The 141,594-nt window shown below is 44.9% G+C and overlaps 8 protein-coding genes and 2 long non-coding RNA genes across 27 annotated transcripts; 7 read left to right on the top strand and 3 right to left on the bottom strand.

The window, feature by feature from the left end:
* The first annotated feature begins 10,449 nt into the window (after positions 1-10,449).
* On the top strand, positions 10,450-11,854 carry LOC125732307 (uncharacterized). Its single transcript, XR_007391715.1, has 3 exons — positions 10,450-10,526; positions 10,760-10,850; positions 11,302-11,854. It is a non-coding gene; the product is annotated as an uncharacterized LOC125732307 (long non-coding RNA).
* Positions 11,855-35,640: 23,786 nt separating this feature from the next.
* Positions 35,641-43,174, bottom strand: LOC125732139 (uncharacterized). Of its 5 annotated transcripts, none has more exons than XR_007391695.1 (6): positions 42,814-43,174; positions 38,717-41,413; positions 37,645-38,602; positions 37,323-37,490; positions 37,020-37,115; positions 35,641-36,525 (listed from the first exon to the last, which is right to left on the bottom strand). XR_007391695.1 is itself a non-coding variant. In XM_049005936.1 (6 exons), exons 3-6 carry the CDS (start codon positions 38,596-38,598, stop codon positions 36,211-36,213), a joined length of 1,533 nt encoding a protein of 510 aa, XP_048861893.1. In that variant the 5' UTR covers positions 38,599-38,602; positions 38,717-41,413; positions 42,814-43,160; the 3' UTR covers positions 35,641-36,210. The 5 variants fall into 5 exon arrangements, 4 of the variants coding, with proteins under 4 accessions (XP_048861893.1, XP_048861894.1, XP_048861892.1 ...); XM_049005936.1 differs by having other exon boundaries at positions 42,814-43,160; XM_049005937.1 differs by having other exon boundaries at positions 38,786-41,413; positions 42,814-43,160.
* Positions 43,175-52,408: 9,234 nt separating this feature from the next.
* On the top strand, positions 52,409-58,121 carry armc10 (armadillo repeat containing 10). Its single transcript, XM_049028878.1, has 6 exons — positions 52,409-53,154; positions 54,487-54,629; positions 54,962-55,096; positions 55,176-55,352; positions 55,693-55,764; positions 56,772-58,121. The coding sequence occupies exons 1-6, from the start codon at positions 52,851-52,853 to the stop codon at positions 57,018-57,020; spliced, it is 1,080 nt and encodes a 359-aa protein (XP_048884835.1). The 5' UTR covers positions 52,409-52,850; the 3' UTR covers positions 57,021-58,121.
* A 1,054-nt stretch (positions 58,122-59,175) lies between these two features.
* si:ch211-272n13.3 (ankyrin repeat domain-containing protein 26) lies at positions 59,176-80,058 on the top strand. 6 transcript variants are annotated; one of them, XM_049012826.1, is made up of 41 exons: positions 59,176-59,601; positions 60,116-60,386; positions 60,847-60,961; positions 61,677-61,850; positions 61,931-62,037; positions 62,723-62,860; positions 63,322-63,476; positions 63,929-63,964; positions 64,363-64,396; positions 64,500-64,572; positions 64,657-64,717; positions 64,793-64,986; positions 65,862-66,012; positions 66,136-66,191; positions 66,277-66,373; positions 66,726-66,754; positions 66,842-66,920; positions 67,029-67,073; positions 67,412-67,711; positions 67,795-67,865; positions 68,269-69,000; positions 70,020-70,210; positions 70,825-70,849; positions 71,026-71,167; positions 71,276-71,489; positions 71,672-71,855; positions 71,976-72,122; positions 72,807-73,775; positions 74,212-74,364; positions 75,087-75,262; positions 75,406-75,499; positions 75,739-75,765; positions 76,198-76,275; positions 76,363-76,497; positions 76,644-76,756; positions 76,913-77,024; positions 77,113-77,403; positions 77,818-78,053; positions 78,424-78,643; positions 78,976-79,021; positions 79,126-80,058. In XM_049012826.1, exons 2-41 carry the CDS (start codon positions 60,181-60,183, stop codon positions 79,272-79,274), a joined length of 6,555 nt encoding a protein of 2,184 aa, XP_048868783.1. In that variant the 5' UTR covers positions 59,176-59,601; positions 60,116-60,180; the 3' UTR covers positions 79,275-80,058. The 6 variants fall into 6 exon arrangements, with proteins under 6 accessions (XP_048868783.1, XP_048868801.1, XP_048868818.1 ...); XM_049012844.1 differs by lacking the exon at positions 63,929-63,964; XM_049012861.1 differs by lacking the exon at positions 72,807-73,775.
* lsm8 (LSM8 homolog, U6 small nuclear RNA associated) lies at positions 80,059-81,496 on the bottom strand. Its single transcript, XM_049012885.1, has 4 exons — positions 81,347-81,496; positions 80,875-80,915; positions 80,656-80,783; positions 80,059-80,489 (listed from the first exon to the last, which is right to left on the bottom strand). The coding sequence occupies exons 1-4, from the start codon at positions 81,375-81,377 to the stop codon at positions 80,399-80,401; spliced, it is 291 nt and encodes a 96-aa protein (XP_048868842.1). The 5' UTR covers positions 81,378-81,496; the 3' UTR covers positions 80,059-80,398.
* Positions 81,497-81,585: 89 nt separating this feature from the next.
* LOC125747130 (ankyrin repeat and SOCS box protein 13-like) lies at positions 81,586-84,699 on the top strand. 5 transcript variants are annotated; one of them, XM_049021972.1, is made up of 6 exons: positions 81,587-81,775; positions 82,370-82,569; positions 82,744-82,894; positions 83,029-83,163; positions 83,248-83,439; positions 83,656-84,699. In XM_049021972.1, the coding sequence occupies exons 1-6, from the start codon at positions 81,709-81,711 to the stop codon at positions 83,781-83,783; spliced, it is 873 nt and encodes a 290-aa protein (XP_048877929.1). In that variant the 5' UTR covers positions 81,587-81,708; the 3' UTR covers positions 83,784-84,699. The 5 variants fall into 5 exon arrangements, with proteins under 5 accessions (XP_048877889.1, XP_048877918.1, XP_048877906.1 ...); XM_049021932.1 differs by having other exon boundaries at positions 81,586-81,775; positions 83,029-83,439; XM_049021961.1 differs by having other exon boundaries at positions 81,586-81,775; positions 82,339-82,569; positions 83,029-83,439.
* Positions 84,700-84,984: 285 nt separating this feature from the next.
* LOC125747141 (ankyrin repeat and SOCS box protein 13-like) lies at positions 84,985-89,049 on the top strand. 2 transcript variants are annotated; one of them, XM_049021986.1, is made up of 6 exons: positions 84,986-85,477; positions 86,039-86,226; positions 86,330-86,486; positions 87,056-87,190; positions 88,200-88,391; positions 88,490-89,049. In XM_049021986.1, the coding sequence occupies exons 1-6, from the start codon at positions 85,369-85,371 to the stop codon at positions 88,615-88,617; spliced, it is 909 nt and encodes a 302-aa protein (XP_048877943.1). In that variant the 5' UTR covers positions 84,986-85,368; the 3' UTR covers positions 88,618-89,049. The 2 variants fall into 2 exon arrangements, with proteins under 2 accessions (XP_048877951.1, XP_048877943.1); XM_049021994.1 differs by lacking the exon at positions 87,056-87,190 and having other exon boundaries at positions 84,985-85,477.
* On the top strand, positions 88,645-93,417 carry asb13a.2 (ankyrin repeat and SOCS box containing 13a, tandem duplicate 2). Its single transcript, XM_049021995.1, has 6 exons — positions 88,645-89,089; positions 90,264-90,451; positions 90,611-90,767; positions 91,231-91,365; positions 91,457-91,648; positions 92,361-93,417. The coding sequence occupies exons 1-6, from the start codon at positions 89,032-89,034 to the stop codon at positions 92,486-92,488; spliced, it is 858 nt and encodes a 285-aa protein (XP_048877952.1). The 5' UTR covers positions 88,645-89,031; the 3' UTR covers positions 92,489-93,417.
* A 22,393-nt stretch (positions 93,418-115,810) lies between these two features.
* On the bottom strand, positions 115,811-136,171 carry net1 (neuroepithelial cell transforming 1). 4 transcript variants are annotated; one of them, XM_049012724.1, is made up of 12 exons: positions 136,134-136,171; positions 129,884-129,950; positions 124,188-124,247; positions 119,453-119,560; positions 119,187-119,354; positions 119,037-119,099; positions 118,855-118,951; positions 118,689-118,765; positions 118,233-118,490; positions 117,970-118,140; positions 117,566-117,752; positions 115,811-117,311 (listed from the first exon to the last, which is right to left on the bottom strand). In XM_049012724.1, the coding sequence occupies exons 1-12, from the start codon at positions 136,154-136,156 to the stop codon at positions 116,917-116,919; spliced, it is 1,674 nt and encodes a 557-aa protein (XP_048868681.1). In that variant the 5' UTR covers positions 136,157-136,171; the 3' UTR covers positions 115,811-116,916. The 4 variants fall into 4 exon arrangements, with proteins under 4 accessions (XP_048868681.1, XP_048868679.1, XP_048868680.1 ...); XM_049012722.1 differs by lacking the exon at positions 136,134-136,171 and adding an exon at positions 135,049-135,236; XM_049012723.1 differs by lacking the exon at positions 136,134-136,171 and adding an exon at positions 130,664-130,734.
* Positions 136,172-136,422: 251 nt separating this feature from the next.
* Positions 136,423-137,130, top strand: LOC125745197 (uncharacterized). Its single transcript, XR_007398599.1, has 3 exons — positions 136,423-136,524; positions 136,605-136,724; positions 137,027-137,130. It is a non-coding gene; the product is annotated as an uncharacterized LOC125745197 (long non-coding RNA).
* The last annotated feature ends 4,464 nt before the right edge of the window (positions 137,131-141,594 follow it).

The raw sequence follows: 141,594 nt of genomic DNA, 5'->3' as shown, positions 1-141,594 counted from the left end.
ATCAGACAGTAAGAAAAAAAAGTTATATGTCTTTTTATACAGTGTATGTAAACTTTTGGTTTCAACTGTATATACCATTAGTACACAATACCATAAATATCTACGCAAAACGTAATTTTTGGAAAAAATATTAAATCTACAACAATTCAGTGTTCTCTACTCATGTGACTGTCTATTAGGGCTGCCATTTGTTTAGGATTTGATTTGTTTTGATTTTCTGTGACCACCCCGGATTTTGGTCGTCTGTCCTGGTAAAAAAAAACAAATTTCATTCCGGGACAAAATATCTGAGTTAAAAATACTCTCACATTCAGTCAGAGCTTTAGTCGATTAATAGTAAGTGATTATGCTGTGTTTTTAGCCAATGAAATACGCTCAAAGAATGTATATTGTGTCTATTATGGAGTATGAAACATGACATAATCATAAATAAAAAAATCTAAAGAAAAATAAATCTAATTTTTCATTTCAAAGATTTATATAAAAATAATTGTTTTTTTCTCCAAAGTTTTTTGTTATAAAATATTTTAGAATAGAAGTTTTTAGAATAAAAAAACAATATTAAAATCTTTGGAACTTTTGGATTGAGGTGAAAACCCTAATCTATACTGAGTACAACGAAATGTCTCCTGCATTTAACCCATATGTGACATAGCAAGGGCAGCTAATTCAGCGACACTGACTGGAATTCCTCTCACATCTGAGTCTCACTCTCTCTTTCAGGTCACCCGGGTCAGATTTTCAGGTAAAGCACAACACATTTTTCATCACTAGCAAATGCTCTGTCCACTGAACAATCAGCCCTGTGTTTATGGTAGTAGTTTGAATGTATTACGTGCAAATTTGTGCTTTTCATGGCTGATTCTACAATGAGTAGCACTTGTATGCTGTATCATTTCAGTTTCAAAAGTGACCACTTTTCCCTCTGTGTCTGTAGTCAACTTGGATGATGGACAAGAAGAGAAAACAACTCGTGGATTCATCGGTGAGTAAGAGGAACTCCATCAAGGCGTCCTCAGACACAGCACTAAATGGTTCTTGTCCTGAGCCCAGTCATCTATAGCCTTGTTATGCAATTTAACACCAACTTGAATTCCTTTAGTAAGCTTGATGAACGGGCCAATGAAATGCATGCAAACCGAGCTATGGAAACTACATTCAGTAATGACGCCTCTTAAGATGATGAGATTGTTCTTTCTTACATTTGGGTTTCTATTGTAAGGTAGAATTTACCACAGTATACAACATAGACCAGTGAAGATTCTTTTGTGCCAGAACTTGGACAAACAGGAGACCTGTGTTTATCTGCAGATGGTCCTGTATGAGTCGTCTGTTAATCTCGTGTTCTTTGTCATACAGGTACTGTTGTTGCAGGAGTATTAGCAGTGATCCTCCTCCTGGTTCTGGTAGTAAGATGCTGGTACGTTCAGCAGAGATGAATCCACTTTGTTACCTACAGCAGTAATGACCTCATTCAGGGATTCCCTGATTAGCAGTCAGGGGGCGAATGTCAACATGTAAACCGGCATTTGTGATACTTATGCCAGTACCTGCCCATGTCTACAGAACAATGTGCTTTAGTGGTGTTTCCACTGGTTCTGCCATTGTATCCTGCCATCTCTTGTGTTCCATCAAATATCCAGCTTCATCAGCTTCACATTCAACTATCCGGCAATTCAGTTATCTGGCAGAACCTCAGTCCCAACGCTGCTGGATACGAGAACTTTTATTGTACATGGACTTCGGTTCTTAACAGTAGCACTTCACTTTATGATGTTGTTGATCACCATTGAAGTTTGCATTGTGATCCCCCTTTACCTTGCAGGTATCGTGTGAGGCGTCCCTGCATCGTGTGAGGCTGTCATCGGAGCCGCAAAATGAGCTGCAGGGAGGCGCTGAGGCTGGCGATGGCATCCTGTAGCAGGACAACGTCCTCCACCATGTGCCCAAAATCCCAGGCCAGCTGTGCAACGTGCAGGTTCTAGTTACTCAGCAGCTGCTCCAGCACAGCCAGGACCTGCCAGATGGTGACCATCCTCCCCCCTGTGCCCCAAATCCCAGGCCAGCTGTCCAACGTGCAGAGTCAGGTCACTCAGCAGCTGCTCCAGCACAGCCAGCACCTGCCCAAAGGCAACCACCTTGGGCTTCAGGCTGGAGGTGAAGGTCACCATCTTGAGCAACCGGGACCGAGATCCTTCAGGACCGAGAGACGCACTGTTAGTTCACAGTCTACCTCCTCCAGCTCAGCCGTTCCCTGCCAAATCTTCTCTGCCTCTGCTGCAATGAGCCCTTTAGAGCTGACAAAAAAACCTTCCCCTTTAATTCTGCTTTTATGTAGCTCCCATCACCAAGTGCTTTGTATAATTTGCATGTGAGAGTTTTATGACCCTACAGCCAGATTTAACTGAGTGTGCGTTTCCTGGTAAATACATGGAAACATATATCCACACACCCCATTGGTCATTCCATTTGCACTGACCCCAGTAAAATGCATATTTTAAAATACAATTTGGAGACAAGCATCATCTGAGCAGTGTGGCGCAGCTCTCTTTTGGCCGTACATCATAATGAGACCCAGACATTTTAAAAAGATTGAGCAACAAATACATTTTTTTTTCATTGTAAAAACAAGACCAGTGTTACTGTACATGTGATACACACTTCCAGAGTAACAAGAGTTATACAGACACTTCCTGGGTTACGATGGTCTGTGTTACAATATTTTGACTTTACAATGGGTAAATGTTTTTCACTTACAGTGCATTATTCAATAAATTACACATCAAATAAAATACTGAGTGGGAGATCTGCTCCCAGTGACCCATAGAAGTAAATACAGCAAAGTTTTTGAATGTCTTCTTAGCAATAAATGGATTTTCTGCCAGCACTGTTCATGGTCTGAATGATTCAGAGTTTCTGGTAACTTACGTTAGCAAATATGCTTTATTTGCCATTTGCACGAGTACAGGGACATTGATGCTGCTTTTTGCCAGCGTCATCTTGTTCTCCATACCTTGGAGGTCACAAAGCAGGGTCAGCTAATGTACAGCAGCCCTGGAGCTGGGGGCTAAGAGCCTCGCTCATGGGCCCACGGACATGTGACATGTCAAGGGCGGGGTGTGAACTAACAATCTTCAGGTCACAGACGCAGAGGCTTAGCCAGCTGCCATTGTGTTTTCCAAATAAATGCCAGGACTGGCCGTGTTCTGACAGACATCTTCCTCGTTCTTATGCCCTGATAGCAAACGCAGTGGGACGAGAATTTATGAAATCTGATCGACACGATTAAATTCCAGCATTTCACGTAGTTTTTTTAATTAATTAAATTTACATACTAAGCAGTACCGTGCTTTTCCACTCGCCGCTCTCTATGTCTGTATGGCTCTTTGCTCGCGCGTCTGGAAGTGAGCAGCTGCAAGCCAGAGCAGTGGAGGCTAAACCATTTTAACAGAGGATAGGGCCAAACAGCTGCATGTAAACCTCACATCACCATGCGCAATGCCAAGCGTTGGATGGAGTGGTGTGAAGTATGTCGCCACTTGACTCTGGAGCAATGGAAACATGTTCTGTGGAGTGATGAGTCACACTTCTTTGTCGGCCAGTTTGATGGACAAGTCTGGGTTTGGCAGATGCCAGGAGAATCATTCAATGAAACGTTCTGTTCCTGTCCAGTACAAGTGGCCCCTTTAAAGGCAGCTGAAGGCTGTAGCATGATAGACATTGCAAAGGGAGAAATCAGTGAGGACAAAGGGCAGCCTTGCCTGGTTTCACAGTCTAATGTAAAGTAGTCAGAGTGGTTGTTATTTTTTATGGAAAGCTGCTTGAGGTGAGGGATAAAGAACATTCTACTCTGTCAAAACCTTTTTCAGTACACAATGATAATGCAATTTCAGGAAGCATTACAGTTGATGGAGTGGCATGGTGGTGCAATGGTTAGCACTGTTGCCTCACACCTCTGGGACCCGGGTTTGAGTCTCCGCCTGGGTCACATGTGTGTGGAGTTGGCATGTTCTCCCTGTCATGCCCGGCTCGTACGATCCTCGTGTGTGCCACGCCCCCTGATTATCCACGTGTGCTTCCCTGATCTTGCCCAGCTGTGTCTGATTATTTTTGCTCAGTCTTGTGTATTTCAATCCATGTCTTGCCTTAGTTCTTTGTTCTTCATTGATGTTAGTCGATGTCTGTACCCATGGTCTGTTCCGATCCCCTATTAAATCCCCGATTTTCCCCATACCTTGCCTTCCTGCCTGCTTACCTGCCCGTGCGCATTACCAACACTCCCCATGTCGTCGCGGGGTTTCCTCCGGGTACTCTGGTTTCCCCCCACAGTCCAAAAACATGCTGAGGCTAATTGGAGTTGCTAAATTGCCAGTAGGTGCGCATGTGCGAGTGAGTGGTGTGTGAGTGTGCCCTGCTATGGGCTGGCCCCCCATCCTGGGTTGTTCCCTGCCTCGTGCCCATTGCTTCCGGGATAGGCTCCGGACCCCCCGCAACCCAGTAGGATAAGCGGTTTGGAAAATGGATGGATGGATATAGACATACTATTTATATTTACATATGATAAACAATTTTGAACATAATCTACACAGCAAAAAAACCTGATGATCCACAACACCATTGACTTCTAGCTAGATGTCAGAAAATTGCACTAAATGTTGAAAAAGTGGCAAGTACAAAAACGTTTGCTACCTTTACAAACGGCGCCCCATACGTATTTAACCTAAGATAGGCCTATAAGCGTTGCATATGAAAAATAAAACTTCTACAACATTACTTGACTGAGACATTAAAACAGTTAGAACATTGTGCAGAGTATCAAGAACATGTTTCTGACGTCATTATTGTCCTGACCCACTCGTCCGATCCTTCTGTGTGCCACGCCCCCCTCGTTAACCCCGTGTGGATTCCTGTTGCTGTCATTAGTTCAATGTATTTAGTCCGCGTTAGGTATGTTTTCCCCTGTCCGGTCATTGTAGTCTGTATGTCTTTCGTGCTCCGTTTTATCATTAAACTCCTTTATTTTACCCCGATCCTGCTCTCCTTCCCTGCTTCCCCGGTCCGTGCCGCGTCAGTCACGACAATTATTTTATTCTAGTACAAATAAATTTTACCTACTTGAGATTTAAACCAATAAGCAGCCATTAACTTGACATTCCGCCGGGACAGTTCGATTATTAATGATGAGACTGTGGGATGATCGTGGGAAGCTGCGCCCGGTGCTTCAATCAGGGACGGATTCGTGCGTCTAACTCTAAGTCAGTCTATGACGGACCGGTACGACCAGCATTTCCATTTGCTGATGAGCTGCGACCAAATTTCCAGTTACATTTTCTATTGCTGTCGATATGCCACTAGGTTCCGCCGGTTTGGAAAATGGATGGATGATTCTTCTTCTTATTATTATTATATATTTGTAAACATAGGTACTCTCCCACTTCATCTTTCACGTCATTACCGCCGTTAATAACTCTAGATTACTTATTTGTTTTCTACTCGCTCCCTCTCCTGGGCGAAACCTAGCTTTGTTTTTCTACGTTTTATGTGCTCCTGCTCTCACAAAATTCGTTTTGATATCCTTAGTCTCCTGTGCTATCCTTATCTCATTTTCGCTTCTCTCAGACATCTGTGCCATACATCTATTTATGACTCCTCAGATCTCCAGTCCGGTCAAAAGTTCCACTAACTGTCTACTTCTTCCCTTGTGTGCTTGTTGCAATACTGTACTCTCCAATCGCAACATCTTACTGTTGCTTTAAGTTTAAGATTTGTCCAAATTTTACAGTAACCTACCCACACTTACGGTGGAGATCGAAAGTTTGGGCACCCCTGATAATTTTCATGCTTTTCCTTTATGAATGACTGGTTGTTTGGATCAGCAATTTCAGTTAAATATATCATATATACATATATATAAAGGTCCCCAATGAACTCCTGCATCCACATCTTAGAGACTCTAATCCCAACGTGTATAAGATTATATATATGTCTTATATATATATATATATATATATATATATATATATATATATATATATATATATAGTCTCTGCTATTTTTTATGTTAGACAAGACTAAAAATTTAGAAATTTCAATAGGAGCAATAGGAGGATGATATCAAGACTATGTCAGCATTTACAGGTCAAATTATGACATGTGAGTTGCCCAGAAAACAAACCCACAAGGCATTTAAGGCTGACTCATGTACATATAATCGAAAAAGCCTAAAATCAAAGGGATAGAAAAATGCTCAAAATGAGTGTAAAATATCTTGCTTCAAAGTTCAAATTTAACTAAAAGGTGTGTCTTATTTGAAAAAGTTACATTTGTATATTTATACTGAAATTTGAAGCAAAAAAGTCCATGGTTCAAATTATACTGTGACACAAATTGTAGGCCACACTGCCCAGCCCAAAGATGGTCCCAATGTTCCACATTTTATAGTATGTTGTGTTATGTAGACTGAAACATTAGTCTGTTTCTAATCTTGACTTTGTCTAGCCCTACCTTAGTCTTGGTCTTGTCTCGGTCTCGCCCTGGCTTGGTCTTGATTTTGTCTCAGTCTTGATACACTCTGGTCTTGGGAATGACTTGGTCTTGGTTTAGTTGGTCTTGACTACATCACTAGTTTATAGGATTAAAAACCCGAGAAGACTTGAAACTTGCGGTCATAAGCCATATATCATCATGCTTTTGTGCAAGTTTCATTCAGACCTAAGTATCAACATCTGCCCTCTGCTGGTTTGTAGGAATATTGCAGTATGCATGCACCAACCGCAACAACCCGCATCCACAATTTGAACACAAGCTACCGTCCCGAGATCAGATGGGCATGAAAGCACAGGTGGAAAGTGTGAAGTATGAACTAGGCTTGACACCTGATTCACGCTTTTTTTCTGGAGAGGAACTACAAAGAAGTTCCCTCAGTCAAGCTAGCATGCAGATTTCGCTTAACAGTTCATAGACGGCTCGTCATTGGAGTATGTCGGCAAACGCGATTTTGACTCTAGTGCTGAATTCTGCTGAGTGGCTCGCACGCCAAGATAGTTATTCTTGCTATTCGGAGCAATCCGTCGACCTAATCGGTAAACACAGGGCTTTCCTGTCCTTCTATCCAGTGTTACGTGCTCTATACACAGGCATACACACACATACACCCACGTGCTTTTTATATATAAGACGTTCCCTTATTCCCGCACCCTGTGGTTATACACTCAAACAAAAGCAAAATGGGTGTCTGTTACATTGTGATAAGTCGAACATGTAGCTTCAATTAAATAAAATCATGTTTTGTAGTTGAACAGTATTAAATCACGTAGTTTTAGCATAACATGCAACAACTTCAAATTTACTACAATAATTTATGTTAACGCAATATAATTTTAATGGGATAGTTTGCAAATCACTTCCGCTTATATAACTCCCGAGCAGAGGGTGGCAGTAATGTGCGAATTAGGAGTGCCCCTCATTATTGTATATTTATCAGTCAGGCCACAGTCAACGGTGTATTTCTGACGAAAAGCAACCATCGCCTGTGGAAGAAGGTATATATGTTCATTCCTTCATCATCCATCGAACAAAAAACAATACAGGTGCAAATATGTTATCAAGAGTTATAGTTATTGACCTCTTCTATATGTTTCAGATATTCAGAAATGACTGACTCCTTAACTGCAGTTTAAGATGTTCGTTATAGATGAATCACCGTTCAGTAATTTGGTAATTCGCCCGACAGCCCTAGTTTAAACATATTTAGTGTTTTATTTTTTTGTACTCAATTTTTGTCTCTCCTACAGCGAACATTACAATTGGCCAATATTTTAAATACAGGTGGCCAATTATGCGTATTAGGTGATGATCTCATTTAGCGACTTTTAGGACAGCCAGCAGCTACTTTCCTTACAGAGGAGCTGGTAAAACACACACTTTTCACTCATACCAGTTGTTCCACTAACACGACAGCACTGTATATTCACTGTGCGAAATGCTGGTGTTTGACTCAGTCGAAATATGTGTTGCTTTAACTCTTGTATTTTTAAATAAAACTGTATAAAGTTTTTTTAAAAAAATACATGCTTAAGAGCCAGGCTCTGCCACTGGATATAGTTGACCTGAATTCCCTCACAATAAACCTGCAGACAAATGCAGTCCCGCTTATGGTGTGAAGAAGCCCATGAAGGCCGAAGTGAACTACTGCCCCACCTACCCAGCTGCTGAAACACTTGAAAAGATAAGAGACCTACCTTTTAGAAGTAAGGAAAAGTGGTAACATTGATGGAGAAGACATTTGCACACAGAAGACAAGAAGGTATTCGTGATGCAGCCTTGATTGCGGATTTCACAAGCAGATGGCCGGCGCTCTTCTGTTTCCATGAGGTAGGTGAATTAATGCACAGAACTTATTTACTTTGATTGGAATATGTCTTCATTTAATATGTACAATATTATTCATATCAGCTAAACAAAATATGGGAAGCCATATTGTCAAGGTTTTGTAAATGATGACATTCGTTCAACTAAATAATTTCACTGTTTTGATATTCAAACTTCCCTTTATGTACCCTTTTATGTGCTGCTGAATTTAAGAGCATCACAACAGTCAGTTTGCTGTCCAAATTCTTCTCTGAGCTGGATGCTCAGTCTTCAACCCCGATGAGGGTGTTTGGCAAGAAAGACGGTGTTCAAGGAAGAAAGATTAGAAGCATTATGATACCCATAACCCAGGTATGATAATGGGGGGGGGGGGGGTGGAAACTGTCAATCCTGTGCAGTTTTAACATTTTAAACTTCACCAAAGGCTTAAAATTTAAAGAGGTGATGTAAGAGGGAGGGAGAGACATGAGACTAGACTGAGAGGGCGCACAGTACTTTCTCTAAGAAGGATCTGATACAATATGCAACGTTGGGCAGATCTGACAATGTCCACTGAAGTTACAATGGTAGTTACTGTTTCCTGGGACCACGTTAATGCTTTTATTTTACATATTTCTGGTATTTAAATATATTGCTTGGACTGTGCTGTGCTTTTAACCAACATTATTGAAGGTTCCTTTATATATATTTTTAATTTGTAAATATAAAAAATGTCTTTACTGCAAAAAAGTCATCCCTTATGTGTGATATAATGCATTTTTTTGACCACTGGACGTCGACACAGACCGTGGAAAGCTGGTCAAATTCAACGCGACACCTAGCGAAAAATTACAATATTTATTTTTCAGCCAGTGTCAATTTTTTAAAAATATTTTAAATGTAATGACTTGTGCTTTTTATGAATTTGGATCTCCTTAGAGCAAACATCTTCAAATGGCACGCCCAGAGTAATTACTGCCATAAAGTTGTCACGTATACGGGGAAACCTCCAGGGGAGGCAGGGGGAAAAAGTGACCAATGATAGTTTGGTGACAGTCACTGTAATTGGTCCTACCCTGTTGCCAAGCTGTCTGCTGCGATTGCATCTCTTGGGAAGTAACCAAACAAAACGCTGTTGCCACTTAGCAGGCAGCCAGTCAGATCAAAGGGAATTGTTTAGAAAACAATAAAAGTGTACTAAAAGCGAAACCTGAGGAGAGGGTTACTTGGAGAGTTACAGCATGGTAAGATTCAGTCCTCAAGAAGTCGCCAATCGTGTTGCGGATCTGGAATGCAGCAGCTCGGAGGAGGACAGTACACAGCCGAGCAATACAACCCAGGAAGTGTCTGAAGAGGTGCGTGTCCAAGATGAGATCTTTGCATCTCGCAATTGCGACATAACCTGGGCAGGCAGAGCACAAGATCGTGCAGGAGGCAGACTGCCAGCACAACATATCCTAAAGACATGTCCAGGACCAACGAGGCTCTGCGTCTCACAGGCAGGAGACATTCTTTCTGCCTTCAAGGCTTTCATCCCAAGACAAGTACAGAGAATGATTGTCACTATGACAAGCCTAGAAGGGAGAAACCAGTTTTCCAAGAGCTGGGTGGAACTGACCTTCCTCAGCGTCTGCATTCTCGCAGGCGTCTACAAATTCAGAGGAGAGTCCGTCGCTAGTCTTTGGGACCAATCTTCCCAGCGATCATGAGCAGGGTGCGGTTCGGGCAGCTGACATCGGCCCTCAGATTTGATGATAAAAGATCTCGGCGAGCCAGAAGGACGACGGACAGGCTTGCACCCATTAGACAAATCTGGGGCCTGTGGTCAGCAAATCTCCCTGTCATTTACAATCTTGGCCACGACTTGACAGTAGACGAGTGCCTGGTACCATTCAAAGGTACGTAAAATACGTTATTACTGCTCTACAGTTATATACATTGTTACCTTGTTCATGATTTGTACCCGAGTGGCTACTAAATTACTTAAGAATTAGATTGTAACAGGTTACTAACAAATGTATACATTCTATCCGCTTGCTTCATTTGACAACAAATTAGTATTCCCTCGATGCGTTCTTGCAGGACGCTGCTCCTACAGGTAGTATATGCCTCGCAAGTCCGGGAGGTACGGGTGGCTCTGGGTGCTGTGTGATGCCAGGACGATCTACTGCTGGCAAGTAAATATGTACACAGGGAAGCCTCTGGGGGGAGGATTTAAAAGTTGCATAGTATTGATGCACCCATGGGTATTGCAAGTTCATAAATCATAAAATTTGTCAAATTTTGTTACATTTGGAAAAATTGTCTCATTGAATGTTGCATTATGTTTGTGACATCTACTCTACCTATGGAGTTAAAATGGGTTTTTGGTTTTATTTCTGCGGTGACGTTGTCTGGCCTACATACTCAGACCGATGCCATTAATGTCAGGAGAGAGTGCATCATCACAGCCCTCTGTGTACCTGAACGAAGAGCCTGAGAACCTCGTGAAAGAATACATGGTATGTAATTTTAGTTTTTATTCTCCAGTCCTTATTGTGACATCTGTAAACAAACCAGTTATGTACTTAGAAAACAGAAAATATTTCATTAAAGAAACCACGTAAATTACATAAATGTGTGTGTGTGTGTGTGTGTGTGTGTGTGTGTGTCTATATATATATCCATCCATCCATTTTCCAAACCGCTTATCCTACTGGGTCGCGGGGGGTGTGGGTGTGTGTGTGTGTGTGTGTGTGTGTGTGTGTGTGTGTGTGTGTGTGTGTGTGTGTCTATATATATATCCATCCATCCATTTTCCAAACCGCTTATCCTACTGGGTCGCGGGGGGTGTGGGTGTGTGTGTGTGTGTGTGTGTGTGTGTGTGTGTGTGTGTGTGTGTGTGTATGTATGTATATAAAATTAAAATTGGGGTGGTATAACATGTCTCCCCCCCCTTTTTTTCCTGTGAAGAACACAGATTGTGAAAGCAGTGAAGCTGCAATGATGGAGACAATGTTTGGAATCTGCCATTTGCCAAGAAGGTGCAGAGCCAGATGATGAAGCAGAAGATGTAGGTATCATTCTGGAGGCTGTGCAAGTTCTGGATTAGTTGCTGTGGTCATGTTGTTCGCACTTGTATACGCTCTGAATCTCAGCTACCCTCCAGAGCTGAGACACACGTTTGAGGCTTTGCAGAAAATAATCATGGAGCTTGACGGAAACACTCTTTAAAAAAAAAAATTAAGCACTGAAAACTCTACTTGCACGTTAGTCATCAACAATAGTGACCTAGGGGTTACTCTTATGGGAAGGCAGTTGTGAAGACATTTGATGAGTAATTTGCTTTAAAAAAAATGGCAAGCTGTGTTTGTGTTTTACTACTTACAACTGTTGCTATTTTTGGGTTAGAAAACAGAATAATATTGTGAAATGTCTCTTTAAAAGGGAAAAGTGCTCTTTTCAAAAGGAAACTGCTGCATATAAAAGTGCTGAATGTGAAAGACACTTACAATTATTAGGATGCACAATGTTATATTTTCGGTTTGTCCTCAAACATTTTTCATTTTTCTACCAGACAGTTGCCAGGACCACATTCTGTTTTTGTATTTTTTTTTTCTCCTATTTCTCTGTCTGTCTCTTGCACAACTTCACCCTGTGCTGCCCTGCCTCATCCCTCTCTGAACACAACCCACCCCTCTCCCTCACTCATAAGTCCTGCATGCAGCCTCAACATGGAGGTTTTGGTGTAGGCATAGCATTAGCTGCATTAGTAATTGTCAGTGGAAGGTCCTCACAAGGATAGTAAGATTAACGTGTGTGTGTGTGTGTGCGCGTGCGTGCATCCTATCGTAGGGACTTAATGGCTTACAGACTATGCGTGGACATCACAGAACAAACTAAATGGTTTATGATTGTGTGTGTGAATGTGTGTTTTTTTGGTAGATGCGAGTGTGTGCATGTACACTTTCTAACACTGTTATTTATTTCCTATGCATTTGCTAATTACTGTTACTGTAGACTGTCCAGGCCCTAACCTCTCTTTCCTTCCTTCTGTACTCTTCCAGCAGTTCTGAGTTGGTGCAGACTTTCTGAATTTTGTCAGCCTAACCTTCGCTAAAGCTGCCTCTTGCTGTCTGCAACGAAACAAGTCATAAAGCAAAATATCAGTAGTTAAATAACATGAAAATTAATAATTCATAAGAATTTTGTAAATACTTTTCATAGGAATTTCAGTATATAGTATGAATGACTAAATTCTCATTACTGAAACAAGTTCTCTCTACTGCAACTGACCTTAAATTGCAGCGGTAAGTGAGAATGGTGTTGCGGAGGATGAGAACATCTGTCATGAACACTTCATTTTCCCACTGTTTTTAAATTATCGCTTTAAATGAATGTACTTAATATTTTTTCTGTCAATTTAAAACCTCTGGTAGAACATCCATTTTTTTTGGAATTTTGTTTTACCCTGTTTAAATTACAACACAACATAGCTTCAGACAGAGCTTAACACATTGCATTAATGGGAATTTTAGCAGAAAATGCAATAAAGTACAAAAGTTTAAGTAGGTTGAAATTTTTTTTAATTGTTTTATGGTTTTTACCAAGAAAATACCGGGTGGCTAGTGACCCGAACATGGTAAAGTGATTGTATTTTTACATACGCATTTTAAGTGCTGCGTTTGCAAGCAGCTGTAGGTTGATCATTTTCATTTCCATCAAACAATGTGGCATCGTTCCATTACTAACATATTACCCAGTTCATATCAGTATAGATATCCAGCATGATTTCTTTTCCCATTGAGATCTGATGTGTTTTCAAAGTGATTCTTTAATTTTTTGAGCAGTGTATAATAAAATGCTTGGATTCCTAAAAAACACATTATTAACATATCTCATCACATAAAGTTTTATTTCTGACAGTTTTCAACTACAGAACCCCTATCCTCCATTAAAATGGTTTGGCCTCCACTGCTCTGGCTTGCAGCTGCTCGCTTCCAGACGCGCGAGCAAAGAGCCATACAGACACAGAGAGCGTCGAGCGGAAAAGCACGGTACTGCTTAGTATGTAAATTTAATTAATTAAAAAAACTATGTGAAATGGTGGAATTTAATCATGTCGATCAGATTTCATAAATTCTCATCCCGCTGCATTTGCTATCAGGGCATAAGAATGAGGAAGATGTCTGTCAGAACACAGGGTCAGTCCTGGCATTTATTTGGAAAACACAATGGCAGCTGGCTAAGCCTCTGCGTCTGTGACCTGAAGATTGTTAGTTCACACCCCGCCCTTGACATAAGTCACATGTCCGTGGACCCATGAGCGAGGCTCTTAGCCCTCAGCTCCAGGGCTGCTGTACATTAGCTGACCCTGCTTTGTGACCTCCAAGGTATGGAGAACAAGATGACGCTGGCAAAAAGCAGCATCAATGTCCCTGTACTCGTGCAAATGGCAAATAAAGCATGTTTGTTAAAGTAAGTTACCAGAAACTCTGAATCATTCAGACCATGAACAGTGCTGGCAGAAAATCCATTTATTGCTAAGAAAACATTCAAAAACTTTGCTGTATTTACTTCTGTGGGTCACTGGGAGCAGATCTCCCACTCAGTATTTTATTTGATGTGTAATTTATTGAATAATGCACTGTAAGTGAAAAATTTACCCATTATAAAGTCGAAATATTGTAACACAGACCATCATAACCCAGGAAGCGTCTGTATAACTCTTTTTACTCTGGAAGTATCACATGTACAGTAACACTGTTCATGTTTTTACAGTGAAAATGTATTTGTTGCTCAATCTTTTTAAAATGTCTGGGTCTCATTATGATGTACGGCCAAAAGAGAGCTGCACCACACTGCTCAGATGATGCTTGTCTCCAAATTGTATTTTAAAATATGCATTTTACTGGGGTCAGTGCAAATGGAATGACCAATGGGGTGTGTGGACATATGTTTCCATGTATTTGCTAGGAAATGCACACTCAGTTAATTCTGGCTGTAGGGTCATAAAACTCTCACATGCAAATTATACAAAGCACTTGGTGATGGGAGCTACATAAAAGCAAAATTAAAGGGGAAGGTTTTTTTTGTCAGCTCTAAAGGGCTCATTGCAGCACAACGGCTAAGAGGCAGAGAAGATTTGGCAGGGAATGGCTGAGCTGGAGGAGGTAGACTGTGAACTAACAGTGCGTCTCTCGGTCCTGAAGGATCTCGGTCCCGGTTGCTCAAGATGGTGACCTTCACCTCCAGCCTGAAGCCCAAGATGGCTGCCGTCCAGCAGGTCCTTGCTGTGCTGGAGCAGCTGCTGAGTGACCTGACTCTGCACGTTGGACAGCTGGCCTGGGATTTGGGGCACAAGGATGAGGACGTTGTCCTGCTACAGGATGCCATCGCCAGCCTCAGCGCCTCCCTGCAGCTGATCGCTCTGGGGCCCGACGACAGCCTCATTCCCGCAGGGACGCCTCACACGATACCTGCAAGGTAAAGGGGGATCACAATGCAAACTTCAATGGTGATCAACAATATCATAAAGTGAAGTGCTACTGTTAAGAACCGAAGTCCATGTACAATAAAAGTTCTCGTATCCAGCAGCGTTGGGACTGAGGTTCTGCCAGATAACTGAATTGCCGGATAGTTGAATGTTATTCTTGAAATGTCGGATGAAGTTCATAGAACACAAGAGATCATGAGGGCACAATGACAGATCAAGTGGAAACACCAGTAAAGCACGTTGTTCTGTAGACATGGGCAGGTACTGGCATAAGTATCACAAATGCCGGTTTACATGTCGACATTCGCCCCCTGATTTTGCTATGGAATCCCTGAATGAGGTCATTACTGCTGTAGGTAACAAAATTGATTCATCTCTGCTGAACGTACCGGCATCCTACTGCCAGAACCAGGAGGATCACTGCTGATACTCCTGCAACAACAGTACCTGTATGACAAAGAACACGAGATTAACAGACGACTCATCAGAATCATCTGCAGATAAACACAGGTCTCCTGTTTGTCCAAGTTCTGGCACAAATGAATCGTCACCGGTCAGTTTCAGGCTTCAAATCTGGCCCTCAATTCCAAATCCAGGTCATGTTTTCAGTTCTCCCAGGCAGTTAGTTTAAAACATATTAATTCTGATTGGCCACAGAGGCTTCACACCCAGCTCACAGGTGAAGGAAGTGTCAGGGTCAGCACCCGTCTGTCCCAGCCTTTCGTGTCTCCTCCCAATTTTGGCCAGCAGATGTTGCTGGGCATCCAGCCGTCCTTGTTGTCCAAGTCCTTAGTGTGTTTCTCTAGCCCGCTATACTGCCACACTCTCCTGTTCATCTAGCTTACTAAAGGAATTCAAGTGTGTTAAATTGTATAACAGGGGGCGACATGGTGGTGCAGGGGTTAACACTGTTGCCTCACACCTCTGGGACCCGGGTTCGAGTCTCCGCCTGGGTCACATGTGTGTGGAGTTTGCATGTTCTCCCCATGTCGTCGTGGGGTTTCCTCCGGGTACTCCGATTTCCCCCCACAGTCCAAAAACATGTTGAGGCTAATTGGAGTTACTAGATTGCCCATAGGTGGCTGGTGTGTGAGTGTGCCCTGCGATGGGCTGGCCCCCCATCCTGGGTTGTTCCCTGCCTCGTGCCCATTGCTTCCAGGATAGGCTCCGGACCCCCGCGACCCAGTAGGATAAGCGGTTTGGAAAATGGACGGATGGATGAAATTGTATAACAAATCTATTAATCGCTGCGCTTGGGACACCATTTAGTTGTTACGATCCTCAGTCTAGGGTTGAGGACCGACAGAAAGGGAAAGGAGAGGGGAAAACGAGACAAGCAAGGGATGGGAAAAGAGAACACGGGAAACAAAGGGATCTTTTTTGTATTTTTTTTATATTTATTCATAGACACTTTTACAAACACGAGGTGCAACAAACTTCGGGAGTGACACGGGCCAAAACAAACAAAACAGCACTAACGAATGATTCAAAGCTAAGCTAATTCTAAATGAAATGAAAACGAGAAAACTAAATGACAAGGACTAAATCTAACTCCCTAGCCAAAACCACAGTAAACCACGCGTACCCATAATCAAAAAGGCAGTCACTCCTTACGCACCGAGACAGACACGAACATACAGGAAACACAAAACCAGTGCGACAGTGTCCGAGGGGGCAAGCAAAAGAATAGTGAATAGGAAGGCGGGAGATCAAACCATCAAGGTGTCTGAGGACGCCTCGATGGAGTTCCTCTTACTCACCGGTGAATCCACGAGCTGTTTTCTCTTCTTGTCCATCATCCAAGTTGACTAGAGACACAGAGGGAAAAGTGGCTTTTGAAACTGAAATGATACAGCATACAAGTGCTACTCATTTCTAGAATCAGCCGCAAACAGCACAAGAACAGAAAAGCTGACGAACTGGTTTTCAGCCAATGACCCTGCAGCAGTATGGCAAGGCCTGCATGAGATCACTAACTACAGGAGACCATCCCCCCCTGCTGAGGCAAAAAAAGGCCTGGCTGATGACCTGAACGACTTCTATTGTAGGTTTGAGAGAAACAAATTCACACCCCACTCCAGCCCAGCAACAAGAGCCTCCATCACACCTCTGGCAGTCCCCCCTCCCCCCTCGGATACACTGGCTACACAACACACATGTGAAAAGGATGTGATTCAGCTCTTCCGGAAACAAAAAACCAGGAAAGCACTGGGCCCAGACGGTGTCTCCCCACCTGTCTCAAAGTATGCTGACCATTCGGCTACAGTCTTCACACAGATCTTCAGCAGATCCCTGGAGCTGTGTGAAGTCCCCTCTTGCTTCAAAAGCTCCACCATCATCCCAGTCCCCAAGAAACCCTCCATCACAGGACTGAATGACTACAGACCTGTCGCCCTGATGGCTGTAGTCATGAAGTCATCTGAACGATAGGCGCTAGTCCACCTGAAGAACACCTCAGACCACCTGCTTGATCCCCTGCAGTTCGCCTACCGGTCAAACAGGTCAGTGGACGACTCCATCAACATGGGTCTGCACTTGATCCTGAAACACCTGGACTTCCCAGGGGCTTAAGCACGGATCCTGTTTGTGGATTTCAGCTCGGCTTTTAATACAATCATTCCCGAAATCCTTTCCTTCAAACTCTCACAACTCCACGTTTCCCCTGTCATCTGCAAGTAGATCACCAGCTTCCTAACAGTCAGGAAGCAGCATGTGAGGCTGGAGGACGTGTCGTCTGGTACACGGACAGTCAGCACTGGTGCTCCCCAGGGTTGTGTTCTCTTCAACTGCTCTTCTCCCTCTACACTAATGACTGCACCTCCAATAAGCCAGCGGTCAAATTCCTGAAGTTTGCAGATGACACTACAGTCATCGGACTTATCCAGGATGGTGATGAGTCTGCATATCGGTGGGAGGTTGACCGGCTGGTGTTCTGGTGCAGTCAGAACAACCTGGAGCTTAACACACTCAAGACTGTGGAGATGACAGTGGACTTTAGGAGGCACCATCAGGCACTTCTTCCTCTCACCATATCCAACAGCCCTGGGGCAACGATGGAGACCTTTAAGTTTCTGGGAACAACCATTTCCAAAGACTTGAAGTGGGAGCCCAACATCAACTCCGTCCTCAAAAAGGCCCAGCAAAGGATGCACTTCCCACGGCAACTGAGGTGGTACGGTCTGCCACGGGAGCTGCTGAGCCAGTTCTACACTGCTGGCATTGAGTCTGTCCTTTGCTCATCAATCACAGTGTGGTTTGGAGCAACCACTAAACAGGACCAAGGGAGACTGCAGTGAACAGTGAGGGTAGTGGAAAAAGTCATCGGTGCCCCCCTGCCCTCCATCCAGGACTTGTACTATTCAAGTACTTAAGGACTAGGAGACGGGCAGAGGAAATCATTGCAGATTCGTCACACCCTAGATACAATCTTTTCCAGCTCCTCCCCTTTGGCAGGCGCTACAGAACTCTGTATGTAAAAAACCACCTGACATAGGAGCAGCTTCTGCCCTCAGGCGATCACCCTCATAAACAGCTACACTGTGTCACCTGCCTGCTGTCAATTTTCCCCCTTAAACTCTGTTTGCACTCTTCCTCGCATCTTAAACTTCTACAGTGTATATTTAAAAATGTTCACATTTTTATTTCTTGTACAGTGTAATTTGTTTGTATAGTGTCATTTATCGTCTGTGTACTAGACAGTCTCAAGCTACCGAAAACAAATCCCTCGTGTGCCCCAGCACACTTAGCGAATGAAGCTGATTCTGATTCTGAAATGCACGTATAAAAAATTCAACTACTATAAACATGGGGCTGTTCAGTTGGCAGTGCAAAATGTGTTATGCTTTACCTGAAAATTTGAACTGGGTGACCTGAAGGAGAGAGACAGATTCAGATGTGAGAGGTATTCCAGTCGGTGTTACTAAAACCTTAAACCTATGACTCTGAAAATTAGTCTGAATACGTTATAACTCAGTATAGAGTACGGTTGCCACCTTAATCCTATTAACCAAAGTTTCACAGATATTAAAATGTTTTTTTATTCCAAAAAACAGTAATATATAATAAATATATCAAAATATAATAATAAAAAAATAAATCTGTGGAATAAAAAAATAATCATGAATAAATAAAAGAAATTATGTCACGTTTTGTCCTCCATAATAGACACAGTACACATTCTTTTAATGTGTTTCATCGGTCGCTCTCTATTGATCGACAAAAGCTCTGACGATGTTAGAGTATTGTGATGATGTGTTGGGAACGTCATCAGGTGGGTGTTAAGCGGTTCAGAGGATTAGCGGGGCTTGATTTTGATTGAAGGATAGACAAGTTATAAGGGACCTTGTTTAGAGGAGGAAAAAAAACGGTGGGGTTGTTTCGTGAGGCAGGGACGTTATTGGACGCTCAGTTCACAAGACCTTGTGTGCGGCGCATTGTTTTTTGTCAGTTTTTTTGGTGGGCTTTCGGGATGCCGATGCCCACAGACTGATCTACGGACACACGGGGGGGGGGTCTTGGCGGCTGCTGGGCAGAGGTGGTCATTTTAATCTTGTTAAATGAATTGTGTGCGTGCGTGTGTGAGAGAGAGGGTGAGTGAGTTTGTGTGGAGAAATTAGGGAGGGGTATTTACTATGGTTAGGCGTGGAAATTTGGTGGTTTATCGGGATAATGTATTATATATTCAGCATTTAAGCCTAGTGATCGGGGCCGGGTCTACGCTGGGGCAAGGGGGGCAACGCCCCCTTAAACAAAAGTCCTGCCCCCTTAAATTTTTAGAAGTTGCACGGCTTTGCGTGCCTCACTGACCCTAAGAGCTATACCAGCAGGAGCTTAACCTTCAGGTGGGGCACCCAAGTTGGACAGTCTTAGGGTAGAGGCCTGACAAAGTGCAATCTAATTACATAACAAAGACAGTTATCCAGAGCACCCCCACCCCCAGCACCACCCGCCTCCATCGCCACCATGTGCCCCCTTCACATTTCTGTCTGCCCCCTCATATATGCCTGTCTAGAACCGGCCCTGCTAGTGATCACCCTTTTTAGAGAGACAGTGTGCTGTGCCTTATGTTACTGAATTATAGGGTGGTGATTATTTATCCATTATGTAGTGTGTTAAAGTCTAACCTATCCCTTCTTTATACCATGTGGGGCTGCGCAATACTGCGTGATGGTGGGTGGCGCTAGATGCTGGCTTAGTGTTCCGTGGGTTAGATAACATAATCATATTCCTGCCTGCATTCACTTAACCCTGGTATTTTATATGAACAGTGTATTTTGCAAAGAATGAAGGAGACTGTATTTGTTACCGTTTTCTGTATGTGGGTTTTGTTGGGAATCTGGGACGACTACCAGACCGGACCGGTTTAAAAAAAGGTGGTGGCAGCTTTAATAAGGAAATTGCTGTTACATGACAGTATTATTAACGCAGATATTCTGTCCCAGAATGAAATTCGTTTAGCAGGACAGACGACCAAAATCCGGGGTGATGCCGGAAAATCCTAAATAATTTAGCGCAACCGTAGCAGAGAGTCATGCGAGTAGAGAAAACTGAATTGTCTTTACATATTCGTTCAAAAATTCTACGTTTTGCATAGAGATTTACACTTTTATGTACTGAAGATATATATGAGACGGGTCATTTTCCTAAAGAGAACGTGGTCGTTTTTAACCCACCTTGTTTACTTCAAACATCGTGAAGCATGAATTACTTAAAATGACGTTAATAACATTTTTGTTTCAGTCAAACCTGATGGCAGTGCAGTACCAGCGTAAGGTTGGCGCATTTCTCCAGCCAGATCTCTCGCGCTGTGACCTCGACCACTGGAGGACTGATGTCGATGTCCTGTTTCGGGTAGTACGCTACTGCGTACTGAAAAGAGTTATGGTACATGGTACGTGTCAGGTTTCGCAGGTAAAAACGGGCAGGCTGGCGGGCAGGAAGCAGGGAAAGACGAGGCAGGCAGGTGAAATACTGGGAAAACTGGAGATTTATTAAGGGAGAGATGGCTACGGGGACAACAGGACATGGTAACGATACTATTATCAATGACGGACCACAAGGCCAAGACATGGACTGATATAGACAAGACAGGGCGAAACAACAGGATACAGCTGGGCATGATTAGGGAAGCACGCGTGGATAATCAGGGAGGCGTGGCACACACGAGGATAGGACGAGCCGGGCATGACAGTACGATACTTAAAGCTATTTTAAAGTGAAATACTCTAATGCCTTGTAGTCCCTTACTGCCCGTCTCCTAGTCCTTGTTCTACATCGTCGATGCGTATATTTAATGAAAAAGCCAGTTTGTGGAATTTGCTAATTACTGTAGTCCATGATGAGTATGATATTTAAAGCCTTTAAATATTATCACCTGCAACTGGCGTAATCATTTAAATTGTCATTTAGCAGCCATTACATATCCTTGTTAAAGTCACCCATAAAACTGAGCGGGCGGGCTCTAAACAAGCCTAACTGTCTGCCTGGTTGGGTGGCACACAAAGGCTGGCACAAGCTGAAAAAATGAGAGAAGTATGGATGGATGGATTATTCTTATTTGCTACTTTTTGACCCTACATTTCTGACTTTCCATTCATTTTATAAGTTCTTTTTAAATGCCTTACGTTTAATGATTTAAGTACCAAAGCCTGAGTATCACATATGCATTATATCACATGCATTTAATGTCTCTTTACCTTGGTCACATCATACTGAAATATTATGCAGATCACATCCATCCATCCATCTTCCATAACTGCTTATCCAGTATATGATTGCAGGAAACATGAGGCGTGACACACACTGGATGAGGCATGATATGTGAGACACGGTATGAGGCATGAGACATGATGCATGAGACACACTGAATGAGGCATGAAAGATTTAGAGCTTACTCCGGAAACGGAAGAAGCCTCAGCAGGTCATTTAAGTCGAAGTCATGAAAAAAAATTCTCGTTTTTACAAAAAAAATTCTCGTAAGTTTCTCGTAATAATGGGATACTAATTCGTAATAATGAGAAAGTTTCCCGTTATTATGACATTTTTTTCTTTTTGTGGCGGAAACTGACTTCCATACGTTGTTCATTGGGGACAATCATACAGAGAACGATGATTTCGAATAAATAACTAATAAAAGCTGCAATTATCACTAATATTTTCAACAAGACTAAGATAAATACACTGATCCAAGCCTTGAAGCGTGAGCAACCAAACGAGCAACTGTGGTTTCACTGCTGGACTGAAGGAGCCCAGATCCTCACCTGCTCTTCGCTGATCCATTCTTGCTCACACAAGGTGATGTTCATCCCCACCGTGGCTTCTGTTCGGATGCGATACCTGTCGCCGTCCCTCAGGGATGAGCAGTTCAGGTTTATGGTACGAACATGCTGCATACCATCAGAGAAACCTGCAAAAAGTGCATGTTTAAAAAATTAAGTCCGAGTTGGTGCGAAGCTGGTGCATCTAGCCCCCTTGCGGATCCACCTACATCTTATTCCCCATACAACGTAGCGTCCAAGAGTCTCTGCTGAACTTGCTTCTTGCTTGCATTGCTGATCGTAATGAAGCGGTTCATTTTTGCGCTTCATACGGATCGCGACAGGGCGACTTTCACTAATTCATGTGCCATTTCTTGACCACGTATTTATGGGGCGCCGGTTGTAAAGGTAGCAAACATTTTTGTACTTGCCACTTTAACATTTAGTGCACTTTTCTGACATTTAGGTAGAAGTCAATGGTGTTGTGGATCATCAGGTTTTTTTTGCTGTGTAGATTATGTTCAAAATTGTTTATCATATGTAAATATAAATGGTATGTCTATATCCATGCATCCATCCATTTTCCAAACCGCTTATCCTACTGGGTCGCGGGGGGTCCGGAGCCTATCCCGGAAGCAATGGGCACGAGGCAGGGAACAACCCAGGATGAGGGGCCAGCCCATCGCAGGGAACACTCACACACCATTCACTCACACATGCACTCCTACGGGCAATTTAGTAACTCCAATTAGCGTGTCTTTGGACTGTGGGGGGAAACCGGAGTACCCGGAGGAAACCCCACGACGACATGGGGAGAACATGCAAACTCCGCACACATGTGACGGAGGGCGGAGACTCGAACCCGGGTCCCAGAGGTGTGAGGGAACAGTGTTAACCACTGCACCACCATGCTGCCCCGTCTTGAAAAATAAAACTGAAAAATAGAATAAAAAGAATAAAATAAAATATCCATCCAGATCTACTATGCTCCTGCTACTGGTACACGCAGGAGTAGCACCACACTTTCTAAAAGCTTGGAAAAAAGGATGCATCTCTCAGCATTAACTTTCCCTTTGTGAGCTGCTGGATGCTGGGGTGGAAAGTGAATAAATTTTACTAAAATCGCTGTGATTACATCAGCATATAGAATGAGAGAACTGTTGCAGGTTACATCTTTAAAAGTACATCTCAAGTGCATCCATCATTTCATACACGCAATCCTGGCATCCTTCTCGATGAACTTGCATTTCAAACGAGTAAAAAAAATATAATTAAAATTCCTTTTTTTCACCTCTGTAATATTGCTGGACTGATCCATGCCTTAATAATATCTAGATGAGACTGTAATGCCCTCTATCCAAATCTATAAACAAATTACAGTATTTTCAAAATAGTGTTAACATGACCTCACACACACTCCTCTGTCTCTCTGACCGGACAGATGAAAACATACGTAACGCGGACTAAATACATTGAACTAATGACAGAAACAGGAATCCACACGGGGTTAACGAGGGGGGCGTGGCACACAGAAGGATCGGACGAGTGGGTCAGGACAATAATGACGTAAGAAACATATTCTTGATACTCTGCACAATGTTCTAACCGTTTTAATGTCTCAGTCAAGTAATGTTGTAGAAGTTTTATTTTTCATATGCAACGCTTATAGGCCTATCTTAGGTTAAATACGTATGGGGCGCCGTTTGTAAAGGTAGCAAACATTTTTGTACTTGCCACTTTTTCAACATTTAGTGCAATTTTCTGACATTTAGCTAGAAGTAAATGGTGTTGTGGATCATCAGGTTTTTTTTGCTGTGTAGATTATGTTCAAAATTGTTTATCACATGTAAATATAAATGGTATGTCTATATGTAAATATTAAATGCAAATATAAATGTTAAATGTCAAATATAAATGTTAAATGTAAATGCTAAATGCAGACTAAATGTTGAGAACGTATGCAAACTAGCCACGCCCATCTGCGTAAAAATGGGCGGTACCGACGAGAGCGCGCTAAGTGGTTGCAGGTTAGGGCTGATGTAGGATGTGGCCGGGCCCCGGGGGTGGACGAGATTCGCCCAGAGTTCCTCAAGGCTCTGGATGCTGCGGGGCTGTCCTGGTTGACACGCATCTGCAGCATCGCGTGGACATCGGGGGCAGTACCTCTGGACTGGCAGACCGGGGTGGTGGTCCCCCTCTTTAAGAAGGGGGACCGGAGGGTGTGCTCCAACTACAGGGGGATCACACTCCTCAGCCTCCCTGGTAAGGTCTATTCGGGGGTCCTGGAAAGGAGGGTCCGCCGGATTGTCGAACCTCGGATTCAGGAGGAGCAGTGTGGTTTTCGCCCTGGCCGTGGAACAGTGGACCAGCTCTATACTCTCAGCAGGGTTCTGGAGGGTTCATGGGAGTTTGCCCGACCAGTCTACATGTGTTTTGTGGACTTGGAAAAGGCATTCGACCGTGTCCCTCGTGGGGTCCTGTGGGGAGTGCTCCGGGAGTATGGGGTACCGGGCTCCCTTTTAAGGGCGGTTCGGTCCCTGTATGACCGGTGCCAGAGTTTGGTCCGCATGGGCGGCAATAAGTCGGACTCGTTTCCGGTGAGGGTTGGACTCCGTCAGGGCTGCCCTTTGTCACCGATTCTGTTCATAGTTTTTATGGACAGAATTTCTAGGCGCAGCCAGGGCGTTGAGGGCGTCCGGTTCGGTGACCTCAGGATTAGGTCTCTGCTTTTTGCGGATGATGTGGTTCTGTTGGCCTCATCGAGCCGTGACCTTCAGCTCTCACTGGAGCAGTTCGCAGCCGAGTGCGAAGCGGCTGGGATGAGAATCAGCACCTCCAAATCCGAGACCATGGTTCTCAGCCGGAAAAGGGTAGAGTGCTCTCTCCGGGTTGGGGATGGGGTCCTCCCCCAAGTGGAGGAGTTTAAGTATCTCGGGATCTTGTTCACGAGTGGGGGAACGATGGAGCGGGAGATCGACAGGCGGATCGGTGCGGCGTCAGCAGTCATGCGGGCGCTGCATCGGTCTGTCATGGTGAAGAGAGAGCTGAGCCAAAAGGCGAAGCTCGCGATTTACCAGTCGATCTACGTTCCTACCCTCACCTATGGTCATGAGCTTTGGGTAGTGACCGAAAGAACGAGATCGCGGGTACAAGCGGCCGAAATGAGTTTCCTCCGCAGGGTGGCTGGGCTCTCCCTTAGAGATAGGGTGAGGAGCTCAGTCATTCGGGAGGGACTCAGAGTAGAGCCGCTGCTCCTCCGCATCGAGAGGAGCCAGATGAGGTGGCTCGGGCATCTGATCAGGATGCCTCCGGGACGCCTCCCTGGGGAGGTATTCCGGGCATGTCCCACTGGGAGGAGGCCCCGGGGAAGACCCAGGACACGCTGGAGAGACTATGTCTCTCGGCTGGCCTGGGAACGCCTCGGGGTCCCCCCAGAGGAGCTAGACAAAGTGGCCGGGGAGAGGGAAGTCTGGGTCTCCCTGCTGAGGCTGCTGCCCCCGCGACCCGACTCCGGATTAAGCGGGAGATAATGGATGGATGGATGGACGTTGAGTTGAAGCATTCGTCCAGCGTGGGGGCATATATGCAAGCCCTTCAAGGTCATAGGGGGAAGGGCAAAACCCCCAGCCAAAGTCCCCAAACGACTCAAGTCACACTGCCTGCTGCCTTCAGGGGTATAATCTCCCAGCAACAGGTAGACAGATTAATAATAGACTACATTGTTGGAGATTTACAGCCACCGAGTAAGGTTGAAAAACCCTCCTTCATAAAACTAGTAACTGGTTTGCAACCAGGCAGACATGTGCCCTCAAGAAGACAGGTGCAGGGACTACTGAATAAGGAATTCATTGAGGTTATCAGTAATTTAAAAGCTGAACTTGCTGAGCTTGACTTTGTATGCACAACAGCTGACTGCTGGTCAGCTGTCAACAAAGGATTCATGGGCATCACAATTCATTGGCTTGATAAAAATGATGTGTCACTCAGGAGATCAGCAGCCCTTGCATGTCGTCGTGTCAGAGGGTCACACACATATGATGTCCTGGCTAAAGTGCTGACAGATGTGTACAAGGAATTTAAAATTCAAAACAAAATTGTGTGCACAGTGACTGACAGTGCTTCCAATTTCGTCAAAGCATTCAGCTGTTTTGGAGACAGTGTTGTTATTAGAGCAGCTGATGAGGTGACTGAAGGCAGTGACACAGGATCTACCCCTGCTGAGAGCTCCGATGATGAGGACGATGGTCTTGAGCCTGCACCTCTGTCAGAGTTAGAGGATCCCTGCCTCCCACCTCATAGAAGGTGCATGGCCCATACTTTAAATCTTGTTGCCACGGATGCAAAGAATGTAACGGATAGGCTGTACAACAAATTAGCGAGGCCTGTATTTTCCAAGGCATCTGCTCTGTGGAATAGGGTGAAAAGGAGTGCGAAAGCCTCAGATTTTGTTGAGGAAAAGCTAAAGATTGGCTTTGTCACTCCGAACGACACACGTTGGAATTCTATGTTCCTCTCAATGCAGTGCCTGGCTCACATAGCCACCTTGACTCCCCAGACCAGCAATCTAACAGTGCCATTGGATGCCACTCCTGAGTATGACAGACTCCTTCTGCACACCATCTGTGATGAGTTTGGGCTTCGTCAATTCACTCCAGAGGAAATAGACTTCATCAACAAGTTTGTGAGTGTGATGGGTCCCTTGGCATGTGCTCTGAACATCCTTCAGGGGGAAAAAAACACATTCCTCGGCTACCTGGCTCCTACCATTGTGCAATTGAAAAATGATTTGGATGGTCTGTTGGATGAGAGTTCAAAGCCTACAGCTACACAAGGTCTGACGGCATGCCGCCCCCTCATCCAAACCTTGATGCAGTTACTCTCTAGAAGACTGGAAGGCTGTCTTGAAAACAAAGATCACATACTGGCAGCCATACTACTCCCAGTGTTCAAGCTGGACTGGGTGGAGGATCAGAGTAAGCGAGTGCAGTACAGATTGATGTTGAGGGAAGAGCTGCAATCTGTGAATGTGCCTGAGTCTGAGCAACCCCCTGATGACCTTGAGGGGAAAAAGAGTGCTTCATCCTTTTTTAAGTTCAAGCAAAGCCCATCAGCTGTCAATAAGTCTGAGGTGGACATCTATCTGGACGCCCCAACCACTGACGAATTTACTGAATACATGCTGCTGCCCAAACTGAAGAAGCTCTTCATCAAATATAACACAGCAATCCCATCAAGTGCTTCAGTGGAGAGACTCTTCAGTACCGGTGGCCAGATATTTAGGCCCAGGAGAAACCGATTGGGAGATGCCAACTTTGAAAAGCAACTGCTGTTAAACGTGAACAAAAAACAGTTTGGACTGAAGCCGTAGGCATGGTCTGTGGAGTGTTCATTACTTACTACAACAATGGCTTCTGTATGTGAACGTTTTTATTTTTAATAGTTCAGTGAGATGGTGCCACACACCTTCAAGAAGCGTGAGAGTTTTGTTTTGTTTTTTTTTTTTAAATAAAACTAAAGAGATATTTTGCTGAATAATAAATATTCTGTTATGTCTAGTTTTCATTTCAGATGGATATGATGCCGATATGTGTTTACAGTACTTTTCTTTTCCTTCCCTTGTCTAGTATTGGGGCAAGAGATAAATAAACCATAAATAAGAATCATATTTTGTGTCCTTTGTCTATTCATGTCCATATATGCAAGAATGTAGGTAGGTTATAGATGTATGTTAAAACAAAATAAATTTTCATTTAGACTACATATCACACCTAAAAATAAAATGAACTGAACTTTGAACTAGTTCAAAAATTAAAATTGTGAGCTATGAATGTGAACAGTTCACTTTGAGCATGTGTGAACTGAACTTTGAACTAGATCATGAAAAGTGTGAACTTGCACAACACTGCCTAATGGTTAGAAAAGCGCAATTGTAATTGAAAGATTGGTGGCTGTAATTGAATTTTCTGCATATGGGTTAAATGCAGAGGACACATTTCGTTGTGGTGTGTCAACAATGATCAATGATCACTGATTACCAAATTCCAAATTCTATTTTAAAATCAGTGCAACAGGACACCGGGAGCCAGTGAAAGTCAGGTATAGGAGAGAGACAGAGGAGTGTGTGTGAGGTCATGTTACCACTATTTTGAAAATACTGTAATTTGTTTATAGATTTGGATAGAGGGCATTACAGTCTCATCTAGATATTATTAAGGCATGGATCAGTCCAGCAATATTATAGAGGTGAAAAAAAGGAATTTTAATTATATTTTTTTACTTGTTTGAAATGCAAGTTCATCGAGAAGGATGCCAGGATTGCGTGTATGAAATGATGGATGTACTCGAGATGTACTTTTAAAGATGTAACCTGCAACAGTTTTCTCATTCTATATGCTGATGTAATCACAGCGATTTTAGTAAAATTTATTCACTTTCCACCCCAGCATCCAGCAGCTCACAAAGGGAAAGTTAATGCTGAGAGATGCATCCTTTTTTCCAAGCTTTGGAAAGGGTGGTGCTGCTCCTGCCTGCACCAATAGCAGGAGCATAGTAGATCTGGATGGATATTTTATTTTATTCTTTTTATTCTATTTTTCAGTTTTATTTTTCAAGACGGGGCAGCATGGTGGTGCAGTGGTTAGCACTGTATGGGGCAGCATGGTGGTACAGTGGTAAGCACTGTATGGGGCAGCATGGTGGTGCAGTGGTCAGCACTGTATGGGGCAGCATGGTGGTGCAGTGGTCAGCACTGTATGGGGCAGCATGGTGGTGCAGTGGTCAGCACTGTATGGGGCAGCATGGTGGTGCAGTGATCAGCACTGTATGGGGCAGCATGGTGGTGCAGTGGTTAGCACTGTTCCCTCACACCTCTGAGACCCGGGTTCGAGTCTCCGCCCTCCGTCACATGTGTGCAGAGTTTGCATGTTCTCCCCATGTCGTCGTGGGGTTTCCTCCGGGTACTCCGGTTTCCCCACAGTCCAAAGACACGCTAATTGGAGTTACTAAATTGCCCGTAGGAGTGCATGTGTGAGTGAATGGTGTGTGAGTGTGCCCTGCGATGGGCTGGCCCCCCATCCTGGGTTGTTCCCTGCCTCGTGCCCATTGCTTCCGGGATAGGCTCCGGACCCCCCGCAACCCAGTAGGATAAGTGGTTTGGAAAATGGATGGATGCATGGATATAGACATACCATTTATATTTACATATGATAAACAATTTTGAACATAATCTACACAGCAAAAAAAACCTGATGATCCACAACACCATTTACTTCTAGCTAAATGTCAGAAAATTGCACTAAATGTTGAAAAAGTGGCAAGTACAAAAATGTTTGCTACCTTTACAAACGGCGCCCCATACGTATTTAACCTAAGATAGGCCTATAAGCGTTGCATATGAAAAATAAAACTTCTACAACATTACTTGACTGAGACATTAAAACGGTTAGAACATTGTGCAGAGTATCAAGAATATGTTTCTTACGTCATTATTGTCCTGACCCACTCGTCCGATCCTTCTGTGTGCCACGCCCCCCTCGTTAACCCCGTGTGGATTCCTGTTGCTGTCATTAGTTCAATGTATTTAGTCCGCGTTACGTATGTTTTCATCTGTCCGGTCATTGTAGTCTGTGTCTTTCGTGCTCCGTTTTATCATTAAACTCCTTTATTTTACCCCGATCCTGCTCTCCTTGCCTGCTTCCCCGGTCCGTGCCGCGTCAGTCACGACAATTATTTTATTCTAGTACAAATCAATTTTACCTACTTGAGACTTAAACCAATAAGCAGCCCTAAACTTGCCATTCCGCCGGGACAGTTCGATTATTAATGATGGGACTGTGGGATGATCGTGGGAAGCTGCGCCCGGTGCTTCAGTCAGGGACGGATTCGTGCGTCTAAGCCAGTCTATGACGGATCGGTACGACCAGCATTTCCATTTGCTGATGAGCTGCGACCAAGTTTCCAGTTACATTTTCTATTGCTGTTGATATGCCACTAGGTTCCGCCCAGCATTTCCGGTCGGTGCATCAGGCTCAAAGCTGTTACCGTTGAGATCGACCTGCCTGAAGACTAATTCATACTTACTTTTTTTTTGCTTTATTTCTTAATAATATAATACGATTAAAACCACAAAAAGGGCAATAGAAGCATATAGTACAAGATGCACTACAAATACAGAATAAAATTATAGAGATATGGGGCATATAAATGGGCGTCGCCACCATTAAATGGACGAATAATTTCATAATTATTCGTTTGGAAACACCCCCCCCCCCCCCACTTTCATAAAATATTACTTCACCCAGCGCTGTTTCTATTGCTTCGAGAGAAAACATTTGCACAAACTTTTAATTTCACATGCAGTATTGCACTCAATCCTACTGCCATGAACTGATCATGGTCCTGAAGTGGAAAACTTCACCCTGAAAATGCATTCAATGAATTACAACAAGTCCTGATAACACAATGTCGCAACAATCTGGTTACTATGTTTCTTCCTAAATGCCCTCTAATGGAGTGGAAATACAGCAACACACTTATAACACAGCTCTCAGCTAACACTCAGTCTCACACACGCAAAATGGAGAGATGGAGTAACCAGGAAATGGAGTTACCAGATTGTCATAACTCATGAAATATGACTTGTGAAAACTTTCACAAATCAGCGTGAGTCCTTCTAGGATAGCTGAAGTTGTGAAAGTTTTGGTTTGGTCAGTCAGAGGTCATCTTGGTCATTAAAAATATACATATGTCCCAGTGGATCCCGTGCGCATCCACCCTCGTCTTATTCCCTCCTCTTCCGCACGCCGTTTTATTTCGAGAATTTCCCCCTGCCGAAACCCAGATAAAGTGTTAAAAAGGTAGAAAGGTCATTTCTGTGTCCTTTGCAGAAATATATGCAACTATTAGGGACTTGTCGAATGAACTGCTTCGATGTCAGAAGCCACGTGTTGCGGCTCTGGAGATTAAGACAAGTCAGCGCGTGCCTATTTTATTCCTCCGTCCGATTCAACATAACGGCGATGCGGACTGCGGTCAGCAGACTGAAACTACAGCGCTTCACAGTTATCGACTGAAATATTCTGCTTACTTCTACATGATTTTGTATTTAACAATGCAGACAAGTGCAATTTACAGCCATTTTTAAACAACCAGTTTATAGTAGGATCACAGCTCCATCGCGTTCTCAGCGTATAGTAAATTTCAGAAGAGTACAGTCGTTAAAATTAATTTAACACTATTTTAAATTATATTGCTTAATTAAATTATGCTATTTTCAGCCATGGGAACTAAACCGATCGTGTACATTCCGACAGTGATCGTAATGAAGCGGCTCATTTTTGCGCTTCATACGGATCGCGACAGCACGACTTTCACTAATTCATGTGCCATTTCTTGGCCACGTATTTATCCCAAGATATAAGGGATGAATATGAAACTCCTACAGCGTTACTTTAGTGAAACAATAAAACAGTTAGAATATTGTGCAACAGAGCATCAAGAAACAAGTTTCTTAAACCATTATCTTATTGTAGTATAATTTACTTACGTGACACTTGCAGTAGTAAACAAATAATCAGCCCTAAACTTGCCATTCCGCCGAGAGAGATTTATTATCAATGATGGGACCGACGGCTCCGTGAAGCCGTTTAGCGTTTGGCTTCTGAAACTGAACCTCCGCCCACTGCCCAGGATTTGGCGTGAAAAAATACGTAAGCTTTAATGACACGCAGACGATCCCGGCAACCGCCCCCCACACCTGAGCACGGTCTGACTTTGAGCCAATCAGCGATCAGTTCACGCCTGTATAACGGAGGTCCGTCTCTCTCGCCCTCTCACTTTCTCGCTCTCTCTTTTAGTTTCCCTGCGCCGTGTTGTGTGAAGGATGGACGCTACTTGAAACTCAAATTTTACTGAAATAAAAGAAAAACAATCAGGCACCGGAGCGAACCCGATGCACACAGCTCCTGCCAACCACAAGGAAAACATACATTATGTACACCGTAAGCTCTGCTAGCACATAAAAAACTTTACCAACTACCTGCAGCTGGGCTAACTTGGCTACAGCGTGGAAAACTATCTAGTGTACCGTGAAATCTATATGTATAAATAAAACAAACCTATACATCCGATGCACAGCACACTATGATGGCCATTATATTTCAGATACCCGAAAATCTGATTTGCAAATAACATCCACAAAACAATGACCATGCCTGGCTCACAACACCACGTACCTCTGCCCCAGGACAGTCGAAAAAACAGATTAGGGGACAGACGGCAAGTTAAGAGACCCACCGTGGAAAAACCACGCCCCCGTATGCAAATCCCAGGTGCATTAATTAAAGTCGCCAAGAAATCCATCATGACTGGGAAAATTCAGGGAAACACACACAACCCAACTACACCTGCATGTCCTATTGCTGTTAATCTAAGATTAGCATTTCCGGAGCGTCTTCCACCATTTTTCACCGGGTTCGTCATGACTGTTACCATTGCGGTCAACCTGCCTGAAGGCCAATTCATGCTTCACATTTTTTTTGCTTTATTTCTTAATAATATGATACGATTAAAAACACACAAAATAAGTAATAGCATATAGTAAGATGTCGAAAACTTATTAGCCATTGGGGACGCGATCCTGAAAAAAACCCGCTCGCGCGAGAAGTTTGTGTCAGAAATGTAAACAAAAAGCCAGACAGCAGAAGCAAAGGAGCACATTATACCAAAATACCAATAATTTGTTTGCAAGTTATAAATTTGTTTGCAAGTTATATATTTTACTTTTGAGATGACATTTCTTTTGCTTCAGTGAGAAGTTTTGCTTGACAATATTGGCACAAATCTGATTCAATAGAAAAAGAGAACACAAGAGAAATGGCGATTGCAATACCCGCATCATTCCTGTGTTGGTGGATATACTTCGGGACACTGTGGACACAGTACGTCGCAAGTGGAGGAAGAACGGCGCAGTGTACTGGAATATATATGCACTTACATATCTATATATGACATGTCATAGTCCAGTTCGCCACGCAGACAGTCGGTCAGGGGCGTCAGAAGCATTTTGAATGTGGGGGGGGGACCAGGGGCGGAGCCGAAGGGGTGACAATTGACACCCCCAGCAGAGCCCTTGCCACCCCTAGTGCCACCCCGCTGGAAATGGTAGACATTAAAATATACCAATGAGAAGATCGGGCAAAGATTCGAGCAGAAAGCTGTAATTTCCGAGTGTCCCTGAACGCATCCCGATGCAGTAGTACCCTGAGCTTGATGCTTACTGACACGTCATTGGCTAAAGGTTTTGGCAGTGGCACGCGCTCCTACATGATCTAAAACACACCCGCGATATTGATAACAGCAGGAGTTAAGCAGGTTTAATTAGCTCCCTTGATTCATTAATTAAATTAATCTATTTTAAATTACTAATGGCTAGCTACATGGAATAAAAAGAAAAGTTTTGCAAATACCAGCTGGGGAATGCAGATCAGTTCTGCTGGTATTCATAAATCTTGCTGTTTACAATTTAGATGCAGTTTTATTTGTTTATTTATTCTTTGAGAATTTGTTTTTAGTCTGTGTTCTGAGCTTTAAATTTACATGTGCACTGCTCTTGTTTGGACATTGGTGCAATTTTACTTCTTGTTTGGTCATGGTTTAGTCTAGGTTTAGTCTGGGGTTAATCCAGTTTGAGTTTTTTATGGGCCCCTCTAAGAAACCCTTGCTCACCCTTTGGCCACCCCTTAAATTAAAGTCTAACTCTGGGGGGGGGGGGGGGGGGTCTGGAGACCCAACTGTTTACCAATTGTTTTATTCAAAAATTTAATTCATAAATTTTTAAAAAATGAATTAGATGCAATTTCCTGCATTCTGGTGTATTTTTAATAGGTTGTTAAACACCTAATTTTACTTACAAAGTCACTTAATTCAATGACTATTTTAGAGACATTGTGAGATGGCAACGTGACGTTACCTCCTCCATTATCGAGCAGTCTGCACCTTTACTGTCTATGGCCTGCACTGACGATTCACTGAGAGACCACTGTGTGTATTATCAAAAAATTATTATATGATCACCTGAGACAAAGATGCAGGGTGGGGGGGGGGTTCACCCCAGTGCCGTGAATGGGTAAGATTCATAGATTCAGTTTCAGGGCAGTTGGATTTGAAAAGGGTGCAGCCTGTCGTGTTTCCTGGTTCTGTGTCGCTCGGTGAAGACAAGGTAACCATTCTATGGAAAAGTGCAGACGTTCAATTTGATTTAGCGCTTTCTTTGATATTTGAATGATTCCAGCCATACGAACTAAGCCTACCATTTACATTCTGACGGTGGACATTCTACTGGATTCGGAAATGTTCACTAATACATCATTTATCATTTCTTGGCCACGTATTACCCAAGATATAAACGTTGCATCTGAAAAAGAAAATTTCTATAACCTTACATTATGGAATCATTAAAAGTTAGAATATTATGCAACATAATACAGTCAGCCCTTCCTTAATAAACGTCTATATTAACGAACAACGCACTTAACGAACATTTTTTCTCATATTGAACAACGAACACAAACGCGGTTAGCGAACCGTCGGCCAGTCACTCAATGGCTGGCTGAGAGGCTGAGCGCCGTCCGCGAGCGCTTTCTGGGTGGACTAACTGAACGCTCCACTCTATAGCCTCATAAACGATACCCACGCTTTGTTTTGTTTACATTTTTCTTTTTCAGATTACGTAGTTTTTATTTTATAGATTTCTTATTTCATAATTTTACTGATCTGTTGTGTTTTTAAACAAACCTTTCCATTCATTACATTTAGCCAAACAAGTTATCCAGTGGTCGTGCTGCAGAGCCGCTTCCTCTCGTTCAGTTTTGTTTTTTACGTGGAAACTGGGAGGCTGCCAGCCAACGCTGATTTATGCGAAGAGCTTACCCACTCAACCGGGTTAGCTGATGGTTGCCCAGTAGAGCCGCTTGGTCCCGTTCTGTTTTGTTCTTTACGGGCAAAGACGGTGACCGCCAGCCAACGTTCATTTATTCGAAAAACGGTTTAGCCGTGAAGTGTTGGGAGGGGATTCCTGTCCATTCTAGCAAGCCCCCGATGTCAACTTTATTATGCAAAGTAAAATAATTGTTTTTTTTTTATATATATTTTATTGTTTTTCGTTTTTAAACAAACCTTTCGTGCATTATTTACCAATAAAAGGTTTTTATACTAGACCTGGAACGGATTATTTCATTTCCCATTATTCCTTATGGGAATAATTAATTTGATTAACGAACATTTTGATTAACGTACACTGTAAAACCAAATTAGTAAGCAGAACTTAAAAAAATTGATGTAACTCGTTGCCTCAATGTTTTTAAGTTCATGAACTTAAAAAAAAATATTTCAAAAAGGTTAAATATTTGGATTATATGCTACATAAACATTTTAATTACAGTTAAATTAAAACTAGTTATTAAATCAACTTAAATATTTTCAGTTATAGTGACTTAATACCATGAGAAAGGTTAAGAGAAATTTTAAGTTAACATTACAAAAAAAAATAAGTACACAAAGAACCATTTTTAAGTAGCATCAACTCAATATTTATTAGTCTTTGTCATTTGTTTTACAAGTACAAGTAACTCAAAAGCTTTCACACACAAGACTCAAAATCGCATGTTTCAAAACTTAAAATTTTTGTGGCAACTCATTGCCTCAAATATTTTGAGTACAAACAAAGTAAAGTTTAAGTTACAGTGAGTTACACTGAATTCTTGCCCTCTTCTATTTAACACTGCAGTGTTAATTTAAGACAGAAGCATAAAACAATTCAGAGATGCACTAGGCTAAAACCTGAACACCAGATTAAAATAGCACCTCTAAAATTACAAATTTATGAACCTGCCTGAAACTTAACATGTACCATTTACAACTAAAATACACATACAATTATCAAGTACTACCCAGTACTTAACTTTCAAGAACAAGAGTTGTATTAATGCCAAATAACATTAATACAAAAGGCACACTGTGCATATTGTGGGAAAACAACTGGTGCAGAAACATTTTAACCATTATTTTCACAGAAATAATCTACATTGAACTACAAAGGAACTGCCAGGCCTTAGTAATTATTCTGATAAATGTCTACATGCGCATCAAGTCATTTTTGAGACTCTGTAACTTGGGTGACAGTTTACCATCGTCAAGACCAAGTAAAATCTTCTGAATGAATTCAAAAGTGTTGGTCAGTCCCCTGGGATAGCTGAGGTGTAGTGCATAGATCAGTCCAAACATTACCAGGACGGCATCAGCAAATCTGGGGAGGTTGCCCACAATCTCGCTTTCAATGACAACAGAGATTTTCACAGGCTGGAAGTGAACTGGACCTGTGTCATTATCTTTGACGACTGTGAGGAGGGCTACTGAAACATCTAAAAGGTCAGGCTCATCAGATGTGTCCTACAAAATAAAATGGATATAAAAGGATTAAAGATTTTTTATTAAGATTTTTGACAAAAATATTTACAGCAGGTTTAGTGCAAAGATAAAGGCATTTAGTTAGTCATGAGATTTAACAAACAATATTGCTTCAGACCAACTGACAGAAAGTTTAATGATTTTAATTGTTGTGTGAACAAACTACAGTATGATTTTAAACAGAAGATCAGTGTTCTACAGGACCCAGCTAAGCTACCAGTAAACAAGAAATTGATACTATGCTAAAAAAAACCTATAAAAACACTTTGCTTTAATCAAAATTATCTAGTACCAAAGTTTTTTTTTTTTTTTTTTTACAGTGAGGTCAAAGAAAAATCGCTTCTAATCTCTTCAAATCACACAAACTATGTGATTTGAAAGACTGAGGAAGGGTAAGCGTGTAAATATGTCTGTATTCATATGAACTGTTTACTTAATATAGTCGTGAGATTTAAAAAAAAAAAAATAAAACTTACTGTGCAGGTCTTGAAAAACTCAGAGACGTCCTCACGTAGATACACAGGAAGGGCATGAAGAACAGTAACACGCTTGGTGTGTATGTCATGAACCTCCTATATAAAAGGAGATAAAAACAGAATTGTACATAACTTATTTTACTGGTAAACATTACAATCAGATATACAAAATCAGACACATACCAAAAAACCTGGACAAGTTGTTGTATTGAAAGCTCATTTGAATCATCAAACTTTTCAAATGTTTTCCAATGTTCCTCTTTAAGAAATAGACCAATAAAATAGGTATAACAATATTTTTACCTGTTCATCATGGATTTTCAGGATTTCAGTCAAAGCGTCTGACGTCTTCCCGGTTCTGCTTGCCTTCTGTCTGAACAGGGTCATCAGTCTAGGAAGATGTCGGTCAAGCTCAGAGTAGAATGTGTTGGGCAGGTTCTGGTTTGTAATCCGTTGGAACTCTGCATACACCTACATTTTAAAACAAAGACAGACAGACAACACAGCCATATTAACTATGTGAATCTGGCAAATACACTACCCATCCATAAGGCAGAAAACAGCCCCTGAATGTGGTATATGTTGTCAAAAAAAGAAATAACAGGAAAAAGTGCTACTACATTACCTCAGATTCCATTTTGAGTGCAGGCCAGAGTTCCATGAGCTCTTTCACTGGTGGGCATGTCTTTACTATGGTTTGTCGCCGCAGGGCAAATGTGGTTTGCATCATCTTTTTTATAAGCGGCAAGTTCTTCTCAGCTTTCTTCATTTCATCAACGACTTTCTGCCTCAGCTGTTCAAGGGTTGAGGGATTTTCTCCTTGGGGAAAGTTGGGCAGAAAGTTTACCTCCGCTCGTTTGGGTCTTTTAATATTTGAATGTGAAGATTCATTGTCAGGATTCATTCTACTTCTTTTTCCAGCATTCACTGTGATCTCTGAACATCCAGCCCTTCTCATCTTGCTCCTATAGTTGCCCATCTTAAACTTTAGGCTGTTCTTCCATCCATTCCAGCCAGTTTCAGATCCTGCTTCCTTCAAGCAAGGATATTTTAACACAAGAGCCTCAGCTACCATTCCTATCTCCTTATCACTGGGATAAGCCTTGTAGCCATACATCTCAGATGCTAGCTTTTCTAAAATGTCATGTTTTACGTCTCTTGTTAACTGAAGATACTTGTTGTTCTTCTCAAATTCAGTATTACCTTCCCGAAGTTTCAATTCAACATCCAAAGAAAATGTGGGAATTGAAAAAAAAACTGAAGGCCATCTTCTCCCACGTTCTGAGGATGATACACTTGAGATTGTTTCCGTTGAGGCAACAGAGCTGGAATCTTGCTCAAAAGACACATGCACAACCGCTTTCTGTGGCAACTCATCAATGTCAGAGAGGGATGTAAGTTTTCCATCAAAGTCGGGGTCTTCATATTTTAAACTGAAGTCAAGGTCTATTTCCAGCTGTTCTTTTATAACAGCAATCAGTGCATCAATAGAGGCTGGTCGTGAACCGAGTTTTAATTTTCTAGCCCGGTCTGGTTCAACAACACGAAGGACCATGGGTTGTGGGGATAGATCTGCCATTATGCTAATGGAAAGCAAAAGATTGGCATGCATAAATGGTTATTAAAATATACAGATTATATGCTGCTAGATAAACAGTAATACAAATATAGTAATTAATTCAATAAAAACTACTCACCACTGGCTAGACTCAGTTCTGTTTTATTTGTATGAATCTCTTGGGTGTTAACAGAAGCGAGCCTTCTACCTCGTATGCAGAGAGCGGGACTGAATCGTTGAGATCAGACTTCAGGTGGATTGACAGACTTGTCTGGGAAGGTGACAGCTCATAGGATCCAAGATGTTCTAAATACCAGCAATCATAATTAGAACAAAGGAATGAAACAGTGCTATTGACAAGGTAGATGTGCTCTACTCTGCAGAACCTAGGTAGTCCACCACTGTCTCCGACAGACAAAAACATTTCACAGACATAGTGTGTGCCATCAATGGTAACCTTTGATGTCTGGTATATTGTGTCACTAGTTGTTAGTGTTCTAATGTGTAGCTGAGCTACTTCTGGTAGAGCTGAAACCAGAACAGAGTCAACCCTGGATGCTTGTGTTTCTGGCTTGAAAAATGATGGGGCAGCAAGATGGTATGCCATCATGTGTTGGTGTCTGACTGCCATTGTCTTCAAAATATTTTTGAAGTTTTGAGCGTCATGCACCACTCGTTTAAAAAAACGGTGTTTGGCCTCAAATCGCATTGTCCAAACATGCACCAGGGGCCCATAGCACTTGATCATGGTGGGGTAATGCTCCACATAGTGATGCTTAGGACGAAGGCTAAACTCTGGGAATGTCTTCAGCAGTACTTGCTTATGATCGCTGATTTTGGACTGAAAATAGTCTAAGGTTTCATCAGTAAATGATGGGCATAATGCTAACTGCACTACCTCTTTCAGTTCCATCAAAACTGTCCATGCACCATTACCTTCTGGTACAACACTGCCTACAAGCAATGGAAGCAGTCGGAGCAGAGTAGCATTTTCATGACCATTCCCTCCTATCGTTCCTCGAGACAGAAATGTTTTGGGAATTGGTTGAGGCCTATCCACTTTATCAGCATGTTGATATGGGAATGATGCAATCTTTTGGTTCAAATACTCTAAAGTGAAGTACTTCATCTGGATCAAGGTCTTAATGCAGAGAGAAATCTCCACAGGAACTATGCCTTCTAGAAGATCATGCAGGACATCTGGAGGAAAGCCTGTGACTGGATGAAAGTAATCCAGGCAGTCACGCAAGACACAACTTGTTTTAACACCAAAGTGGTTGGAGGAAGCGTCATTTTCCTGAATGTTTTGTACATGAAGGTCATGGCTATCTTTGGTTCTTTGAGAAAACTGCCTGGCTTCAGTTGCTGGAAACTGTTCTCTTGTGGCCAAGCAGAATCTGCAAACATAGCCTGCTTTAAATGACTCCACAAAGCCACCTAATCCATGGGCAGCTAGATTGTCAGCAGACACACAAAAGATGGTGCCTTTGACATTGCGACCAAGTCGTTCAATAAAAACACCATCCTGTTCAAGAATATGAACATCATGTAATAATGGAGCAAGTACAGCTGCATACCCATGCCTCTGGAGGTCTGTCACTTTTGCAAGCATTGCTAGCTGTATATTGTGTAATGCTGACCTGTATTTTGGTGACATATTGGCAAGTGCCCAGTATACAGCACAAAGTTTGTGAATTTTACGTGATGTGCCAAGTGGGTTGGCAATTTCAAGCTCATCAATATATAACTGGAGTGGTAAAATGAGATCACCTGTTGAAAATAATTCATTTTCAAGGAAATATGAGCCATTGTAGCATGAGGCATATTGACCAGAATTGGTATTTGGATCAGTAATCATTTTTAGAATGTCTGTGTTTTTAAACAACTCCTGAATCATTTGAAGAATAGGAACATACATTGTGGTATGTCCACGTTGCTCCAGCTGATACTCGACTGGCATTACACACGGATAGTTGTGCTCGAAAAAGACTTTTCTGCGCTTGGATGTGGATAACTCTGCACCTTTAGAAGTACTAGTAAATATAACATTGGAATCCATAACAGCACTTACAACTTCATCCAGTGCAGATTCTGCCACATTGCAACCATTTTTCTGCAATATATCTCTAATTGCCTCCTTGATCAAAGGCCGAGATAAGAAGCAGACCTGATTTAAATGCTCCACTATTTCTTGGGTAGCTGTGTTTGAGACATGTAGGATTGCCTGCATCTTCAAAAATAAGGAAGATAAATTAATTCTAAGATGTTTTTTTAGTACGTCAGTGTCACACTGACCATCAATCCCCACTGGATCCTCATCTGTGCTTGGAGGTTCTTCATATAAATCACCATCAACTGCAGGAATACTGGCTTGACCAACATCACTGACAATGTCATTTTGAAAGTCTGATGAAACGCTTGCTTGGTGTGATCTACTTTTATGAGAATTGAATGAAGAGTATACATTTGTGGTAAAGCTACAATCCTTATATGGGCAAGCCACTGTTTCATGATTTCTTAAATGCCTTCTAAGATGGCAGAAAAGAACAGATTCAGAAAATTGCTGCTGAAATGGGCATAAAGGGCATTTAAATAACAGAGCCTGCTGAGAGTGTTCTGCACTACTACCAAATTGCCGAGTATGACATCTTGACAAATGAGTTCTAAGACTATTAAGTGTCTTAAATGTACACATGCAATAATTATAGATGCATGGAAGGGGGCTTACACTGGAAAAGTGACTGTGCTGCAGTCTGTAGTGCTTAAATATTTGCAATCTGTCAGTAAAAGAAGCTGAGCACAACTTACATTGCCAAATCATACTGTAGCCAACAACCTGAAAGAAAAACAAAATTAATGTTAGAAAGTGTATAGCTCAATCAAAATAGTTTAATTATTTAATTAACTTTCATATCAAATTTAACGGGGACGATGGGCGACCAGCAATTTGTGTCAAGTTTAGGCCACTTAAAAAAAAAATTGGTTCTCGCCCTTTTTTTTGGAGGGGGTGGGTAGGGTGGGCGGGATTTTTTTTTTTTTTTTTTTACAAAATTTTGATTGACTGTTTGGACTTTCAAATATGTAAGAAAATACATATTTGAAAATACATACCGAAGAGAGCAGACCTACTTAGTACGCTTCCTCAGTTCTTCCAGTTTGTTGCGTTTCAAATATATTAAATGTAAGAAAATACAAGAATTCCTTGATCCATGTGTATCTCATTCCCAACTATGGATTTCGATACTTTATGCTGATGTTTCATTCGTGAATATAAAAATGATACTATTTGAAACCAATATTCTGTTTGTCATTCCCATTCTAAATGAACAACCAAGATTTTAAAATATATATCTAGAAAGAAAGTGTATTAAAACATGTTAAAACACGAGGAATTTACAAAATACAGGAACCTGAATGGTTGAACAAGGAAATGCAACTCTACAAACAAGTAAAGAACATGTACCACATCACTTCCCCAGATTTAAATCTTTGCACCAGCCCATCTCAGGTAGAGACAAATTTAGGTTCATGAAACCATTCCAAGACTAGGATTACACAATGTGGATCAATCGTCGATGTGGAATGCGCGGGAAATTCAAATTTCGTCATTGTTGGGCATTTTCCATGCGATTTTAACGAAATAAAAAAAATTGGGGTCGGAGGCATTTCGGCGGGTCGAGAGGGGACGAGAACCAATTTTTATTTTTTTTTTAAGTGGCCTTATGGAGAATTTTTAGGGGGGCTGAGTACAAATGTTAGGGGGACTAAAGCCCTCCGAAAAATGGCCTAGCGACGCCCATGGCACATGCTCTCCAGCTCCCTAGTTTGCGTATCAGTGGCACGTCAACACATTGGGAAAAGTATATTTTTAGTTATCTAGTTTTGTGGACACCACCCAAAATTAGCAATGGATGTTTTTTTTAATCGCGTATCACGCGTGGACATAATTTCAGCGTCTAATGTCTTTAAAACAAATGTAACGTTTGGCTAAATCGTACACGCAGAATTATAGACTATGGTCCGTTTGAAAAATTATGTAAGTTAGCTGATGTGTTATGCTTTGTCGTTCATTGTTTTTTATTAAGCCTATTTTATCAGTTGTTCCTTGCTAGACATCCATGACTTTTGAATGTAAATATACGTAACTGACGAACGCTGTTTAAAGTTTTGTCTTGATTAAACTGCTGTAACTGTTCACTAGATAAACCCCTGTTTAAAAACACATTTAACACTTACCGTGACACCGACGTTGCTGATAACTGCCGATAGCTTGAAGCTTACATCCTCCTCACTGCACTGCACTGCAGTCTTTTGTGGCGCCAAAGTAACTTATCCACGTGTTGCACGTGACCTTTGACCTTGGGGCAAGGGAACCTCGTAAGCCAATAAAATGATGACCCTTACGTCAACCGAGTCGTAACTTTTTTAATCAAACATATTTTTTCGTTTAAAATTAGTACTTAGAGTGAATTTAATATTTTTCTTGCTAAAATCTTTTACAGCTGAATTTATGAAGACCCAACCATTATTAGGAAAATTAAGTATTTTTAAATATTAACTTATTTAAATACATATAATTTAATAAAAAATGACAATTGGTTACACACACACACACACACACACACACACACACACGCAAGTACACATACAATGTTGAAACAAAAAGAAATAAGTACAGCTAAATTATACACCTAAGTGGCACTTACTTAATAAGCACATTGTTTCAGTTAATTAAAAATAATCAGTTTAATTCACTCAAAAACTATAAAAAAAGTCACATGAACTCAAAATATTTAGGTTAGTAGAACTGTTTCAGAAAATTAAGTTTATGCTACTTAATAATTTTGATTATTTTGAGCATTTGGGTTTACAGTGTACAGAATTTGGAACGGATTATGTTCGTTATCCAAGGGCTGATTGTATCAAGAAACATTCTAAACAGATTGTGACAAAATCTAAACCCGAAGGTGTTTCTTACACCATGGTCTGATTGAAGAGATAAATACAACTTACCTAAAATTAGCAGCAGCAAATCAGCAACCAACTCCACAAATGTCATTGTGCTATAAGGTTATCCCCGACTTAAAGGTATTTTTATAAGCGTGGGCGTACTAACGTATTCTGCTCCACCTATGAAACCATAAATTTCGTAGATATAATTTATCATAAGACATGAAAATGTGAACGCGTCTATCCTTCCGACAAGGCCCTCATGTGACTCTCAAGTGGCAGGTAGCCAAACCCTGCCCCTGCGGAGTACTTGTTCTAAATTACTATACTGCGGCAAATGGCGTAACCATGTCTGGCACTGAGAAAAAGGGCAGAAATAGGAAATAGAGCAGATACGTGGGGAAAATTCATAAAACAAATTTTCTATGAGTTGGTGGGACATTAGTATTTTCTTAGTATTTGGGGGACATCAACAACAACAACAATAAATTTATTTTTGTATAGCGCATTATCACAACATTACATTGTCTCAAAGCGCTTTACAGCATCCGTACCCAAATCCCCCAGTGAGTAAGACATAGGCGACAGTGGCAAGGAAAAACTCCCAAGAAGGAAGGCATCCCTACCGTAGAATGCATGCCTGTCTCGGGAGCGCGCACCACTGAAAACAGCGAAATGAAAGCTCTTTTTTGTAATGCGTAGAAATGATCCATCCATCCATTTTCCAAATCGCTTATCCTACTGGGTCGCGGGGGGTCCGGAGCCTATCCCGGAAGCAATGGGCACGAGGCAGGGAACAACCCAGGACGGGGGGCCAGCCCATCGCAGGGCACACTCACACACCATTCACTCACACATGCACACCTACGGGCAATTTAGTAACTCCAATTAGCCTCAGCGTGTTTTTGGACTGTGGGGGTGAAACCGGAGTACTCGGAGGAAACCCCACGACGACATGGGGAGAACATGCAAACTCCGCACACATGTGACCCAGGCGCAGACTCGAACCCGGGTCCCAGAGGTGTGAGGCAACAGTACTAGAGAAAGCTGAGGGTTAAAAGCCTTGCTCAAGAACCTGCAGACATGCTGAGGCTGCGTTTGAACTAGTGACCTTCTGATTACATGGACACAGGCTTAGCCGATCAAGCCACATGCTGCCCCCTACACAAAACAGTATATCCCCTCACCAACTTCATCATTATATTTGCACTAACCCAGCATCATGCACGTTTAACTAATACAATTTGGAGACAGGTCAGTGTCATCTGAACTACACGGTGCAATACTATTTTAGCCACTAATTAAAACGAGACCCAGACATTTGAAAAAGATTGAGTAACAAATTAATTTTTTTTTTCGTGAAAAAACAATGTTAATGTGCATATAATACACACTAATAATGTAACAAGCTTTAAATTGCCACGTTCATGTCTGCTGTTTTGAACTTTTGAATCGATATTAACAGGCACGTGATAGCCCATTAAGTAATAAAGCGTATTCAGATCAGCGACCTATTTTATTTGTTTTATGTTATATACAGTTGTGCTCAAAAGTTTACATACCCTGGCAGAATTTGTGATGTTTTGGCCATTTTTCAGAGAATATGAATGATAACACAATAACCTCTCTGTCACTCGTGGTTAGTGGTTGGGTGAAGCCATTTATTATCAAACAATTGTGTTTGCCTTTTTTACACCATAATGACAACAGAAAATATCCAAATGACCACTAGGCCGGCAGCGATAATCAAGCTTCTCTCTCCCTCTTGTATTTTGATCCCAGGTCAGCAAACACGCTCAATTGCGCGCGCACACACAATGCGGTGCGTAAGAAATAATCTCAGAGAGAAAGAGGAGTGTTGTGTGGCTTTGTTTTCAAGCCGAAGATCAAGCAACGACAAGCTGTATTATTTGTAAAATGGCTGTCAAATACAGTGGTAATACAATTAACTAATTTATACAAGCATATGAGATATCATTCAAAAGAAAATGCAGGGCTACGGAAACGGAGAGAGGTGATAAATATGTCTTTCATCGTGTTTACACTTTATTTTTTTTTGCAATTTGCTTATTGTATTTTCACTAATTATTATTTACTTATAAACTTTGCCCAAATTCTGTCATCGGTTTTAACTAATTAATTTTAAAAATCACAAAAACACTTAAAGGTAATGAAAATTAATTGAGCTTCAGCAATTTGATGTTGCATCCACCTTAATTAAACAAAAAAGCATCGGTATCGTCCTGTATTTACTTCATATCAGATCGATACCAAATCTTGTAGTATCGCACACCACTACTGTATGCATGGTCCGCACCATCAATTCATTTGATTAGGATTTTTCTGCCAGTGTCTCTCCAAAATCCATAAAACACCCTAAGACCTTATCAATCAAGTAGAAACTGTGCCAATGTAACTATCGGCGATTCGACTACAACTGGCAAGCAGTAATTAAAGGCCATAGCTTATTTCCTAAAATAAACGGAGCAGTCAGTGACGTACAGCCTCTCCTCAATTTACACAGCGCAAAATTGAAATTGATTCTGACGGGAATTGTACGTCGCGCAATACAAAGGTGTGTAACAGACGTTCGGCGCATATTAGCAACAAATATGAGCAAGAAAACGAAGCAATTTGCCAATCGAGAGATTCCTCCTAGATACGGAGAGTACGTGCTTAATTTCGTTTAAAATAAATATGTTACCTTGCTGCGCACTACTACCCTTACTATACATTGTATAATATGTGCGCAAAAACCTATGTGTTTATTTCAGTGGGAATTAGCGATGTCGCCCTAGAAGGTGTCTCAGTCTTTGCTACAGGAAGTGACTCTGCCGCTGCTGTTGGCTTTGACCCTCATTCTACAGTCCAGTTTCTACTTGTCTCATCCCAGTATCTTTAAGCCAACACATGTGCTAATATCCTTAAGGTACCATGCAAAGTCTCCGATGATGATTAAAAAAATGACATCGACCCCAGGGTTTGGAATGGCTTAGGTAGTTTCGGTACTCCGCTGCTATGTACTCCACGATGTTTTTGTGCACTAAACATGAACCCCACTCCTTTACATTTCTGCATTATTCTACAGTATCTTAGTAATATTTGAGCTACGCAAGCCATTTTTCCACAATAAATATTAGTCTCTGTATTTTACCAATTGTTTTATTCAATTTTATTTTTGGAATTACTGCGTACATCCTGTGCTTTGTGGAGTTAAAATCTGAGCTTAAAAAATGGTCAAAAACCTAATTCATACGTCATTTGAAACCCAAGCAAACAAACGGTTTATTTTTATTAAACAATGTGTACTTTAATAATATTGTTTTAAAAATGTACAGCATATTTTTAGTGCAATTGATTACAAAAGGGTTTGAGATACGATTTTGAATGCGATATCGGTATGTATGCATTTAACACACACGAAAAACTTAGTGCTTACAAAACAAATAAAGAAAAACATTTTTGGGGGGCTCTCAGTTTTAAATGTGTACTCTTGATAACTTAATTTTGCCAATAGAAATAAAAGCTCTTATAAACATGCAGGGTTTCTTTTGGGGTAAACCGAAGACAGGTGAGAGTCTCTGAAATGGTTACATGAGGTGGGTCAAGAGGGGCAATGACTAGTGACAACTTATATTTCATATAAAATATATCAAGTCTTAAATCTTCGTGTTTCCTTCAAGGTGTGGCGGTAAGAAAACGGAGTTTTGAAAACTTCCAGAGCACCGTCCATGTTGTGGTGTGGGATGGGTCCCTCAGTCAATCCCATATTCTCTAAAGTCAGTCTTGAGAAATAAAGATTATTAACTGAGCTTTTTAACCATTTGGAGAAGTATGAAAATACTTGATATTTAACAAACTTCCAGTGCCCTGTTATGGTCTCTATGGTATATCTATGGTCTTTTTGTGTAAATTTACACTTATTAATGGTATTAATGGCAACTTATTAATGGTACGTCAGCAGTGGACTGGTCCCACAAACACAGTGAAATCAGTGATTGGCTGTATGAGAGATGCCTACCATATTAGAAATATGGTTATCACTGTAGTTTAGTAGTAGTCCCTGAATTCACAATTGACCTGGTGTCTTCATTTGCTCTGATGATAAAGGATGACTATCCCAACCCCTGGAAAATATCTTCAGATGTTGGTTGACTCGTGGATTCATGACACAGTGTGAGCATATGAGGTGAAGCTCATTGTCAGGGTCCAGGGCACCCACTTCCTGCAGGTACTGAAATGCTGCATAGTAAGCACTTGACACATGATCCGCCGGAGTCATTCTTTAGGCTGATTATGCACACTGTGGCCTGCAATATGACTCACCCTGTCTGTGGGGGAAAAAGATACAAATTAAAAATCACATTACATTTGTAATCAATAAAAAGTTCTGCTTATTATCAGTAGGAAAAACATGAAATTTCTAAATGGCACTATACAGAATTCCGTCCCTACGATCTCAATGATGAAGTTCAGTTTGAAAGGTCAGTCCTAATCTACCAGGTAAAGTTCTATAACATTAAGGGGCATAATTGTGAACAGGCTGATAGAATCGCATTTCTTTTGATGTATCTTTGCATACATTTAAGGCTTTCTCATGCTTGCGGTTTCCTGTTTGTTAAGCCTTTTGCATCTCAGGAAGTGTCTGCAACTGAAAGCGCCTTCTGTCCCCAGCACCCCACGTTCTCTCCAGTCACACCAGACACACAGACATCTGCTCCACCTATGAAACGAGTTCACACACATTGAGATACTGGTACCTCACAGCACGCACTCATACATGTCATCTACTCCTCTACAGTCAGGTAAACACGAAGTGTCACACATAGCTTTATGCCCCCCCACTTATATTCTGCCAATGGGGTCACTAGAGCCAAGCATCTAAGATTATAGATTCACATATCTATTGTCAAATGGTGATTTCCTACCAAGGCTCAGGAACATTTCATAAAACACACACTCCCACAGATGAACTGTGTCACGATGCGAGAAGGACTGAAGTGAAGGCAGGCTTCGGGGAAAACAAAGGGGCTTTATTAAGGCAAACACCAATGGCGAGGCGAAATGAAATGGACCGCAAGGGGTCCAAGCAATAGTGATGCTCTTCAAATTCTACCAACGCATATTTCAGAACCTTACTGTACATTGTAAATGATGCCACAGTGGCTGCAGTACCTCTGCTGTGTAAACTGAATTAGACGATTAGCTCTTACATTCTCCTACGATAATTATATTACTATGAGAAGTCACCTGACATGGGCCTTTGGGGTCAATGTGACCCCAGGGTACGAGTGACAGTTAGGGAAGTCAGAAATTATTACTAGACAGTACCTGGTCCACGAAGATCATGCTTAAGCATAAACCACGCAGCATCAATGTTCTCAAGCCCTTTGTCACTACGGACGCGAGATGGCAAGCCATAATGCACTGTAACATTATGTAACATGTCGTTTCTGCTGGCATTAAAATACATGATCTTCCTGCTGTATCCATCAATGGCGCCATGCATCACTGTCCTCCACCTATCCAGAATATACAATACAGAGAAAACGTCATTGAACATAATACGGAATGAATTAACATGACTGCCATCTATGTGCCACAGTGCCAATGGGGAACCAGTGCTATAAAACCCTCGCCGAATTGTGTTGATAGTTAGACCCCTCAGAAAAGTGTCCACAGGACCCACAAGCTTTGAAACACACCTTAATAACTTAACACATTCCATGTGAGTAGGTCTGGGTAGTTTAGTTCAGGGTTATTCAATCCTGATCCTCTTGCTTCCCTGTGGATGATCAAAGACTGGGAAACACTGGTTAGCTGCTCTCAATTCTCTTTGTTTGATATGCAACGCATCCCATAGCCAAAGAGCAGGGCAAGTTGTCTTCCTGGGTGTGGACGATTGACGACAATGCATTATAATTAATTTAATTTAATTGATAATTAATATTTTCTGCACTGAAGTGATATGTGTTATTCAGGGCAACAAAATAATGTCATTCAGTACAACACCAGTATTTCATATAATAATACAAAAATATTGTGCTCATACTCATTGTCACTGGTGCATAAAATCAAGCACCATACAGTCAGATTTACAAACATTTATGAAAGAATGGGCTGTTCTGAAGAGCTCATTGAATTCGAGCATGGTGCTGTCAAAGGATGCCACCTTGTGGAAGCATTTAGGAACAACAGAAACTCAGCCGTAAAGCGTCAGATCACATGAAGTAAGAGAGCGGGGTCGCTGAGTGTCGAGGCACATAGTGCGTAATAATTGCTAACACTCTGTTGACTAAATAACTAGAGAGTAACAAACTTCCTCTGGAATTAACCCCAGCACAAAAACTGCATCGGGAGCTGCATGGAATGGGTTTCCATGGTCAAACAGCTGCATGTAAACCTCACATCACCATGCGCAATGCCAAGCGTTGGATGGAGTGGTGTAAAGTATGTCGCCACTTGACTCTGGAGCAGTGGAAACATGTTCTGTGGAGTGATGAGTCACACTTCTCTGTCGTCCAGTTTGATGGACAAGTCTGGGTTTGGCAGATGCCAGGAGAATCGTGTAATGAAACGTTCTGTTCCTGTTGATTACAAGTGGTCCCTTTAAAGGCAGTTGAAGGCTGTAGCATGATAGACATTGCAATGGGAAAAATCAATGTGGACAAAGGGCAGCCTTGCCTGGTTTCACAGTCTAATGTAAAATAGTCAGGGCGGTTGTTATTTTTTATGGACAGCTGCTTGAGGTGTGGGATAAAGAACATTCTACTCTGTCAAAACCTTTTTCAGTACACAATGATAATACAATTTCAGGAAGCATTACAGTTGATTTTGTGTAGATTATAATAAATACTAAAAAAAAAATACTGTTTTGGTCTTCAGATATAAAACTGGGTAACACCTTTTGTAGGTGGGGTACTGCAACCTTTGTAAGCATGCAAAAAGATGTTGAATCCATCCATCCATCCATCCATTTTCCAAACCGCTTATCCTACTGGGTCGCGGGGGGTCCGGAGCCTATCCAGGAAGCAATGGGCACGAGGCAGAGAACAACCCAGGATGGGGGAGCCAGCCCATCGCAGGGCACAGTCACACACCATTCACCCACACATGCACTCCTATAGGCAATTTAGTAACTCCAATTAGCGTGTCTTTGGACTGTGGGGGGAAACCGGAGTACCCGGAGGAAACCCCACGACGACATGGGGAGAACATGCAAACTCCACACACATGTAACCCAGGCGGAGACTCAAACCCGGGTCCCAGAGGTGTGAGGCAACAGTGCTAACCACTGCACCACCATGCCAGATGTTGAATCGTTATCGGAATTTAACAAAACAATTACATGTGCCCGAGTCAGAGTGTTTGGTAAAACTCCACCATCCAGTGATTCATTAAATACTGCCAATAGTACTGGGGCCAATTTACCCTTAAATTTCATATATAGCTCATTGGGGAATCAGTCTGGAATTGCATTGATAGATTTTATTATCTCTTATAAGGCTAAAGGAGAATCAATGTTAGAAAATTTTATGTCATAAATAAACTGGAAATTTAGATTTAGTAAATTTGATCAGGGACATGAACACCGGGATGCTTGGAAAAGGTCACACAGGAGTTTAAGGCACAGTCTATAAGAACCAGACAATTCTGGTGCATGAATTATGAACCTTGGAAAAGAAAGATTTTTTTTTTAAGTTAACGGACAATGGGATCTCTCTCCATCTATCAGCCCATTCTATGACAAAATCTGAGAAGGACTTAGCCATAGCAGACTGAGGAACTGCAAGGATTAGAATAATCTACAACTGGGCGGATAACACAGTTCAAAACAAGTACTAAAATATAGAAATATATTTAAAATTACATAAAACTAAAGATACAAAATTATAAGAAAATATGAGAAGAAAATTTTAAGTGCAAGTTGCGGTAGTAGGTGTCTGTGATAATATTTAATGCCCTGACCTACGTTGCTGAATGTAGATGTTCTGCAGGGCAGGCAAGTTTGTCCTGGTGATTTGCTCAGCACACCATATCACCCTCTGTTGGGCTCTGCGGTCCTCGGAGCTGCAGCTGCTATTCCAGGCAGTGATTACCCTAGTAGCACTCTAGGTTTTTGGCAGCGAAGAGGGGATTTTGAATTTCTGTAGCTCCCTCAGGTGATACGGTCACCGCCCTTGCGTTCTGCACCCGGATGGATGAATAGGTTGTTCATGTCAGGTCCTCGGAGATGTGTACTTCTAAGTACATGTGGCTGTTAATCCTCTCCTCTCCACATCCAATCTTGAGAGGTGTGTACTTCCTTTGCTACTCCTTCTTGAACGCCATAACCATCTCCTTGTTTTTAGAGACATTCAGGTCCAAATTGTTAGACTCGCACTTTCCCTTCTTTTGCAGGTACGCCATCGCATCCCCCTTGGAGATCAGACCTACCAACACTGTGTCATCCGCAAATTTCATGATGGTGCTGGAGCTGTGTGTGGCTGTACAGTCATGGGTGTACAGGATTAAAGCAGAGGACAGAGGATACCTTGTAGGGCTCCGGTGTTGAGGATGAGGGGGTTTTAGGAGCAGACACTGACCATCACCACCTGTGGTCCAGCAGTCTGGAAAATGTGTAGGTGAAATCTTGAAGAGTTTTCAAAGCACTTCGTCACCACAAAGGGCAGTGCGACTGGACAGTAGTAATTTAGGCAGACTAGGTTATTCTTTTGAAGCACAATCATGAATCTCTTGAGGCATGCTGGGAATTCAGCCAATTTAGTCAGTAGCAATGCTGAAACCAAACATAAGTAAATCAGGGGTCTTATTTGCTGCTCCACTGAAGTGCGCTGGATACTTATCGCATGTATTTCTTTTTGCAGTATGTTTTTTTCCAAATTGGTCGAGTAAGGATAGCGATGTTATCGTGCAAAATGTGTCGGAGTAAAAAGTCGGTGGGCCAGAAATGTAGCGAAGTCAAAGTAAAAGTTGCAACAGCGTGAAATAATTAAGTAAAGATCAAACCCGGAAAAACTATTTTAGTACAGTAATGAACTATTTTGTACTTCGTTACTTTACACCTCAGTCTTCATGCTAATGACAGGAGCAACCGTTATGAAATAAAACGGTACGTTGCCATTGCTAGTGTCGAGTTGTTATCCCCGCCGCACTCTAGATGGCGGTAAAGCGTCACGGTTTCCTTAGGGCAAAAAAGACAAAGAAGAGCCACCCGTTACACGCATACTGGGTAGCGGAGGTGCAACACTTTCCAAGATGAAGCTTTACTGTCTGTCTGTAACATTCAGCTGCTTTCTTTACCATTTCCACTCGATCCTTCCATGAAGCACGCCGGGAGCATGGGAGATGGCGGAGTCACAGCACGGCTGTGCAGCATTAAGACTTTGCTGGGCTTGGTGGCCGGGGCCGGAGCGTCATATGGGATATACAAACTCATGTGGGGATCCGGCGACAAAGCAGTTATGGCTCCTCAGCAGGAGGGAAGTAGGGAAGGCGGCGTGAGGGGAGCCGAGGTGCCCGAGCAGGGGCCATCTCAGCGGGATCCGGCCGGCAGTGCGATGCTGCAGCCGGGGTCGCTGCTGGCGAAGGTGTCCGGCCTGGCGCTGCTTAATGGGAACGATCGAGGTATGACGGAAGCCGGCGCTAAAGAAGCGCTTAAACTGTCGTCAAAAACATTTAAGTAACTAAGTTACAGAAATGTTTTGAAACATACGTGCCATGTATAATGTAACTTGAATGTAACGTGTGTAAATTGGATGTTATGGTTTCCCAGCTAGTGGTTGTTATAATGCCTTTTATTTAATGGTTCTGTGCTTGACCAAATGTAATAATCTCCACCACAGTATCAATATTAATAGTATATTATCAATATTAACGTTGACGGAGTGCAAAAAAATAATTTTGATTTATTATTATTTTATTATGATTATTGTTATTATTATTAGTAGTATTAACGCATTACACGGTCTCCTATAGGTTTTAATTTACTGCTTGATTGTTGAATGGATTTGTGAGGTCACAGATACCGCGGATAGCTCTGTATGTAACGGTGACTATGTCGGCAGTGGTGGCCTAATGGTTAGAAAAGCGCACTTGTAATTGAATGATTGGTGGCTGTAATTGAATTATCTGCATATGGGTTAAATGCAGAGGACACATTTCGTTGCGTGTCAACAATGATCAATGATCACTGATTACCAAATTCCAAATTCTATTTTAAAATCAGTGCAGCAGGACACCGGGAACCAGTGAAAGTCAGGGAGTATAGGAGGAGACAGAGGAGTGTGTGTGAGGTCATGGTACCACTATTTTGAAAATACTGTAATTTGTTTATAGATTTGGATAGAGGGCATTACAGTCTCATCTAGATATTAAGGCATGGATCAGTCATTCAGCCTCAGGCAGTGACGGACATGAGCTGAGTCCAGCAATATTACGGAGGTGAAAAAAAGGAATTTTAATGATATTTTTTACTTGTTTGAAAGGCAAGTTCATCGAGAAGGATGCCAGGATTGCGTGTATGAAATGATGGATGTACTTGAAATGTACTTTTAAAGATGTAAAGTCCGGTTTCCCCCCACAGTCCAAAGACACGCTAATTGGAGTTACTAAAATGCCCGTAGGAGTGCATGTGTGAGTGACTGGTGTGTGAGTGTGCCCTGCGATGGCCTGGCCCCCCATCCTGGGTTGTTCCCTGCCTCATGCCCATTGCTCCCGGGATAGGCTCCGGACCCCCCACAACCCAGTAGGATAAGCGGTTTGGAAAATGGATGGATGGATGGATGGATGGGTGGATGGATGGATGGAATGCTGTAAGGACATGAATTCGAGTTGTTTTTTTTTTTGTCAGTTGTCATTTTTCCAGTCAACTTTGCATTGTTGATTTGTAAGCAGAAATTCTGTAGGCCTAGTTAGGCCTGTCCCTGAATTACTTTAACTTTCTTTTTCTCATTCCAGGTGATCTGTCCACATCTTCTGGCCCCCTGGAGCCACATCACATAAAGAAGCTGTTGTCACTCCTCCAAACGGATGCCTGCGCTTCTGACAGAGTCCAAGTCTTAGTGACTTTAGGAAATGCTGCTGCCTTTTCCGTGAACCAGGTGAGGACGCTGACTTATGCTCAGTATCAGATACTCTAGACCAGGGGTCTCCAACTCCGGTCCAGGTTTTCTATCCTACCCGGCTTCTGATGAGCCGCACCTACTCTCAGGTAAATACCAGGAACAGGTGTGACTCATCAGAAGCCGGGTAGGATAGAAAACCAACTGGACGGTAGCCCTCCAGGACCGGAGTTGGAGACCCCTGCTGTAGACTTTCTCTAAATTCTCTCTTAAAGCTATACTCTTAACCTTTTATGCACTGTGCTGTTATTTGTATTTGATTAATCAAATGCTGTTTGTATGATTTCAACTAATTCTATTCAAACATCTAGGATCTTATTCGAGAATTGGACGGGCTTCACATCATTGCCGGCTTGTTGTCTGACCCTTTGCCTGAAATCCGGGTTCAGACTTTGAATGTGCTGAACAATCTGAGCATGAATGTCAGAAACCAAGAGCATTTGAAGGTATTTACCCGAAAACGGTGTAAGCTTCCCAAATGAGACTTCAAGATATGTGACATGGACGTTTCATCTCTGCCCCCAGCTGTATGTGTCCCACGTTTTGGACCTGATTGAAATGTCACCAGTGAATTCTGAACTTCAGTTGGCCTGCTTAAGATTACTGACCAATCTGTCAGTCACAAACTGCCACCAACATCTGATGAGAAACTCAGTTACTCTCTTTTTATCACTACTGGTTGTGAGCAATGAACCATTACAGGTATTTATGCATTTAATTGCCCGGTGTTGACAATGATTGCCTAGCGTCTAATGCTAAATAATGTTGATGTAATGTTGATGTAAACCCACCCGCCAGTGTGATGCATGGATATATATATATATAATGTGTGTGTGTGTGTATATGTGTGTGTGTCTGTGTGTGTATATGTTTATGTGTTTAAGGGTGTGTGTGTATATATATGTGTGTGTGTACACACACACAAAACTTCTTTTGTGGGTATATTCTTTGCAGAGGTGATTTTTGAGAAATACAAACATGTTTAAAATGGTAGTGGAGCTCCGTAGTTCTTAAGCAGTATTTGTCTTTTTTTTCTGTTCAGACTCAGGTTTCAAAAGTGCTTGTGAATTTATCTGCTAATCCAGATATGATAGAGGACATTATGCAAGCCCAGGTAAACGCAATTTACATGAATATGGCTTGTCCTGAAATACTCTGTCTGTAAGGCTTGGCGCTAGGGCTGGGCAGTATCTAGGGAAATAGTGATACTTTAATTTTTAAATATTGGGATGAATGATACAGAGTTGTACATTAATTTAGGCATTGCTTTTATATATGTGAACAGAACATGCAGATGTGTTGGGTCGTCTTAGTGTATGAAAATTTAGGATGAATCATGTTTTCTCATGGATCAGAAGGGAGTTTTTAAGCGAATTACTAGCCTAGTCACCTAATAATAATCAGGGGTTCTTTTATTTTTGTCTCTAGTTTTGGCTATAGCATGTGAAGGGCACCCCACCCATGAATGAAAGGAGCTGCAAAGGAGACGCTCATAGCCAGATTATCAAATTATTTGACAATTTGAGAGGGAATTAACTGGGAAGCGCTTGTCTCGTTTGGCCATTCACATACGTTGGGATGCTGGAAATTCCCACCAAGAAGTTGCACTGAGACTGATACCGTTCTAGCTGCTTACATATAACCATAAGATAAAAGTCAGTAATGTGATAAAGAACTTCCCAGCATACAAGAATGGTGAATATGAATATCACTACAATGGGCACTGCTTGTGAAATTTTAAATGTTTTTAATTTTCTTAAGCTGCGCCTGAAATGTCTGCTAGAAGGCTGACCCGAAATCATAAATCATACCGTTACCTTGCTGCATGTGTAGCCTAAGCCAACTTCCCCAACAAAGACGATAATCACCAGTTAGTCGCTGTCAGACATTAAATGGTTACTTGTCTGATTGCCAAAAATATCATCATATCGCCCAGCCCACGTTGCATCCCTTTTCCATGAGTAAGACCCCAGTTCATGTAATCTGCATGTTTTTTTGAATATGGAAGGCAACCATTTCAATATGTGTAGGGTGTGCAAACTGCTATACATCGTTCTTCTTGAAAAACCATTAGTGATGGCTGGTATGAATAACTCTGTCTTTCAATGCGATGAATTGCAGGCACCAGCCTCCCTGGTGTTACTCTTCGACAGTAACACACACCCTGGCGTCCTGCTGCGTCTGTTGACCTTCGTGAGGAACCTCAAGGGTTGGCGCTTTTTGGACCAGACTGTAGCTTCTCATCGTGGGAAGGACTCTGTGTATCACATACTGCTTGCTGAGGGCTCGCCTCTCCACGCCAGGCTGCCACAACTCCTGACGCATCCTGATGCGGAGATCAAGGCCCAAGTGGCCTGTCTCCTGACCTAGAACCCCATTCCTATCCCACCTCACCATCCTGTGCCTCCAGACTATGCAGTCATGTAAAGTAATGGTACCGGGTGCATTTCCGTGTCTTTCGACCCACTGCATAGTGAATGTGTTTGATCTCGAGAGGCAACCTCTCCATTTTCTCTACGAGAGAAGGACTCTGGAGAGCTTGGACATTTGTTTTCTGAATCTCACCGCAATTATTGACGTAAAACCTATGAACAGAATGGAGCTATTAATCTCCCTCAAATGTTGCTTAACATGTTGGTAACGTGAAAAGGTGTTTCTGTTATTTAAGTTTGTGTTAAAATCGGAACATGGGGGAATGTTGGATTTAGTTTCAAAAAGATGTTGTTGGCGACTGTGCTTACGATGTACAGGAAGTCTTTCTCAAACGTAATTTTATTCCAAAGCAGTGATGTCTGTAGTTTAATAACTGTATCCTGATGTCTGCTACAGGGAACTGTCCCAACAAACATAATCAAGTCATCTGCTTGATCATCCATTCAACTACCTCCCATACTGCTTGTGCCGTACTGCAAGGGGTGTGGAACCTAGTCCACGGAGGGCTGGTGTGGGTGCAGGTTTTTGGGATCAACCCTCCATGGAAGAGGTCTGAAACCTGTTGTAAGAAGCAGAACATCCTGGACAGGATGCCAGTCCAGCACAGGGACCCAAACAACAAATGCATCTTTTGTGTCGCTGGAAATGCTGTCTTAATCAGCATAAGCATTATCACATTCGCAAGCTTTTGCACACTTTGTTTCATATATCAAATTCAAATTAATGTTATAATTATTACTTTTCATGGAACTTTCAACTGTTTGCCCTGCCAGCCTATGTGCAGAGTTGGGTAATTCAGGTCCAGAGAGTAAAAGTCCAGACCGGGATTTTATTTCAACCAACCAGCTGAGTACTCTGTGAATGTGACTCTTTATGCTCAACAGGTTGGTTGAAACAAAATCCTGGTCTGGACGTTTACTCTCTGGACCTGAATTACCCAGCTCTGCCTGCGTGTTTGCAGTATACCTACTGTAGCAGGTTTAAGGGTCAAATAATGAGAACAGTAAACTTTGATTAAACACCAGATTACCCTAAAATCCCAGTGGTTTCCTGTGGTGTATTTTCTCCTTTCCTAATGGATTCATGGAACAAAGGGCAGGAACTGGCAGTTGGGTGCGACTGGTTCAGAGTCATACCTGTTTTGTCTGTTGGAAACATAATAAAAACAAGTTGCACATATTCATTGATTGGTTGATTACACACGTCACATTGACAGGATCAGATTTTAAGCAAACCAAAAAATATGGATTTTTTTTGGATTGCAGGAGAACCCAGAGGAAACCCCAGCAAACATGAAGCAGATGCATGAACTTCACACGCTGATCTGGAGGCTCATACTGACCCAACTTTGGAGATGTCAGGCACTGCTATTCAAATACATGCTATGCAAATGTTAAAAATGTGTTTGATTAATTATTTGAGAATTCCATCCATTGATCCATCTTCCACTACTGCCTATTCCATTACAGAGTTCCATGGATCTGTTTCAAATGAGGACATTGTGGATATAGGATTGCAGTCTATCATACTGGAAGAAAATTCAGGGAAACCAATACATTTAACTAGATGGACTTCAGGAGAAAACCGACGTGGCAGCAGTGCTTTAACTATGGATAAAATCAGATGGCAGTTCTCACCTTGTCATCCACTACTGGCAGATTATCTCATTGAAAAACACTCAGGAATGTGAGTTACACGTGAGACCTTCCAAACGAGTGCTTCCTTGATTTTGGGTGCCTTCTGCTTCCTGGGAGTCTCCAGACCCCACCACGTATAAATAAAAAATACATTTTCACATCAAGTGTTTATATAAATATAAGTTGTTTATTAAACTATCATCAAAACAACATCTCAGTCATTTGTTATTGGAGTTCCCTCCATTAGAACGATAAATTGTAGATTAACATATAAACATAATCTACGTGTATTATAAAAGGGATCTCAGGGGGAGAAAACATGACTAACATATATTGTATTTCTCCAACGCTTAATTGCTTTTCCGTCCAACGCAGCGCACCCACCCCGCAAACTTAAACCGTGTCTTTAGCGGGCCGTACAGTGTCACAGCCGCCATCAGCGGACATAAGCAGTCAGCTGACTTCGCAACTTCCGCCTGACAGCGACACCCAGAGGCCGCGGCGCTTATCGCCGTTTCTGTTGAGTAGATGTTTAGTATTGTTAAAGATTCCTAATGTTTCAGAAGTTTGTGAAATTAATAAGTAGTACAATAAATTGTCTATTTTTGTATAGTAATTTATTCTGAAATGACATGCACACAAATCTTGTTTCTTAAACGAAACGGACATCAGTTTCATTTATTTATAACGTGCACCGCGAGTAGAGCCGCCGACTCCGCGCCACCAGACTCTCCGAAGCGGGCCTGCGTCGATCGGCTCGGCTCTGGGTCGCGCCGGACCGCCTCCCGCGCTGCGATCCTCGGACTCGGCTCTGACACGGGTCACGCCGTCCTCTGACCGGCTTCAGCAGCTCTTCTGCCCCTGCGCGGCGTGGTCAGCCGGTAATAACCCCCGGAATCTTTAATCTCCCTACCAGCAGTGTTTGGTGATTTGATTAACGTTGTGTTTCAGTAACGGTCGTGCCGCTAGTTAGATACCCTAATGCAGTGTTTGAATGATGACGCTGCTCCATTAACGCTGTTCTTAAGCCCGGATTCACCGCTAAGGGGGTTTATATGCGCGCGGGCGGCGGTGTCAGTCAGCCGCTCCGCTCCGTCCGCAGTCCGCCGACTCGTTGCCTTGGTTACTCGTTGTCAGACGCACGAGCTACTTTCCTTACGCTTATTTTTGTAACACTGAATTTTAAAATTAATACCTTAAAACAAAGCACCATTTGGCACAAATGGCATTTATAAACGCCGAATGCACGTACTCGGAGACATGGTAGCTGCTAGGTTTGCTGTGCAACTGGTTGAGTTGGAAAACATTGATGCGATGTATGATGCTTTTGGGATGCGGAGTTCCCCTGAAGCAGCTTAATCGGTTTAAACGTGTTTTTCTTTTTCTTTTTTTTAGGAGTGCAAATGATACCTGCGGTGATCTTGACGCCAGTGACTTGGACTGCTTAAGGAGATGAGAGCATGATGAAGAAAATACTCAAATTTAGCAAGAAACGGAGAGGTTTCTCTCCAAGTTCGTCTGATGCCGGGAGCATTTTATCAATAGGATATGAGATAAAGGAAAAAGACTTGGGAAAGGTTCATAAGGCTGCGTCCCTGGGTGACCTGACCAAACTGAAGCAGCTTGCAAAAAAGAATGATTTAAACCAACTGGATAAAGAGAACAGGTAGGAGAGCCTTCAGTCAAATATACCAGGTATCCAAACCTAGTACACAGGTAGTGCACAGTACTGCATAGTGTTCTATAAATTTGAGGGGCTTATTGCACAGATGGAAGCTACAGAAGTATATACAAAGCATTACTAACTCGAATCTATCATACTTTTTATTACACATACAAAAACGTGGCTACCTAACATTATTACTTAAGATTGAAGGGGGGTGACTCTTGTCTCTCATGTCCTGGTTTGGAAGGCGATGGTATACATTTGGCAGCAATGTGCTTGTGACCGTAGCAACTCTCTACCATTCTGACTTCTCTCATGTCACGGGTCGCTTTCACAAATCTCGATCTAATTATTATCGCACGAATCTGTATTTTCTCGTACCGTTACTCTTATTAAAGTGATGGTGTGATGCAACTGCTTTTCAGAATTACTCAAATAACAATGGATTCTTATTTCACAGAACTCCCCTGCATATTGCTTGTGCATATGGGCATACGGATGTTGTTCTGTTCCTGGTGGAAAACAAGGCCAAGCTGAACTTATGTGACAATCAGAACCGTTCCCCACTGATGAAGGTACAAACATCAAATGTCAAATAAGTGATGACAAAGATTTTTCTTTAACATTTTAAATTGACCTTTTATTGAAATAATATATAAAATTATTATTGGCACAGTTCATTTTTGGTCCTGCCATTCATCTGTTGTATTACAATAGCATATTTATTGAATTATAATAACTTTAACTATATTAACTTATCTAACTATGGTAACCTGGACCTGTAGTGTAGATCAGTGTTTCCCAACCTGGTCCTGGACCCCCAGACGGTCCACATTGTGGGAGGGAGCGAAAATATGGACTGTCTGGGAGCCGCCGAGGACCGGGATGGTAAACGCTGATCTAGAGAGTAAAACATAAGACTGGAAGAGAGTATGGATTGGGTTCAGCACTGGAATCTCAGTACGCTCATATATATGAATTTTAGTCTAATCAGAGCACTTGCAGGAAACCCACACATGAGAATATGTAAACACTAACCCCCCCCCCCCCCACACACACACACACATACAACTGAGTTTCTGATAAAGTGCAGCAGATCACATTACTATATGGCTAAAATTATTAATGTGACTTTTAAATGATCGGAATATCAATTTTGAATGGGTGAGAAAGTCAGTTGATTACTTTTTATGTTGTGAGATTCAGATGAGATGGGATATTCTCAGCTGAAGCCGAACTTAAATGTGAGAATTCCTGGACGAGGGATGCTCATGTGGTCTTTGTGGGCAGGCAGTGCAGTGTCAGCAGGAGACGTGTGCCGCCCTCCTGCTGGAGCACAGTGCTGACCCCAACTTGGTGGATATCAACGGGAACACGGCCCTGCACCTGGCTGCCCTTATCCCGTCAGTGCCCATGGGTACACAGCTGCTGGAACACGGTGCCAACATCAATGCCGATAACAAGGTATGTACCACAAGGTCTTCCTACACGCATGTAGTCCCACATGGGTGGAACATGGCTTTAAATACTAGCTTTCTTTTCAGGATGGATGCACTCCTCTGATCCTGGCAGTAACAGAAAATCACACTGAGATGGTAGAGTTTCTCCTTAAGGAAGGAGCTGATGTCAATGCTAAGGACCAAGGAAAAAGGTTGGTGTGATTTCAGTGAAGCTGTAATTTAATGCATGAGCAGAATAATTAATTGAATTAGACCCATTCCATATGCTACATTTAGTTGCTGAGTGGCTTCCGTTTTTAGCAGTTAATATAAGTGGAAATGCTGTGCTTTGTAGTTGAACCAGCAAATATGAGGTGCTTCCCTACCGAAGTTCAGGAACCTAGTTCTTGGGTGGTCTCGACCAGGAACTTTATAGTTCTTGGCCACTTTTACGTTATGCTTTTGTGCATTGCGATTCAGTACATACAGCACGCAGACAGGGTCGAGAGGTTCACTTACTGTTCAGCAAACCCGAAGAAAGGCAAATGTGTGTCATGTCAGCATTTTTGAATGTGTTATGGTTCCAGACATGGTGGTTCCAGCACCTCAGAAACAGCCACAGTTCTGGGATTTGCACACGGTACACTGTCGAGAGTTTACAGAGGATGATACGACAGAATAGAATTGTGATGCTTAGAATGGAATAGTGATCCCACTTGGTTGAAGCTTTGCCTCAAAGAATTCAGGCTACTCTTTATGTAAAAGGGGGTTTCTACTAGGTACTAGGCTAGTATACCTAATGGTGGCCACAGATTGTGTGTTTCCCATGTGCTGTCTGTTCCCTTCATCCAATCATTATAAGTATTTTTCTAAACTGTATAATTTTTCCCATTTTAGGACATCCTTAATAATTGCTGCCTGTAATGGACAAATCAGTATGATTCGTCTGCTTTTGGCGAACAATGCAGATATAGCGGTTAAGGATGAGAAAGGATGGACATCTGATGACTATGCAGTTATTAACGGGCACCATGCGTGAGTATCGGATAAGATGGCAGGTGCTGCACATTTGTTTGCTTGGGCAGGTGCTGGACATTTCGGTAAAGCAGCCATCTTTCAGCGGACGTCGCATCACTAAGATCACACTCTCATGTTGTGTTTTTGTAAATGAACTTATACAGCGTAACAATGTCTTCTGTTCTGTGTTGTAATTTTATACTGCAATTATTTTGCATTTAGCTTAATTTATACTACAAATTTACCAACCTGGGGGGGTACTAAGTCTGCATTCCCAGCCCCCATGGCACCTGCCCAATGGCATATGATTACCCCGCTGACCATGGATTTGAACCCACAGCCTTCTGTACCAGGGTACAGCCCTAACCCACCAAGCTGCACGCCACCCCCGCACATTATGCCATAGAAATTAGCTTCCAGATGCTACATGTTGGTTGCACCTCAGATCTTTTATAGAAGTGTTTATTTTTGCTTTTCAGTTGTTCCCATTTGATAATAGAGCATGGGACCAGGAGGAGGTGCCAGCACTCGCCCTCTTTCCCCGGGCAGAGCAGGCAGCAGCGGCCGGTGGGCAGCCCAGGGGGGGAGGACGAGGCGGCCTTTTCCCTGGGGAGACCGGCCTCTAACAGAGACGGTAAGAGACAGTCAAGGCGTGCCTCCCTTTCTCACTGTGGTCGTTTTTTTTTTCATGCTGCACATAATCACTTCTTTGCATGATCAGTTCTTTTCTATGTAAACCGAAAAATCAGTCGTGGTTGACAGTTCAGCTCAGGTTAGATCTTTTTACTTGGTTCTCATTCCCTGTGTATCTCCATCGTTTGGCATCCCAGTCACGTTGTTTTATCTGATGTCACGTCTGTAAGTGCAGGCTCTCGTTTATTTATTTAGCTTCATAATGTCAAACGATCTAAGTTCTTATCTCCACTGCAATTAATTTGCAGTTAGCTTAATTAATCTATATTGCAGTGGGTGAAATGAGTTTACACTGAGCTTGCATTGTGTTACTTTTCTCATTGCATTTTAAGTGTTAATCCCCATTTGTTTGTATCATCTAACCCTCACGCGTATCCTCTTGGCTGGATCTAGAGCTGCACCTTGCAGGAGCAAGTGAAGCAGGGAAAGGTATTGGAAACAATAGAAGCCATAGATATAGGGGTACTAGAGTGAAAACCATACATTGGGTGTTTGTTGACTTGTATTAAACGGGAATTGCGTGCAACAATATGCCAGCCTTTTTCTAGCTTTTTAAATGATCTTCTTCACCCTGTCCATTATGGTTGTAGAGATATTGTAAGATATTTGCCATCAGAGGCATATCCAGTTGAGCAGAGCTGCATTTGGGCTTTCGTTGCAGCTTCTCATGCAAATGCTTAGTTTCCTCTTTTCTGAAACTGACATGATTAGCAAAATTGGTCAGCAAAGTTAGCCCCAGCTTTCTGTAATCTCAGTTAAAAATGATTCTAGTGGTACTTTTTACCCCTCATATAGATAACATCAGAATTTGTTTTTTTTTTTTGCAGTTGATGATAATTCACAAGTAGAATCCATCAGTAGGTGAGGAAATGCATTTATGACATTTTGTCTGCTTCGATGATTTTGCTTCTGTATTTCATGTGTTCGTGTTGCATATCAAAAATACTTTATTTTTTTTTTCTAGGGCATCTAAATCCGCTGCTGGAGATTCATGGCTTTCATCAGATGAAGACGATGGCTTACAGTTGAGCCCGAAGGTGCCGAGATTTTGTGTTGCGTCAGCCAGTGACACAAACCCGCTTATTAGTCTGCTAATAAATCCGCTTGCTGTGTTCACGCAGAAACCACAAAAGGTGAACCTGAAGAAGCTTATCAGCTCTTCGGAGAAGGGCAGAAAAAGAGGTAACTATTGAAACAGTGCAGGCTTTCATATTCCACCATTTTGTGGTTTGGAATATAACGTGCACTACTGTGTAGCCGCAGCAGACTCCAGGTCCTGGAGTGAGCGCGAGTCTGACGCAGAGAATGACGACAGAGGCGAGAGGGACTCGGCCCCCTCTGAGATTTCACCCCCCCTGAGGGGCAGCGTCCTGCCCCCACCATCCCCTTCGCCTGCCCCCTTTTCCAAACCACCTCAGGTGCCATCCACGCTGCTCCGTAGCTCCAGAACGGTAGCGTACCCTAAACACATTTCTCTTCCTCCCGTCCATTTTTGAAGTTTTTATTTTAGGCTTGAAATTTTTTTTAATTTGTTCTTTGTTTGGGGTGTTTTTAAATGCCATGTGGGATGAGTATTTACTCATAAATATGAAGGTCAGTGAAGAATATTATACAAAAATTTAAAAAAGAAAGAAATGAGAATAATGATAGTATAACAAAATAGTAAACAAATTATACCAATATACAGTACAGTACCGTATTTGGTCATGCAGTACCGTGTCCTGCATTAAAGTCATTAAATCCTCCAAACCAGCTCTGCACATGTTATACATGTATGAGTTACTAAACTTCCTGCGTCTTGTCTGCAGCTTGTGAGAAACTCCCATAAAACCTCCCATTTCATTTCTTATGCCAACCCTGTGATATCGAAACAGTTTGTAAACTGGAACGTAGGGGGCGGCTTACGTGTAACCTAGACTACGATGGAACTTAGGCCACCGGTTCAAGAATGAGTGTCTCAAACAGCCACTGGTAACTGTAAGCTTGATGTGCTTCCAGAACAAGCTGGGGGGTGTAAGGCCTGCTCACTGGAGGTGAGACAGTTACCAAAATACTAATTCAGGGTCTTTCAGATGAGCCGAGAGCATTTTGAACAGTTTGAGGCCTACCTTCATCTGTGTATATTAGCTTGATAAAAACGTAATTATGACAGTTTTCACCATGGTAAACATATGATTCTTCCATATCAAAAAATTAATTTAGACTTGCATCTGAGAGCATAAGAGAAAGTATTTAACTATTTAAGTAATGTAACAATATGTCTGACGCAGTTTTGCAATTAATACTGAAGCTTCATTAATCCCAATGCATTTTGTTTTTCAAATAGGAAGAGAATTCCACAGATGCAGATTGTGAGGAGGAGGAGGAAGATGAAGACAGCAAAGAAGAGGAGTTAGGGCGGGTTGAGGATAAAGTGCCGCACGGTGAACATCCGCACGATGACGGTGAGAGGAATGAGGTGCCAGTACAGAAGAGAGGTGAGCAGGAGAAGCTGAGATCTTCCTGGTTGTGTTTATTGTAAAACCTAAGTGCATTTTGTCAGGGAAAAGATTACCAGAAGCCTTTGACGTGTGTCTTCCCCCCCCCGGCCCCCCACACAGATTTTCTGTCGGAGTTGGGTCTTGGGGACCGTGCAGACGATGACTCCTGGGACTCCGTAAGGACTGTCTGTCATTGTTAATACACCAGTGATGTGGCATTTATTGACATTCACGTAATCTTTTATATTTTCTTTTAAACAGCCTGTTTCTGAAAGCCCAAGGAAACTGCGCGTTGGCATTAATTCCCCTGCGACGCCCAAAGAAGAGTCGGCCATTGTTCCCGAGAAGAGCGATGAAGGTATTTTCCTCAGTGTTTTCGTCACTGACCGGTGTCTGCAAATGTACTGAATAAGCTATGAATAAACGGCTATGTTCTTCGGCCGTTCTTCACGTTCACTCATTCTAACGACAACTAGGAAGCTGTAGGTGAGCTTACCTGCAGACCTTTGGAGAGTTTAGACAGGCCAGGAGAGGTAATTGTCGGGGTATGATTACTTCACAGAGGCCAAGTCTTGGCCAACGTCAGACACATTCAGCCTGAGTCGCCCTCAGATGTCCGGTGTGTGTTAGTCTGCGTGAGGCTGCCTCTGAGTCTTATTAAATGTATCGTTAGCTCGAGTCATTAACGCTCACATCTGATCTGTCTTCAGGTGGTCCTTGCGATGATTTACAACAGAAGGTAACTTAACGTTCAGATTTTAATATAATACCTAAAAGAATGTTTTAACTGAAATTGGGTGAAAGACGCGTTACCTCTCTTTTTCAGCCTGGTGTATCGAACGCTAAGCCAATGCATGTATTGCCGACACCAGCCGTAACCATGGACAACACTAACGTAAAAATTGGTAATTTCACAAAATCATCGCTGCACGCAGGAATCCATAAACATTGACAGTTATGCATGTTTAATATCTTCTTGCATGAGTGTAAATCGGGGCATATTGGTGTTACAGATTTAATGGAAGAACTTGGATTGGGAGATGTGGATGATCTTGAAGGTAAATGATTTAATTTGTTCCGTATTAAAACTTCAGCAAATTTTAGATTTTTTTGGTGTGACAGCTTTCTATGTTTTCTGTTTTTTGTGTTTTTCCTTAAAAGAGAGTCAGAAAACGCAAGGAGGTCAGACAGAAATCAATGTTGATGGTGCTTCCAGCTTCCTGTGTTGTATTGTGAGCTGTGGCTTTACTTAGTTAACCGGAAATATATACAAATATTGTCAGTTTTCTTATAGGTGACCTGGCTGGGTTTCTACTCATGTTTGACTGACCGAGTAGGTTTTTACAGAACCTGGGGATGGGTACAGACATGGTGTGGCCTCTGCATTCCCCTGCAGATCCTTCAGATTGGGACAGTTCCAGCTCCTCCTGCACAAGCCACCGTGTCATCAAGCAGGTTTCTCCTGATGAACCCCACCCACTGGCCTCGGACAAGGAACCAATCACCACCCCTCCCTCGACCGTCGTACCAGCCAGTGGAGGTGAAGAGCCTGCTACATCCGTAACAGAAGGGAGTTTCGAAAATACAAAGAGTGCCCTGGCTCCCCCGAACGGCTACTCCCCACGGCAGGCCCAAATCAAGCCCCAGGCTCAGCCCCGCACCCGGAAGACGCTTGCAACCACAGGGAATGAAGAAGGTGAAGACAGGCTTTTGTATCAGGAAGCACATAACGTGCCTCTGGCCTCTTTTCAAACTGATCTGGCCTGTTTGTATCACCAGAGACCTCAGTGACCGAGGTGCTGGCAGACGATGCTGAAGATCTCAGCGCAGGACCGGAGATGCCGCAGAAGGTGGGTTCCTCACAATCTCTCGGCGCTCAGAGAAGGAAGCATGGATGGATGTTGCTAGAACAAAGGTTCGACTACACAGACAATAAAGAGTTGGGTTATTTAGCTTAGTTTTTGTTTGAATGTGTGTAGAGAGCACAGAATGACTGTTTGATGCTTATATTCATGTGCATATTAAGTAATCAGTCTCCCATTTTGGCCCTGATTTTGTGAAGTGCGTTATAACAACTGAATAGGCTATTGTGGCGATTGTTCATTGATGCCTGATAGCGTAAATTGATTTAACTGGCATTACAGTTATTAATTAATCCTTAAAAGTGTATAATGAATTTTTAAGATTTTTTTGATTAAGTGTTAGCACCGTTATGGAGTTAACAAATGTTCTTTTGTATTCATGCTTTTGAAGGGGAAAGATGTATTAGATAAAAGTGGGTTAGGTGTGAGTGAGCTGTACCACAGCAGTCCTGTGGTGTGTGAAACACAAGGCGTTCAGAGGCAGGAGGATGGGGGTGAGACTGACGAAGACAGCGACGCATCATGGGAGAAGCGCTATGAGAAAATCTGGGTAGAGACTGAGAAAAGGGAGGTGAAGTCTCACTACAGGAGCGTAACAGCAGAGCTGAAGGAGAAGTTTGGGGAGCTTTGTTGGAGGGATGCTAGGGGGGCATTTGAGGCTGCTGCCTCCGAGGAGTCCAGCAGAGACGGGGGGGGTGAGAGGGTTCTGGTTCCCATTGCCGAACAGAGAGAATCTGGGTTAGAGGACTCCCTCACTGAGCCGTCAGAAGGCCTGCGGTCTTCTCAGAGTCCCCAACCTACGCGGAACGTTCCCAGCAATGAAAAAGACGCTGCCTGTTTTGGCGAGGAAATCGAGAAGGAAGAGCAGCTTGGGGGCCAAGAAGAGGCAGCAGAGCACGGAGGCCGTGAGCGTAATGCCTGCAGAGATCTCAGCTACTCTGGCGATGGCTGCAGCGTGAGCACAGGGGTCGGCGACCTTGGGCCAGAGGGAGGGAGTCAAGCCGCTGCCACAGCACAGAAAACGAATGAAGACACTGAAGCGGAGAGTAAATGTCTCGGTGACGTTGCTAGGCGCCTCTCTGACGAAGCGCTCGAGGAGGACATGCAGAGATTCAAGTACGAGGTAGGGATGCTGAAGACTGTGTTCCTGGATTTGGAGATGAAGGCCCAGCTGCAGAATGAGGTAGTAGACTGCATCCCATCAGTGCATCCCCCTTTCTGTTCTCCAGCTGTCTGTGTGAGAGCCTCCTGATAGAGACTGCAGACACAATCCTGCACTTTTCTCCAGACCATTCTTGCATTTCTCTTTAGTAGTGCTGTGTGTTCTTTTCATCAAATGTCAGAGGGATGAAGTACAGCTCTGATCCTCTCCTCACCATCTTTTTGTTCAGCATTTCGACTGGAAACTTCTTTCTTCACATTATCACTGAATCGCCAGTCATGATGCATGGCGTACCCTCATTTTTATGCAGCGAATTTGTAACATATTAACTGTGTGTTTATTCCATAGACAGGATCCATCTTCTGTACAGTCCTTTTGGCTTTAATTAATGTATTGCACATATATGTGTACATATGTAACATATATGAATCGTTCACTTAGAGAATGAATGGGGCATTTTGGTGTATTATGTCACTTAGTGTTTGATGTTTGATTGACACTTTACTTGAGGGGGCAGGAATATAGTAGATGTTTGAGATAAAAGATGCGTCGTAATTCATTAATGATGAACAAACATGACTGGTGTTTCACTTGTGCTGTTCAGTACTTGTTCCCTCAGTACATCACACAGATTTACAGAATTGACAGATATAGTAACTAAAATGAAGTAAGTGCTTGGGGTAAAACGTGTCATGATTCATTAACGATGAATGTTAGTATGTATCTAAGATTTAGTTTCTGGTTAATTGCTGCGTAAGTAATAGCACAGCATTACAGTATTTGTGGCCCCTTAAGTAAGAGTGTTACCATCTTTCTGTGCTGATTTTCTAAGTAGACATTTGCATGAATGAATGAAATTAACGTATAAAAAAATTTCGTCAGATCTGCGTGTCGGACCATGTCAGTGACCGCTGATATTAGTCAGCGGTTAGCTGATATTAGTCCACTTTGCCCTGCCCTCATTTCCTTTGTTATTTCAGGTTTGTGAGGAGATGAGGGAGCTACCAACTGTCCAGCATCATCATCCATTAAGGGGTGTTGAAGGACAAAGGAGGAGTTTTGTGGGAGAAAATGTAAAAGAAGAGCTTAGTGAAAGAGGCACCAATTCTGCATCTGAAAAGGAACCTGAAGCTAAATTAAATCAAGGATTAGGGTCAAAATATGCCGAAAGGTACCTGCATGTTTCAATCATCCCCTTATTAATGTTGCTGTGGTGCATTTTATTGACATAAATGTATAAAACTTTCAATCCATGAATTAAGAATGTGTGTAAAAAGAGCTAAGTACTATAATTGTTACTAGTAAACCTAGTAAACTAATTTGTTTACAGCAGACTTTAAATACTGTAGCAACACTGAGATCTATTGCGATGTTACAAAAATTACAGCTCAAAATACCACTTTGATTCCATGTTAACGTAAGAATATAGTAAGAATGACCTTTCAATGTAATATGCATGACTGTGGTTAAGGGTAAAACCAGGTCATAATCGCTTCTGTGTATAATGTAGCTTCTGTGGCTCGACTTAACGGGCTGCTATGGATACAGATGCTCAGCCCTTCCAGAGGCTGACAAGCTTGGTGTGGCTTTGGAGATCTTGTCTCCGTCTGAGGACGGCACTTTTAAGCGAGCTGTCAGAGCTGTTTGTACAGTATGCTGTGAGGATGGTGATTCTGAGTGTAAACTCTGCTTTCTGCTCGTTGCAATTTGGGAAGTTTAAAACAGAATTTATGGTGGAAAGAAGCCGAGCATGCAGGCCACCTCACAGCTGTGTTGTTCTTGTAGGTTCGCAGCTGCAGGGAGCGCAGAGGTAAGGTTGACATCCGTCTTTAAAAACATGACCTCTCGTGACCAGTGAAAACCAAGAAGATACGAAGTCTCTCCCGCTGATATCATCAAACACTTCTGTCTGCATTGCATATTCATTACAGATCCATTATTTAGTAAATTATGGGAATTGGGTGCCTGTTGTTTGTATTGTTGCAGGTGCCTGAAGAGATGGAAATTGGGGATGACTTTGATGATCTCACTCAGTCATCTGACACGGGCACGGATGAGGCGGATTTCCCCGCGTCGGGATTCCGCAACGCTTCCCTGCTGATCCAGCAGCTGGACTCCTCCTGCATCGGTAAGTGAGCCTCTTATTGCCCCGTGAGCCGTGTCTCAGATTTCCCAGTGTTTTCCAGTGTCTGATCAGTCCCTGGCATTGCACCGAACGATACCCTGGTCTTCGCAGACTCAGTGAGCATGGTGAAGCTGCAGACCATGTTCCACGAGTACGAGTGTACAATCCAGAGGGAAAAAGGACGCTGCAGCAGGCTGTCGGATAAGGTCTCTCAGCTGGAGGAAGAACGGGCCAACCTGAAGCAAGTCCTGGAAGAGACGCGCGACGTTAAATCCATCTTGGAGCACCGGCAGGTGGATTTAGAGACCGAACTGAAAAACTTCAAGTGAGAGGCTGCTTCACTCTGGTGCTGTAGAGTTGTACTCTTGACAGTCTGACGTATTTTATGGATTTCGTTAGAGCTGAATTTTGTTTTGTGCCTGACGAGTTTGTTCTGAATGACGGGGAAAGGTGCCATCCTGGATTTGTTTGTGTCCGGCGAGTTCAGAGTGCGGGAACTTTTCGCAGGTTTGTCCTGAAGCAAGAGCAGGAAAAGCACAGGAACGCTTGCATGCTGCACGACAAGGGCTGCGAGCAGCTGCGGGTGAAGGAGGAGCAGTATCACACCGAGGTGCAGGAGAGGCAGAAGGTGGAGCTCGCCAAGAGGAACCTGGAGCTGGAGATGAGGGCGCTCGTTAATAGCATGAAGCAGGTCAGTAGCACCTCTCAAAACACCAACATCCTTCTATCATCCTTGAAGATAATGTGAAGATGTCTGTCTTCAGAGAGAGTTTTATGTGACGATGTCATACTTATGACATCATCATTCCAGCTGGAAGACGACCACAGTGAGACGCAGCGCTTGCTGGCCCATGAGCGCAGTACCCGCACCGTTCAGGAGGGCATCCTAACCAAGCACATGTGCAAGCAGAGGGAGCTGGAGGAGGAGAATATGAGGAACTTCACTAAGAGCAGCGAGGTAAGGACCTAAATGACAAGCAGCAGATTGTCTGCTTGTCTCAGGATCTTGTCTGTTTCCGTTCTGATCTGTTCAGTGTATCTTATATAGCACCTTTACCAACAGGGTTGACCTAATGCGCTTAACACAAATTCAAACACTTAGTGGCGTGGAAACCTAACGCCTAAAATACGAGTGGAAATCGAACTTCATATCAGTCGTATGCATCATGTGAAATGAGTGCCAGTAAATGTGGGCATAGCTTTGTGTTCTGAGCAAGCCCATTACCCCCTGAAATTGCTGCAGGGGTGGGGAGGGGGGAATGGATGACCCCAGGCTTTGCTCTCACTTGTGTGTGTGTGTGTATGTGTGTGTGTGTGTGTGTGTGTGTGTGTGTGTGTGTGTGTGTTTCCTGGTTCCCATAAGGGGAAAACTCAATTTAATAAAAATCTGACTGCAATGAAAAAACTCAAAATGCAGGTTAAGGTCGTCATAGTTAGCCTTAGCATTTTTTCCCATAGAAATGAATGAGCGGTCCCCATAAGGATATGTTTACCTGACTGTAAGTGTGTGTGTGTGTGTGTGTGTGTGTGTCTGTGTCTCATAGGAGAACAAGATGGGATTGTGTTGCTCTTGCTACCTCTAAAATGACAATAAGGGCATGCTGTTTCTGTTCTGGTTTGTTCCTTTGTCGGGGTGCTGAAGGCCATATCTCAGCTGTCAGAGGCCAGCGACCGGGAGAAGCAGCTTGTGCAGCAGAGCCAGAGCCTACATGAGGAGGTGACGGCACTAAGGATGGACTTGGAGCGAGTTCGTGCCCATAGCCGCCAGGAAGAAGCCCACCTCGGCGAGGAGAATGAGACCCTCAGGGAGAGGCTGGAGGACGCCAGACGTGACCTGAAGCTCAGCGAAGAAGCCCTGGCCCAAACGGTCTACCAGTACAACGGGCAGATCTCTGCCCTCAGGGCTGAGTGCTCCATGGCCTCGGCCAAGCTGGAGCACGAGAAGCAGGCCAAGGAGAGGCTGGAGGCCGAGGCGGACTCGGCCCGGGTGAGGCTGGCAGCCGCCTTGCAGGAGGTGGAGGTCATTCAGGCCTCCAGGGCCGAAGCCGACAGGAGCCTGCAGCGTGAGAGGGAGGACTGGCAGAGGACGCAGGAGAAGATCTCGGCGGAGCTGGCCGGCCAGCGCGAATCCGCGAACAGCCTCTCGCAGCAGCTGGGCGCAGCCGAGGCCAAGGCCAACAGCCTTGAGAACGAGTGTCACCGCGCCTCACTGTCACTCACCGAGAAGAGCCTGCTGCTGGAGACGGTGCAGAGGGAGCATGACCGGGGCCAGGCCCAGATCAGGCAGCTGGAGGTGGGCCTGCAGGCTGAGCGGGAGCAGGCCGGCAAGGCTGCGGCGCGACAGGAGGCAACGCAGGAGCGGCTGGCCCAGGCCCAGAGCGAGACCATGCTGCTCCGGCAGCAGCTGGAAGAGGCCCAGAACCGGGGCGTGATCAAGGAGCGGGCAGTGACGGACGCGCAGGAGCGCTTTAGCGACCTGCTGGGCAAGCTGCGCGCGGATAGCGAGGAGCGGGTGCGGATGGCGGAGGAGAGGAGCAAGGAGTTGGTCTCAAAGAACAACGAGCTGCAGGAGCAGCTGCTGAGGCAGGACCTGGAGAAGGCCGAGAGAGAGGTGCATGCACGGAGGCGAGAGCCGCGTCAGTCAGCTGTGACCTACAGTGACGTGTAGCCTGCATGTGCTGTCCTGGTCATAGTATGACCTGCCAGCAATGATGATGACAAACCGCTTTCAAACGGAAAGGCTCCTGTGATTGGCTAAATAGTCCAGTTCTTATACTTTGACTGGTTTGTTTCTTTGATTGAAAGACTCATCCAACTGTTTCACATTAACATTTGTGGCAAATGCATGATTTTAGGAGACTGACCAATCAGCACACATCAAGAACTCAGTGCTTTACGTGAAATCCAGTTGAAATTGTAGGTTACAAATCCTGTCCTATCCTACCTGACATGGATTATCTGGTCACCTTAGGACAAATGTGGGGAGGTAACAGCCCTGATGATACATTAATCACACAGATGTATGTTGTCCCCGGTTTGCTATACAGGCAGCTCTGAGGCAACTACAGCAGGAACTCGCCGACACCCTGAAGAAGCTCTCCATGTCTGAGGCCTCTCTGGAGGTGAACTCTCGCTACAGAAACGACCTGGAAGAGGAAAAGCTACGTCTGCAGAAGGACATGGATAGGCTCAGGGGCAGGGTGAGTTCCTTGTTCGGAGCCAGTGTCCGTGCGTGATGCCTGTAGGAGCATGTGAGGCTGCGGCGTAGGATACGCAATCCATGCTGTACCTGATGCCATAATAAATGAGTAAATGCTGTAAAACAGGTAGGCCACCCTGATCCTGGAGGGCGCCGGCAGATTTCTGTTCTACCTGATGAGTTACTATCTGCTTGAGATCAGGTGTGGGTCATGAGAGACCTGGTAGGATGGAAACCGCCGGGTACCGGCACTCCGGGATCAGGTGTGCCTAACCTCTACTCAAAGGACAGTCATGACGGGATTGAGCAGCTGTATCTGAATTCAGGGGCTGCCTCCTTTGAAGGACGTGGTCTAAGAAGGCATAGATTTGCAGGATGTGTTCTTCGAAGGTCGAGCGGAAAGCGTCGTCAAATGGGACAGTCTGGCCGCCACTAAATGTTCCACTCCCTTACCCTTGAGTCATGAAGTGCCACTCCTGTCGTCTAGTCAGGACACACCTCTGCACATTGAATCTTGGGATATGTCGGGCTGCGAAGGATCCGTCAAGTGGATCCTTTGCGATCTGGCAAAAGGATGCATTTCTAGACCACGTTAGGAGGAGCCGTCGAAATGGGAGTCTTGTCGCTCCGGTGCGACACGTTCGGTCTTCAAATGCAGCCTCAGAAGGATGCAGCCCCTGAATTTGGACTCGGCCAACGGCCAATGGTCTGGTGTCCCTCCAGCTGCAGGAGAGCGAGGATCAGTATGTCCAGGCAGAACAGCGCATCCACGAGCTGAAGAGGGCACTAGATGACAAGGAGCGAGACGCCATTACCTCCAGTCAGAGGCTGCAGGAAGCCCTGGCAGCTGCTGTGGACAGAGACAAGATGGTCAAGCAGCTGGAGGAGGCCATGCAGAAGTAAAGTACCCCGGCATGACATGCCGTCATGGCCGCACGCAGCTGTCGCATGGAAGCAGCCGTGCCGGCAATGCGGCGCATGAGCACGTCAATGGAAATCTCAGCCGAAAAAGTGCGTCATTGTTACCGGGTTGCTGTTGCAGGCTGGAAATCGAGAACGTCAGGCTGGAGGCTTCAGCCAAACAGCAGATGAACAGGATGGAGGTGCTGCAGAGGGACAGCCAGGAAGCTGCAGAGGTACGACCTTGTGAGCCCCCAAACCCTCACACTCAGGCTGCATAAATACTATAGACGCCTTTTTATGAGTATTACAAATGAGCGCATTTTGTGTTTGATGTACCATGTGAATCATTTGCATTGTTATTTGACACATGCAGAGACCTGCTGTATGTCTGTGAGTGTGTCTGTTCATGCTTTTGACATTTCAAATGGACCCCTATGCATTTTCACCAAAAAAGAACTTAATCTTTTTACAGACATCAGATTCGTCACCTGGCACTGGGGTTTGTATTTTAAGACGTGGTGATAGTCTCTATTAGCCACCTCTTTATTTTATTTAAAAATATTTCTCCTAAATATAAAGACTGATGAATCTTTAAACAAGTGAATTTTGCAGTTTAGAAAATAGATATGTTAAATAACTGCATCAAGCCCTTTTGTGTGTTCTGAAATTACAGACGTAGCTTCGATGTGACACAGTGATCAAACGGCTCTGAATATGACTTCATCCTCACTGTGTTAACCTGTCATTAAGGGGCTTTTTATATACTTACCATTGCGCTTTGGGTTCTTTAATAGTGTTTTCCAGCTTGATGTGTTGCATGGATGTAGAGCTGCTTAAAGCATGCTGTGATATTTCACATATAAAAATAAACAACAATAATGAATGAATGATTAAGTCTTCTGGGTAAGTTTTACCTTTCATCATCTTACAGGTTAGGAATCGTTTAGAGGATTTGGTCACAGATTTGCAAGGGAGCAAGATTACGCTGGAGGATAAACTGAGTCGAGAGGTACGTGCCTGGCAGAGTGTGTCAGTCGGCTGCCCCAGAGAGAAACTGGCTAGTGCATCGCTGAGCTGCTGTGCTCCTTTATACCAGGTGCAGAAGCAGAACCTGCTTTCCCACAGCGCCCAGGACACCCATCGGCTGTGGGAGGAGGAGATGAAGGCTCGGGCGCGACTGAGCCTGCGCCTGGCGGAGCTGGAGAGGGAGAAGGGCGAGCTGTCCGGGCAGGTACCCATCTGGAAGAGAGTGCTCTTTGAGGCAGTCAGACATAATGGCTTATAAACTAAAATACTTGTTTATCTCCTCAAAAAAAGCTTATTAAGGAAATTTTATTACCTCCACACGGTGCTGGATTCACCCGAATTTCGTTACAGGCGGAAATTGAAAGAAAAAGGGCAAAGAAAACCGCAGAGCAGAAGAAATCCACGGATATTAGGCTTGACCAGGAGATGAGCAGAAACGCAGAGCTGCAGAAAGACATATCAAGGTAACATCTCACCGTCCAAATCAGAAGTAATTCAGGCGCCGCTTTCCGTACTTTTAACGTAAAATGTTATGCAAGTGAAGGTGAGACGGTGATTCCCATATTATGTAGTACAGCCTGAGCAGACGGTATTTGCTGATTGGTGTTTACTCTTTGAAGACTGAAGGTCCTGCTGAAAACGGCCAAGAAGAGACTGAGGGAGCAGCAGAACATGGAACCGGACGCCGTGCTCAGCAAGCCAGGCGACACCCTGGGCAGGATGAAGTCCCGAGTACATCGCATCTCTCAGCTACACCATAATTTCTGCAGCGCACTGGGACTCGCTGTTCATCATCAGTCTCTCTCTGCGTCTGCCCCAGGTTGACGAGCTCACTCTCCAGCTGCAAAAAGAGGAAATGAAGTGCACCAAGATGGAGGCCCTGAATTCAGACCTGAAGGAGCAGCTTTCCTCCCTGAAGGCCCTTAGCAGGACCAATGAGCATCTGGAGAGGGGCAAGAGAAGGCTGGAGGAGGAGGTGGCCGGCCTGCAGCGGCAGATGGAGAGCAGCAGGATGGACCAGAACCAGCTGGAGCATTACTGCAGAGATGCTGAGGAACGGGCCCGTCAGGAGGTCCGGCAGAAGCTGGAGGAGGTCAACCTCTTTCTGCAGGTCACTAGCTATGGGAATCGCGACTGTCACGCTTTCTTTAAACGTAGATGCTTTCATCGTACACTGATAATCGTTGCAAAGATACAGCCTCAGATTGACTTTTAAATGTACGTCGACCCTTCGGTATTCTCTTGTGAAACATCCTGCTTTTAGGCTACTGGAAACACCTAGACTAGCATCTTCTCTTTGAAAGCAGTTAGAGGTGGATAATTCCAGTCCAGAAAGTAAAAATCCAGACCAAGATTTTGTTTCGACCAACCAGCTGAGTATAAAGAGTCACAGTGACAGAGTGTGGAGCTGGTTGGTCGAAACAAAATCTTGGCCTGGATTTTTACTTTCTGGACTGGAACTATCCATCTCTGCAAGCGGCGATGCCTATAGCATTGCTTTAAGGCTATAACCTTCACGTCCCAGACCCAGGCCGCATCTCAGGAGGCTTTGGAGCAAATGAAAGCTGCCAATGAAGCGAGTCTGCGGGCCCAGCAGGAGCAGCGCATGCGGGAGCTGGAGGACGAGATGAGCCGCCTGCGCGGCAGCCAGAACGACAGCCTGTCCCAGAAGGAGAGCGCGCTGACGGAGCTGCAGCGCTACCGCGAGCTCTACAGCCAGGAGCTGCAGCTGCGCAAGAGCCTGGCAGCCAAGCTGGAAAGGTTCAGTGACAATGATTTGCTTTGATTTTAGATTTGTAGACACCTTGTTCCACATCACACAAAAATCACCGTGCTGTAGCGGCATGGAGTTGCACTGATAATTTTACCTAAGCGGCCCAGGCTAGGGAGGTTTCAGCATAATTTAGTGCAGTGTTTCTCATCCTGGTCCTCAGGGGCTCCCAGACAGTGGACCTTCTTGCAGGTTGCTGGGAGGGAGCAGAAAGGTGGAGTGTGAGGGGAGGGTCCCTGAGGACCGGGTTGAGAAACACTGTTTTGGTAGATTCTGATTCCAAGGATACTCAGATTGAGGTCCAGTTTGTAAACCTGCATGCCTACACGCTGAATCCACCCGAACCAACTGTCACTTCAGGTCCAATGAGCGCCTGGGAGAGGCCAACGCCAAACTGCTAGGTGAGCGTCAGCGCACCCGGTCGCTGATCGCAGGCAGCATGGGTGGCAGCCTGATTGGCCCCTCACTGGATGTGGAGCAACTGAACCCAGCAGGGCCTTATGGAGGCGGCCTAGCAAGTGGCTTCCTGGACCCAGCGGGGACTGGACAGAACACCAAGGTGGAAACCTTCCTGGCGAAGGTGAGACTGTCAAATGGCAGACTGTCACATTCAAGTCAGACTTGAATTTTTAATTTTAAGTCACTGAAAGATCTGTTCATCGGTTCCTCAGCTATTTTTCCACTTAAGTGAATTTTATAGTATTACATGAAAAACATTTATGAAGAGTATTGAAATATAAGACTATTCAAATTTGGATAACTGCACATAATTGCAGGTTAGTTGATGTGACAGCTTGAAGCAGACTCTGCTGCGGGCATTTTAAATGAACGTCCTCTAACAACCATTGAATTGTTCTGTACTTTGTGGTATTTGCCGCTGTGCTGAACACGTTCCTGTTTGTTTCCACCAAGATGCAAAACGAATTGGAAAAAAACATAACAAGGGAACTAGACAAGGGTAAGTGTTCCTCTCTTACCGTTGGCTCAGACTCGCAGGATCTTCAGGATACTTGGCCTTTGGCTGAGACTCTGCTGTGTGTCTGCTGCCCCCCCCCCCTTTAGCTTCTGCAGAGCTGGGGAGGGAGTCGGCCCGATTGTCCCCAGTGGGGTCAGTGGCAGTTTCCCAGAGGAGCCTCAGCACAGACCAGGACCCAGTGGCCAGAGCCACACAGCAGTATCTGGACGTCCTGAAGAAGAACTACAGGATCTGACGTCCCTAGAGTATCAGCGCCTCTTCTGTTTACAGCTCTGACATTCATGATATTTATACAGCCGCCGCACATCTTTGCACTCAAAGGACAACTTAGCATTGGCCTCACTGTTGAAACCACAGTGTCTTAATATTTATGACTAACGGTTGCATTTGAAAGGCTTTCCCTTTCAGGTTTGCACATGAAAACAAATCTGTATATTAAGTACACTTTATATTCTTTATAAAACATTCCCTGTAAGGTTGTCCTCATTTCCTCGATTTCACATGCATTCCTTTTCATCATCAGTATTATATTGTTTCATTACTTTGCCAAGATTATAATTTCATGTCATTTAAAATTGTTTTTTTTTCTGACAAGTTTTCTTAAGAATGAAAACAGATTGGATAGTTTATTTATCTAGGATACGGTTATGAATTTACTTTTATTGTTTCAAGAATTGTACAGAACGACTTCACCGATTGCTACATTTCATTTTTGATATTGCAAAGTTTGAAATTGGAGTTTTCTGACAGATTACCATGACGAACTCTGAGTTCTCAGTTAAGCAACCTAAATAAAAATCGATGCCGATTTGATAGTCCTTGTTTAAACAGTAACAACCGATCGGTGTAAAAGTCAATAGGTTACATTGTGAGTTACGGTACTATGTAATGTGTGTTGTTCTCCTCCAGCTGGTCGGATTGCTGATACTTCATCAGTTTTCAGTCACCAGAGATGTTTTTATGATGCGCAGCAACATAAAACTTGGTGTGCAGCAATTTTATTAAAAAAATTGAAAACATTTTTCTTGAATGTTTTATTTTAGTAAAATTAAATCAAGCAAAAATCCATTCATGTATTTTTACATTTGGGCAGTTTCTTATTCAGAAAACGTAATTCGAGAGTTCCACAGGTTACATGAAAGGACTTTTGAAGATCTGAAAACATTACAAACTACGTTTTTCATATCAGTATACTACAGGTAAATTTAAAAGCATTTATTGAAAATATATGGTCATGTTGCTTAAAAAAAAAAAAACCCACATCCTTGCATACGGAGTAATTTACAGAATCAACTGTTACAAAGTACATCATCTTTACAACAACACAGGCTGGAAGGTCCCTGACACAGCTCAGAATTATCAGTGAACCACGGAGTTGAGAGGCTCAGCACGAATGTTTCCAAGGTCCAGGGCAGAATCTGTTTCCTCATCAATCTCTCCAATAACAGCCCTGAAACAGCAACCAAAAAAAGTCACTTCCTTGCCAGTTAGGATGCTTTGGCAACAACATACGTACTCGCAGACTGACGTGAAGATTGTGTGCCACTGCATTGTGCTACACCAGATGGATCAGCACCCAGACGGGTATGAGGTTCCCCAGTTTGCTTAATACTTACACATTGTCTCCTCTGACAATATACAGGCCCAGCACGACTTGTTCCACCCCCTGAGTGGAGCTGAACACCCGCTCATGACTCTCATCAAGGATTAAGTTGATCGTCTGATCAAATCCTTTTAGTGTCCCCTAATGAAATGTGGAGGAAAAAAAGTATAATCATCACTGATTCCAATTCCTGGCAAAGTTAGAATCATTGTTAAAAAAAAAAACACCTTACCACGATCATTCTTCCATCAGACGTTATAACTGCTACGGTCCCTGGAGTGTTAGTTAAAGTATTAACTGTAACGCATCCATAAAAATCACAACATAAAATGTAAAGCATTTCATCACAGTGACCTCCCATGACCCCATGCTAATTACAGATCACGCTACGTTTCTTTTAATAGCCGTTTGGTAATGAACGTCTGAACCGCTGAAGATGCTGTCATGCGGCAGGTCAACAAACACCCATCCATCCATCCTCCAAATGCTTAATAATAATTATAATAACAACAATAACAACCCATCGCTAATTTAGATAGAATTTTGTGGCGTACATATCACGTTACTCGGGTCATGCTGCAGCTATGCTAACTAGCCCAAGCAGCGGGGAGCCGCTGTCTGTCTCTCCAGTTTTGCCATGCACTTTCTGCTTATCTGACTCCGTCCGCGAGAACCCCTCAAGTGTCCTGAACAACAAAGGATACTGTTAATGTAGCTTTCCAGCGCGGTCGACATGATCTCCGTACAAAGCTTTCAAACAGACCGGGGAGCAAGGCGCCGTCTACAGGAAAAACAGAGAGAACAGACCCAACAGCTCGATTACCGAGCGCATGGAGGCGAAATTTATTACCCAGGTCATGTGGTCGCTGCAGAGTGACGTAATAAGACCCGTATGCTCGATTACCGAGCGCCTGCGTGAAAAGCTCAGGCTCCAGTTTTAAAACTCCATTTCCCATCGTCCCTTAGAGCATTGCTGCCAAATGACAGCCCTGCAAAGTGCCTACGGATACGGGTTGAAATATTTTTGTTTACCATGCGATATATGAATGGACATCTCTTTAGGTAAATGATTATGAAATATATGAAATATTTGCCTATTATTCGTACTAGGCCTTCGATTTTCGTAGGCATTGGTAAGTACCCGTGATATGTATTTCGCTTAACTGCCAGTGGTATTTTTATTGGCTTTTCGGAAGTATGTTCTTCTGGAGCATTATTACATTAAACACCGATGAACTCGTGCAGACGTCGCCAGCCGTAAATACTGTCTAATTAAAGCTTAGGGAAATTCAAGTTCATCATGCGTGCCTGGATAAATATATTTGCTCCTTAAAATACGCTGTAAATATTATTACTCAAAGGTTGCAAATTAAAGAGCTCTCATGCAAACACCAGATACACTCCAATTGTAGTAATTTCAGTTTAACCAAATATTGATTTTATAAACACCCGAATTTGATTATGTTACATGTGTACATGCTGTATTGGTTAGGTAGATGTTTTACTAATGCAAAATAATTGAGAGGACAGTTATAGGCAGAATAGTAATTTTCACGTTGTACGAATTTGTACAATGTACACATGAGAAAAAAAATCCTTCAGTACCATTTTCTGCAGTAATAGTTAACAATGACAGACAGTCGTAAATCGTTTAAAATATTAGCTCTCTGTTTTTGAACAGCCTGTGGTTGCACAGGTTTCTTTTTCTAAGCTTTATATGGCCTCAGCTTATGGCTTGGGGTTCTGGACCGACCGCACGGCGGTGCACGAGGCTGCCTGTCGGGGTCACGTGCCGGAGCTGCAGCGGCTGATCCGGAGTGGCGCCTCTGTCAACATGGTGGCCGTGGACTCCATCACCCCGCTGCACGAAGCCTGCATACAAGGACAGGCACAGTGTGTGAGGCTGCTGCTGGATGCGGGTGCACAGGTGAGAGGAGGCAGGAACATACACACACTCACACACCTGCCACACAGGTGAGATGGAGAGAGGGACACACATACACACACACCTGGCACACAGATGACAGGGAGAGAGGGACACCCACACACACATTCGACACACAGGTGAAGGGGATTTGTGTCACTGTTGCTTTGCTTTGAGGTGGATGCGCGTAACATCGACGGTAGCACCCCGCTGTGCGACGCCTGTGCTGCAGGGAGCTTGGAGTGCGTCAAACTGCTGCTGGAACACGGTGCCACCATCAACCCCCCTCTCTTCACTTTCTCACCTCTGCACGAGGCTTGCATGGGAGGTGGGGCGCATGCTTTCCATTGTGCATTAACCTCTGTGTGGTGCATTTTGCCTCACATGTGACCTGCATTGGCACTGATTGTACCCCACGTAGCATCAGCCCACTAAACAAACGCATGTTTTTCATTCCTGCAGGTAACATTGATTGCGTGCGGCTCATGATCGCCGGTGGGGCGCGGATGGAGGCTCACGACTGCCATTTCGGGACCCCTCTGCACGTAGCATGTGCCAGGCAGCGGGTGGACTGCGCCAAGTGTCTGCTCAACGCGGGTAAGGGGGTGCAACATGGTGCCGGCGTGTGTCAGTGTCTGGTGGACTTCGGTGCTGCAAAAACTGTGCCCCTCCCACCCCAAGGTGCTAACGTGAATGCTGCCAAGTTACACGAGACGGCTCTGCACCACGCAGCCAAAGTGAGGAATGTGGACCTGATTGAGCTGCTGGTGGAGTTTGGGGGGAACCTTTACGCCAGGGACAACCTGGGCAGAAAGCCCATCCACTACACCAGGCCCGGGTCCCCTGCTGCCCTCTGCCTGGAATTTTATGAAAGTACGCTGTCACAGTATTGTTCCCTCTGCTCTGTTACTTAATGTACCTGCAACAAATGCGACACACATGCCTCAGAGTTTAGTTACAAAGTTGAAAGCAACTGATCATCTCATTCTTGAAGCGTCCATATTGTGGTTCTTTGGAACATGTGTGTGACGATGTCATGTGATAGCTTCTTTTCGAATAAACCTCTGCTGTTTCCTGTGTGTTTTAAAGGAACACCGCTGAGCTTGCAGCAGCTGAGCAGAGTCTCCATCAGGATGATGCTGGGTCCAAGGGCACTGGAAGTTGTGTCCCAACTCAACTTACCCAATCGGATCATTAACTACCTCTCATATGAATGACTTGCTGTAGTTTGTCAAAATGTTATGTACACATCCAAATATGGTCAGTCCCTAGGCTGTTCAGATGCCTGATTAGATAGACATCCTGGATGTCAGACACATCAGAATAGAGAGAACCTCTATGCTGCTGTTTAGAAACTGACAATATCAGACTTTAATCTCTGAGGCTGTTGGATTTATGAAAACAGACTCGCATATTCTGAATTTAGTCCTGCTAGATTGCTAGAACTCTTATTAAATAAGGCACTGGATAAGATTAAATCTAATTGCATTAAATGTTATTGTATTCCTCAGACGGAATACCTATGGTTTTTTGGACCGGTCTGCTTCTGCTGCAAACAGTTTCTCAATAAGGCAATAACTCAAAAAGTATTTAGCTGATTTTTTTCCCAGTCTTTGCACACACATTGTCTGTGTGACAAACCGGAACTGGTAAGATTTTGAGACAGATCTCTTAAAGGCAGAAAAGGGAAGGGTGACAGCAAATGACTTTCGACCTTCTGAATGTGATGTCAAAAACTACTATGCGATTATATTTTTAGACAAATAGCCCCAAAAATGAAGCAGCAATACAGTGTGGCAGCAAAAGGTGCTTTCACGCTACCAGAACTTTTTTTTATGGAACCAGGGATTTTTGTTGTGTTCACACTGCAGGAACTCGGCCGATTGTAGTTCCTCGGAGGCAGTTCCAGGACCCTTTTGTAGTTCTAACTCCAGACTCGGTACTTTTCGTTCAGACACGAACTACTGGAGTGGGGTTTGCAGAGATAAACTTGCAAATCGGTTGGCCACACATGAAAGTTACGCAGAACTGCAGAAAAAGAAATGTATAGGAGCAAAAAGCGAGCTGATAGAATTATTTTTGTATCCCAGACATGATTTATTAATGGATCAATAAATACAACTTGCATGTTGATATTTCCTTGTTTTTCGCTTTAAAAAAACGCACTCAATAACCGCTATACTGTAACAACCAGTTGACACTGGCCTCCCAGTAGCAGGAACGAAACAAACTGCACTCGTTCAAAGACAGCATGCTCTTTAATAACGACACGGGTAAACATTCTTACATACACAGCACAAGTAACGGCACAATACAGGGCTTATTTACACAGCTCGCGAGCATGCAGGGACATGCTCATAAGTTTGTCCCTTAAAGTTTCCTCTTCAGCATATGGAAGCCATACCATGCTCCGTTGGATTTAAATCGGATGACTGGCTTTACCAATAATTTTCAATTTTTTAGCTTTGAAAAGTTCGTATGTTGCCTTGGCAGTATGATTAATAATAATTTTGAAAAGTTGCCTTAGTGTGACTTGCTACATTTTGTGTCGATGATGCGGCTTGCAGAGAAATTCACAAAAGCGAGTACTTGTGTACTCACGTGTATATAATAACTATGATACAAACGATAGTGCACCATGCGACAGCATAAATGGGAGATGTATTTCGGCCGTTGTATTTATTTTACACGTTCTGGATTTATCATAGGGTGGAAAAGGCGATCCATGACCCTCGTGAGAATGGAGAACTACACTTCCCTTGACTCGCATCTACAAGTCATGATCCAGCACACTATATATAGATGTTTATGTACACATATGAACAAATCCATGTAACCGAATGGTCATTATTAATGTGTCGCACGGAAATGGAAATGACAACCACTGGGCCTGAGTTTTTCGGAAATCTAGGTATGTGTCTTACAGACTAAGGATGAGGGTAAGGACATATCAATTTTGATATGAATGTTTAATTTTGAGAATACCGTTAAAATCATTTTTTACCTGGTAATTTACATATTTATATTACTTTAGGGAACAGTACATTAACAACCAACTTTGGTATTAGGCTACGTAGTATCGGATCATAGAGAACTTACTGGTATGATCGCAGATGTGCCCCACATTCAAACATCAAACTCCATATACTCAGCATAAGTGGTCGGACAGCAGAATTTTGTTTTAGAACATTCTGGAAGATGCTTTAAAATTTTATAGAAACGTGTAGTTATTAATTCACTGCGCTACAATGTAAACTTGAATTAAGTTCACTCATATAACAAGCCGATTTAAAAATGGCGTAACGCAAGCGCAAAGAGAATCCTGACCCCAGTACTGTATGCACATTGACAAATGAGTACCCTAATAATATTAAAACGTCTGATTTGCTTTTATGAAATATCATAAGAAATTAGCGGAACATATTTTACTGTAACGTATGGATAATTTTCTCGTGAACGCGCTGAACTGAAGGGCTCTGGACGGGCCGGACGGAGCTGCACCATGTAGCGTCGCTCGGGAACGCGCTGCAGCTGGAGCGGCTGATCGATGGCGGCGCCTCCGTCAACGCTGTCACTGCGGACAATATCACACCACTCCACGACGCCTGTGCAGAAGCACAACCCCAGTGTGCGAAGCTTCTCCTTGCTGCAGGAGCGCAGGTGGGAGAAACTGCACACAAGTAAGCCAGGCACTGGAAGTCCTGACTGATACTGATATTGCATTCAAATCCAGTAGTTTTTGTCCCACTGGTGCCCCCTGCAGGTAGACATCAGGACCATCCACGGCAGCACGCCGCTGTGCAATGCCTGTGCTGCCGGCAGCCTTGAGTGCGCAAAACTTCTTCTGGAGCATGGAGCCTCCGTTAACCCATCTCTCACCGCCCTGACGGCCTCACCGCTCCACGAGGCATGCATACGTGGTAAGGGGCAGTTCCGCGTTTTCTTTCATTGGCGGATGATGCCTTTCCCGTTTATGTTCGATCACTTTCACTGTGTGTGCAGCGCTGTGTTCTATAGCTCAATTCTTAATGCGGGGGACTGTAGTGAAATGCAACTGAAATACCCTTAGGTTGTTTATTGAAATCTGGCTAGAAGGATGCAGTTTTGAAAAAGTGAAAAGGGGAGATTCAGTGATTCTGATATTATCGTGAGGTGGTGTGTGTCACTGTGGCTTAGAACTTTGTGCCTCTCCTCGGAAGGTCGCTAGGTCCCATATTTGCCAGAGTGATGCCACTGTTGAGCCCCTGAGCAAAGTCCTTAACCCCCAATTGGCCCAGGGAATTGACCCTACTGTCACTTTCGATAAAAGCAGCACTACGATTTGGCCCTCAGTAGGATTACCGCTTTCAATCTGAAAAAATATCCAGAGACACAAAAACACCATGGCTGAAGCCCCCCCCCCAAACAGGGTCTAGAAAGTTCTGGCTGACACTGGATTGCAGTGACCTTTGGCATCTTATAAGATAAATACATGCATGTGTGTGTTCAGGCGACCCAGACTGCGCCCAGCTCATGATCGCAGAAGGTGCCCATCTGGAGGCTTTTGACATCTATTTCGGGACACCGTTGCATGCGGCGTGTGCCAGAGGAAATGTGGACTGTGCCAGAGTGCTGCTCAACACAGGTGAGAAGATAAGCTCCCTCAGTTGGAGTAGCTAAAAGACATTATGATTATGAGCATGGCAGCTCGCACCTCCAGGGTTCTGGGATGAATCCCACCTTTGATGTCTGTTTCCTCTGTGTTACGCTGCTGGGTTTCCTCCTACAGTACAAAGACTTATAGTTAGGCTAAACTCTCTATAGCAGTGTTTCCCAGTCTGATCCTGAGGGATCCCATAGACAGTCCATGTTTTTGCTCCCCTGGAGCTGGGAGGGAGCAAAAATGTGTGCCGTCTGGCAGGAAGCTTGGGAAATCATTGACCGACTGTGGGTCCCCGAGGACTGAATAGGGAAACACTGTTCTATAGTGTATCGGTGAGTGTATTTGTGTGTGTGTGTGTGTGTGAGCAGGTATACCTTACCTTATGGGGACACAATGTCCCCATAACATGATGAATACCCATTTTTTTCCCTTATAAGGACCGGTTTCCTGGTCCCCATAAGGGAAAACTCTGATTTTATAAAAATCAGTGACTGCTATGAAAAAACTAAAAATGCTAAAACTCTTGTATTTTGCTTGGTTACTTATGGTTATGGTTAGGGCAGGGTGGGGGTTAAGGTTGTCATAGTTAGCAGTAGCATTTTTCCCATAGAAATGAATGAGCGGGCCCCAAAAAGATATGATTACACGACTGTGTGTGTGTCTGTGTGTGTGTGTGCGCACGCACATATCCAGCAAAGCATTGGCATCCTGTCTAGCATGGACCCCAGGCTTGTACCCTCTGCCCAGGTTGCCCAACAAGCATAAACAGTTAGAAAATTGATGAATACATGTTGGACATTCTGGAGAATAAATGGTCTTGGTTTCTATGTCTCAAAATTGGGAGAATCAAATATGGAGTAAAGTGGAGCTGCTGATGGGTTTAGACGTGGTGACTAACCCAGGATCTGCAGCTACGGCCACAGCTGCAACTGGATGGATCCATGGATTAATGATAAATACAGGAAAACGTTTCGGTACCGTGTTCCGCAAGGTGCCCGTGTGAACGCTGCCAGCTTCCACGAGACGGCACTCCACTACGCAGCTAAAGTGGGGAACGTGGATCTAATCCAGATGCTGGTGGAGTTCGGAGGGAACGTGTACGCCCAGGACAACCTGGGCAAAAAGCCCATCGACTACACCGGGCCCGGGTCCCCCACAGCCGCCTGCCTGGAGTTTTATGAAAGTATGTCTTTACCTCCTGTAATCCTGACCAGCATGTACAGAGGAGTGCGACAGAATGGGAGACCCCACAAATTTGGTGGATTTCACCTGTTTTTACAGGCAACCCACTGAGTCTGCAGCAGATGAGCAGAGCCTGTTTGAGGATGGCACTGGGTACGAGGGCCCAGGCGGCTGCGTCCAGACTCCAGCTGTCACAGCGTATCATTGACTACCTGTGCTACAGATGAACAACTGTCTGGAAGTGCAACCCATGGATTAAATTACCTGCAAACCCACACCAGATCACTGCCTCGGTGGACAGCAAAGCCTAAAAACTGTCCACCTCAAAAAGACCGAAGCAGTTAATTTTTCTAACTTCCGATCTTGCTTTTTCTTATCATTTGATCTTTTTGCAGGGACTATATGCTCTTATACTCATTAGTTTTCCCGTACAGAATATCATTGAACTATATAAAGAGGTGGCCACGTATTAAGTGTAAACTACAACTCCCATAAATATTATCGAGGCGAGCGCGCTCCTGTGTGTCAAAACAAGGACGATCTCCTAGTGCGCTGCCTCGGTAATCCCATACAGTACACTGTGTACTTTAGTTTTTCTCTTCTCTGCGTCTCGTTGTGTTGTTTATTATGACTTACTGTGAATGAATGCCGTAAAAATGGAGGTCGTGCCTGCTAAACCTTACTTCTTCGGGGACATCGGTGAGTCTCAGTCGTTCAGCCGTCGTTTGCCGGTATTAACGCGATCAGTCCTGCATGCCAGAAGCGTGGCTCTGCCTCAGCTGGCAACGACTAGAAAATAGCCGCAGTCGTTCTTGTGGACTAATGCATCATGACGTCCCGTATTTATACACCAGCGTTTGATGTCATAAACCCGCCAGGAAGCGCATTGTACGGTATGATCTCCTGTATTTCTGCAGTGAATATTATAAATCTGATAATAAGGAGAATTGTACGGCATGGTATATTTTTTCCCTACACAACGGTGGGAACTGTCATGCAGTCGCCTGGACATAAATCACGTCTCGGACGTGTTTTTATCTCACGGCACACACGCCTATACAGGCAGACCGACATTCAAGGACATTATTTGTGCTCTAAGCGTGACGGGTTTGCCGACGATGACGTTTGCCGAGCGGGGCGCTATTTTTTTTTTTACCTGACTGGCAGGTGAACGTGCTAACATCGACACGTGCTACTTGTGTTTTTGAGGGTGGGTCGGTGAATTTCATTAATATTCATAAATGAAGCCACCTGATTGGCTGGGGAACTCGTCTAAGGCATTCACTGGTCAATCAGGTAGTGCTTCTCTTATGAATACAAATGTTTTCCTGAATCACCCTGCAAAACGAAAATATCCGAGTGGGGCAGGAATTAGCTACTTAAGTCTGTTCTGTACATACTGTTTCTGTATGTCAGTCCTGTGTAAGTACGACCACAAATCCGGAGTCAAATTTCTTGTATGTGTAAACAGAGTTGGCCAATAAAGCTGCTTCTAATTCTGATATGATCTAGTGTATGATCTGTCAGATTCACCCAGTTTCACCAATTTGAATATGTATGATTTTGTACAGTCCAATTGACTTTTTGTAATATTTGGTTATTCATTTTAATCTTCAAGTTTCAGGTAGTAATGTTGCGATTGAGTTATTCATATAACTGTTTCTGCGCTAGACCCGAATTTAAGTTGTTAGATTGGTTTCTTCCAATTGCCTACATATAAAAATTAAACTACTGCCCATTATTATTCATTTATTATTATTATTATTATGAACCAGGCAGCTGTTCTGCAGTCCAACAGACTCTAACCCCCCGCACACACACAAACACACACACACACACACACACACTCTCTCTCTCTCCACATTTGTTGCAGGATTCTGGGCTGAAAGAACAGATGTCCACAAGGCGGCGGCGCAGGGCCACGTGCCGGAGCTGCAGCGGCTGATCCGGAGTGGCGCCTCTGTCAACATGGTGGCTGTGGACTCCATCACCCCGCTGCACGAAGCCTGTATACAAGGACAGGCACAGTGTGTGAGGCTGCTGCTGGATGCGGGTGCACAGGTGAGAGGAGGCAGGAATATACACACACTCACACCTGGCACACAGGTGACAGGGAGCGAGGATCACTCTTAAGACAAAGAACGTCGTGATTACGCTGTAAAAACTCGAGCTTGGTAGGATAATTAAAAAAGGTTGAGTTCGCGAGGCTGCCCCCTGCAGGTGGATGCACGGAACGTCGACGGCAGCACCCCGCTGTGCGACGCCTGTGCCGCAGGAAGCCTGGAGTGCATCAAACTGCTGCTGGAACACGGGGCCACCGTCAACCCTGCTCTGACGTCCCGAACCACCTCTCCTCTACACGAAGCCTGCATAGGCGGTGGGGCCACATTTCAGTTCCCGAATACTCTGGTTCCCAGAAAAGCCCTACAGTTGGTCTTTTTGTCCAGTCAATGAGTAATGAAACAGAGAATGTTAAGAGTTTTGCATTCCTTATGAGCAACACGATGTCAACCCGGGTGTGTTTATGCGAGGATTTGGGTACAACTGCCTGTGCGTGTACAGGGGTGAAAATGCAGCCTGTGGTGTTTGTCATTATTCTCCATTTTCAAGTTTGTTTATAATAATAATAATAATAATTATTATTATTATTATTATTTGCCTGATTATTATTATTATTATTATTATTATTATTATTATGCATTGTTCGTTAATAATCAGGCATGCTTTATGTTCGAATGTTGCGATGGGTGACTATAGTCTCCGTGGAAACGGCGATTATGGTCTGGGTGTGTTGGCGCTGAGGTCGGCTGACTCCCGCCCACCCGTGCGTGTGACCTCAGGTAACCCGGACTGCGTGCAGCTCCTCATCACGGGCGGTGCCCACCTGGAGGCCTACGAGCTGTATTTCGGGACCCCGCTTCACGTGGCATGTGCCAATGAGCAGGTGGAGTGCGCCAAGGCTCTGCTCAGAGCGGGTGAGGGTGCAGCAGAACCGTCAGGGTAGTGGCGCCCCGACCGACTTCCGGTCCCAGCCCATCTGAGCGTAACATGATCGTATCCCCCGAGGTGCCAAGGTGAACGCCGCCCGGCTCCATGAGACGGCTCTGCACCACGCAGCCCGAGTGAAGAACATGGAGCTGGTGGAGATGCTGGTGGAGTTCGGAGGGAACGTGTACGCCCGGGACAACCTGGGCAAAAAGCCCATCGACTACACCGGGCCCGGGTCTCCTACAGCCGCCTGCCTGCGATTCTATGAAAGTATGTTGCTGTGTTAAATGGTAAATGAGTACACTCGAGGACGCGTGAGCGAAAAATAGCAATGTAATTTATACTGAAAGTAATTTGCATCGTGTAAATTGGTATGTCGTATAAATAATAGTTCGTTATTTGTTAGTGTGGGTTTTTTTTGTGGGCAGTGGTATTTTAATGGTTAGGTAAGCGCACTTGTAATTGAAAGATTGCAGGTTCGAATCCCTGACCAGCAAGGCACCTCTAAGGTACCCTGAGTAAGGTACCGCCCCCCAGCACTGCTCCCCCGGTGCTGAACTAGCTGCCCACTACTATGTCACATTGTCACATATGGGTTAAATGCAGAGAACACGTTGTTGCGCACTGTGTGCTGTGGTGTCAACAATGACCACTGATCACTAAATCCTAAAATTCTAAATTTTAACAATTATTTTCGGTAAAAAAAAAAAGAACTAGGATCTACTCATCTGGCTCTCACATGTTGTCGTTGGCTGTCTTTGAGGCCTTGTCTCAGAGGTAAAAACCTTTTCAGTCCCGTTTCATTTTTAGGTCCAAGTGTTGATTGCGATGAACAACGAATGTGAAGCTCAGCGCTGTTAACATAACGTGACTGACCACTAGGTGGTGCTCAAGAGCTTCCATGCGACATGAGGTTATGTTTTGCTTTTGTGGAATTCTAATATCCCATAAGCCTTTGCTCTCTCCCCCCTTGTTTTGCAAGGCACACCCCTGAGTCTTCAGCAGTTGAGCAGGGTGTCTCTGAGGACAGCGCTGGGCACAAGGACACTGGAAGCTGTATCCAACCTGAGTGTCCCCAACAGGATCATTAAGTACCTCTCCTACTGCTGAGCCACCACTCAAGCTCAGCTCCACCAGCACAAATTTAGCCACATTCAGCTATAACATGCACTCAGAGGAGCACAAACCCACTAAGTGAAAAACATCAATCCCATAATGCAAGATTCTCCCCAGATTCTGTGCCCAGTAAACCTGCTGGCTCCCAGTCAGACACGAGAGGGAGGAGCAGAGTGGTTCCTGGCCAGAATAGCACCCCACGGCAGCCGGGCACTAAGTGACAGGGTTTCACACCAGCACACCTGTTGCTATGACAGAGAACCACAGGACACTCTCAAAATAAAAGGGCTTGTGTCATGTCGCTCACAGTGAAATAGCACAGGTGCTCCCTAGATACCCCTGCTAACCCCCCTACACGGTCCTGTTCATTTTTATTTCACCTTGGAGGTGGATCAGTGAGAAGATGGTAAAAAATGATGAGTCTGTCCCGTAACTGCCTCTGTGGTTACGCTGTTTGTTGCCTCCACTGAATTTAATTGTTTTAAAATCTGTCATTTTAACTGCTGTCAAGTCAAGTAAATATTTGCTAGAGGAAGTCATTTTAGTTATCTGGACATTTTCCACGATCCTCTGCTGGCATGCTGGACTGATCAAGGTCGCACTGGTAAATTATTAATATAATTATTCAGCAAGCAGGCATCTTAATTCAAAACAGTTTATCAGGGAATTTTTACGGCAGGCATTTCCTGCTTAGCATTCAGCTGGGCACCGGCGGCTTTGCTCACGCAGCCAACCTACCTCACCTCTCTCCTGGTCCACGTCCACGTCTCACCCTCACGTGCGATTTTGGAGCACTACACGGGCCTCCCGGTGTCAGCTGACATCAGCATCGTGAGGTTCCCCGTGAGGCGAGAATGTTACTGGCATGTGGAGATGCTCAGGTGTGGGGTAGCCTACAGTTTGTTGGGCGGGGGGGGGGGGAGGGGGGTCTGTGCAGTGAACAAGGAAGATGGGGTCTAATTACTCCCCAAAATGGTTCTTTTAACAAAAATGGGATGCATCGCTTGATGTAATTTAGTAATAAATTGTTTATGAGACATGAAAAGGTCTGAAGCTTTGGCAAGGAACTCTTGTTTTCCTAGAGTAACCGCATCTCATTTTAATCTGGGAAAGAGATGCAGCAGGAGACCAGAACAGTGCAAGAGGTTCCTGTTCCTGTTAGTGTTCCTGTTCCTATTCACCTCCTGGTAAACGTAGCCTAGAGCCGCACTGGCCCTTCGACAGTGAAGCCCAGCTTCACACACACACACATCTTCCCATAAAACTCATTATCACAATATTAGGCTAAAAACTCCACTGAAGGACCCCCCCCCCCAAAAAAAATACTACCCCACAGTTGTCCCTCAAAACAGATAGCACACTGCACCATGTCCATAATAGTTAAGCCCCTTTAAAATGAGACCCCACACAGATCCCAGGCATGCTAGTGTCAGGATTTGCCACACAAATCACAGCCGCATCAATTTCAACATACCGGTACCCAAAAACCCCACCTATTGAGCCCCAGAATTCCAGACCTTAACTCCCTCCTACTTACACAGAGCTCTTAAAACCCAAATATCTCCAGTACATGCTACCATCACACCCTATTTAGCTAACAGCAGCTCCATAGGTGAGATGCCAGGAGAGCCCAGACCTCTCTGCCTGCACCTTGTCTTAATATGACGTCAGGAATTGTCCTCGTTATCCACTTTGCCTAGTTCTATTCAACCCCTTACACAAATATCCACAGTCACAGGCAGCCCCCCCCCAGGGGTGGAGGACCGGGTACCCCCCCGCTGTCCTGGCAAAAAATTATAAGCAGTCTTAATTTATTAGGTATTACTCTGTATAATTCTCCCTGGTGCTTTTTGTACATTTGCAATATGCACAAGTCAGTCAAAGAAAGTTATGTTTGGTCGATCTTCAAGTTGGTGTAAAACTATATGTGTGTCTTCAAAGTGTGTCAGCTTATTTATTTCCAAACCTTTACTGAACTCAACCCACTCTTCACAGGAACCATCCAATATGTGCATATATTTGTTGACTCTTACCATGTCTGGCTAATTAATACCTTATCAAATTATTTCACAAATTAAGTCAATTAAAAGTGAGATGATGCTGAAATTTAACGAATGTGTGGAATGGCTGAGGTGGGCCTGTGGAAAGTTCATCTAGCCAAACAAGGTGTTTGTAACTTTTTGAAGAACAAGAGAAATTCTTGTTATTTTGTTATTCATTGTATGTATTCTCTTGTTAAATTGTGTTCTTCTCAGCAAACATGCACATCCTACCCAGACATTGTCTTAAACATTTCCTTTGGCTACGTAAGGCTTTTGCGCAGCACTGCGTGTCATGTAAGATATTTATAACACGACTTATGCTCTCTTTCTTTTTAAAATGTTTTTTTTTTTTTGGAATCGCTGTTGATCAGTGTGTTTTGTCTTCTGCGGCATGATTTTATGCATTTGCCTAAAAATATCTGAACAAAAAATGAACGAAACTGAAACAATATGAACGACCGTCATCTAAGTGTTGCATGGAAATGCTGGTGGAAAGTGAATGGAAAGTGAATTATGGAAAGTGAATATACACAAAATAAAAAATCTGAAAACATTCTGACATTGTTTTTTTTTATTTCTGATCCAAATGCCTGGATTGTTTTTCTTCTATTAAATTATTTTTTTTTTTTGGGGGCGGGGGGGGGGGTTTAAAGACTCAAAGGCGATGTGAGTTGGATTCGCTGTTGTTCTTGTTGCTTTCCAGTGTTCACCATGGGCTGTTCTGGCAGAAGGTTTCTGTTTCCTGTCCCATGTATTCTGTTCTTCATGATCTGTATCTTCCTTGAGCTGAGTGCCTGAGTCACCATGAATATGACGCTTTGTCGGACTCCCCTGGAGGTTTGCCTGATCTGTGTCATTCACGCCGTCACAGTGCTAACAGACCTGCCCTGTGGGGAAACAGGTAAACCTTTCACTCCGCGGAGTCTCCTCCTGTGAAAACAACAAAGCTGAGAGACGACCGTCGAGTGATTCACACTCGTTCAGTCAGAGGTTGTTTCACTGCAAGCAGACACGCTTCAAAGCACAGGTTTACCTAGGCTGACGCCCAGGGACCTCTGACCATTTTAAAATGTCTCTGACTGCAAGCTTCGTTTTGTGGGGACTTCAGCCACAAATAGCGCCGTTAAAGCTAAAGGATTTGGTGGGAAACATATTCAGGCCGCGGGTACCTAGGAGGAGCCTGCGGTCTCAGCATCTGGCTGGATCTCCGGCACGCTGACTGGTTTTTCTGGTGATCCATGACGTGGATCCTCATCTTCAGATTCTCGCTCAGCATGAGGCCCCCCTCCCCACTCCCACCAGCCACACATACACTCCACGTTACCGCCATGAGATCTGTGTCCTACTTCCGGTTTTCCCCTTTCTGGTTATAGCATTTCTCCTAGTTACACTGAATCATCTCCTTTTAATCCTGCTTTGACTCGCTGAGAAAACACTTAATCTCCTGATGAATATTATAATCGTTGCAACATAAATTTCCATGACTTAAAAACTGTCCTCCCGCTTTGTGCTGTAAGATCTTGTAACATACGGTTTCAGTTTTTCTAAGGATTTCCCTTCAAGACTCCGTATGCTGGCAGATGTGTCATTACCAAACCTGCTGTACGTTTTGCGTGTCTGAAAATTGCCTTAGCATGGGGTGTCGATTCAGCATGTGTGTGTGTGTGTGTGTGTGTGTGTGTGTGTTTGGGGCGGGAAATCAGTACAAGCAAAGCCAGAAGAATTTCTCGCATATCATTTATAGTCACTTTAAGATGTAACCTGCTTTCAGAAGGCTCTCTTCTGTCAGCAAGGTGAAATACAACCATTGACAGTAGGCCCGTTCAAAGCCACGCCCACTCCCCAGTCCGCCAGCTGTACACTCCAGACATCGGGTCGTGTGCAAGCACCATGTGTGGTCCAGTTTCAGCTCTGGGCCGACACAGCCCAGCCCTGACTCCCTCGGCCATCTTAAGTCAGGAGCCAATGCGGACTCTCATTTAAATGAGCTGTGTTACTGTCATCCTTCGTGCGATTAAACTTTAAAAGCAAATAGACTCTTGGTAAGACACCACGTTTGGAGATCATACACATAAAGATCATGTTAATAACAACTAGATCAGTTTGTCTGGTTAGCTAAGATTAAATATCACGTTCATAGTGAATGCAGATCTGTTTATCTGGTTGTGGAGGGTCGAATATCATGTTAATAATCTAGCTGTGTTTGTTTGCTTGGGTAAGGGTAAATATCGTGTTATGGTTTGTTCATGGTGGCGTGTGAATTTAAGCGCCTCGGTCCGCTGACATTGCGTGAACTCTGGCTGTAAAATCATGCTGCCAGGACAGAATGTTCCTGTCTGTTTTGATGTTTGTGTTCTGCCCTGTCTTCTCTTCCTGAAGCCTATCATTGAGCCCCTCGGCATTCTGCTAATTGCCAGGTGTGGTATCTTGCTTGGGCGGCTGTTTTGCGGCATTTTGAACCCAGCTGACTCGTAATGATGCTTAAACCAGATTAGGCCAAAGTGAACACTGACATGTTTTATGAAAGTGTGCAAGAAAAACACAAGACTTCTGCGCATTAATACAGAGAGACAGTATGGGGTAAAGGTCACTGAGGGGTCGGTACCATGTGACTGGCATGCTATTTATAATCAGTCATTCAACAAGCAAAAACAAGTTTTATCCATAATGCCTTACATATATCCATAGTTTATCTTATTGCACATAGTTACCAAATAAAAAATTTGATATTGTGGTTTGTCTGTCTAGGCATGAACCTGGAGTCTATCATTGTCCAAATTTGTTACTGTTGAGCTTTCTGCTGCTTTAGCTACACAAAGACACGGCGGATGGATGTCCTTGGGGGGCTTTTTTGGAGAATAAATATTTTTTCCAGTTACTGTCACGTTGACATGGTAACGGATCAACCATTTCGCCCATCACCTCTGGGAGGTGCATTGGTTAGTGTGAGTACAAAAACTTATCCAATTAGTTATCCATGAAATTAAATATTTACTTGAGTGAGGAAAAATGGATTACTCCCTCCGTTCCACACAATAGATGGCGTTGTTGTATTTGTCACTAATCTTGGGGTAATTGTGGGGCAGTATTTCCAGATTTAATGAACACAGAGGGGGGTGGCATGGTGGTGCAGTGGTTAGCACTGTTGCCTCCCATCTCTGGGTCCCAGGTTCGAGTCTCCGCCTGGGTCGCATGTGTGTGGAATTTGCATGTTCTCCCCATGTCGTCGTGGGGTTTCCTCCGGGTACTCTGGTTTCCCCCCCACAGTCCAAAAACATGCCGAGGCTAAATGGACTTGCTAAATTGCCCGTAGGAGTGAGTGGTGTGTGAGTGTGCCCTGCGATGGGCTGGCCCCCCATCCTGGGTTGTTCCCTGCCTCATGCCCATTGCTTCCGGGATAGGCTCCAGACCCCCCGCGACCCAGTAGGATAAGTGGTTTGGAAAATGGATGGATGGATGAACACAGAGAGTTTGTCTCAGAACCCTTACCTGCTTGTGATGGTCTTTGTTTCACAGAAGACCCCAAATAGCTGACTTAATCACCGATGATCCCTGAAGTTTTCTCTTTTTGTTTTTTTTGCCATATTCATAAATTCCATGTTCCACAATCTCATTAATGTGTGGAACATTGAACCTTCCTCCTGGACCAATCACCTGGGGTAGGTTTGGGTATGAAGGGGTCATGTGAGGTCAGGTCTCATCCCAATTGAATAGGATTTACCCAACTGGCAATGCCAACAAGAGCACCCCCATCTGGCTGTTTTCATTCATGTCATCTTCTCAAGGTTGTGCTGGTTCATTGGTTCATAAAACAACAAATAATAAAGCAGATAAACGTGTGTCATCTCCTGCACACCTGACCTTCCGGTCTCCTCCCTCCCCAATGAGCCACGCCTGTTACTTGTTAACCTTTGTTAGTCCTTGCATTTAAGTACCTGTTTGTCTTGTCAACCCCAGTCTGGTCATTGATGTCGAACCTTCCTGTTGCCTGTACCCTTCCAGGTTGCCAGTCCCCACTCTTATGATTCCTCGTGGTCCTGTACATCCTATCCTGTCCAGTGCTTCTGTCCGTTGGGTTTTGTGTGCCGTCTTCACCGTGCACCCTGTCAGTCCAGCCGTGCTCTGTCCACCCCGGTGTCCCTCCTGTCCCTGGCCCTGTTTGTCCTCCTGTCCCTGGCCCTGTTTGTCCTCCTGTCCCTGGCCCTGTTTGTCTGCCCCGGTGTCCCTCCTGTCCCTGGCCCTGTTTGTCCTCCTGTCCCTGGCCCTGTTTGTCCGCCCTGGTGTCCCTCCTGTCCCTGGCCCTGTTTGTCCTCCTGTCCCTGGCCCTGTTTGTCCGCCCCGGTGTCCCTCCTGTCCCTGGCCCTGTTTGTCCGCCCCGGTGTCCCTCCTGTCCCTGACCCTGTTTGTCCGCCCCGGTGTCCCTCCTGTCCCTGGCCCTGTTTGTCCGCCCCGGTGTCCCTCCTGTCCCTGGCCCTGTTTGTCCGCCCCGGTGTCCCTCCTGTCCCTGGCCCTGTTTGTCCACCCCGGTGTCCCTCCTGTCCCTGGCCCTGTTTGTCCGCCCTGGTGTCTGGTTCTGTTACCTCCTGCATGCCTGACCCTCCGGTCTCCTCCCTCCCTGATGAGCCACACCTCTTACTTCTCACCCCCCAATAGTCCCTGTAGTTACGTACCTGCTTGTCTCATCACAAAGTTCCCAGAATAGCTTTTCTAATGGCGGAAGGCCTCAAAAAAACTGAAGGATTACATCTGAGAAGAGGAAAAACTGTTGTACCTTTTTGTCCGTAGGTAAAAAGCAAAGATACATAAACCTCAGCCTGAGCTCATTAGCTGCATCTGCACTGCGCCTGCTGGAGCCGCCCAAGTGCATTATGGTCATAGGAAGCAGGGTCCACTGGAATACCAGGCATGAGTGGAGAACTGGTCATGCAGCCCATTCTGCAAATCATGCGGAAGCTGCACCTCGAGCTACAAATATTTGCGCAACCAGCAGGTGAGTCATGGGCCTGCGGCCGGGTATCGATGAACCTGTGCTCGCGGGAACCGAAGCCACTGAATATCGCCGCGACTCTCCGTTGAGAACTAGCATCCTTAGCATCTTGGGAAATGAGGTAATGTCTAGACCTTTTGCAAATGGGCTGCCTTGAGAAAGGAGCGCACACATGTATATAATATTGTTATTACAAGTGTAGCTTCTCGTGCCCAGAGCTGGACCCCTTCCTCGGCCCTGAACAAACACCATTAATGCAGCAGCGGCTTCCGGCCCCGGTCCTGTTTCACACATGCCTGCGGTGGAGTGAGAGTTGGCCAGCATCCTGACAGGGGCGACAGCCATAGATTCCCGGAGTTTTTGGAATAAATGGTGACAGTATGGAACGGCAAAAGAAGAAAGGTGAGTTTTCGAAGACACAAAGCAGACCTCTGTTAGCACTGATGCTCCTCCCAACCTCCCAAGTCACATAGTAAATACGTGAGACTGAAGTGTTGAATGATAGCAGAGTCGCACTATTCTTCATGCCCTTTTCCACATACAGCTGAGGCCCCCTGAAGCCGGCATCTGGGACATATTTGACATGGCAAACCGTGAACTTTATTTCCATACAGAGAATAGTCTGCATGCTGATCCGCGAGACCAATTTATATGTATCTCAGATTTTCTGCTCTTACCATTTAAACGCATTGTGTGAGTAGCGCATCCTCAGCGTCCTGCTAAACGTGAGATAAACACAGGATGCAAATGGAAAGAGGGGTTTCAAACACTGCAAGGGGCTGAACTGTGTGTGTGTGTGTGTGTGTGGGTGGGGGGGGGGGGTGGCTTTAGTTGTGTTTCCAGTTACGGTTACGTAACAGCCGACAGTTTCTGTTTTCATAACTCCTTCGAAATAAATCAAAGACCGAAATCCACATCAGAATGCAAACAGCCAAGGGGCTTCAAAGGCACTGCCTGTGTTGGCAGTCGAATCCAGTCTGTTCACTTAACTTAATGGAAGTTAAACAGATCGAGGACCTTTCCTGCGCAGACAGCAGAAAGAGCCCTTTACTTTGTTTTCCCCTTTTCCTACAAACATGAAGAAGCGATATGTGGGGCCCCACCCATCAGCACATCACGCATTGTTTGTTTTTCCAACTCTCAGGCTTGACCCTTCTGGTGTCTTAAAATGACGCAACTTGTTCCAGAAGCTCCGACCCATGCCGAACTGATCTAGGGTCAGTCTGTCCTTCTTGGTCCTCCAGCCCCTTCCATCTGCCTGCAGGTTTCCAGTGGCTTCTCAGGATGCCGCCGCCTTCCACTGTATTACAGGTGCATGGAAACCCTATTCATGCTAGGAAGCTTGTGAAATGTAGCTGCCCTGCGTCCATAACGGTGCCGTGTGTCCTCTCCTGAATTGCAGTGCGTCACAGTGCCCGGATGCCATATTCTTCTTGGCAAGCTGTGTTTCGACCACAAAATACCAGCTGGACCAACTCCGTTGCGTTGGCTGGGGGGCATAGCTACAGTGAGCCGATCCAGCCTGTGTGTCTGGCTGTCCTGCATGGATCATATTCTCCAGCTCCAGGCCTGACCAAGACCATTGTCTGGGGAGGATATTGGGCATGTTTTCTTGGGCCCTGAACTAGAGGGGACCCAAGGTGACATTGTGTCGGGGGGGGGGCAGAATTCCTTGCTATGCCCCTGTGTCTGACCCCAACCTTAAGCAGGCCCTCACTCCCAGTGTCTGCTCCCACAACGACTAACCGCCAATCCCACAAATGCTGGGTACGTCATATTTCATGCAGGCTGTACACCAGCATGGGCCAGATGTGCCCTGGAAGGGTTCTGCTCTTTCTGAGGGGCTTTAAAGTCATTTAGATTCTTCCCTGGGCTCCCAGTGTGGGAGACTCAGCACAGCCTGAAAGCGAGAGGCAGCTAATGGCAACTAGCAGCGGCTAATGGCAACTGACAGCGGCTAATGGCAACTGACAGTGGCTAGTGGACACGGCTGCCAGTGATTGAAGGCAGAAGCCGGATTCAGAGCCATTCCCGCCTGGTGACGGGCCACACCGCCATCTGTCATTAGCGCTTTTAAAGAAGAAGGCTGTCACTTTCACCGCAGCGAGGTCGTTAGCGTGTTGCTGCCCCCCCCCCCCCCCGCCCCCCAAGCCTGCTGATTCCAGGTTTTCGCTCCAGTGCCAGGTGGCAGCGCCAGCCAGGAAACGGTGCTGGGATGCAGGCTGCCTGAGGGGGTGCGTGTGCGTGTGGGGGTGTGGTTGGTGACGGCAGCTTGCAGCTCCTAAAAAGGGCCCCATTGTTTTCCGGCCCCAAAAGGTATTTTTGGCAGCTCGTTATCTCCCTGGATGGACAAGCGAAAGCCAGGCGAGGGAGACGGGTTATTAAAACACAGAGGGAGGCCCAACAAAGGCACGGGTGCTGCCCGGTCCAACCCGCGCACACTCTGCGGGAGACTCTGCCATTTCAGCGGCTCGAACGACTAAAACAAAAATAAAGCTGAATCTCATACACAAAACATCTGTTTTAATGATCTTGGTCAGCAAATGTTTCCAATGTGTTTTATAGCTGCTAGACAGGGGCAGAAGCCAAATGATGGTTATAAAACTTACACGTGTATTTATTTTTTATCCTGTTGAAAAAAAAGTCTGTTTTCTATTGTGTTGAAAAAATTCTTACAACTGGAGAACCAGAGAAGGGCAGGAGAGCGCCCCCCACTGGTAACGGTGCGTCATGTTAACCGTCGGCCTGAGCTCAGCCCCTCAAGACCTACTGAAAGCCTCACCCCCCCCTTTTTTCTTTGCATGGATTGTTCAGGCAGCCACATACTGGGGTTTTCCCCGAGGCGGACATTTCAGGTCCCGAAAGTCAAAATCCAGACCTTGTTTCAACCAACCAGCTGAGTCCTCTGTGATTCTGACTCTTTATGCCCAACTGGTTGGTTGAAATAAAATCCTGGCTTGGATTTTTACTTTCTGGACCTGAAATGTCCACCTCTGGGTTTTACCAGGTTAGTACTATAATGTTAGACACTTTTATATACTCCAGAGGAAAGCAGATACGGATTATAGGACATTGGCACTTATGTGTTTAATGCTTCACTATCCACAGAGGTGGCAGTATGGACATGCAGCTTGCGATACAATGACATTGATTAAAAGCCATAAAAAGCTGTGTCCGAATATCGGGGCCGTGCCTGGGTCTCTAGTCCTGAGAGTCCCTTGCGTGTAGATGGCCCGCAACCTTCACCCGCTCGCACTTCTGATGTTCATGGAAAAACCAACCATGGCTGCACAGCTCACAGCGGGGAAAACAGCAGAAACTATCATTAACAGGAACTACTGGGAAAACAGAGTCCGGTCTGGCACCTCACCTCGTTCAAATTCCCCACTGAGCCCAAACCCTAAAGCTTTATCCCACATGCATGCACACCGCAGAATCCCATATGCTTTCTGGATTTGACTCTCCACTTCTCCAAGTTTTCGCAGTCGTGGTGAGCCTGCCATCTATCCCATGAGCAGTGGCGTCGGAAGGAGTTTGACGTTTGGGGGGGGGGGGGTCTGAATTTGCTCTGGTGGCGGGGGAAGGGGGGCATACATTGTTACATTTAAACTAACGCTGTTTTGGGTACAGTTACACAACTAAACATAACCAAAAAGAGATTTGATTCGTATGATAAAAACAAGTTTGTCTGGTGCAGGACTACGGTTTTCGTTTGGTATGTGTTTAGTCCTCACGCCCTACATGCAGAGCGAATCGACCTCAGTAATACGCAGATACATAATAAAAGATAAAGAACCTGCTCTTAATCATTTATACATTTTTTAGGAAGGGGGGGGGTCTGCTGATATCGGGGTGATGCTCCCCCCCCATTCCCCCTTTTTCCGACGCCTCTGCCCAGGAGGCTGTGGACGCCCTGAATTGTCGCAGTTTAACCTGCTCTTTTTAATCCATTTGCCGTTGCGTCTTGTTAAAATGAGCCTTTCATCTCCTCTGGATCCTCTCATATTTTATCTCTACTAGGGCTATTTAAAGCACAGCAACCCCCTCCCTCTGCTGAGGAAAGTGTCTGCACTTCTCCTGTATCAGTCTTCCATCCATCCATCCATCCATTTTCCAAACCGCTTATCCTACTGGGTCACGGGGGGGCCGAAGCCGATCCCGGGAGCAATGGGCACGAGGCAGGGAACAACCCAGGATGGCACTCACACGTGTGACCCAGGCGGAGACTCGAACCCGGGTCCCAGAGGCGTGAGGCAATAGTGCTAACCACTGCACCATCATGCTGCCCCTGTATCAGTCTTCACGTCTTTCAAACTGTGTCACATGGTCTTGATGGGATTCCCCATTTTTAGCGCTTTTATAATGAGATGACAAACTTGATTGTCGTTTGGCTGATTTGTGGAAGGAAGGAAGCTTGGAGCGGAGGGGTTGTAGGGGGGTGTTAGCATAGCATAGCATGACTGCTAAAGTGCGGAAAGGCACAGTTTGTTACTGTGTCGTTTCACTTGGGAGGGGAAAGTGACTCTCGCTGACCTGTTTTTGCGAGACAAGCCGCGTTTCAGGCGCGTTTCAGTATGACGACTCGTTCGATTACTCGTTCATTCATTCATTCATTTTCCTTTGTTCCCTCCTTAGGTTGTTTGGGTTGTACTGTCACCCAGCAACCACCACACCTGGTTCCTGCCACTGCTCATTACACGTACTAGTGTCGTTTGCATAGTACCTTTGTAGAACTACGATGACTGTTTTTATACGAGAGGACGTTTTTTTCCCACGATAAAAAGCCTGTCTATCACTCCAGGCATTTCTGAGGTGAAGGACACAGCCTTGTACTCCGATGGCTGCAGCTTAGTAAGAATTCAAATCCGCTCCTTTAAAAAACACCAAGAGCAGCAGAACAGATTGAGTTGCAGAGGGTGTAAGTTTTCAGACATTTGGTAATGCGCTTAACTATAGCTCTGTTTGTTGCAGTATGGCAATTCTTGCATAAACAGAAGTTAGCGAGTCTTTCGTGTGACTCGCCTATGACAGCAGACAATCAGGTTGCGGTTGTTAGCATGCCATAAAATTTAATTTTAGCAACTAAAATTGTCGAAAACTGTTGCATGAAGCAACCAGCCGGAGAACCTTTTTACAAAAGATTACCTGGGCTCTGATGTCATACTGAGGTCTCCATGGTAACATAACCACTGAGGTGAGGCCCTTGGCCTCTATGTCCAGCACAGCATGCACTCGCAAAATCCGGCCACTCCAGTCACTATGGATAAACAGTGTAGCACGAGTGCCCGGAGCAGTCCAGCAGGCAATCTCAGGGGATAAAAGTACTGTCCTCTCACTGTGTTTATGTTTCAGAACTGCGGGACTACACCAGGATTTCAGGAATCACAAACAATGTCGGTGTTTTTTTTTTGACACAGAACTTGTGCAGGCATGAAAAACAACATGTGGAGAAGTTGTTGAACAAGCAGGGAAGAGTTTCACCAGGCATCGGCCTCACATGCTACAGCCGCTGCAGGGTGTATAAGACTTTGTGTGGCTCCTTTTCTGAATGAAAACAGGCTCACTAGACACATTCAGTTGTGTTACAGTCTCACAGTATAGCCTGTATGCGATAGCGTGAACTAGCTTTATAGTATACTAAGAGTAGGCCCACGTCCTCACAGTATAGCCTGTATGTGATAGCGTGAACTAGCTTTATAGTATACTAAGAGTAGGCCCACTTCCTCACAGTATAGCCTGTATGCGATAGCGTGAACTAGCTTTATAGTATACTAAGAGTAGGCCCACGTCCTCACAGTATAGCCTGTATGCGATAGCGTGAACTAGCTTTATAGTATACTAAGAGTAGGCCCACTTCCTCACAGTATAGCCTGTATGCGATAGCGTGAACTAGCTTTATAGTATACTAAGAGTAGGCCCACTTCCTCACAGTATAGCCTGTATGCGATAACGTGAACTAGCTTTATAGTATACTAAGAGTAGGCCCACTTCCTCACAGTATAGCCTGTATGGGATAGCGTGAACTAGCTTTATAGTATACTAAGAGTAGGGCCACTTCCTCACAGTATAGCCTGTATGGGATAGCGTGAACTAGCTTTATAGTATACTAAGAGTAGGCCCACTTCCTCACAGTATAGCCTGTATGGGATAGCGTGAATTAGCTTTATAGTATACTAAGAGTAGGCCCACTTCCTCACGGTATAGCCTGTATGGGATAGCGTGAACTAGCTTTATAGTATACTAAGAGTAGGCCCACTTCCTCACAGTATAGCCTGTATGCGATAGCGTGAATTAGCTTTATAGTATACTAAGAGTAGGCCCACTTCCTCACGGTATAGCCTGTATGGGATAGCGTGAACTAGCTTTATAGTATACTAAGAGTAGGCCCACTTCCTCACAGTATAGCCTGTATGCGATAGCGTGAACTAGCTTTATAGTATACTAAGAGTAGGCCCACTTCCTCACAGTATAGCCTGTATGTGATAGCGTGAACTAGCTTTATAATATACTAAGAGTAGGCCCACGTCCTCACAGTACAGCCTGTATGTGATAGCGTGAACTAGCTTTATAGTATACTAAGAGTAGGCCCACTTCCTCACAGTATAGCCTGTATGCGATAGCGTGAACTAGCTTTATAGTATACTAAGAGTAGGCCCACTTCCTTACAGTATAGCCTGTATGCGATAGCGTGAACTAGCTTTATAGTATACTAAGAGTAGGCCCACTTCCTCACAGTATAGCCTGTATGCGATAGCGTGAACTAGCTTTATAGTATACTAAGAGTAGGCCCACTTCCTCACAGTATAGCCTGTATGTGATAGCGTGAACTAGCTTTATAGTATACTAAGAGTAGGCCCACTTCCTCACAGTATAGCCTGTATGGGATAGCGTGAACTAGCTTTATAGTATACTAAGAGTAGGCTCACTTCCAGACAGTATAGCCTGTATAATTAAGGCTATAATCATTAGATCTAACGTATATGTTATAGACTGCCATATTACAATATTTTGTATAATTTATTATTCTGCATGATTTAATATTCTTTAATAGGCATCTCCACCTGTTAATACTTATCCATATATATCATGCACGATGATAGTTTGAAATTTGTATTGCACATCACATTTGCTGTAGAACAGCATAGTCAAACTCTCATGACTTCAGCCGTCATGTCTAGACCTCCAGGTGGTAGAGTATGCTGCAAGTGCGAAAGGTCTTTGTGCTGTACTTTGGAAGACTTGTTTGGATTTTAAGTCAATAATGTGTGGTCTTTGTCTCCTAGTCACAGTGAAACAGCTAAACATCCAGGTGCTTGGTGGCCACTTATTTATGCTAGTCAGTAAAACAAGCAAACCATAGTTACCAATGAAACAGTCAGCTTTAAAAAATGCCTGTCCTTGTCAAAGAAGTAACAGCTGTTAGTCACGTCTAAGCTTCTAGAGCAGACGCATGTGCATTTGTTAACAATAGGGGTGACCTCATCGATGGCGGCCAATAGGGGTTCAGGAAGTCAGCGACATGTAGGCATCCAGTAACCACCCAATCTGTAGGCATGACCTTGTGGGGTTGCTATCCCCACCCCTATGTACAGATCCCTCAGGTCAGAGGGGCTGACCCACAATGCAATGTGAGCCATTAAGGGTAGCACTGCCCCCGGCACCCGGGCTGGAATGGGCGCCACTCTCTGTCTGCTCAGCATGTCCGTGTCGCATGTCTTCCAGCCCAACCCCCCCTCCCACCCCAATAGGTGCGGCATTTCATCACACAGCTGCTCACGTCTGTCACACTGACATGAGCTCCACCCTCACGTGGTTGGGGGCCGTGCCCCCTGGGTGGATGCTGCATGTGGAAGTGTCATCACAGAATGGTGATGCCGGACTCACACCTCTATGCTGACATCGGCGTGGTGTGACCAAGGATGGTGCCGAGGGGGTGGGTGAGGTCTCCCGACACAGACAGCATGCAGACAGACCGCCCAAGCCTGCACTCTTGTTCAGTCTGTCTGTTGCAACATTGTCTCGGTTTAGAGAAAGAAACCTCATTGTTCATTGTTTTATTCACTTCACATTAAGGCCAGTTCATCTCTGCGATAATCTTGATTTGGATGGAGCCATTGTATGTGTTTTTAATGCTGGTGCGTTGTGCCTGTTTACAGACGACCTCAGAAGGGTGCTTTGTTTCTTCAAAAGGCAGCAGACAGATCAGGAAGGATAAGATGAACACGTCAAGCCACCCTGTGTGACATGCCAACACATGGGTCACGGGGGCGAAGATCTTCAGATCTTCAAACTCGTTTTCCGATGAGGTCATGTGTCCTGTCGTGTAGGAACTTTCTGCTATGTTCTTGTACCTATAGCGGCACTGGTGACTTTTTTCTAATAGCTGCGAGATGTGAGGGTGCGGTTATCACGTTCATTCATCACACCTGTACTTCTATTTATTTTTTTAGACCCTAATATCCAGGCCGCTCCCCGTGGTAAAGATTTCCACGACCTGACACTTAAGCTTCAGTGTAGTGTCACAACCACACATTCTCTTGGCCTGGATTTTATTCCCACGCCTGTCCCGCATGGCTCTGTTCTCCGAGGCTTAAATTTCGCTCATCTCAGACCTTAGAACATGACCGTATTTGTGAGGTTATAAAAATGGACTCCTGCAAATAGCCACAGTAAATGCAGACAAATTCACGTAAACCCGTCTAAAAATAACAGTGGCCCCACCTTCCATAATCCATCCATGTTTTTGTCAGCCTGAATTTGGCAATATTTTTCCATCGTCATTTTTAACCTGTGGGAAACTTGCTTATTCTACTCACCAGTAGAGCCAAAACATTCCATGGGCAAGAAAAGGGTATTGAGATAAATGTTTTGAATCTGGCACTCAGTGAACAGTAAAGCCCACCGACCAATGTCTGGGACAGTTATCTTGCCTGGGTCAGCTGATGGTCAACGGGTCTTCCAGTCTAAAGCCACCTCAGGGGTTTGCGCTGCGCTGGAGAGCAGGCACATGGCTGGGCGTGGCCGGCAACAGCCTCTGAGACAACCTCCTCCGCCTTGTCAGCTGTGTTTCCATGTGAAGATGAACAGGCAGGAGAAACGCCCAGTCACAATCACACCACCTCCAGAGGCTGTTGGGTTTATTTGCTTGTCAGGTTTTGAAGCAGGGGTGGATGTTATTGCTACAAACTGGTCCCGGGTTTATAATAAAGAAAGAGGGATACTGAGAGCAGCTGTAATTCTCCCGAAAGGGAAGATTTATTTATACAGAGAAAACACACAAATGACTGAAGGCAAATGCTTCAGATCATATCCATCAACGAATATATGTTTACAGGAACCGAAGGCAGGTCCAGAACGGATCCCAGCACGTCTTTCACTCTCCCGTCTACTAACAGTGAACGAATCTGTATGCCAGTAGTAACGAGGAACACCTGAGCAGAAAAGACGAAAAGAGCAGAAAACCGACAAACAGACAAACAGCAAAACCATTGCGACAATACGTCTTGGGACGTGGCAGTTATACGAGAAAGAGAGAGAGATCATATTATTGTACCACCAAAATTATTTTCTTGAAGCAAGAACTTTCTCGGGGCCTCTTGCCAAATCTGCAGGCCTTTCCGTGATTAAGATCAGGTGGTTTACGCCCAGGTACCTCAGATTACACCCACATTCTCATCAGGCAAGTAAAACAACACGGAACCACGGGTAGGAGAGCAAAGATGAGACCATCCCTTCTCCAGGGAGGTCAGAATCCTATCCCTCCTTGCTGGGAGGTCCTATTCTGACTGGATCTCCTCCAGGGCGGTCACTGTGCAGGCCGGAGTGGGTCAAAAAGGCTTCGTGGAGGCCCAGCCCCTACCACCTCCATGCGTAAGAACCTCACAGCCTTCACACAACATTAAAGCAACGTCGCTGGTGTCCAGGACTGCTGCCATCCTGTCTGAGGACCCCACTGAAAACGTTCGAGGAACGTTGCGTGAATGTTACCGAACAGCATGTGCTGTCGGTGTTGGCATGTGACTGACCTCTGTGAGACGGGGGCACCCAGGGAGTCACACGTCAGGTTGTAGGATTCCAACACAGGTCATTTAGGTGTGTGCTACAAATGAGCTTCAGAGCAGAACCGCCAGACGGTCGTGTGAGCCACTGCACATACTCAGAAAGGTGAGCAAACAGGTTTTCCTTGGGTGCTGATTTCTCAAGCAGGGTTCACCCACTCCTTCCTGTATCCTGTAGGATGCAGCAGGGATTCCGTTGAATCGAATTACCGTTTTTGGTCATTTCGATTATGTCACCCATTGAAGAGTTCTGTAATACTGGCATTTTTTTCTAAATATAGAAATGTGCCTGTACAAGTCTTTGCCGTCTAGACATACATTGAGGCTGAATTAAAACGTGTATGAGAACCAGTTACTTTTTTTCCGAGTTTTATGGGATAATGAACCTCTTTTTTTTTTTTTTAAAAAAAGAAAGAATTAAGCTTGTGGATTTGATTTCATAAAATTGTTTCTACAGGAGTGAACAAGACGGGACTTTGGTCAACTTATAAACCCACAAACGCTGAACTTGTTCATGTCAGACAAGCCTGAATAGCCTCCCTTCATTCATCTTCTTGACAGGGAGTCATTCATATTATCAGAAGCTGCTTGTTTTTTTCCCTTCTGTTTAAGCTCAAGACCATTTGTTCTGAAATATCTCTTATCTGCTGTTTTGTTAGAGTAAGATCTCTGAGGAGTCTTTGATGTACCTGCAGAACTGACAGAACCGGCTGTGCATACAGGGGACTGACCCGGGTTGCATGAGCCCCCCCCCTAATTTAACACTGTTCCAGAATCAGCAGATTCTTTTCTCCAGTGTGTCCCTGAACTGTTGTGAGTTGGACAGTCAAACTGACCCAGCACCAGCCCCCACAAGCACAGAGAGTATATACATTCATGTTACACATACAGAGTAAGTCCTTCATTCAGGTCTCTCTATGACCCCTTGTGTTTGGGACGGGGGGGGGGGGGGGGGGGGGGATGGGGGTAGGTCACAGGCTGCTGAACCGTAATCTGCTGCGCAGAGAGAACAGCATTTGTTCCTGGATGGTTTTTCCTGTTTCAGACGGGATTCCCATTCCGAGATAATCGGTATCTCATCCGTTCCTTTGTCGTTTTCTCTAAACAAAGAGAAACGAAACAGGCTGGATTTTTGAACTTCCTCTATAAAGTTTAAATGAGCATGAGTAACCGCACCAAGCACTGGCTGAAGATGAAGGATTACGTTATCGGAGATGGAGTAGTCATCAGAGATTACAGTTAGCGTTCGGCATTGTGGTGTGTGTGGTTTGACGCCTTCCTCCTGCTAACCCTCAGCTCCCACACACACGGGCATCATCAGCCAAGCTGGGTAACATCCCAGACTTCGAGAAAAACACTCAATTCTCCGAATCGTGGCCCAGGAGGAAGCGCGATCTGCTCTGATCGGGGCACTGCTGCTGTGCGTTTGCTGTGCAGTCATGTGACACCCCCTGTATGTGTTGCCCTGAGCCCTGGCTGAGTAGCAGCCTGCACTTTGGGATGGAGTGGGGAGGGGTGCTGAGGTTCCATACAAGTTATGGCGTCACTCCAGGGAAAGAGGAACTCGCACGCGATGGAGGTTGGGAGCAGGTCAGCCTGTCTGATGCGGGATGGACCCCCCCCATTCTAGGGCGATGGGCCAACTCCCCCAGACTGAGACCCTTTCAGACACACCAGTCAGACTGAGCTGGAGTATTCCGGAAGCACAGACTCCTACAGAAATCAAAGGGGCCACCAAACTGAGTGTACTCCCCAGAGATGGACAAGCTGCTCCTACACACATTCACACACAGCACTGACTCACTGACACACAGCACTGGCACACAGCACTGACACACAATGACACACAGCAGTGTGTAGGTCAGTGTATCTCTGTGTACCACTGTGTATGTGGGTGTATGTCTGTGTATCTCTTTCTACCACTGTTTAGGTCTATCTATTTCTGTGTACCTCTGTGTATCTTTGTGCATCACTGTGTATGTCTGTGTATCTCTGTGTACCACTATATATCTCTGTGTACCACTGTGCATCTCTGAGCACGATTGTCTAACTCTGTGCACCACTGTTTGTCTCTGTGTATTACCATCTCTGTGTATTACTTAGTACTTTACCAGTCGAGGGTTTGGATGCACCTACGTACAGAAGTGTTCAAAAATGCACTGATCAAAAAAAGTATTAAACAAAAAAAACTGTTTGGGGGGGGGCAGCACTGTGGGTTGGAACTCAGAAGGTTTTCTGTTGAAATCCTCGGGTCGGCAGTGACCCCACCATTGGCCTTTAACCCCAATTGCTTCCTGGACTGGCTGACCCTACTGTCTCCTCTATGCCCGGTTCATAAGGTGGCCTCCTGGGATGCTTTTCCAGCTGTCCTGAAGGAGGGCCCACATGTATGCTGAGCTCTCATTGGCTGCTTTTCCAGCTGTCCTGAAGGAGGGCCCACATGTATGCTGAGCTCTCATTGGCTGCTTTTCCAGCTGTCCTGAAGGAGGGCCCACATGTATGCTGAGCTCTCATTGGCTGCTTTTCCAGCTGTCCTGAAGGAGGTCCCACATGTATGCTGAGCTCTCATTGGCTGCTTTTCCAGCTGTCCTGAAGGAGGTAACACATGTATGCTGAGCTCTCATTGGCTGCTTTTTCAGCTGTCCTGAAGGAGGGCCCACATGTATGCTGAGCTCTCATTGGCTGCTTTTCCAGCTGTCCTGAAGGAGGACCCACATGTATGCTGAACACTCATTGGCTGCTTTTCAAAGTCAAATGTTTTCTTTGTCACGCATACAATCGTACAGTGTGTACAGTGTATACAGTGTGTACAGTGTATACGGAAATGCCGGTCTGCCTGGCTGCAAGACTGCGACAACATGTGTATAAATACATAAAACATAATAAACATCAACGTAAAACAAGATTATAAATAACTATAAGAATTCGAATTAGATATTGCCTACAATTGCCTTTATAGAGGAAGTTCAACTACAAATATGTGCAGATGAGGCAGTAATGTGGCGGAAGTAGTGCAAAGTAATGAATAAAGGTCAGAATGTCCTTTTCCTTCACTCACTGGTCAAACTCCTCCCAAACCATCTCTAGGTCAGGTGACCAGGTCATGTGATGCGACACTATCGCTCTCCTTTGCAGACAGCTTGGCGTATACAAAGTTTGACTGGTACTGTTCTGTGTTCTCTGCCCACTATGGGGTCGGGAACACGGGGGACAGTTGACCATGTCTGTTTACAGAGCTGGAAGGTGTCACAATGTCACATGTCACGGCTTGGGAGTAACCCGGAGCTGTCTCTGTCCGGTATGCACTCTCAGTCCTGGTAAAACCCCTCCCACAGCCTTAGACAATGTCGAAGACACTCCAGGCACAGATGAAATCTGCTCTGAGAAGCTCAGCTGTAATGCGATTGAGAAATGAACTTAGTTAATTAACTCATAATATTAACTCTAAGTATGCTCATAATAGCTGTTATGTACAGTATTGACATGGTTACTATTCAACACTCGCGGTCTATGACTTCAAAGGCAAAGTAAAAATAGAGTCAGAAAGAGAGGCTTCACCTCATGTTGTCTGTCAGATGGGCATTCTGTGTGTGTGTATGGGGGGGGGGGGCAGACACCCCCCCATCCATGAAGCTTTGGGTTTGAGCTCCACCCCCCCAGGCTCACAACCCCATACCTAGCTGTCCACGGCACATTCCCCAAACAGAAAACAGATGCGCTCACTCGCTCAGCTCACCTCGGGGTTATGGACGCCTTTGCAGGGAAGCCAGGGCAGATGACTTCACGATCTTTAATGAAGCAGACTCACGGAAAGGCAGCTCGCCTTCATACTGATATTTATATTCATAAGCATTGTTCCCAGATGTATGTGGCCTGTTCCCATTCACAGTCTCTCCTCCTGCTGTTCTGTTTTGTCCCTGTTTATGTTGTGGTCACGGCGGTTTGAAACGGCCGGGGTTTGGTAATCGATGTGTTTTTCATCCTCTGTTTGGACATTCCAGTGGGAGGAAGGGCAGTAAGCTTTCGGACGGGAGAGGCTTTCAGGAGCCAGGAATGAAAGTGATGTCAGCTATCCAGACAAACCCTAAGAGAAAATGTGTGTGATGCCAGAGCCTTCTTCACAGGGGGCCATCTCCTCAGGGGCTCATCTCCTCAGAGGGCCATCTTCACAGGGGCCATCTTCTCAGGGGCCCATCTTCTCAGGGGCTCATCTCCTCAGAGGGCCATCTTCACAGGGGCCATCTTCTCAGGGGCCCATCTCCTCAGGGGCCCATCTCCTCAGAGGGCCATCTTCACAGGGGCCATCTTCTCAGGGGCCCATCTCCTCAGAGGGCCATCTTCTCAGGGGCTCATCTCCTCAGAGGGCCATCTTCTCAGGGGCTCATCTCCTCAGAGGGCCATCTTCTCAGGGGCCCATCTCCTCAGAGGGCCATCTTCACAGGGGGCCATCTCCTCAAAGGGCCATCTTCTCAGGGGACCATCTCCTCAGAGGGCCATCTTCACAGGGGGCCATCTCCTCAGAGGGCCATCTTCACAGAGGGCCATCTTCACAGGGGGCCATCTCCTCAGAGGGCCATCTTCTCAAAGGGCCATCTTCACAGAGGGCCATCTCCTCAGAGGGCCATCTTCAATAAAGGTCTCTTCTTGCCTAGTTGTTAGAGTCTGCTCCATATCATGCCTGTACCAGCTTTGGGACTTACACTGAGAGAGGTCTGGTGTTGCATTCTGGGAAGGGGAATGAGCCACCATGGGTGGTGTTCATGGGGACAGAGTTCTACCTATAAAGAGGAGAGTCAGTAAGGGGTTGCTTCTCACTTTAGTCAATTGGTTTTGACTCGCCGTCGGTATCATTTCTCGGGTGACAGAGGAAGCGATCCTTCGCAGCCAGCATGGAGGGTGGGGCTCACAGGTGTTGGCTGACATGCTGAGCATCCCTGACATCGCAGGCGCCTCTGAGTCAGCGGGAGACACAGCCGTTCAGTAATTCATGCGTGATGGTGACGCGCCATCGATGATGTGGGTCCCCGCCCTGTGTTTCTCGGAATCGCTGTGGGGCATTGCAACATCATTCAACAATTAGGTATTAAAAATAGATGGCTGGATTACGTAAGATCCATTAATTCAGTATATTAACATTGCTATTGCTGCAATTATTTGCTTAATTTATGATGTCTTAATTGGAGATCTTCTCATTGGAGATCTTGCAAAATGATTAATTAGCTCAGAGGCTCTTTCATAGTGCTTTGCATCAGGGATCACTCCCTATAAGATCCTCAGGACTTGTATGCTGTTATCCAAGCTCTGACTGGGACCCCCAACTGGCAGTAAGATTCCTGCTGCAGGGGACACCGTCCCAATTCCGCTGCACTATGTCTACACCCCCACGTGGAGTAGAAATGGTACAAGCTTTCAATTACGTTGCATAAGCCTGAAAAAAACACAGCATTACACAACGCTCAGCTGAAAGGTGCCAGAGTGACATTTATAAAAGCACCTCAGGCTAAACAGCAATGGCAGCCGAATGTTTCTCTGCACACGACGGGGCGAAAAAGCTGTAAACAATCCCGCCATTTAACTGCAATAAACATGAGCCTTTCGACCTCACGCTCAAGTTTGTTAGGGATCCTGCTGTGCCACTCATGTCAGCTAATGAGAAATGGCAAAAGGGCAAAAATCGCCCAGTGGTGTGTTTGTGGATATTTCAGCACTCAAGTTAAGCACTGCTGTGGCAAACAGTCATTCCCAACCCGGAGATCATAAAGAGCACCGGAATTCTGATATTCCATAATCCCAGATGGTTTAAGGCTCAGGTCTCTAAAAGGGACCGCAGCCTGCCAACATTTACGGGTAAATTGTGATTGTTGAGTCAAGCCTATAAAATTATTTAAGTGCGTTTGGACGTATTGGACGGAATCCATCCTGACTTCATGTTTCTCGGACCCCAGCTTGGCCAGAAGCACCCAGACCCAGCAATGAGAAAATGGTGTCTGCTTGGGATTCTGGGATCCTGGAAGGCGCTGATCCAGCCCATTATGCTCCAATTACGTCCTTAAGTGTGACGCCAAGCGACTGTTAGGCCGTGGTGGAGGGGGGCGATCTGGAGGGAGAGGGAAGGAGTCTGCATGCATCTCGACCTGCCCTCTGACCATTAAGCTGGACCGCAGGCTAATATCTTCATACAGGGTAAGAGACCAGCACACACCAACAGCAAAACAGACAGACTCAGAGGTCAGATGCAAATCTTACAGATCTTTATTCTTTAACCACTTTACACCACATACACAAGATATATGAACTGCGTCTTCCAAGCCTGGACTTCCCCATAATTCTATACAAACTAACCCAGCCACATCCTCCATTTGAACGTTCCGGTTCATTCTGCGCTATTCTCTACTCTACCCCTACATGCTACAAACCACCTAAAGTTCAGCACTTCTCTCCTACACGTCTGACCAAGACTCTGGAGCTGGCTAGATATTCTCTAGGACTTCTCCAGAACCCAGGTTGAGACCCAGCCTGTGCTGCTCCTACCCAAACCCATGGACTCGCTTTTCTTCACGTTCCTCAAACCCTCCAGACGACATTCTGCTTCCAGCTCCTGCTTCCATAAGGTCCTACGAAGGACCCCACGCCGAAAGACCCCACGCCACGGGACCCCATGCTGAAAAATGACCCATGACACTGGAAACAAGATGGCAACAAGAAACCAACATGGTTCAGGTTCACATTTTACACGAGTAAAAAGAGACTAAAATACTTTAAAATCTACTTCTGCTTACAGTTTTTTTAAATGAACTGCCATGCATTATGGGAAAGGCCTTGCTGAAGCCCAACAGAAATATGTGAACGGGGAATGTACAAAGTAAGACTTGACATCCAGCAATCTCAGCTTCAAATCATACTCTACAAAGTATCTTTTTTCCCAACAATTCTGAAACTTTCATCAGCATTGATTTAACAATTTCAAATATGACTGTAAAAATACCTATAAATACTAAACCAGTGCTGTTAGATGAAACAAAGAGCTACAGTAATCTTTCTTCTTTTTTTGGAAAATATAAAAATCTCAAACTTTTACTTACAAAACAATTGCCTTAAAATAATAATGCTTTTATACGAGACTGGGGTGGCAGACGGGACTGAGTTCGGTCCGTGTATCTGTCCCCCTGCCCCCGGATGGCCCCCATCTGGGACACCTCCTTCCTCAGTCCAGCGCCCGGTGGGGATCACTGAATGGATATAGCTGCCGTTTTTGGCCATGGTGTCTGAACAGTCTGACACGCGGGGCAGAGTCTATGAAGACCCACGCCTTCTACTGGGGTTTCTTCCAGAATGCTACACCATGGTCTCCTTCCTCTTTCCCAGGGAGCTCTGGAACTTCATCTCCTTTTTGGTTTTTGGGACACTTTTCCCAGTCGCCTTGGCAGTCTGTGTGTTCTGGGGCTCCGCTGCCTGGGGGGAGCTGGGGGTGGAGTCAGGGGCGGAGTCGGCAGCTTCCGGAGAGTTCTCATCGATCTCATCCATGGGAGTGTGAGCCGGGCCATCCGAAGTGCGACACTTGGACTCGGCTTCCTGGGCGGGGTGTTGCGTCTCCGGGTCCCCCTGCTGGACGGCCATGGCGCTACGGAGGCAGTTTAGCCACTGCTGCTTGTGGAAGACGTCATTGACCTGCAGGGTGTGGGACTGGCCCTGCGAGGGGTCCCGAAAGCGAACGCGGAAGATGTTCTTTGCTGTGGGGAGGAAGGAACAGGAAACCACTGTAAAGCGGCTGGCGGGCACCCAGCACAATGCGAACGGCACGTAAACCAGTTTCACCAGTATCTGTGGCCAAAAGGCACAACATAAATAGATCTGCGCTCATTCCGTGACAAGTGGCAATCTTAACGAGTGACGTTCAGGTGTGAATTACTCATACGTTGGAAAAACGTTGGGCAAGTGTTGAGTGTGTGCTCAGAGCGTGTTCAGAGAGCTGTGTCACACCCACCTCTCTCTGCGTTGCCAAAGGCCCCTCTGAACGAGCCCCCCATGCGCACGTCCCCGTCCTGCAGGTCTTCCAGAACCAGGCTCTGGACCGGGATTGGCTGCCGGTACACTTGGAAACACTGGCGTTCTCCCCGCATCACGGGCCGGGTCAGAACCAGTATCTCCGCGAACAGGAAAACGTGCAGCTTCTGGAGGAGAGCAGGGTAAGAAAAAAGGAAGGTCGTTTAGGGGATGGTTCCAGGAGCAATGCATTTCCGAAAAGCTGCGGTTATCGTGGAGATATTGGTCAGTGATGATATCACATCCCTAAATAAACATCTCGGTTCCTTTTTTTGGAAAGAGAAATTCCTGTAAACTCGGCCTGCATGGGAAGTGCGGCGTGTGGAAGGAGGAGGGGCCGCTCACCGTGCCGCCCTTGCCACGCAGCTCGCCGTGGCACAGCAGGGTGCGGCACTGCGCCAGCCGCGGGTCCCGCTGCCGCTCATCCAGGAACTCCAACTTGTCCATGTAGTACTGGCACTCGCTCTCGCCCTTCTTCACGTCGATGTCGGACAGCACCGTCTGGATGATGGAGATCTGAGGGCCGAGCAAGAGGGGAGTGTCTGAGTGAGGGGTCGCCGGGGGCCGGATGTGGGAGCAGGGGGCAGGGGGCAGGGCAGGGGACCTACCGCACGCTCCAGGGCAGCTGCGTCGGGGTGCTCGGGGGCCGTGTGCCGCAGGATTTCCTTCAGCAGCAGGGGGTACTTGACCAGGCGGGAGCGCGGCACGTCCAGGAAACTCCACAGGTCCAGCTTGCGGCTGAAGGGCGACTCCAGGCAGCGCTGCAGGAAGTCCTGCACACGCGGGTCCTGCTTCTTCTGATCCAGCAGTGCCTTGGCGGCCAGCTGCCGGCTGCAGTAGTCGCGGTAGGCGTTGAGGCGGGGCAGCTGTGGGAGGGGCAAAGGAGTCAGGCCACGGGTAGACCCCTCACCTCACTGTTCGTCCACGACAGACCCCTCGATGGCGATCGGCACAGGTGGATGACCCGATTGGTCAGACGGCTGGCTAATGATTAATCAGCTGACTCATAGTCTGAATGATGCGATCACATTGGCTGATTGGGATAGTTGGGGGCGGGAACTTACCCAGCTGACCACAATGTGTCCAATCTGCTCCACGGTGCCATTGGGGCGAGTGGCCTTTGCCAACTGAGTCAGCAGGTCTGCAAGTAAGAGAAAACATTAGAAGGGCCCCACTGGGCTTCCGCCCGCCCACCAATGGCACCGCCATGCCACAGCAGCGCCGCCTTACCCTCATGAAGGGGGATGTATGCATCCAGGTCACCGAATATGTGGCTCAGCTCCTCCTCCGACATGATTGACAGCTTGAGCATGGGGTCGTGATACGCCTGTGGACAGAGTGGGTGTCGGTCAGTCTGTCCGTTTACATTCCTGAAAATCAGTGCATACTGGTGCAGCGTGCACGTAGCATACCTTCCGTGCTAGCTTCAGGTCGTCAATCAGGTCCTGCTCCCCCCGAGACAGCTCATGTATGGCCTGGCGATAGAGAGGCAAAACAGGGTTAAAGAGAACTACACCTCCCATGATGCCTTGGGCGTCACACTGCTCACACGCCGGACTCACCTCCTGCCTCTTTATCTCTTTGGCGGAAAAGGTGCCTTTTTGGTGCACGTTCAGGGTCTCGGACCACAGCGTGCTGTTCCTCCTCTTGGGGGGAGTGGGTGCCGCTGCCTTGCTGCAGGGTTTCTGGGCCATGCCCGGCGACTTGCCATCACCTCGGAAGGAGATGGACTGCGGGGGAGAGCATAAGTGTTCGTTACCCACAATGCCCCAGGCACCGTGTAATGGCACAATCTGCCGTGTGTGTGTGAGGTGGGGGAGGTGCTCACCTGGATGGTCTGTCCAAAACGCCGGACGGCCCCATTCCTGACGGGGGAGATCAGGTTGGCGAGTGACGTCACCCTGCCCAGCGGTCGCACACGCTTATTGCACGGTTCCTGTGAGAGAGGACGGACAACTGCGTGAGTGACTGTCGGGTGGTGGGGTCAGAGTGACCCCAACTAGGGGTCACACCATCTGGGACAGCAGCTGCTAACCCCCATGACATCAGGGCACAATGACTGCTTATGAGTCCTGTGCTGGGGGAAGTATATGCCAGGAATGCAGGAGACCCCCACCTCAGCTGTTACACCCCCCCACCCCTCCGTCCCTGCCCCATGCTCAGTAGAGACCAGCGTGCAGTGCCAGTGAGAGTAACGAACACGTCTGTGCTCAGGGCGCTGCTAAGGAGTGTCACATGAGCTCAGGCTTCTGAGAGTCGTGTTGGGGCAGGTCTCGCGTGACAGCGGCCGCTGGGCCCAGCTCACCGCAAAGGGAGCTTCCAGGTGCCCTGACAGGTTAGGACAGCAGCCTGCCCCCCACCCCCGGGGAGGGATCAAGGGGATCAGAGCGATTGGGAGGGTGCCATCGCCAACTGCAAGCGGCGGGTGAGTGGCGGGTGAAGAGTGTGACGCCCTGCCCGCTGGCTGCGCCGCCTCCGCGCTCATATCAGCATTTACGGTTACGCGCTGCCCCCTCCAGCAGCCCGCAACTCTGTGCGAAAGTGTAAATAAGGTTTGGGTGGGTGTTCAGCTGGGGCGGGGCTGCACCTGGGCTCCTAATGACAGAGCCGGCAAATGACAGAAGGCTGTAGTCTAAACACAGCGGAGCTACTTCACACGCAGCCCTGGGGGCCGGGGGGGGTGACTAACATGAGGAGTCTAGTTGACTTCAAACAGCTCAATGCTAGGCCACTTTGCTAACCCTGGGGGAGGGCTCATAAATCTCAGACTGAGGGGGCATGAACATTTTCCAGAGTTTGTTCTGGAACATTACCCGACACGGTTTCCCTCCCCAAACTTCAGACAGGGCTGGGGAGAGGGAAAAAAAAACCCACAACGGGGTCTTTGATGGGGGGTGGGGGTTCCAGGAGAGAGAGAACAGGGAGCAGCAGCCAGACAGGAAACCATCCATATGCGGAGCAGCAGTGCTGGGCTTGCAGTCACAGATGCGGGGCTCACTGCGTTATGCAGAGCTGGACTACGCGCATACATACAACAAAGCAGCAACTGTGCAGGCCTGCAGTGACGGTACACAGCTACACGGCTGCAACTCCAGTTACCCAGGAATGTCTACGAAAGTAGAGATAAACTTGCATTTTCAGCCATGAGGAAGGAAGAAGCTCATGGGAGGAACGACGAGCAAACTGCAGAGGTGTGGATGGGGAACTGAGTGAATACTCAGCTGGGGTGGGGGTTGGTGTTTTTACCCCCCAGGAGGGTGGGGGTTGGTGTTTTTACCCCCCAGGAGGGTGGGGGGGGGGGGAGCTCCTGTCCTAAATCCCACAACCTGCTTCAGACATGTACAAATGCCACAGCAGTTACATAATTTGTCCCCTAGCCCTGCTCTGATGTCTTGCAGACCATGAGCCCCCCAGGAACACCCAGCTCCTCCAAGGTGGACGGTAAATTAAAGCCTTTCCCCAAACTCAGTGACCTTTCCCCCACATCTGCACAGTAAGGCACCTGTATGAGCTCACTGCGGAGGCCGTGTTGACTGAAGGCACGTCAGCCGCGATAAGAGAGGGCAAGGCGAACAGATAGCAAAGATACAAAACAGGTGCTGTCGGTTCTCGGCCAATCGCAGGAAACATTCACAGAGACCTTTGAACGGCTTCAGAGGAGCATTTAGGACAGGGCAAAGGAGCCATCTCACCTCAGACTCTTTGAAGAAATGGTTCTGCTGGTCGATCACTTGCAGTGTCCGTTTAATAGGCACCAGACTTCCCAGTTCATCGTAAGCCACCATAGCGTCTGCCCAATCCCCAGTTATGCTTTCGCTTCTTCTGGTAATCCGTATTTAGCAAACCAAGTTTAGAAACAAAAAAGCCAGCCTGCTTGGTTTTGTTCTGCTCCCACTGTAACTTCACTTCAAATCCAGTGCGCGCACACAGAAAGGCAACGGTATCTATTACATTCTCCCTGCTCACTGTGATCTGATGCCCAGGCACAAAGGAAGGCTTAAGTACTGAGGCAGGGAGGGGCCACAACAGCCTGCGTTGTCATTGGCCCCAGGAATGGTTTAGGGGGTGTGGCTTAGCAGAACGAGCAGAGCCTCGTGCTTCATACAAGTTAAATATATGCATACTACACTGCCAAGAATCTAAACAGTCAGGGCCAAAAAACACCGTTATATCCAGTTTTAATTAATGCATGCTGATTAGTTTTACTGAATCACTGCCAATGTACTATTAAATAACAGGAGTACTGCATTTAACAGGAGTAGTGGATTTAAAGCACTTTCTAATTCACAGCTGCACAAAAGGGGTAAATATAGGTAAAATGTTAAGGCTGGATAAGCGGTTCAGATGAATGCACAAGTAACACAACGTGATGTCATCAGGAACAGAGCTGGGCAGAACACTTACTGAGGTATTAATCTGCCATCAGGTATTAAGTTTCTTACCAGTTCCTGGGGGCTTACAAAGTGGAAGAACCACACAGGGGGGCCTTTTCGTTTCCCCCACCTTTTGCTGGTCTGGCCTAAGGTGGGAGTCTGTTTGTTATTCGGTGTTTGTGTGTTGGGGGGAGAGAGAGAAATGGCCCATTAGACTGTCAATAGAGAGCCTGGGGAGGTGGCTCACGCAGTGACTGTCTGCTTTAGCATTTGTGTAGTGGGGGCTCATGGGAGGGGGGGGGGGGATTCAGGGTGTGTCTGGGTTCGCCTGGACCTGCGAGCTTCCTGCAACGACCTGCGTTCACAGTCTCTTCACCCAGATCTCATGACCTTCCTGATCTGCGGCACCAAACCGAACCAGCTGATCCGTTACAGTACCATACCTGTTAATAGTGTGCAGTGTAAGGGGGTGGGGGGATATGATCCAGGTATATAAGATTCTAACAGGTCTTAATGCTTCAGCCAAATGGCTACTTCAATATTAGTTTAAATACTAGAACTCGTGGCCATAGGTGGAAATTAGCAGAACATTTGAAACTGAATTTGAGGAAGCACTTCTTTACACAGCGTGTAGTTAGAGTAAGGAATAGTCTTCTTGTTAGTGTAGCTCAAGCTAAAACCCTGGGTTCCTTTAAATCAGAGCTAGATAAGATTTTTAACAACTCTGACCTATTAGTTAAATTCTCCCCAAACGAGCTTGATGGGCCGAATGGCCTCCTCTCGTTTGTAAATTTCTTATGTTGGTCCTTACAACAGATTCCTTCGCAGTATATTGATCATTATTGTATTATTATTACCATTATTGTGAGTTATTATAGTGGAAGTTCTCACTGAAAAGTCTGCACTAGGGTACAACAGAAATGCACCTGCTGGGACCGTAAGCAGGCAGCCTCAAGGTCACTGCCCGGTTCTCCCAAAGCCACTGGCCTTGATTCCCACTCATTTATTTATTTAGTCTTATCTAGAATTAGAACGTTTGGCGGTGAAACCTTCGTAGCTCGATGCAGCCAGATAACGCTGGTGTGAAGAGTAACGCAGAGACCCCCCCACGCCCCCCCCCCAGTAGCTTGTCTGCTACTTCCATCTGAATGATTAGCTTGGATTCAAGTAAAGCCTTTAGCAGTTATGTCTACAACATTCATCAAAAATACCAGGACTGTGAAGTGGCAAGGCGACTGGCTCAGGGACATGGGGAGGGGACACGCTATTCCAGCAGCAGGTCTGGCTACAACTGACACTTACTCACGCGGCGCTTACACACGGTGGACCGGACTGGCTCTGACCAGTTACCAGAGTCACTGGCATGACCAGCGAGACGCCGGCCGAGAGATGTGAGGCTGGGAGCGACTGTATCGCCACTGGACAGTTTGAGAACGAGTGGGGGCCATTAAAACAGCACATCTTTATCTTGCGGCAAAGCGAGGTGGACGGCCAGTCAAAACAAAACCTCCTCCTCTTGAAAAAAACATCCTTGTTATAACAACGTCGAACAAAGTGCCACCAGGCGCTGCCCGCAGTGCATTCCTGGTTGCTACCAAACAGACCAGGTAACCAACAAAACGCAGCTGCGTCACTCAGGGCCCTCACAGGTTCTGGCCGGCGGGACGCCTTGCCGTCGGGTTTGGGTCATGGCTCCCTTTGAGGTTCGAGCTGGCAGGATGCCCTGCTGTTGGGTTCAGGTCAGTCTGTGTATGCATATCTATATGCACTCCCCATGACTGTGGCCATTGCCCTGAGCCCTAAATGATCACCTGACCCAGTACAGTCCCCCACCCCCCCCCTCCATGTCAGGATCTAGATTCTCTTTACCTGTAACAACTCAAGTAGGGGACATGGGATTGGGGCAGGATCTGGGGGTGCGAACTAGCCTGGACTCTCCCAAACGATCAGTTCCCCAGAGCAAACACCATGCTTCACTTCCAGGTGTAATATTTAGACAGTGTGACACCCGCTTAGTGTCGTGTTTGCCCTGAGTAAGTCACTGCATGAGCAGTAACCGTGGGCACAAAGGAAGGCTGTACTGTGCTGTGCTGTGCTCCTTCTAGAGCTTTCAGTAAAAACCTCATTTTATGATTGTGAGGCAGCCTTCTCTCTGGGATGGCGTCTAAGGGGACCCGGCTGGACACTCACTTTGAAATCAAAACTGCACAGGCTGAGGGCATCCTCCTCCTTCTCCCGGCGCTTCCTCTTCTGTGGAGAGAGAAGAACAAGGTCATCTGGGGGCACACTTGGCTTGGGCGCTCTGCTGCCAACATTTCTTCGTGGTTGCCCGCCACCCCAAAGTTTTTGTTGTATTATACCTCCATTCTCACACACACTGAAACCCGCTTATATATATATATATATATATATATATATATATATATATATCACTATTTTACCACTATGGAGTGGGAATGAAAGCAAAATGGTAAAGACTACCCTCTAATCTACCCCTTAGTAAACATTAGTGGTAGCTTTATGACACGGCTCCTGTGCGAATGCGACACCGTAACGGATTAACGTGTTGGAGAATGGCGGCGGCGGTTGTGAGGGGGGGGCTTCTCCCCCTTTATTGACTACAGTATTGTTGAGAGAAACACTAGACAGAGAAACTGCTGACAACTTAATTTAGCATCCACTAAAAAGCACTTAATCATAACTCACTGAAAAATAACTAGCGTATATTAATTCATACGATTATTAAGTGTTCATTTACCTCCATAGACAGAGAAGGAATACGCCATCACAAAACAACAAATAACGCGTACACCAACGGCCTGTCCACTGAGTAAGTGTCCACTCAACGACACGATGCCAATGAGAATGTAGCTTTAATCGTCTGTGACACCGGTCACGTTGCCCCCACATCAAACCCCCAGATCCACAGGAAACACTCGGCAGTTTTTTCATACCGTCTAGACATTTCACCCCAGTATACTTGTATATTACAGTATTTTAAAGAAACGTCAATAATGTAGGCTACTGTAAACACCAGAATTAGAGATAGCCTAAAGGGACAGGTCAGTGTGGAAGCTGAGGGTTAGGGAAGCGAGGAGACAACTCCTCGCTGAAGAATTAAAAACATCACCCTTCGTTTACTGGGTAACGCTTTACATCAATTGTACCTTCATAATGCTTTTATATTGCATTCATAAAACGTTCAGTACACCGTCATAATGTATTCATTAAGTATTCATAAACATCATGCATGTATACCTTAACATCCCTTAACAGATATTATATAATGTTTAATGTATATTACAACAAACATTATAATTGTATAATTCTGTAATGTTTGTTATTAATGTATAATAAAGCAGTTAAGAGATGTTAGGATGTTATGGTGTACTTGCATGCTGCTTATGAACGTTCTATGAATGCACTATGAATGTGCACTGAACGTTCTATGAATGCATCATGAAGGTGTACTGAACGTTCTATGGATGCATTATGAAGGTGCACTGAACGTTCTATGAATGCATTATGAAGGTGCACTTAAAGCGTTACTGTTTATTGTCGCCGCCCAATCTGCAGCACATGTCCGATCTGCGGCCGCATGCGCACTAGGTATCCCGCATGCCACACATGCTCTAATAATGTACGCCGCACTCACGGTGTTCTTGTCGCATTAGCCACGGCATGCACGTTATTCTTTGACCTGTTTTTTTTTTTACTTACGTGATGCTCCAAGCTAACGCCGGTCACTGCAATGCATCACCTAAACACACACCTCTCTGTGGAAGCCCTAATGCAGAGCGTGTTCAGGAGGACATCCTGCACTAAAGGTGTGGTAGCCACGGGGCGGCTGTTAGCGCTGAACCCCCCCGGCGGCGTGAGGTCTGTAATAAAGCTCCCCGCTCCGCTCCTCGTGACGAGTAAAAGCCAGTTTCCCACATTATGTCACCCCCCCCCCCCCCAGCTCACATCCTCACACAAGGTGCTTAACGCCAATGCCTCGTTATCTGCGGATCTCGGCAAATCAGTGGACTGATTAGCAGCTATTCCCTTACAAAGCTTCCGGAGAGCGCTGGAAGGATAAAAACACCGAGGTGCGGTTTCACCCGCCAGGCCTGAGGTGATGCTGCATAACAATGCACAGTAGAAACCATTCAGTAGGCGCCATTAATGTGCTAAATATGCAGGAACAACAAAATGAGACTGGTTTTTCCATTTTTTTTGTCGTATGGGGGCTTTGAGGGGGTGGGGGTGTCCGACTGCACAGCCTTCAGAATAGAAGGCCGGTCTGAAACGTGGGCCAGCTGAAGTCCAACTCATCTCACATGCGAGGGGAATTACAGGAGGTCACACCTTTTCCTATGAAATTACTTAAGCAGTTTAATTACCTCACTACAGGCTAAATAGGTTACTGGTCCTAGTTAGCTGTGCAGGACAGGAGACTATGGAGTCAGAGCGTAGCATCCTGGGGGAGTATGAGAGTCCACCGATTTTACACAGCACAGCCTCAAGCAGCCATCAAACACAGCCACCCAGCACAGCTGAGACCCTCGGCCCATCTTGGTCCTGCATTATGCTGGATAATATAGACTAGCAAACTGCTTCATGCTGATACCACCTGAGGCACAGAACACACAAAAGGCACGATCGCACAGCACGATGGATCTCATGATTTATGTCCTATTTTGTGGTTTGGAGCCATTTTAGGTGCGATAACACACGACCCTCATAGATTTATTGAATATGCAATGCAGCGATTTTCATTTTGTCATGCTGCACACGAACACATTTTACCAAACATCTCGGAACTTTTTATGCTGCATCCAGTTGTTCCTGGATAGTCTCTTCAGCCAAAACTGCACCTCTGTTGTAGACCAAAGTGATCCATTAGCCACCATGTCTGCTAAAGGTATATATATTTTTTCCTTTCTCAAACAGGGCTTTAGATAACGAATGTAGAAATATATCTGAATGCTGGCTTTTCTGTACTATATGCCTAAAATATTAACGAGAGGCATATAAATGCAGCGTATCCTTATGTTTATTAAATTCAGTTAGCGGAGTAGGCCGTGTGTTACTGTTTTAGTATATCAGCTACACAATGACGATCTGTCACCCCCGCATCCACGTGAGGTCAGTCTCAAAAGGAACATCAAAACAACAGGTGGCAACAACCTGGACAGACCCCCAGCAGCTGGTGAATTAGTGCACCCAGCCTTTGTTCCCATGGTGCCTCACAGGAGCCGGAGCTATGTTCCACTGCCCGAATACACAAAGCAGTCGCTCATTTCCATGACAAAAACCCGCCAGGTATGCACACAGGGGAAGAGAGAGAGATAGGGACCCACAGCATATTAATCCAGCACATCTGCAGGGGCTTGCGTATGCCGCTGCAGCCGTTGTCACATTGTGGAATGTTTAGTTTTCCCAGGAGCTTCTCCTCGGAGGTGCAAGTGAAACGCATGGAATGTCCGGGCTGTTAAAGAACCGACAGCTGGCTTTGAGGAAGCTGACAGAAGTAGTGGACGATCCTTCGCTTGTGTTCACAGCTGGAAGGAGCTGAGGAGAGATCAAGAGGCCAACGACGTGGAATATCCTGGTACCTCCAGGATGCGATCCTGAACATTCCCACCTTGATCCATTTCAGAGGGGCGGACCTGCTCCCACATCAAAGCCATTATGTTTTCCGAAAACCATCCACCTAATTTTGGGTCCAAGCACAAGGGGAGATTAGGGCCAGCGCAGGCTCTGACAATCCTTTCTGGGTTGATCAAATGACACAGATAATGATAGTTGATCTGTAAGCATTATGAACACCATGTGCTGGGCAGATTAAAATCAAAGGTAGGCTTTGGCAGGAGATGAAGCAGTGCTTCAACAGCCCTGCTGTTCCTTGGTTGCCCAGGCCAAGATGAAGGATGGACTAAAATGCAATTTACTGGAAACCAACCCAGACCGATCTGAAGAAAATGCATGCAATGTTGACTTCGGCCCAGCTACTATCTTTGAAATTAGTAGATACTTTGGTGCCTTTAATAATGCAGAATTTGGGGTGCATGGAACTGTCCCAAATGCGTCACTGCAGGGATAAGGACAACAGAAAAGGCAGCTTTTACGCAAACCATATTACAAGAACATGTTTCTGACAGTAACCCAACATATTCTGAGAAATAACATCAAGATCAGGGACTGTCCAAACCTTCTAATAAGGTCCTAGCAAACTGAAGAATTTCTCCCTGGCTGGAGAAGTTACACTATCATACATGATTGCTGGTAGGTTCTGCACGAAGCCACATTGCGTCATAACTGCGATTATATGGCACAGGTGCAATAATCACCAGGGCTTTAGATGACAGGCATAAAAATGCGTCCAGACGCTAGCTTTTTGGTACTATATGGGTGTTCACTTATGCCACAATTTGGTAAGCAAATTAGTATGCCTAAAACGAAAAGTTAGTAATCTGTATAAATTCTGAGTATCCTTACGTTTAATAAACGCGTTGGACTTTAAACAGCACCCATGTTACGGAAATTCTTCCTGGTTCCTGCAGAACTCTTGCGTCATGAAGGTATCTATAATGCATTATACGTGACAGCTTTAAGTAAAGTGTCACCCAAGACTCCTACCATCAGAATAATCTCACTTATCAAACTATTTGCAGCGGGGGGGGGGGGGTCACAGCCCTGTAGATAGCAGTCCTCCATGTGAGCGAATGCTAGATTAATGGCCTAAACATCTCATCATTTGATGTGCTCCTGAAATGACACCTTCTGTGCGGCATTAGAGAAGCTCAGGTTAAGTGAGTGAACAAAGGCCAGCATCAGATCCCGGGTGACACTAAACCACAAGAAGCTGTTTCAGACTTTGTTTCCTGCTGCAGTTTAACATCATACCAATAAAAATGCTCGTGTCCAAAAATCAACACATTAGCCTCTGACTAGGCCCAAATGAAGCTCGGGTACAGAGCCTGTACCTTTGGACCCCTCGCAGGAAAAGCTGCATTTCTTCATCTTTGGTGCTATTTAAAAAGTACTCAGAGAAAAGTTCCTGTCACCGTGGCATCCGGAAGGCGGGCCGGAGTGAGGAACACAGCGACAGGGAACACCAGGAAGGTTTCAACCTCTTTGTTGTCTCACCAATGACAGCTGGACACCGGCAGCTCAGACTGGACCCACATGCCGCTCTCGGTGTGTACGAACTCCGGAGCTAGCCCCAGACCTGCCAGCCCTGACATTCAGCAGAGCTGGAGCAGGGAGGCAAACACAGTGAAGTACAAGAAGAAACACAGAATAGCCCAGTACATCCCAACCAGCCAAAACACTGATGCTACCTAATCCGGTTTCTTCTTGAAACAAAACTACCCTGGAACACTCTGGTCACAAAGACAACTGTCCCAATCCCCTACTGTTCCCAAAAAGTATCACAAGAAGGTCCCCTGATCAAAGCTGGCGCTAAACTGTGCCTTCTGCGTGGAGTCCCACACGACGTGCTCCAACAAACGTTTTAAGTCTGCTGATAAGATAGGACTTAAATGCTAACAGTATAACTAAGCACCAACGTCCACTCCTGATACCGTCTTATCTCCATTTAATTTGAACAAAGCATTCACCTCATGCCTCCTCTTAGCCACGCAGATCTAAAGATGGCTCTGGCTAAGTAAATCAATAACTGAAGTGGTAATACCTGATGTGAGGGCATGGCGGTTAGTAAGCCACGTATGTAGCATGAGATATGAAAGCTGTACCCTGCAAACTTCCCGGAGGCTAATGCTAGTGTTAGGGACTAGTCTTGATGCTGCATTGGTTTCAGCAGTGCGGCGGCGCAGTGTTTAGTACGTGTTAGTACCGAGTTAGGTTCAGCAGATGTGTCGGCTCTCAGTCATACTCACCAAGGAGAAATCCCACTGAGGTCCGGGGGTGAGAAAGGTGAAGGAGCTGCCTCTGCGCAGTGAGGGCCTGCAGTTGCAGAAAGAAAGACACCTCAGCAGCCAGCATCTTTCATACCGGCACTGCGGCCCCCCTTTTAGCAATACTAATTACTGAGATCTACTACATCTGCAAACAAACTGCATCCCCAATCTGTTTTGAATCATGCTCCCCAGAGACTAATGCTACATATTACAGAGATATGAAAGCTATACCCTGCGAACTTCCCAGAGACTAATGCTACATATGACAGAGATATTTAAGCCGTACCCTGCGAACTTCCCAGAGACTAATGCTACATATGACAGAGATATGAAAGCCGTACCCTGCGAACTTCCCAGAGACTAATGCTATATATGACAGAGATATTTAAGCCGTACCCTGCGAACTTCCCAGAGACTAATGCTACATATGACAGAGATATGAAAGCTGTACCCTGCGAACTTCCCAGAGACTAATGCTACATATGACAGAGATATGAAAGCCGTACCCTGCGAACTTCCCAGAGACTAATGCTATATATGACAGAGATATTTAAGCCGTACCCTGCGAACTTCCCAGAGACTAATGCTACATATGACAGAGATATGAAAGCCGTACCCTGCGAACTTCCCAGAGACTAATGCTATATATGACAGAGATATTTAAGCCGTACCCTGCAAACTTCCCAGCAGCTAATGCTAAATATGAAAGAAATATCAGAGGTGTATCCTGCAAACATCCTAGAAGCTAGCACTACGTACCACAGTCCCAGCCTGCTGTACCTCGGTCCCTTCTGTGGCCACCCAGGCCACTGCATCCTATCTCTGGGCAGAAGACTTTAATCCTGAGGAACCAGAATCGTCTACCACTAAAGCCTGGCAAGTAGTAAATAAATCAGAACTTCTCATTTCCTTGACCTATCTATAGTGCAACCCCTGCCCCCATCATGGAGAGGGTCACCCAGCTCTGTGGGGACTAATTTTGGGCTGGGGAACAACTGCTCTGTTACTACTATTAGGTCAGATTACCCCCTACTCAGTGCTGCCTCAATCAGGCATGTATTAGGCAACAAAGATATCTGAAGGGTAGCACATCAAATGGGGGTACTAAAGGACCACTGGATGAAATGGGTATATTACTAAACATGTGGTTCCCCATCTCTCACAGATCAATGCAGAAGCATTGCGATTGACCAACATGGCACTGACAACTACGCAACACATATCTTGTTGCCAGTTAGATGGTGAGGAAATAGAATCTTAACTATCACCACCATGATTTGTCTTTCAAAGGAGACACTGAACATTTCCACACACCTTCACACGGATTAATTCTCAATGGGGAGGGGGGATGGGCGTTAAACAGTACCTGTCTGGTTGCCTGAGACAGCCATCAACTTTTGAATGGATCACTAGAGTGGCCAGTCATGTTGCTCCAACAATCAGTTACCTTTATTGATATTATTGCGGATTATTCTTTTACCACATCATAAGGCTACCTAAATGGAAGTTTGAGATGGGACAGTGTGATCAGATTGTGACAAGACTCCCAAAAACTCTAGTGAGTGTCAAAGTTTAGGGGTCCCTAACTGTAAAACACAACTAAAGACCCAAGGATGGTCTCATCAAGCATTCTCTGCGACTCTCAAAGTAGATCCCCCATCTGCTGACATCAGTTCCTAGGATATTTTGAGGCTGGTATCCTGAACTGTTCATAGCTATGTGAATGACAGCCCTAATGCAGAATGAGGAAACGGAACCATAAAGCCTAACAGATCTGAACATCTACATCTTTTGGAGAAACAAACAGCCAAGAGAGACACACCTGAAGTCCTAATTCTCTCAGCCCTATAAACACAAGCTCTGTGGAGAGTGTCCATAGTATCGCTGCCTGTAGAAGCCACTGTTAAGAACAGGACAGTCATCTGTGGTCAGACCCAATAGGTCGAAAGGTTGAAACCCTTTAGGTGCTTTTAGATCCTGGAATGCAAACCTGGCTTAAATATATTTGCAAAGAAGGTATGCTCGTCCCCAGAAATAGCAGATACACTCGTTTTTATAAAGGCCACCCACGTGTGCCAGGACGCTGAACTCAGATACCTTATTTTATCCTGTATTTTTTTTTTTTTGTTAGCAGAAATCTATATAAAAACTTTCTGTCCACCGCCTCACACATTTATGGGGCTGGATGTGTCGCGGAAACGCCGCTTGTATCCCATTTAACCGGAGAACAAACACCCAGACCACCCCAGAGAGACTTAACCCTAAAACCTTTTACCGTCAGATGAAATGCCTAAATGCATGGCACCTGCTACCACCGAGGAATTAAAAAGGAGTCAGGTGATGACATCCTGGTCACAGGTTCTGCACCTGGCACACGCACACAGCGTCAGGCTGGACATCATAGACGCCGGCACTTTCCACTTGAGAAGTCTAGTGAAACATATCGTCTGTGCAATAGCTATAGAGTCGGCAATGTGCATGCACCAAAACTACAGCACCAGAGACATGGCCCCAATGCATGATTAACACGCTTATCAGTTAGCCTTTGTCTCCCTTGGAAAACATCCCACTCTTTCCACATCCATCCCACTCTTTCCACGCCCTGAGCTTTACTTGTCATCTGACTATTTTCTGTGTGCCTTTCCCGTTGCCATGGATCATTATTTAGGTTCTGCTCTGTGCACCTTTTTTTTGTGCTCAGATGGCAAGCGGAGCACCAAGCTTAGCTTGGAAAACGCTTTGGGCAGAACTGACTTAGCAGTGCGTGTGCTCCACAGCAAGACCCGAACAAACCACAAGTGTTTGCGGTCAATCACGAGAGCGAGGCGCTCATGTGTCCCCACATGTCATTTCTCAAGTTTGCCGTTTGACGAACATCTCCAGGTATCACTTTTCAATTTCGGAATTAATCAGTGGGTGTCCTCTTCGTCTCCTTGGCACGCGGTTTGTGGTCTGTACGTCCATACCGCTGTCTGTCGAGCATCAGCTCCACTTTTTCAGAAGTGAAAAAGCCCGTACCATTTTCAAGTGTGTAAAGATTAAAACGCGGGAAAGTCATTTTAACAAATGAATCCAAAATAAAAATTCACTGCCACAGTGATCAGAAGAAATTGCACAGATTAGGAAAACAAGTATCAACAAATAACAACATAAGAACATATTTGCCCTGTAGACCAAGGACTAGGTCCACATCTTAAGAACAAAAACCAGTATAGGTGACAGCTTCGCAAACACAGGGCGAGGCACTGGCCCTGTAACACTTAAGCTGCTTAAAAGGTGACACAGTGCAGTGAACCCAGTGTCAGTCTCTCTCAATCTAAGCCTGAGATGATGTAAAAGATCCAGGCACTGCTGCCCCTGTGCACTGCCATACATGCACAGCATTACGTGCAAACAGCATTTAGCAAGGGAATCCTTCTCAGCAGGTCTTAATGCATGACCCCTCCCCCCGAAACAGAATACTTCTTTATTCGTAAAATATTAAAAACTAGTTGGACAAAAAGTGTAAATTAGGCGATCACCACCAGGGCAACTGCATGCAAAGGTCAGCTGTACCATGAAAAAATAAAAGTGCAAGCACAGGAAAAGGGGTATTTTTGTGATGCTCCCATGTCTATATAAGATTATATATATATATTTTTTATGTTACTGCTCTGACTGAATGGTAAATACATTTGCACCCTATTGCATTATATTGAAGTGGTACACCAATGCATAGAAATATCCAGCATGTTTCATCATATTAATTTATTCTGTGAAGAATAAACATTCATAACGATGCAGGTGGTTTGGATTTAGACGGTATTCTCATTTAATTATCAGTTCTTTTCTTAATTACCGTTTCTTATAAAAATTTAAAAATGCAAGCATGTTGTTCCTATAGTCTGAGGAGCACTGGCTCGGAACGTTCACATCCATAATGGAAAATGTCACATCGATAATGCCAGTTTTTCCTTAATTCCCCCCCCAAAATCTATGCTTTCATTCAAGTCACTTTCATGTTAGACATATAATGCTTTCAGCAACTGACTTTAAAGTTTAAAAAGTTTGCAGAAAAATCTGTAAATAATGTGTTAACACATTATGTCTTGTCACTGTGTTCTCTTTTCAGGGTTGGAGGCCATGTAACTGCATTTCACTGCACGCTGTACTGGGTATAGCTCGTGCAACAAGACTTTGAAACTCGAACCCCCGTGAAATTGAGACATCCGTAATGTTAATAACTTTCCATGCATTTCTAACATGCAAATTGGTAGATCATTTTTAAAGGATTTGTCTATGTTCGACCCAAAACGGTTACTTGACAAGATATGCAAATTTACTCTTGGTCTAGCTCTGGGGCATTTTGTTTGCCAATGAATAAAAATATCATTTCCATAATAGAGGAATTGTTCAACAATATTTATTATCTCGTGTAATTATCAGGCATCATTGTGGGCTGGTGGCTCCTTCCCGTCTTTGAAAGGTTCTTTGCTAAGACCGAATTAATTTGTACTTCGGAGATGTTAATTCAACACGAGTCCGCGCTTGACCCGCCGCACAGTGCATTAGTCTGCAGCGCCACCTAGTGATAAAACGAAATATCAAAATATATATTAGATGAGAAATACGAATATGAACAGTCCTAAAATTAAACGATCTAATCACTCGTATCCGTAAAAATATTAGGTAGTCAAAGCAATATAGCGTTAACCATGGTTTAGCGATTCGTAATTAAACCCATTTTTAAATGTATAAATGGTCTCCGTCTAAGGGCCTTTAGTTAAATAGCCACGACCCTTTAAATGGAGCGGAACCGGACATCGTCATCAAGGTGAAGCGACCCTCAGCAAGGTTGCAACCCTTCAACATCTAGAACTACACCATCATCATCATCATCATCATCTCACATTATTTCCTGCTTTAACATCTGGATGCACGCTAAACCCGCTGAATCTACGAAAACACGACGTCGCAATACAGGAAAAAAGGTCGAAGTCATCGGATCGTCGATCAGCGATTAGTGAGAGACGGTAATTTAATCGACAGATCGCTCGGGGTATTAGTCGTCGCCGGATTCTTTTGTCCACGTTTTTCGTTTCCATTTTTCTCTTTATCCCGAGCACCTCTTATCGCTGGCTCTTTCCCTCACGCCACACTCTCACCGTTTCGACGCCTTGCTAGTCCTGCTCCCCGCTGGGGTTTCGGGGACGGCGAACGACCCTTCCTGCGCTCCCTCCGTGGAGACCCGGGGCTCTTTTGCGTCATCCATGCTGGCGGCGGATAAAGGTGCATAAACCGGCGATTTATGAAATTAATTTTGATCTGGGGAAGGGGGGCGGGGGAAAAGACGAAGACTATTAAGCGGGTGAATTCAAACTGGTGACAACAAAAATTTGAAAATGGCGGAAGAGTGAGCAGCAGCCAATCAACGAAGACGGGGCGGAGCGATGGCAGGAGACAGCAAGTAGTGGCGCCTCTGCTGAATATGACACGCCCCTCGAAGCTGATTGGCTTATGGGCAGGCGACGCTTACAACGCGGATTATTCGGACTACCTCGGCGTATTGCTTTGGAGCGGTGGAAAAAATAACCGAGATCGAAGCTTTATATTACGTTCATTGCCAGGCAGTTGCGATAAATTTAAGTGACATTTATCCTCCATCCACTGGTGTACCTCCCCCATTGTTAATTCTTGGTTATTTAACTATCATCTATTTAGTAAATCCAAGTTGTCATTGTATCGGAATCTGAATACTTTTATTATGACGGAAGAAATTTTAATTACAGATTGCAAAGTATACAGCTATGCAAAAGACGGAAATACGCAATAAACGATGCTACATGCAATAATTTCTATATCAAAATGTTAGTCGACGTATTAATAAATAAATTAGTATAAATAAACAAATATTCGCTTGTCTTTCATGTTCGGGCTGTTATGTCACAACTGGGTTTCAACGTTAGCAAAAACTGTTTGGTATATGAAACTAAGCATTAGTTTGCTAGCCTACTAAGAGAGTGCATTTAGTTGGTGCTGTAGGATTTTTTCCCGGCTGGTTATGACGTTTGTTGTTACAAAACCATCAAGCAGACCGAACACCACGCTGACCTCCATGCCACAATCAGGCTGTCAGTCCGTAAACCTGAAGCTGTGCAGGAGTGGCTGAAACGCTCGCAGGAGAGTCCTTCTTAAGGAAGTGTCTTGGGCATACCTACCCATAGAAAGTTTTATCTGGAATATTCTTTACCTTTCGAATGATCGTAAAGACATTGGCAGAGTGATCCCACCATTGGGCACTTGAGCAAGGCCCTTAACCCATCTTACACCGGCACTGACTAACCTTACCGTCTACGCCAGTTTCATGAGGTGGCCTCCTGGGATGCTTTTCCAGCCACCCTGAAGAAGTTCCCACATACCCTGAGCATGCATTGGCTGTTTTTCCTTCAGTCTGGTCAAACTCCTCCCAAACCATCTCTACTGTGTTTGGGTCAGGTGGCCAGGTCATGTGATACGACACTCTATCACTCTACTTTGTAGGTTGCTTGGCATGTCCAAACTTTTGCCTGGTACTATATATACCACAGACTGACACACTACATGACGTGTTTGCAAATTGATCACTAACAGAAATCGCCCAGGTAAACACTTTCAGAAGCAACAATAGTACAGTTATTGTTCACTGTATCACTGCCGTTCCTAATAGGATCGTCTCAAATAGGTGAACGATGGAACAACACTGCAAGTGAAGTTCAACTGAAATAAGGGAAACAACATCGGAGATATATTTCTGTACAGTAGAAAGTCACCTGTAACGTCGAGCTAACAGGATGCTCCTGAGGTAAGAAAGCGGTGTAGGGGCATGTGAGTGTTGCGTGGACACCATTTGGGAGTACTATGTATTACTGAATTTCCATAGTCCAGGCATTTATTTGGCACTTACGATTCATTAGAATTGCTAATTGCTTCACTAATGCCGTCATTTCCATTTGAAAGAATGCTGTCAGGTTGGTCCACTGGCACACATATATGCAGATCCTCGCTCGACTGGTACTGCAGTTGTATTTAAAGGACTATTCAGGGTTTGTCTTGAAAGTAGTCTCCATATATTATACATATATGGATCTCTCCATATATTTTCAGAATTGCTTGCATGATAATGGCCCTACTGGAGTGGAGTGAGTCACAAGTGCATGCAGTCGTACACCGAAGCTGATTTAATGACCCAGAGACGTGCGTACAGTACATTTCCCAGGCGCTCTGTGAGGCTTCTCAATTCTCATTCATATCTTTCTTCAATTATACTGAATTTATTACACTATTTTAGTAATCTTATTTAGTATTTATATCTTTAATGCATATTTCTTACATAGTTTATATTTATATGTTTGTATTGCAGCTTTCGAATTCATTAACATAATCTCACTGTGTAGCCCAATGGCAATAAAACCTTTGAATGCTGTTGTTGCGTCTGCATTACAGCAATGCTAATATATAGTCATATTGGAGCTGAGCATGGAAACATGATAATAGATGTTACACCTCTTATACATTATAGGGCCGGTGGATCATGGTATCACTGTAGGACACATGCAAATAGACTGAAACTTTGTGGTCGTGTTATTTTCCGGGCTTCCAGTGAAAAGGTGGGAATGATCTGCAAGCAGTTTATACCACCATGTGTATTGTTAGAATATCCAGTCTCCTATGTGGAGTCCCAGTTAACACCATACTGGAGAAAACTTTCAAAGAAAGGACCTTATATGTGGAACGTAAAACCACAGGACAGTAAACTGTTCATAGTGTAAAATAGATTTTAGATTCATATTAATCTTGTTTCTTATTGCTTTTCTTTTGGCTAGTTTTCCCTCGGACATCGTAAGTTCGGCACCGATCACTGAATGATTGTGACGTGACAAATCAAATCTTGTCAATAACCTTGAGAGCCATTAGAGGTAAAAGGGAAACACGGGCAGACTTATGGGATCCAGAAATGATCAAGAAGGCTAATGGCCACGTTAGCATTCAGCTCAGGCTGAGTGGTCTTCAGCAGACACACACAGAGGTCACGCTAACTGTCCCTGTGCGTTACGCTGCACCTGCTCTCAGTCTGATTGTGAATAATATGCAAGTGCGAGAGCTGTGATGGACTGGCATTAAATTCAGGTGTATCCTTTGCTTCCTGCGACACCCCAGTCTCCCCCTACGATCCTGTATCAGATAAGAAATTAACAGATGGAACGTATATAATTTATTATCTGCCACCATCAAGATACCAGACAAAAGAAACATTATGAAAATTCTCAAATTCATGCAGGTTTCATTAAAAAAAAAAAAAAAGTTACCTTACAATTCCAACAATGTTTAACAGTCATTTTTGCCAAACAGACATTCTTTTATTGTCATTGAACAGAGTACAACTGAATTCTGCAGCAGTGCAAATGGTACATTCACACATAACATAGTAATTATAGATAGAATCAGAAGAATCACCACAGTGCAATACAGAAAAATCGATCTATTAACACTACCAGACTCGCACGCAAGACGTAACATAATAAACCTAATAAACCATGTATTGGGACATGAAATACAGCATATAGTTGGACTGTTGCACTGAGGATGCTGCGTAATATTGATATTCCCCAAGAAAATTGGTAGTATAAGTAAACATACTGGTACTGAATCTCATACAAGGTGCAGCAAATGCAATATAAGGTGCAGTTAAATGTAAACATTTGCAGTGCAGTGTAAAATTTATCCATGCACAAGGGTTAAAGTGACTGTAGTGAGCAGACAGACCTATATGTCAGCATCAGTGTTTGACAATTTTCAGTTCACATATAGCTTTGGGGGTAAAAGCTGTTCCTAAGTCTGTTTGTCTGTGATGTGATGGACCTGAAATGTCTGCCAGGCGACAGCAGCCTGACAGAGCATGTATACCATTTGCAAAGCATTTTAGAGATAATGTAGAGATGTAGGTGTCCCCACCAAAGCACAAGGTGACATATTTTCCACTAGATCTCTGCTTCATCCTTGAAGACGACCTATATTCATCACACGTTACCCTGCTCCAATGTCCGCGTGACTGACGCGGGATGAGGGGAAAAGCTCCTCATGTATGACACGTAGACTTGCTGTTTCGCAAATGCAGGTTAATGGATTGCTGGGCAGTGGACCAAGATCAGGCTCCATAGGAATTAATTTAGTGTCAGTGGATACGTGGATAATATGTTAATGAGATGGGTGTCTGAAGGGAGCCCGGCAGAGGTTGGCCTATTCAGTATCTACTGCCCCCTACTGGAAAAGCCCTCACCTTTACTATTTACACTCAGGAATGTTACCATGGGATCCCATATAAAGTGTATGCACAGGATGTCACAGTAGAAGCAAGTCACTGTCGTTACACTCACTGGGTGGCAAAAAGACTGAGTGGCAGTATTAATCTATTTAAAAAGAAATTGAGGCAAGTTTTTGGCAATGAAAAGCTAGCAGATACCTGCAATCCACAGCAAGAGCTGTATCGACTACTCAGCAATTAAATATCTAGCATTATTCATTTATATTCTCTGTGAAGGTTTTGCCAGCATCAAGTTACAAACATCTGTGATGATGAGTCTTGTGTTGTAGAAAAAAAGTGCCAGATGGTTAGATAGTGCTAGTTAGCCAATGTAAACCTACGAAGCGGGGTTGCTGGATTTAAGGTACCACAGTTTAAATGGACTTCATATTCGTTCACTTACATTTCACCCAGACTACCTTAAATCGGACAAGTTACCCCGATAAGCCACTAACCCCGCTTTGCAGTACAGGCCACTGGCTTCCCTTATATGGGGCTACTCCACAAAACAAGGTTAGCCAGTTAGCCAGATAATGTAACGTTTCTATAAAATATGTTATTAGGAGACCCGACTGCTGGCCACATATCGATGTCCATGGTCCAGTGGTCCTTTGGGAAGTTGGACGAATCCCTGTAGAGTCCAGATGCCTTTAATTCCAGCGAATAGTTGGTCTTGTGGTTCCCCCAATTAAAATCAGCCTCGTTCCCGCACGCTTTCCCACAGTCCTTCAGGGGTGTGTGTTCCAGCAGGAAAGTGACATCATGCATACCCTCTACAAGAAGCCAATGGCAATATAGCTGCCTCCTCTCGTCCCGCCCCGTCCTGCATTATTCGTTTCCAACCTCATCATTTTCACGGTCACCTGCATCATGACCAATGAGAATATAGCTGCCTCCTCTGGTCCCGCCCCTTCATGCATTTTTCATACCCACCCTGGTCTTCACTTTCACATTCACCCGCATTACATGATCAGCTGTGGTCACCTCCTCAAGGTGACAGAATACTGATCTAACAGCTTTGAATTCGCCTCCTACCAGTAAGTGTCACATATAACACTGCAGGCTGTAAACATCTGCTCTTCAGCATTTGATGAGACGTTTCTCTACTGTATGTCAAGATCTGCTTGGGCTTTGCATTGACATCCATGATGTCGCTCGTGTGCATTGAAACTCCTGCCATTAACGCAGCATGTCAGAATGGAAAGCCCTGCATGATGCTTGTTGCTGCACCTCATGTAGCTTCCCCTACTGCTACCAGAGCTGCTCCTGCCAGTTGGCCCAGTGCTCCCAGTCCAACTGACTCCTCTTGCACTTGGATGGTGCCCGAATTAAATAGATTAAAAGATTGCATTTAGTTGGTGCTGTAGGATGGTCATAAATTACGGCACCTATAAAGGTAAGTTGCCAGGTGACAGTGGACGATTAATCCCCATAGATTTGGCATTGATAGTGATATAGTAATATTACAAAAAGTTACTCTTAGAACCAGAACAAGACGTGCAAAAGGATGCAGATACCAAAGCACAAGAAAGGAACAACACGACAGGACAGGACAGGTGAGAGAGAATGCGACAGGAACCTTAAACTGGCACTTGAATGGCAGAGGCGAGGTGACAGAGGGCGGGGCCTTAGTTAGCGTCGGGCTGCGCGGTGGAGCTGGCCTGGGACAGGAGCCTGAAGATTTCATCCCCAGTCATTATAACCGATTTCAAATGGTGCTAGATTACTGAGTGGACTCTAAACACCAAAGGAAATCAGTCATCCTTTTGTAGGGGCGAGTCACCTCTGCAGTGGAGACATTCCTCTGCACGTCGGCTCCGTACCTCAGCAGGAATAAACATCCAAAATTAAACGGAGAACCGCTCACTCCACACTGTGGCCTGGGAAGGATTAAATGAGACGTTGAGGAGGAGTGACCCCACTGCTGTAGGGGTGTCCGGCTCTGTGCTGCGCGTCTCTCTCCCAGAACACTGATTTCAGATGGTGCTAGACACTGGTAGTTCACATCTAAACCACCATGTGAAACCAGGTTCTGGAGGAAGCCTGGTGAGCAGGACCGGGGGTCCCTCTGCGAAATCGGACCGCCGGATCTCTTTGGAGCTGCTTCACTGAGGCGTTTTAAGGAAATCTGTTTTTACGCGAGAATGAAACTCCCGTTTTCAGAGAACAGCTGTATGTAACCTTGCTGCTGACACGGTATATGGGACGTTGGATGTGGAAGCAGCCTGTGCAGTGAATGTCACTGCAATGGAAGCATTGTCACCACACGCCCACCGATGCTGACGTGCTGCACATCAATGGAACATGAGGAGTGAAACCTGGTAATAGAAGCACAGCAGGCAGAGCATGCAGTTTTTTTTTTGGGGGGGGG

Source organism: Brienomyrus brachyistius, chromosome 1 (genome assembly GCF_023856365.1).
Source record: "Brienomyrus brachyistius isolate T26 chromosome 1, BBRACH_0.4, whole genome shotgun sequence".
Taxonomy (NCBI): domain Eukaryota; kingdom Metazoa; phylum Chordata; class Actinopteri; order Osteoglossiformes; family Mormyridae; genus Brienomyrus; species Brienomyrus brachyistius.
The sequence above is the reverse complement of the archived record's forward strand: the minus strand, read 5'-3'. Positions and strand labels throughout refer to the sequence as shown.

Bases quoted from the DNA above. Each gene is read 5' to 3' on its own strand.
- si:ch211-272n13.3 (XM_049012826.1), top strand. From the start codon at position 60,181: ATGATGAAGAAAATACTCAAATTTAGCAAGAAACGGAGAGGTTTCTCT. The intron at 61,851-61,930 runs GTATGTACCACA...CTTTCTTTTCAG, and splicing joins ACATCAATGCCGATAACAAG to GATGGATGCACTCCTCTGAT. The intron at 66,755-66,841 runs GTAACTTAACGT...TCTCTTTTTCAG, and splicing joins GCGATGATTTACAACAGAAG to CCTGGTGTATCGAACGCTAA.
- lsm8 (XM_049012885.1), bottom strand. From the start codon at position 81,377: ATGTCGACCGCGCTGGAAAGCTACATTAACA. The intron at 80,916-81,346 runs GTATCCTTTGTT...CTAACACTCCAG, and splicing joins GCTGGAAAGCTACATTAACA to GGACCGTAGCAGTTATAACG. The intron at 80,784-80,874 runs GTAAGGTGTTTT...ACATTTCATTAG, and splicing joins CTGATGGAAGAATGATCGTG to GGGACACTAAAAGGATTTGA.
- asb13a.2 (XM_049021995.1), top strand. From the start codon at position 89,032: ATGAATGCCGTAAAAATGGAGGTCGTGCCTGCTAAACCTTACTTCTTC. The intron at 90,768-91,230 runs GTGGGGCCACAT...GTGTGACCTCAG, and splicing joins ACACGAAGCCTGCATAGGCG to GTAACCCGGACTGCGTGCAG. The intron at 91,649-92,360 runs GTATGTTGCTGT...TTGTTTTGCAAG, and splicing joins CTGCCTGCGATTCTATGAAA to GCACACCCCTGAGTCTTCAG.
- LOC125732139 (XM_049005934.1), bottom strand. From the start codon at position 38,631: ATGCATGCCAATCTTTTGCTTTCCATTAGCATAATGGCAGATCTATCC. The intron at 37,491-37,644 runs GTAATGTAGTAG...TTTAAAATGTAG, and splicing joins CACTCAAAATGGAATCTGAG to GTGTATGCAGAGTTCCAACG. The intron at 36,526-37,019 runs GTAAGTTTTATT...TTTATTTTGTAG, and splicing joins AGTTTTTCAAGACCTGCACA to GACACATCTGATGAGCCTGA.
- armc10 (XM_049028878.1), top strand. From the start codon at position 52,851: ATGAAGCACGCCGGGAGCATGGGAGATGGCGGAGTCACAGCACGGCTG. The intron at 53,155-54,486 runs GTATGACGGAAG...TTCTCATTCCAG, and splicing joins GCTTAATGGGAACGATCGAG to GTGATCTGTCCACATCTTCT. The intron at 55,097-55,175 runs GTATTTACCCGA...CTCTGCCCCCAG, and splicing joins GAAACCAAGAGCATTTGAAG to CTGTATGTGTCCCACGTTTT.
- net1 (XM_049012722.1), bottom strand. From the start codon at position 135,155: ATGGATGACGCAAAAGAGCCCCGGGTCTCCACGGAGGGAGCGCAGGAA. The intron at 119,355-119,452 runs GTGAGCACCTCC...TCTCCCCCGCAG, and splicing joins GTTTTGGACAGACCATCCAG to TCCATCTCCTTCCGAGGTGA. The intron at 118,141-118,232 runs GTAGGTCCCCTG...CTCGGCCCTCAG, and splicing joins CAGCTGCCCTGGAGCGTGCG to ATCTCCATCATCCAGACGGT.
- LOC125747141 (XM_049021986.1), top strand. From the start codon at position 85,369: ATGTTTATGTACACATATGAACAAATCCATGTAACCGAATGGTCATTA. The intron at 85,478-86,038 runs GTATGTGTCTTA...GCTGAACTGAAG, and splicing joins TGAGTTTTTCGGAAATCTAG to GGCTCTGGACGGGCCGGACG. The intron at 86,487-87,055 runs GTAAGGGGCAGT...GTGTGTGTTCAG, and splicing joins CCACGAGGCATGCATACGTG to GCGACCCAGACTGCGCCCAG.
- LOC125747130 (XM_049021932.1), top strand. From the start codon at position 81,709: ATGATTATGAAATATATGAAATATTTGCCTATTATTCGTACTAGGCCT. The intron at 82,570-82,743 runs GTGAGAGGAGGC...CTTTGCTTTGAG, and splicing joins TGCTGGATGCGGGTGCACAG to GTGGATGCGCGTAACATCGA. The intron at 83,440-83,655 runs GTACGCTGTCAC...TGTGTTTTAAAG, and splicing joins CTGCCTGGAATTTTATGAAA to GAACACCGCTGAGCTTGCAG.